Source organism: Manis pentadactyla, chromosome 16, assembly GCF_030020395.1.
Source record: "Manis pentadactyla isolate mManPen7 chromosome 16, mManPen7.hap1, whole genome shotgun sequence".
NCBI classification, from domain to species: Eukaryota; Metazoa; Chordata; class Mammalia; order Pholidota; family Manidae; genus Manis; species Manis pentadactyla.
Window position 1 is genome coordinate 41157242 of NC_080034.1, and position 121896 is coordinate 41279137.

Genomic DNA, 121896 nt, shown 5'->3' on the forward strand with positions numbered 1-121896 from the left:
GCAGGATGGCCATTTTGATATTAATTTTTCATATCCATAAGCACAGGATAGATTTCCAATTATTGGTATCTTCTTTAATGTCTTTTGTGAGTGTCTTGTAGTGTTCAGAGTATAGGTCTTTCACCTCCTTGGTTAGGTTTATGCCTAGGTATTTTACTCTTTTAGATGCAATTGTAATTGTAATTGTTTTCCTGATTTCTCTTTCTGCTAGTTCATCGTTAGTATATAGGAATGCAACAGTTTTCTGTGTATTAATTTTGTATCCTGCAACTTTGCTGAATTCAGATATTAGTTTTAGTAGCTTTTTGGTGAATTCTTCAGGGGTTTTCTCTGTACACTATCATGTCATCTGAAAATAGTGACAATTTAACTTCTTCCTTACCAATTTGGATGCCTTTTATTTCTTTGTGGTGTCTAGTTGCCATGGCTAGGACCTCCAATACTATGTTGAATAAAAGTGGGGAGAGCAAGCATCTTTGTCTTGTTCCCAATCTTAGAAGAATTGCATTCAGTTTTTCTCTGTTAAGTATGCTGTTCACCGTGGGTTTGTCACATACAGCCTTTATTATGTTGAGATACTTACTGTCTATACCCACTTTGTTAAGAGTTTTTATCACTCTTAACATGGATGTTGAATTTTGTCAAATGCTTTTTCAGCATCTATGGAGATGATCATGTGATTTTGCCCTCCTTTTTGTTGATGTGATGTTTAATATAAATTTTTGAATGTTGTACCATCCTTGCATTCCTGGAAAAAGTCCCAGTTGGCTAAGGACCTTTAATACAAAGCAGAGGGAAGTAAATCTACTCACAATGCAGGGTAGACAATTTTCTAGTAAGTGAAGGGCAGGTCCTCTGGAATTCCATTTTTGCAAAACTCTTCCTTGGCTGTGAGATTAGATATAAGGAAAGTAATTCTCTTTAATTCCAGAACCAAAATGAGATTTAAAGGAAATCATACCAGACCTCTCTCAACAGAAAAGGCACTATGTTCAGTATCTGCTATAAAGGGAGAGGTTTGTGATCAGACCAGAGCCCAGACTAAGGAAATCTGGGCAGGGGAGGATGAATCAGCCAGCTGCTTCATATTATTTTCTTATTCTCTGTCTTTCAGTGTGCTGTTTTAGTTACTTTGCAGCTTTTTGAGTTGGCAACTTAATTATTGATACTTGTATGTAAGGCAGTTAATTTTTTACTAAACACTAGTTAAACAGCACAGTTTACATGTCATGTTTTCATTATCATTTTCTGCAGAAATTAAAATTTTTCATTTTGTGTTTTGCCTTTGAACCAGGAGTTATTTTTCAGAAACTCTTAGATTTCTAAGCAGCAGGACATTTAAGGTTTTTTGTCTGTTTGTTATTATTTTCTGATTTCTACTGTATATACCAAGAATACTGCTTATGTTATTTCTACTTTATAGAATTTATAGTGGTTTTCTTTGTGATGTAATATATGGTCAGTTTTTGTATATATATATATTTATCTTAAGCACTTAGAAAAAAGATGTTTTCTCTATCACATAAACATTATGTGTTATTTATGAATTATGGCCTTTAAGCACCACAAAATGTCCCTCTTAATCTTATTTAATATATTCTGTTCTGAATGCTATGACTGTAACTCCTAATTTCTTTTTATTTTTATTTTGCTGGTATTTTATTGTACATCATGCTATTTTTACAAATCAAATTTATTGAGATATGGATTGCATACAGTAAAAGCTACACATTTTAAATGCACAGTTCAATAGTATTTGACAAATACAGACACCTGGGCAAACACCTTCCTGATCAATATACGGAATACTTCCACCTCCCTGGAAAGTTACCTCTGTCCCTTTGTGTTCAATCTCTCCCATCCCCACTGCAAATAACCTGTGATCTGATTTATTTCAATAATGATTAGTTTGATATAAATAGAGTTCTATAGGATATAACTACTTGTGTCTGATTTTTTAAAAAAACATTGATTTTTAGAACTGAGATATAGTTGACATATGATATTATATCAGTTTAGGATAATGATTCTAAATGTGTATATATTGCAAAATGATTACAGTAAGTCTTGTCAACATCCAAATACAAACATGGCTACATTTTTTTTTCTGGTGATGAGAACTTTTAAGATTTCTTTGCAACTTTCAAATACACAATACACTGTTAACTAAAGTTACCATGCTGTACATTACATCCCCAGGGTGTAATTACTTTATACCTGGATACAGTGTAAGCATCAGACTGTTATTTTTTTTTCTTACTACAATACAAGTGCCTGACCTTAAGCTTTTTAGTGCCTGAGCATCCACTTCAAAGACAGCTATCTCAGCCCCCAGGACTTACACAGCATAGGGAATATAATCAATAATATCATAATAACTTTGTATGGTGACATGGTAACAACACTTATCATGTTATTTTGTAATGTATATAACTATCCAATCAATACATTGTACACCTGAAGTAGTATTGTATGTCAAATATACTTCATTAAAAAGAAAGGACAGGCATCTCACATAAACACACTGACAACTACGCGACTCTGAAGAGCCCCACTCCTCAAGTTCCTTTGTCCTAGAAGATCTCTGCTTGACTCAAATAACTGACCCTTTCAACCACTTTTCTCCTTTCTGTACTTTAATTACACTCATGATTTGCAGAACATGCAAAACCGTAGGCCACCAGCCCTCCATCCCAGTGAAAGCAGGTCCCCAGGCCCATAATGTCCCCTCCTCCCTCTCCCTGGGATAGCCCCGTGTGGCCCCAGGCAAGCCTTGTGGTGATGAGCCCTTTCTTTTTTCTTCAAAGTTCCCTGACGGTTATCTACGAGGATGTCTTGCAATCTCCATGAGATCCACAAGGCCAGTCCAGCCACACTGTTGGTTCTGAAAGGGGAAATGTCTTATGGGGGCTTCTTGAGGACCCAGGTGAGTGCCCCCAGGAATTTCTAGCTGAGAGCATCACTATCCATAGGATGAGACCAGCACAAAACGCCTGGAGGTTTGTACCTTTTGACCACCATTTTGGTTAACAAAACCTCCTGCCTACAGCAGCCACCAATCTGTTCTCTGAGTCTATGAGTTCAGTTTTATTTTGTGTTGTTTTTGGATTCCACATGTAAGTGAGATCACACAGTATTTGTCTTTCTCTGCCTGACTTATTTCACTTAGCTAGTGCCCTCAAGGTCCGCCCATGTTGTCATGTGTAGCAGGATTTCCTTCTTTTTTATGACTAAATAATATTCCTGTGTGTGTGTGTGTGTGTGTGTGTGTGTACCTCACATTTTCTTTACCCATTCATCCGTGGGTGGACACTTGGGTTGCTTCTATGTCTTAACTATTTTAAATAATGCTGCAATAAACATGGATGTACAGATATATTTGTGAGTTAGTGTTTCCTTTTTCTTTGGATAAATACCTAGAAGTGGAATTGCTGGATTATCTGGTTTTATTTTTAGTATTTTGAGAAACCTCCCTACTGTTTTCCATAGAGGCTATACCAATTTATATTCCTTTCAATAATGCAATAGGGTTCCCTTTTTACCACATCCTCACCAACACTTGTTATCTCTCATCTTTTTGATGATAGCCATCTTAACATGTGGAGGTGCTATCTCATTGTTGTTTTGATTTGCCTTTCCTTGAAGATTAGTGATGTTGAGCAACTTTTATGTACTTTTGGCCATCTGTACATCTTCTTTGGAAAAATGTTGACTCAAATTCCTCTGTCCAGGATTGTTTATTTTTTTGCTGTTGAGTTGTATAAGTTCTATACACATTTTGGATATTAACCACTAATCAGACATAAAATTTCTCCCATTCAGTAGGTTGGTTGCCTTTTCATTTTGTAATGATTTCCTTTGCTGTGCAGAAACATTTTAGTTGACATAGCTCCACTTAATTATTTTTACTTTTGTTGCCTTTGCTTTTGGTGTCAAATTCAAAAAAAACATTTTCAAGATAGGTCGATGTCAACAAGCTTACTGTCTCTGGGTGTCACCACAAAAGGACTCCAGACATGTACAGAGGCTCCTCTGTCAGAGACACCAGTGACCTGGGGCAGGACAGAGAGACAGCACGAAGATGGTGCCCACCAGCCTCCCTGACCTCTGGAGAGGGTTGTGGTCAGTCTCTAGATGTATGTTTAATTCAAAGCCTGTCCCTAAATCTATGACTATGAAGATAAGCTAACAGCCGTCTTTCACGCAAAGACTAGTGTGCACTTTAATCTGCTGTCTCTGCAAGGTGCCCTGGCGGTGGTAACCAGTTTAGAACAGTTTCACCATGTGTGAGCTCTGTTTGACCCTGACCATCAGCCCCATTGACCATGAGAGACTGACAGTCAAAGGGTGAACCCCAGGTAGTAGCTTCAAAAACTAAACAGCAGACATGCACAAGCTCCCTTAAGGGAGGTATCAGTGACTAGGAGGAAGGTGTAAAGATAGCACCTGCTCTCAGTAGTCTGTGGAGAGGACTGCAGCCCATCCTAAGACGTGTGTTTAATTAGAAATGTGCTCCTCATGCTGCAGGTTCTTCCACAGGAAGACTAGGTGTTTCAGTCTGTTGCTTCTCTGCTGTACCTGGGGCATAGGCAGCTAAGACCTCACCCTCTATCTTCAGACCATAGAGTCTTGGAGGACTTGGGAGCGCAAGCCCGGCTGGGCACAGAGACCAGGTAATCAAGAGGTGTTCCCTGGGTGGCAGCTGAAAATATCTGGGCACCAGTCGAGTGCACAAGGTACCCCCTGAGAAGTACTGGTGACCCTGACTGAGCAGGCTAGAGGGAGAGACAGAGATGGCACCATTGGCTTCCATCCCCAGAGCGCCTCCAGAAGGCCCCTAGCTGTGTATCAAACCAGAAGCCTGCCCCTTAGGCCAAGGTGCAGGACAAGCAAATAGCTCTTTTCAAGAAAGACGGTTATTGTTGTTAACAACCATTTGATCAATAAATATGAGAGATGCCCTCACAAAAAAAAAAAAAAAAAAGTACACACTTGCAATTGTAAAATAAATAAGTAACCAGGATGTAATGTATAGCATAAGGAATATAGTCAAAATATTGTAACAACTTGGTATGGTGATAGCTGCTCCTAGAATTATCATGTATATAAATGTTGAATCACTGTATTGTACACCTGAAACTAATGTAATACTGTGTGTCAACTACCCTTCAATAAAAAATAATTATCTAAAAAAGAAAGAGAAAGAAAGACGGGGTGCGTTTCCGCCTGCTGTCTCTGCACTGTACTCTGAGGGAGGTGGCTGAGAACTACCTCTGCACTTGTTGCGGTCACATGGGACCTGTGAACACAAGCCCTGCTTGCCCTCACAACCAGGTGATCACGGAGAGTGCCCTGGATGGCAGCCAAAAACCAGCGCACCCGTTGTAAAAACCGGGGTATCAGATGCACGCACACCCCTCGCAGGAACTGCCAGTGACCTGGAGCAAGGCAGAGGGACCAGGGTGAAGACAGCACTCGCTCTCTGAGGTCTCCGGAGAGGATTAGATGGTTATCAGATGTGTGTTTAATTAGAAGCCTGCATCTCAGGCCACAGCTGTGGAGATAAGCTAATAGCCCTCTTTCACAGAAAGAAGTAAACAAACCAGAGCTGGCTATGGGATTCTCTGTCCAGGGAGGCTTCTCCAGCCATACAGAGGAAGAAGTGGGGTGGGTGAGGAAAGGCAGTCTAAAAATTGGTACAAATTTTAGTACTTGATTTTCCTAGACATGAGATAACATTAAAGCAGAGGGGGATGTAAATTATTTTTTCTTATGGAATGGGCTCGCATTTTCCTCCCTTGGGTCATCAATGCCATGTTAGCCTCCCAGTAAGAGCTTCTCCAGAGGCTTAGGGAATTTGTTCATGATCTTCCAGCGCCTGGATTATGACTTCAGTGTTACCTCAGCCAGTGCTGGTAGGACACGGTGGAAGAGGGTCTCTTACTTAAAAGGGAAGCAGAACTCATCTCTCTTCCCTGCATAAACAGTTCAATCCTAAAGCTGTTAGATGTTGGGGGTAGGCTACAGTGATCATCTGTACTGAAATAGGAGACGTCGTGCTGTCCAGAGTGGGATGACAGAGCCCCAGTTTGCAGAGAGCCTCTGTGCAGGTTGGTGGCCTAACTGAAGGAATCAGAGCCCAGGTGAGACACGAAGGGCACCTCAGAAGGGTGGCCTAGCTCGGGGTATTAGAGCGTGGACATTTTGAAGGGGGCACTGGACTTCTGTATGGATGTACGGCCTGCTGTGGCTTTGTGCAGGGCAAAAGGGCAGGCGCAGTAGACACATGGGGTGCTGGGTCAGTTTTAGTGTGAGGAGAACATCTGCACACTAAAAGGGCTCGAGAGGAGATGGGGATTGGTACATACTAGGGGATGGTTTGAGAAAGTAAAAAATTAAGAATAATGGGATCCAGATTTTTCATTGTCAGTGAAGGAAGTTACAAATACAGGAAGGAAAAAACTAGATTGAACACTGTCATGTTGGACTGCAATCAGAGGTATAAGTGAGCTCTTATGGATAAATGTAAGTATATACATATATATGTGTGTGTGTGTTTATATATATGTTTAATATATACATACATGTGTGTGTGTGTCCCCTGCCTGTGTATACAGAGAGGTTTGGAGGCAGCCATACCCTAACAGGAATGGACACACCTGGCACCCAAGCACCTCCTTCTAAGTACCATCCCTGACTAAGGGGACCAGGGTTCCTTGAGGAAATGGCTGAGTCCAGGGATGGAGCATGAAATGTGCAGAACAAGTCTAGAATGGCTTTTGTGACAGAGATTAAGGGAATTTTCAAAGCATGATGGGGACATGTCAAAAGGACACAGAAGTTAGCTTGAGAAAGTTCCCATCAGCCTAATTTTGGAAAATTTGGACATGAAAATAATGATAGTTAATGGGTTTTAACTGATAGAATAGAATAAGAAAGCATGAGTCTGTATACACATAAATGAAAAATTGAATAAATGATGTTTTGTAAAAAATTGTATATTTACTTAGTTTTAAAGAGCTTAGTCACAAAATAATCAGTATTACAAAGAGATGAATAATATAATTAACAGTGGAGAGGACTGGAAGATATCAAATAATGGGTATCAAATAATCAAAATAACATCATTAATGGGACAAACAAAAAGCAGGTACCCTCTAACAGGATGTGTAGAAGCAGAAAAGATTTTCCCTCTTTCCTTCTAGCTTCTTTGGTCTAATAGTTAAATTTTGTACATACCAAAGTCTCAAAGACATGAGACCCACGGACAGTCACACAGTGGAAGCTTATACATCGTCCTGAGCTAAGAACTCGGTAGGAGTCTGGGGTTCAAAGAACAGGAAGACATTCCACAAAAAGATGAGAAGAGCAAATGTTTGTGAACAGATTTGTGCCCTGCCATGTACAGAAGTCTTTGTGATACAAAAGTTTATTTCTGGTAATAGCTTTCTTTTCTTCCTGGTATAGGCCCCCTATCTAAACTCTTTCAGGCAGTTAAAGAAGCTTTTCCTGGGTCTGCTCTATCTTAATTGCCTTTAGCTTAAAATAACCCACATGCCAAAATGGCATATTTGGAGTGGCGTATCTTGCTCCCCTACAGATGCAATAGAAGAACACTGCCTCACTTCTCTGATATTCCTGCCAATGAATTTGCTCATGAGGATTGCAGGTTGGTGGCCTAACTGAAGGAATCAGAGCCCAGGTGAGACACGAAGGGCACCTCAGAAGGGTGGCCTAGCTCGGGGTATTAGAGCATGGACATTTTGAAGGGGGCACTGGACTTCTACATGTACCAGACTTCATGTAGACAGACTAAAACAAAGGTAATTGACAAAAATAACTGGTTTATAATCTTCAAGAATGTCATTATGAACATCAAGAGAAGAATGAAACTCTATTCCAGGTAATTTCAATTGGGTATTCATTCCTGGAATTTTTCAGGAAGTTTGTGTTTCTACAAATTTTGAGTCCCTCTAAAGTTGAGAAATAGGAGAGTGAGAGAAAATTAACAATCACCATAGAAATGTTACTGGTTTGACAGAATCCACTGATGTCAAGTTCAAAGCAAAAGCAGAAAACACTGACACACAGAGTCAAAAGTTAAGATCAATATTTCTAGGAAGGGGGCCAGGAGCTTATAAGAAAGTTATGATTTAATTAGCCAGCTTTGGTTGTAGATGTTGCATATTATAATGTGTGTCCATGTCCCTGTCTGCTGCTGATGTGAGTCACAAATAAAATAAACAGTAATAAGTTTATATGAATAGTATACATTATATAGATCCTGTGAGTGGTGTTCCAAGAAATAACAAGCTTTAGAAGCTCTTGGCAATTTTTTCATGATTCTGTGAGGTGCTGTTAATTTTGCTTAGGAGACCCAGATGTTGTTGTTTGAACACTACCCCATAATATTGGCTGGCCTTGTCCCTGTCAAGTGTTACAATATTTACTTCAGGATGCAGTCATTTGTAAAGCCAACAAAATATTTTTGTCATTATAAAAGGAATAGGCTTATATGAGTCATCATCTACCCTAAAGTCTAAAATGAAGATGTTTTTGGATGTAGTTTTAATTTGACCACCATCATCACAAAATGAAAGAAATGTTTCTATGTCTGAAAAATTTGCCATGAAAGAAAGAGCTAGGCTATCAGATGCGGCAGTTGCAATTTCAGTTCAAGAATGTTAACTTGAATATATGTGGAATTATTTTTCATTTTATGTAGTTTTTATTTGACATTTGTATTCCATTAATGTTTCCTTCTTTTAATGTTTTCTATTATAAAATGGTTTTATCAGGTGAAGATCATTTTCTACCATTACTGAAATATATAGCATTATTATAATGTTTTTATAGTAATAAACAATGCATTGTTATGTTGTTTACTTTTCTACAGAAAACATCTGAAGAGTTAGAATTACCCCATTACAGGAAAATGATTCATTGTTTATTGTTATTTTAAAACACTGAATGAAAAAGTATAAAAATATAGAAAACTTATAATTTTGGAAATTCCTGAGAATTCCCAAGAATTCTAAGTTATTATTTCCTGAATTTGAAGATTGGTATCGGTCAGGAACTTGGAAACACCAGTACCATGTTAAAGAAGACCTTGTAAAATTGACAGGACAATTAAATGCAATCTGTGAATTTGCACTTGATTCTTTGCCATAAAAGCTAATACTGGATGAATTGATGGGAACTAGAAATTAGACTATAGAAATGTATCAATTTCTTTTTGATGGGTGTATTGTCACTATGTAGAGAATGTACTTGTTTGTAGGAAATAAACGCTAAAGTGTTCAAGGGTAGTGGGCACCAGATCAGCAATGACTCCCAAATGGGTTCGGGGTAAAAAGTTATTTTTACTGTTCTTGCAACATCTCTGTAATTTTTGTTATATATATGTATACATAAAATATGTGATAAATGTATATATAGGGAGAGAGTCTAATTGATTCAGCACTTCTCATTGATCTCAGGCTACAAAGGGAAAATAAGGGTATATTTTTCTACTGCTTATACTTTGCTTTTTCTTCTTGATCTTTTCTATGTCATCCTAGGCACCAACCAATGGTATTGTCCCTCCTCCTTTTCCCTGAGGACCACGCAATATGTTCTTTACTTACATGTACCCATTTCTCTTGCTCTGAGTTTATGGGGCAGCCACATTAGGGAGAGGACTTGTTGAGGTGTTGTTTGTAGCTTTTTGGAGGCGGCTGATGTTCAGGCCGTCTGTGTCAGCTGCTTAGTCAGAGTCCTGCCTCCTCCTTTCCCTTCCTGTAGTTCTGCCTGGGGCTCTGTGCTCACACTACAAACTTTACCCTCTGTGTTTCCTGATGCGTTCACTCAGATGCCAAAGCCCATGGGTCAGGGGTCTTTCCTCCCTCCTGAGTGTCACTGATGGTCACTATTTGTGAGTTGCACACTGTGGCCAGTTTTGTGGCTTCAGTATAGTGGTTTTCAGCCCTTACTGGGCATAAAGATCACCAGGGGAGATTTTTATATATGTTTGATTGCAACTCAAGGATATTTTCACTTAACTGGCTAGGAAGGAGGGCTGGGCATCGGTTATTTTATGTGCAGCTCTGTTTGAGACTACTGCTCTGAAGCAGGGTTTCTAGGACTCTACTGAACGTATAGACCATCTGGTGATAAAATGCAGATTCTGTCTCAATAGGTCTGAAGGGGGTTCCCCAAGATTTGGCATTTCTAACTCTGGCAGATCATACTTTGAGTGGCAAAGCTCTCACGCAGGGTTTCTTAGCCTCTGCACTATTGACATGGGGTGGGGGCAGGATAATTCTTTGTTGTGGGGCTGCCCTGTGCTTTCTAAGATGGTCAGCAGCAGCCCTGGCCTCTACCCACCAGATGCCAGTGAAAACCAGCACTGTCTCCAGGTATTGCCAAATGTCCTCTCAGTGTGTGGGGAGTGGGATTTGCTCTCGATTGAGAACCACGGTTCTGCAGTGCTACTCCCCCAAGTTGGCTGCATCCTGGCATCACCTGGGGAGCTCATGTTTGTTTTTCTCTCCCATGGATCTTGAATTAATGGATCTGGGGGGTATCTGGAATCACATTCGGAATCCCCTTTGGACAGCGGGAACTCCAGGGTGCTTTCATATTTCAGTTTCCCTAGGAGGGTATCCATGGAGGGATATGTGCTGGTGGTGGCTTGCAGGAGATCTAGTTTGCTTAGTGGCACTTGATATTCAAGGTATATTAAGCTTCTTTTATTCAACTGCCTCAAAGGTTTGCTTTTCTACTTCAAACTCTCCCTCATAATGAGAAATGGAGATTCTCTGGTGTCAGTTAATGGAAGAAATACTACAAGATACAATCTCTGTTCAGTGACATACACGGGTCTAGATTGCCCTAATATTTGAAGCATCTTTCTCTCATATGTGGGTGTGTATGCATGGGTGTGTCCGGTTTTACTATAGTAAGAGATGCCTCTCATTTCACAGCATTCAAGACATGGCTGGAGTCCAGGTGAATTCTGGTCCCTTATCAGGAGACTGATGGTGGCCAAAGTGGGGTAGGTTGTGGAGGGTGTTAGTCAAGCTGTTGAAGTTCAAAATAAAATATTAGTAGCACATGAATACCTTTGATGTTTTTAAGTTCTCTGTGAACTATGATTGCTTCTGTAGTAATGTCTAGATACCTTAAAACACAGAGGCTGTGCTTCAGGACCTGTGGGTCTTACTTTTGTTAACTGGGCAAAGTCTGAACCAGAGACATATGCATATCTAGAACCTAGACTCAGCTATGCTGATCAAGTACATGGCACTCCTCCCCTCACTCCTGCTGATCTTGGCCTCTCCTTCCTGGGTCTAGGTCATGTAACCTGTAAGTCATGAGCTTTTAGGACACATTTTGGTAGTGAACAGCCCAAATTAGAAATGATCCAATATCTTTCTGCCTAAATCACATAAAAAGATGATTTTGTGATTATTACTTCCATAATATGCAAATTTGTTTTTTCACTCCCTGTTTCGTGGATTAATTAATATAATGAATCTAATGAGCATGTTTTCCTTAGAATATTCCGGTGTTTGGGGCTGGAAAGGAGAGATTCTTGGTCTTTCAGCTGTCATAAACCTGGAAGAGCTTAGTTCTTTTCAAAAACTTGGTAGCAGACCTTGAGAGACTGATGAGACAGGTTTTTGCAGGTCACAGCCTGAGCCTCTGCTTTGGAAAGAGTAGATATTTGTCAGGGTCCCATGTCCAGGCTACAAGCCTGCTGAGACAATTGTACACTTTTGAGAAGGCTTTTGTCCAGTCTTGTATTTTTCAAATACCTTGACATATAACACTGGCATTACTGGCTGACTGTGAAGAAACAAGGGGCTGTAAACTTACAGTCAGAACTAAAGTGAAATTCGCCACTCAAGTGTCCAGATCACTTGTATGATAAATACAGACGCCATGATAAATACAGACCACCTGTCTTTGTTTTTATTGGTGCGGAGGGTAGAGCTGGAAATTAATCTGTGTTTGTGTGTCCCTTCCAACCACTGACTTTAGGAAATATCCCACCCCCCAAACTGAAGAACCAGTTGAGAAACTATTGTCTGCATAAGAAAAGGAAATTCATGCTTAAGAAAGAAGACACTTTTGAAAATTGAACAGCATGTAATTATAGACTAAGCAGCAAGTTCAGTAAAAACAAGAAGTCTTATCTATTCATAATTCCTACTGACTTTTTTTAACTCTTAATTTTAAAACTTGATATTTAATTTATATTCTCTCTCCTTAACTTTTCATATTACATTAAATACATTAGTAGTTTTGTTATATTCTTTGTTTCTTGCAATTACATTTTGTTGGTCTTGTGGTGAATCACTTTTTCTGGACACAGTAGCTCTATTTCTGAGTTTTCTTGATAGTTTTGTTTTCTAGCAACAAGTGACGCTGCCTGACATCTCAAACTCATTGGCTGGAGAGAACATGTTCAATACCAAATTGGTTTCAATTTTAAGCACAACTTCTGCAAACTTCTTTGTCAGTAAATTCTAGTTTAGCTTGTGCTCTCTTTGTGGGCATGAGGTGGTGGTGGCATGGGAGTTGAGCAGAGCATGGCAGGGTGGCAAAGTCACTGGGAATGTGTTTGTTTCCTCCCCTGGGGTCTTGAATCTGTCTAAGGTACTTAACTCTGTAGACCAAAGCTGTAATTACTAATATTGTGACCATAGATAGTGGAATAAATCATTTCTATGTAAGAACAAAATAATTCAAAACAGAAACAGCACTTTTGAAAATAAAGCAACATAGTGGAGAAGAAAGCCAATTATTTTTTTAAAATTGCTCAACATAGTAGCAGTCTCACACATAGAAATTTTGCATGAGGCATATTGACTTTCAGAAGCACAGTATCAGTTTTTAGAATCCCATGTAGATTTTGATTTGAAACTGCATTAAATCTCTTCATAATATTCCTCTCCTGGGAACATTATATTCTGCTCCCCTTTGTAATCTTCTTTTCTAGTCTCAGGAAAGTTCTGTGATATTTTCACTGATGATTCTTCATGTTCCTTGTTAAATACATGATTTAGTATTTTTTTTTTATACTTGTTAATGGATACTTTTTTCTTTTCCTAAAACTGAATATTTCTTTTTTATAGTCCTTCATGGCTTAGTGAGCCAGAGACAAATGATCCTGCTTCCTCTGTGGTTTTAATTTGCCGGAGAGGAAAGTACCCAATGTCTTATTTTGGTTTCGCTTAAACCCAGCTTCCACAAAGTTGTTACCAAACCTGACTGCAGAGGACTGGGGTTATGGAAGCTGGGGATTTGGGTGAGGAAGTGTAGATAGCACATGGGTGTGCCTTCCGGGGTGCTCTGCTTTTTTATCTAGAAAAACATTCCATGGGCAAAGAGAAGCGAAGGGCTCAGCAGCCAGATGAGGGAACACATACTACCCTTCTGATCTAGGCTACATTCAAGTGTTGCCCTTCAACCAAGGATGGGCTCACACCCACAGGTCTGCAGGGAAATGACAACTGCAAACAGCAACACCTTAAAGTGTTTCCACTTCTGGAAGTGCAGAGGATACTTCATTTCTTCATGCCCACTCAGTCCCAAGTGAATTTCAGGATATGCAGTGGAGTCTCATGGCCTAGCCTCTGCTTACCCGATTGCCAGGAAATCCGCAAATCAGCTGTGAGTTTGAGCTACTGATGTGCATCTGATTCTTGTACTCAGTCAACCGGCACATTCTGGGCTGTGTAAATAGTGGGAAGGAAATCAGGATGGGGGAGGGGATGGCCCCACAGTTTCCCCAGACGTTTTGTTGCTGGTTAGTTTCCTGGAGGCGTCGATGGCAATGGCAGAACCTAAAGCATGAAAGGCTGGTCCTCTCATATTTCTTGCGTCCTCTCCTTTCCCACCCAATATAAAGAAAGCCAGGCTTCTTTTGGCTTTTGACCCTGCGACTTTCTCTCCAGATGTATTGAGTCCTTATCAGCCAGGCTGGTGAGAAAATGAAGGCAGATAGCCAGGTTGCTGTCCAGCCATGAAAATTATGATAATTAATAATGATAACAATAATGGTGTCTAATGTTTGTTGAGTGCTTACTATATACGAGGCACTCTTCTAGGTGCTTTTACTATATTAACTAGCTTAATCTTTACAGTCTCATCAGGTGGATATATTATCATTACCTCTCTTCCCCATTTTACCAGTTAGGAAATCATGGCCTGGAGAAGTTGGACCATTGCCTGAGGCCATACCATTAATAAGAGGTGGAGCCCGAATTCAAACCAGGCAGTCTCCTCCAAGTGACGCACTCCACTGTGGCCCAGACGGGCATTTATGTCACACTTCCCCTCATGGGCACTGAACCACTTTTAAACCACCCACTCAATTCTCCTGAAGGAAGAAGTGCTCAGGGACTTGGTCACATATGCTTTCAACTGACTGCACCTGAGAGTGGTCCTCCAGGGTGAGCCCTGAGCTGGAAAGCTGCATCTCTCCAGCTCCCCTCTGTGGACTCCTAATGAGTAGAAAAGGGCTCTTCCTCATCTCTTTGTCATACCTGGCACAGTATTTGATTCGTGCTCACATGCATGCACAGATGAAGGCTCTTAGTCAGATCTAAGATAATTCATCTACAGGTTAGTTAGAGGACCCACTTTGGAGACTTCATGATCTGCTGAAGAATCTGAAATTTTATTCAGGCAGACTTATCGGAAATCTTACAGGTTCAAATACTTTGAGGCTAACAAAGCTTTTCAGCTTCATCAAAAACCAAATAAACGTTCCTGAGCAAAGACCATTGCTAAATGGCACCAAAGAGGCGTGGCTTACACCCAACCCCGGAAGCTCCAGCATGAAAGCTTCTGTACTGTAACGACAGCCTGGATGAAGGAACATCCGCAAGTTTCCCCGCACAGGGAGGAGAGTGTGGACCTCAGCAGTGTCATGTCTCTGCTCGCTTGAGCTCCACAGGCTCATGGGTTCAGAATTTAAGACTTATAAGATCTGGGGAGTGTTTGTGAAGTCTTTTCTCTTTATCTGTGAGGTACAAAGGGATAATTATGTGAGTTCCGAAGTGAGTGGTTAAAAAAGAACACTTTGGGAGGAATTGAGAAATTGAGATGACTAAAGATACGTAACGGATTGAAAAGGGAGTTTGAGTGCGCAACTAAGATTGGAAACTTTGTGGTCACGATCCCAGGGGCCCAGGAAAGCCTGTGGGAGCGGAAGAAAGGCAGAGAATAGACGCTGTGGGGGTGGCATGGGCGGGTAATTGAGAAATTCTACACAGTGCTCCATAAACAAATGTTCCATATAGAAATTTCACTGAACTGAGATGTTAATGGAATTTCTCTTCCCCCTCTCCCCCTGCCTGCCGCAACTTTGAATATGTCTTCTTGACTGTTCAGTCTGCTAGAGACAAATGATGCTGACTTCCCTCCTTCACCTTATTAGCGAGAAAGAAAACTGTTTATGATATATCATGGTTTCATTTAAATATGGTTTATGCAAAGATTTATGCCATCATCCTTCCTCTTCAACCACAGCCCTGTTCTAATAACCACTTCCTATTTCCAGACACCTCCACCCTTTCTACAAGCATCAAATGTGTTAGTTCCTCTGATACTTTCAGTGTAAATTTTAGATAGTAATATAGTCTTTGGTCAATCCTCTAACAATCTTCACAAAAGATGTAAAGAACATAAGAACAAACTCTCTATAAGTAAGACTATCAAAAGAGCATTAGGTTAACACTCCCAACTGTGGAGGAAATTTTCAGTAAGACACTTTTTTATAGCACACTTTCTGGGCATACGAATCCAACATGTCAGTAACGACACTGTAGGAGTTTCTCGCAAAGGAGAAAAGCACTTGGGAAATGGTTTGTTATGGAAGTGAGGGTTGTGTCGAGGTCTGGGCCAGACACAGTTGGGGCCCAACATCTGAAAGAGACTGGGCTTAAATGGTGAGGACTGCATTAACCAAGGGGCTGGATCTGTAGAACTCACACTCAAACAGAAGTCAGAAGCAAGCTGACTGCCAGCTCAGGGTCTAGGCAATGAGAGTCCCCTGCTGGAGGCCAGCATACACACACGTGCTGTAACATTAGTAAGGGCACGACTTTATCTTCTCTAACAGTGAACCCTTCAGAGCCTGAGCTAAATTAACCAGTGCCTTCTTCTTCCTTTACCCGACCCAATGGTAAATCTGATCAGTCAGCCCTAATTTGCTTTGTATTATAGAATTTGTTACATGTAATGGCCGATAATTTCAGCCAGGCTCGTTTATGTTGCTACTGAATCAAGAGCAATGAGTAGTGGTAATTTGAGTGTAATAATAGGATTATGCATAGCTGTGCAAATTTATCAATGACAGATAATGTGTCATGCTACCCAGTCACACACCTGTTCTTTTCTAGTGCTGAATAAAGATATACACAACATAAAGGAGTTTATAACAAGATTGGTACCCTGAAATGCCCCTTTATAGCTCTCTTGGATTTTCTCTCTTGTAGTTTGGGGTGTCTTTCTCACTCTTGCTGAGGTATCATCCAGTAAGCTTGTAAATTCTGTAATCTTCCAGGAGATTTACTATACCCAAATTTTAATTTAAGTGTAGGAATCCTTTCTGACACTTGGACACTGAAAAGGAGCATCCCTCCATTCCTTTCTTTACTGACTGATCTGTTACATGGGAGTCTGGAGGTCACAAGGCCACCCTGGCAATAGATTTCTCTGCTGGTTATTGCAGTTACTGAGGGCCCCTTAATATGGGAATCCTTGCTATATTGCTTGGGGGAAATGACAGACATGAATGACTTTGTTGTGTTGGCCTTGGGGAGATAAGCTTCACTGTGTCGAATTCAGTGAAAAGCACCGATGTCTTTTCCTACCCTGAGTATTTTGATCTGAAGGCCTCCTTCCTATTATGGCTTTGCATATACCTGGTGAATGGTGAGAGATTCTGAGAATGTTTCTGAAAACCTTTTCCATTATAGAATTCAGGTTACTTCATATTGTTATCTCTTCTTGATTCAGTTTTGGTAGTTTGTGTCTTTCTGGGAATTAGTCCATTTCATCTAAATTACCTAATTTATTTGTGTACAATTGTTCATAGTATTGCTTTTATTTAATTGAGGTATAATTGAGGTACAACATTATATTAGCTTCCTGTGTATAAAATAATTATTAAATATTTGAATGTATTGTGAAATGGTCACCACATAAGTCTACTTAACATCTGTCACCATACAGTTACAAATTTTTGTCTTGTGATGAAAACTTTAAAAATCTGTACTCTCAGCCATTTTCAAATATGCAATATAGTATTAACTACAGTCACTATGCTGTGCATTACATCCTCATGACTTACTTGTTTTATAACTGGAAGTTTATGCCTGTTGACTCCATCCATTTTGCCTCCTCTCCCCTCCAACCACTTCCCACCTCTGGCAACTGCCCATCTGTTCTCTGTAACAATGAGCTCATTTTTCTTTGTTTCTAGGTTCCATGTAAGTGAGATCATAAGGTATTTATCTTTCTCTGACTTATTTCACTTAGCACAATGCCTTCAAGATCCATCCATGTTACCACAAATAGCAAGATTTCCTTCTGTTTTTATGGCTGAATAATATTCCATATATACATATATACATACCACATTTTCTTTATCCATTCATCCATCAACAGACACTTAGGTTGTTTCCATATCTTGGCTACTGTAAATGATGCTATAATGAACTTGGGGGTGCATAATCTTTTTGATTTAGTGTTTTCATTTCCTTTGGATAAATACTCAGGAGTGGAATTGCTGGATCATATGATAGTTCTATTTTTAATTTTTGGAGGAAACTCCACAGTGTTTTCCACAGTGGATGAACAAATTTACATTCTCAGCAACAAGACACAAGGGTCCCTTTTCTTCACATCCTTGCCAACACTTGTTACTTCTTGTGTTTTTGGTAATAGCCCTTCTAATAGTTTAAGGTGATATTTCATAATGATTCTGATTTGCATTTACCTGATGATTAGTGATGTTGAGCACTTATTCATGTACTTGTTGACCATCTGTATGTTTTCTGTGAAAAAATATCTATTCAGATCCTCAGCCCATTATTTAATTGGATTGTTAGTTTTTTGCTATTGAGTTGTATATGAGTTCTTTATATATTTTGGATATTAACCTCTTATAAGATATGAGATTTGCGAAAATCTTCTTGTTGGTTTTCAAGCTACTTGGGAGCTTCCCAGATGTAATCTGAAACTGGGCCCTGAATGCAGAGGGTAGAGAGAGCCTTTAGAAAGAGGCAGGCCACTCAGGTCGGTAGGTGGCAAGTTTAATAAGCAAGGGGAACTTACATATGAGACCAGTCTTGGGCGGCAGCAAGATGAGTAGAGTTCTTCACCCATTCACCAAATCTTAAAAGTTTTTGGAAAACTTGACTGGGTTCAATCATATATACAGTCCAGATGGTCTCGAAACCACACCACTATCTCATGGCGATGTCCTTGAAGCAGCCTCTGGAAGTGGGGAAAGCAGACAGAACCCACATTCCAAAGACAGGGGAGGGAAATGGAGTCTCCTACTGCGGGGGGCCAGCTCATGGGTCAACTGGCAGTCACGTCTTCTCGGGGATGCTCCTTAACTCTTCTCCCATTTGGTTGGTTGCCTTTTCATTTTGTTAATGGTGTCCTCTGCTGTGCAGAAGGTTTTTCATTTGGTATGATCCCACTTGTTTATTTTTGCTTTTGCTGCCTTTGCCTTTGGAGTCAAATCCAAAAATTCATTGCCAAGACTGATGTCAAGGAGCTTACTGCCTTGGTTTTATGGTTTCAAGTATTATATTCAAATCTTTAATCCATTTTGAGTTAGTTTTTGTTTAAGGTGTAAGATAATGGTCCAGTTTTTTTTGTTTTTGCCTGTGGCTGTCCGGTTTTCCCAATATCATTTATTGAAGAAACTGTCCTTTCCTTGTATATTCTTCACTCCTTTATCATAAATTAATTGACCATACATGCATGGGTTTACTCTTGGGTTCTATATTCTGTTCCATTGATCTATGAATTTGTTTTTATGCCATTACCATACTGTTTTATTACTTTAGCTTTGAAATACAGTTTTAAATCAGACAGGGTGATGCCTCCAGTTTTGTTTTCCTTTCTGAAGACTGCGTTGACTGTTTGGGGTCTTTTTGTGGTTCCATACAAATTTTGGGGCTGTTTTTTCTATTTCTGTGAAAAATGCCATTGGAATCTTGATTGTGATTACACTGAATCTGTAGATTGCTTTGGGAAGTATGGACATTTAAACATTTTAATTCCTCCAATCCATTAGCATGGAATAGCTTTCCATTTAATTGTATATTCTTTAATTTCTTTTATTAATTTCTTTCATCAGTGTCTTATAATTTTCAGTGTACAGTGCTTTGCCTCCTTGGTTAAATTTATTCCTAGATATTTTATTGTTTTTATGCTATTGTAAATGGTATTGTTTTCTTAATTTCTCTTCCTGATAGTTTGTTATTAGTGTATAGAAATGCAACAGATTTTTCTATTTTGATTTTATTTCCTGCAACTTTACTGAATTTGTTTATTAGTTCTAATAGTTTTTTGGTGGAATTTTTATAGGATTTTCTATATATAATATGTCATTTGCAAATAGTGACAGTTTTACTTCTTCCAACTTGGATGCCTTTATTTCTTTTTCTTGTCTCATTGCTCTAGCTAGGACCTCTAGTACTCTGATGAATAAATGTGATGAGAGTGGGAATCCTTTTGTTGTTCCTGATCTTAAAGGAAGAGCTTTGATCTTTTTATAATTGAGTTGCTCTATTGCAAAGGAAATATCTTCCACTGGGAATGTTAGGAGGTATCTGTTTATGACCTGTTTCTCTTCTCAGGAAAAATATCTGAGCCAGGAGCCTGGAGCTGGATGTGGGCATAATGGCAAGCTTCTCTTTGAGTGACACTCCCCCTTGAGGGGCTGAGCACTTGGGAGAGGGAGCGGCCAATAGCTTGAAGTTCTTTCAGCTTGTCTTTCTTGGCATGGAATCACCAACTCATTAGCCAAGGAAAGGGCTCTTGGGGCCCAGTATAATCAGCATGCATTACTCAAGGTAGATCTTCCATTGCACAAGTGGCAGTTGGGCAGAAGATGGGACCTCCCACCTCCAGACTGCACTTGTTTGGGACTTAGTCTCAGCAACAGATGGATGGAGACAGGATGAGTTATGCTGCAGTCCACTTCCCCTGGGAAGAAAGCCCTCTGGTTTGCATCTGCAGGGAGACAGAACCCTGCATTCTTGGCTGTAGCAGTTAGGAGTGGAGTTTCTGCCTTACTAAACTGTAAGCAAGAAGGAACAGAATCTATGTTAAATATTGTAGATTTTTATCTTACTAAATTTTTATAGATTTTCTTGAAAAAGTTGTTGCATCATTTGTTGTTTGCCTTTAACCTCTGAGCCAGAGACTTCAACTGGTTGTCTTTTTTTGTTTTTAAATAATTTTCATCAGTTTCTCTGGGAAACAGGTCAGCACAGAAACTGTCATGCTGTCATGCTGGAAGTTAATCTCTTCATATAATGTTTGAAATGCAAAAATCATAGAAATGAAGAGCAGGTTAGTGGTTGTCGCAGATTAAGGAGAAGGTTGGGGCTGGATGTAGGGGGTGGGAGGGAAGTAGATGTGGCTGTGACAGGGCAACATGAGGGATCTTTGTGGTTATGGTAACTTACTGTATCTTGACTGTATTGATATTAATATCCTGGTTGTGATATTATACTACAGTTTTTTAAGCAGTTACCACTTGGATCAACCATGTAAAAAGTACATGGACTCTCTCTGTATTACTTGTTACAACTTCTTGTGGATCCACAATTATTAAAAATAAGAAGTTTAGTTAATAAAATATGTTCCCCATTATAGCAATAAATTATGGCAGAGAAAACTATGGCATACATTTTCATGAGTGATTATTTAGGCCTTCAAAGGAACATTTATAAAGTGTAATAAAGACATGGGGAATCATTTAAAATGTGGTATTAAGCAACTTATGAAAGATTTAAAAGTTTATATTAAAACTCACTTTTATAAAATATAGAGATGTATATGTTTTGGAAAAAAACACTGAAGTAGACATATTTGGTCATAGTGATTATCTCATGATAGAGCAGAAACTAATTTGTTTCTATCAGTTATACAGACTTCAAGTCTTCTTCATTAAGCATTATTATATAATAATAAAAGTAGTGCATTAACTTTTGTTCTTTAAAACCAATAAGAATGTGACCCACTGTACTTTTTATGGATTTAGATTTTGGAAGTCCTGGAATCTCTAGTATCCAGTAAGTCCACTGAGAGATAGGTAGCTGGGAATTGACAATAGTGAGTCAGTTTCAGTCAAAATACTCTGTTGTACATAATAGATCATCAAGCAGTGACCAACTCCCTACATACACTGCATGTATATGGAGGATTCATTTTGGTCTAAGTCTTAAATCACAAAGTAGAACTCTAATACAAATGCTGGGGTTTTCCTCCAATGCTAAGGATGGTAGATCACTTGATTAGTGCTCTCCTTCCTTGACAGGTCTTCCTATACCCTAAGGATGTCAAAAGAAAACCTCAATAAATCCATTTTAAGGACCTTCTCAACTGTATGAAGTACGATTTCCTGGTTCATATATAAAATAAGGATTTCCACGTTTTTTCACCATTGCTTCAGAACTAGCAAGCCTTAGAATAGTATAAAATTGTCTGTCTTAGAACACAAACATACATGCCAGGCTTTCAGAGAAGTATTTACATGGTGTTGCCAAGTGCGTAACTAATAATTTTACCTACAATTTCAGTTAATCGGGCAGTGGATTGCAAAGTTAATGAACACATAGCAATGAATATTAAGCTACACAGATTTTTTTCTAATTTATGAGACATTTATTTTCCACCCAAAGGGTGAAGATCCCATTCCATAATTCTATGTTAGGTGGCAAAAAGTACAGCAGTGTACCGGCTGACTCCTGAATTGTAATGAGCATGGTTACCTGGGAAATGGTTTATATATAGTTATTCTAATAATAATGTTCTTGTATAACCTCTAAGGGGTACTTGAAAAAGAACCCAAAAAGGACAAATATTTTTACTCATTAATATTGTTTTGGTCTTATTGAGGAATTACTTTTGTCTAGGATAATTAAAAATTTATTCTTATTTTTTGTTGAAGTCAGTTTTCAGATCACTTCTTTCCCTTTCCTGCAATTACTTTTCAGAGACTGAAATGATTGTTGACAGTAGAATAAAATATTAAGAATATTTATCATGCTCCAGGAACCAGTTGAGTGTTAACATAGGAAATTATGTAATTCAACCCCACAATTTTAGTGATGAAAAACATTAACTCAAAAGAGAAAATTGTGGACCAAGGTATAGATCAGGTGCCTGAATTCTAATCTCATGACAATGAACACAGTGCTTTCTCTGCCCTACAATGTATATTCACTACCCAAGTTCTGGAGTAACTTTGGCTAAGTGAAATATTGCTTGGTAGGAGAGGGATAATGGAAAGGGAAATATTAAGTTGAGGTGTGTGAAATTCGTAGAATGAAGATACAACTCAAGTTTTATTCCAGATTCTCTTCTGATCTCAGATAAACTAATATTTTAATTCCTGGGTTTTTAGACTTAGGCAGAGCTGGATTTGGATCCTAATAATTATTATCTTATATCTCTTAAACCCACTGATTCTTAGTATCCTGCTCATTTATTAATTAATTGACCAAATACATACTAGTACTAAAAATTATTCTAGGTGCTGAAGATTCAGCAGTTAACAAGAATTCAAGTCTGTTATGAGGATAATTAAGATAGGATATATCTGGAAGTGCTGCTTTGCTAGAAAAATATCAGTATGTGATATGACTCTCTACAAAATTGACCTGAATTCTGATCTCATGATAATCAACAGGTAAGATCGTGGACTTTTTCACAATTTCCATCTCATCTACCACAGGTACTCATGCATGACTGGCAGGGAGACTTCAGCGTCACAGCCATTTCCTTCTCTTTTCAAAATGAGCAGGGACTTCCCACAAATGCATGAAAAATATCAGGTTCTCCCAATTCCGCACCCAACACTAAATACTTAGATCCTCACTCTCCATTCTGCTTCACAGCTATAAAATGTGGTCTCTTGACTCTCCAACATGCATATCATTTCTTTCCGAGAAACTAAGTTGTTAGTTCCTCTCACCACTTTCTGGTCATCCTGCCTTCTTTCCAGCTTCTCCACAGACCTGGGATCCCGTCAGGCCCTCTTAGCAGATGCATCTGCTGGAGACGCGTGACGCGGCTCCACCGTCAGTTCCTATTGGTCGAAGAGAAAGGTCGATGAGGGAATGGGGGTTTCCAGGAATGCTTTTCTTTCTTAAAACGCTTCAGTGCAAACAGCTGAATTCCTTCCCTAAAAGGCATTAACCTGAACCTGTATTAGCTGAAGAGGCAGATTCTGGGTGTGAGGACTGAGCCTGTAGGTGCTGCCTGTGACAAGAGATAAGATGCCTTCCTTCTGTCCTCTTCATCAAATGATATTTCCAAGCACAATTATGAGAGCATTAGTGCTCAGTAAATCCAAGCCCCCCATTCTAATTGTGACTTCCTGGCCTTGTAACTTCATTGGGATTGCCAGAATGGCTTGGCTCATTTCTCTTTTTGTCTGTGGCTATACAATTTTTCTGCTTTTGGGGTGGTACCACTTTGTATATCTGCTCCCGTTCCTTGAGGAAGCCCTTTCTTTCACATCAGCCAGGACTCCTCTCCTTGTCCTTTTATCCTTTGTTGTCCTTGCACATCATTTCGTATATATATTTTTTGCTCCTTTTTCTCCCTTAATCAACCTCAGACATCCTCCTTTTCCCCTTTTTATGACTCTTACTATTTCACATACACAGAGAGCTCCAACCTTAAATTTTGAAGGTTCTTGTAGGTTTGTAAAACAATTAAACAATTTTGCCCACTTTTGAAAACTCATCGCTCCACGAATTTATGCTCTCACTATATGTTATAAACATTTATTTCGGCTCTTGTTGAAGAAAGGAAGATGAAGTAGGTTCTGAACTCTTAGAGAACAAGATCTACAGATCTGTTCATCCTCGTAATACCAATACCTTGAAGAATGCTTTGCATATGAATACATTTTTCCTAAATTTACATTCTCCAAAGAGAATATTTTTTTCTTTTTGAAATCAGGATGGAATTCCTATATTCTTACTGTAGCTTCCAAAATTGGTATCAAATTTGTTTGCAGAGTTGTTATAAGGATTAAATGAGATAATTGAGGAATGCCTAAAACTGTTGCTTTCATTTTCCATCATTATCCTGCACTTTCTTATGATAACCAGCAGTTGGAGTGTTGGCCCTTTATCTATTTCTTTTTCTCTCCTCTCTTGTTTCAGTCTTCTCCTGGAGATTACTTTTCTGTCAGCAGTGAGATACTAGCATCATAGCAATATCCTTTTCATTTAACCTTAGCCAAGGGGCTTTCCACTGATGCGTGGGGAAGAACAAGTATTGTGCTGATAGCACTCTGCACACGTCTAAGTCGTGCTTCAAAACCCAAACAGAAGAGTTCTTGGCACTCCACATAGCCATATCCTGTTTCTTCCCATGAATTCCAGGTGTTAGACCTTATTCTCACCACAAAGCTCACCTTCCCCTATTCCACTTGTACATTCGTGCTTTATGTGTCTTTCTATATGTGTATTCTATTTCACTATGAAGTGTTAAAGAAGCAAATCTTGAAACCAAACTAACATTAAGACTATTGACTAACACTAACACTAGCATTATTTGGTGGAGACAAATGATGCTACTTCACCTATTGGCTGTAAAATTGATGAGTAATGAGAATTTTCATAAAGTGCCTTTGTCCAGCAAATTGACCTGCTTCATCCTACAGGAAAGGGCATATGACCCAGGATAGAGAGCAACCTGAGATTCAAGGTCTGAGTCTTTGGATGCTACTCCGAAAGAAGAAGAGAGGGTTCTGAAAAGCTCTACCTTTTCTTTCCATACTCATCTAATTGTAGTAGTACCCAGTACAAGTTTGTGAAGACACAAGACATTCAGCAACACTCGCCTCTTGTCTCATGTCATCTTCCCAGTCTTTGTGCTCTTCCTATACTTAAGTAACACCTGGGTGACCAACGGTTGATTTTGCTGTTTTGCATTTATACATTGCAGTTCATCACCTTCCTAAGGAAGTGACTGCTCTGCTCAGCCACCAAACCCTTTCATACAACAGGTGCTCTCTGCCTATCTGCTCTTATCCTGCACTGTTCTTCAATCTGAATGTTCATTCTGTCAACCAGAGCCTCTTACTTAATTCACCCCGCCTGGTGCTGTTCTTGCTCATGTGGTTCATGAGTGTTCCTTTCCCCCTGCTGCTCTTCTGAATCATTTCTTCCTCCTCTGCCTCAAGTCTCACTTCTGCAAATGAACTACATTTTCAAGTTTCCTCTAAATACTCCGAACTATAGGATTATATTCTTTCTCTACTATTTTTTAAATTTTGTTACTTAAAAATTATATCCATTTGTATTTTCATTGTAACTTACAAATGCCTATGTTTATCCTTAATATATTGTTCATTGACTTGACGAACAACTATATTTAATGATTACCTGCTCTGAACCAGGACTTTCTCTAGGAATAGAGAGAATGGTAGGCAAAGAATTTAAGTCCTTGACTCATGGAGGTTATTTCCTACATATGTTACTTTCTGTCCTGGTAGATACAGATCTTCCTGAGATCTTCATCTTGGTGTTCCTAGCTCCCAGCACACTCTTTGAACATAGGAAGTGCACATGAGTTTCACCAGTTATACTCCATGCTTGAATAGTTCACAGAGCACTTTAGCATAATGCTTGCCATTTATATGTAATCAGGTAAAATTTCCTGTTTATTCAATAGCATAATCAAGGAGAGAGAAAAGGTGGACATTAAGGAGGAGTTTCCTTTTCTGACTTTGAAAGCGATCACTAGGGAGGTGATTCTCTGCTTGCCGTTCCCTACCCCCCCACCTTTCCTTTGCACATTTCAGTTCATCACCTTCCTAAAGGTCACCTCTTCTCAGATTTAGCCACCCTTTCCCCTTCAGTGATTTCCAAGGTATCTGAGGGTATGATCCTCTATTGTTCTTATTTCTCCTTTTCCCTAACCACAGATCCTGGAGCCCAGCTAGGGAGAAGCTTCTAGCATCAGTGTCACATGCACATTGAAGGTCCTTACTAAGAGTTTTCCTAGCACATCCCATTACACTTTCTAGTCATGCTCAATAATTTCTTATTGTTGCTATTTAAATATTATACCTTGACTTTTGGCTAATGTTTTTTTTTATCGATAGTGAACACTGGAAGACAGCAATGCAACTAACACATGACTAGTGAACTTTGAATCATATAAAAATATTTTTCTATTTATCAATGTCATAAAGATATTCTCTAGAAGAAAAGCAAAAAGATGGTGGAGTAGGATGGCAAGGCAGAAACCTCCCCCCATATATACACCAAGGAAGCAACTACAGCAAATACAACTAACCCTGAAAATGACCTGAAGACTTCAGAAGAAAAGAAGACCACACAGAGAAGGGTAAAGGGACAGAGCTGTGATAAATTAGGATCCAAGCTTTTCCACCACCCCAGCCCACAAGTGGGAAGGAGGGGAGAGGAGCAGGGAGAGGATAAGTGCTCAGGAATCCTGCACAACTGGCCCTGGAGATCTGCTTCTGGAATACAAGTCCACATTACACTGGGCTTTGGTGATTAATGGAGCTGGACACCAGGGAGAGCTGGAGCACTCTGGGGGGCTGAGACTCCAGCTGCTTGTGGAGGAGAGGCACGCTCTGTCAGTACTGCTGAGACTCAACACAGAGGCAGCAGTTTGAAACATTTACCAGCAGTGGGAAGTGTGCCAGAGGGGCAAGGGTCAGAGGGAGGTTTCTCTAAAGGAGAAAAGGCAGGTGAATAACACTGCAGGGCACTTGTGGGAGCCAGCTCTAACCTCCAGCTCCTTCACTGGCGGCTCAGACCTGGGCTCAGCCCGCCTCACCCAGCAACAACCACCGCTGGTGACACTCAGGCAGAGGGTGCCCTGCTCACAATGAATTCCAGCAGTAGCTCCTCACATCACACAAAGGGCCCACAGAAGAAAGCTGTGGGGATCAGCCACGGCCCACAGACAGGCAGAAAGGTGGACCCCACCCACAGTCTGACAATAGAAACTGTGGCTCCACTGCAAAGGAGAACCAGGCATTGATGAGCAAAGAGTCTTGAGTTTCTGGGTACCTCAGGAAACCTACTTCATAAAAGCATTACTTTCTAGTCCAGGAGACATAGTCTATCTAATACAAGGGAAGAATCACAGACACCAAGACAAAATGAGGAGGCAGAGGAATATGTTCTAAACAAAAGAACAACATAAGACAGCAGAAATGGGGCTAAAAAAAGGTGATCTCCAATCTTCTTGATAAAGATTTCAAAGTAACAGTCATAAAGGTGCTCATTGAACTGGGGGAAAGAATTGATAACCTAGTAAGAAATTTAACAAAGGGATAGGAAATATGAAGAGAACCATGCAGGTGAAGAATACAATAACCTAAATGAAAAATACAATGCAAGGAAGAATAGTAGACTGCTGGAAGTAGAGAAAAGAATCAGTGTGATGGAAGATAGAGAACAGCAAAGTAACCAAGCAGAGGAACAGAGAGAAAAAAGAATTTCTAAAAATGAGAAGATGCTAAGAAATCTTTAAAATCTCCAAATGAAACACTGTTTGTATAAGGGTCCCAGAAGAAGAGAGAGACAAAGAAGTAAAAATAAAGAAAATCTTAAAAGTGGCAAGAAATAGGCAGACCGTTACATATGAGGGAAATTCCATAAGGCTATCAATAGATTTCTCAGCAGAAACCTTACATGTCAGAGAGAGTAGCATGAAATATTTAATGTATTGAAAGGGAAGAACGTATGACCAGCAATCCTCCAACCAGCAGGATATAATTCAGAATTGAAGGAGAGATTAAAAGGTTCCCAGATAAACAAAGGTTAAAAGAATTCACCACCACTAAACCAGCCTTAAAAGATATGTTAAAGAGATTTTTGTAGATGGAAATATTCTTAAGCCTAAATATTTTCCACCAATGAAAATAAACCCACAGTGAAGTTCATACATTGATTACTTACTAACAAGTATGAAGTTGAAAAAAAGTAATAAAATCAGCTATACATACATCAACAAGAACTGCACAAAAGATGTAGGTTATAATATCTAATTCATGAAATATGGAGGAGAAAGAATAAAAAGTAGTATGTTTCATTGTGTTTGAAATAGAGTGACTATCAAGTTAATATAGACTTAAATATTTAGGAAATGCTCTGTAAACCTATGGCAACCACAAACCTAAAGCCTATAATAGACACAAAATTTTTTAAAAAGAATCTAAGCTGGATAAAGAAGCTGTGGTACATATACACAATGGAATATTATTCATCCATAAGAAGAAAACAAATCCTACCATTTGCAACAACATGGATGGAGCTAGAGGGTATTATGCTCAGTGAAATAAGCCATGGGGAGAAAGACAAGTATCAAATGATTTCACTCATCTGTGGAGTATAAGAACAAAGAAAAAACTGAAGGAACAAAACAGCAGCAGATGCACAGAACCCAAGAATGGACTAACAGTTACCAAAGGGAAAGGGACTGGGCAGGATGAGTGGGAAGGTAGGGATAAGGGTGAAAAAGGGACATTATGATTAGCACACATAATGTAGTGGTGGGAACACAGGGAAGGCAGTATAACACAGAGAAGACAAGTAGTGACTATATGGCATCTTACTACGCTGATGGACAGTGACTATAATGGGGTATGTGGTGGGGACTTGATAATAAGGGAACTCTAGTAACCATAATGTTGCTCATGTAGTTGTACATTAATGGTACCATAAAAAAGGAATCTAAGCATAACACTAAAGAATACCATCAAATAACAAAGAGTGTAAGAGCTAAAGAAAGGAACAGAGAGGAACTACAAAAACAACCAGAAAATAATTTATAAAATGGCAATAAGTACATACCTATGAATAATTACCTTAAATGTAAAAAGACTAAATGCACCAATCAAAAGACATAGGGTTGAAAAATGGTTAAAGTAACAAGACCCATCTATATGGTGCCTATAAGAGACTCATTGCACACCTAAAGATGTATATAGACTGAAATGAATGAATGGGAAAAGGTATTTCATGCAAATAAAAGTGAGAAAAAAGCAGGAGTAGCAGCACTTATATCAGGCAAAATATATTTTAAAACCAAGAAACAAGAGACAAGAAGGACATCACATAATGATAAAGGGATCGGTCCAACAAGAGGATATAACCATTATAAATATCTATACACCCAACATAGGAGCACCTAAATTTATAAAATCAATACTAATAGACCTAAAGAGGGAAATAGAAGCAACATAATCATGTTAGGGTATTTTAACACCATACTTTTATCAGTGGACAGATCATCCAGACAGAAAATAAAAAAGGAAACAGAAGCATGGAACACACTAGACCAGGTGGACTTAACACATATATCCAGAATGTTCCACACAAAAGCAGCAGGATACACATTTTTCTTAAGTGCACATGGAATGTTCTCCAGAAAAAAAATCACATATTAAGACACAAAAAGAGCTTTAGTAAAGTTAAAAATGATTGATATTTTACCAAGCAACTTTTTAGATCACAATGGTATGAAACTAGATATCAATTACATGAAAGAAGCAAAAACCCCTACAAACATGAGGCTGAACCACGTATTCTAAATAATCAATGGATCAAAGAGGAAATCAAGCAATACATGGAGACAAATGAAAACAGAAACAAAACAGTTCACCACATATGGGATGCAGCAAAAGCAGTTCCAAGAGGGAAGTACATAGCAATACAGGCCTACTGCAAGAAACAAGAACAATCCCAAATAAACAATCTAAGTTTGCAGCTAAAGAAAGTAGGACTAGAAGAACAAATGAAACCCAAAGTTAGTAGAAGGGACATAATATAGTTCAAAGCAGAAATAAATAAAATAGAGAATAATAAAACAGAAAAAAAATCAATGAAACCAAGAGCTGTTTCTTCAAGAAGATAAAATAGACAAACCCATTGCCAGATTTATAAAGAAAAAGGAGGACACAAATAAACAAAATAAGAAATTTAAAAAGTTACAACTGATGCCATAGTAATACAGAGAATCATTAAAGAATTCTATGAAAAATTATATACTAACAAATTGGACAACCTAGAAAAAAATGGATGAATTCTTAAAAATATACAATCTTCCAAGACTAACCCAGGAAGAAACAGAAAATCTGAACATACCAATTACCAGTAACAAAATTGAACTGGTAATTGAAAACCTGACAACAAACCAAAGTCCAGGGATGGCTTCACAGCTGAATTCTGCCAAAGATTTAAAGAAGTTCTAATACCCATCCTTCTTAAAATATTCCAAAAAGTAGAAGAGGAGGGAATACTTCCAAATTCATTCTATGAGGTCAACATCACTCATTCTAATACGAAAACCAGATGAGGACACTACAAAAAATATATAGACCAATATCTCTGATAAACATAGATGCAAAATTCCTAAAAAAATATTAGCAAACCAAATTCAAAAATACATCAAATGGATCATCCATCATGACCAAGTAGGATTTATTCCAGGGATGCAATGAGGGTACAATAGTTGCAAGTGAATCAATGTGATGCACCACATTAACAAAAGGAAGGATAAAAACCATATGATCATCACAAAAGATGCTGAAAAAGCATTTAACAAAATTTAACATCCATTCATGATAAAAACTCTCAACAAAATGGCTACAGAGGGAACATACCTCAACATAATAGAGGCCATGTATGACAAACATGCTAACAGCACACGTAATAGCAAAAAGCTAGAAGTTTTTCCTCTAAGATCAGGAACAAGATAAGTATGTCAACTTTCATCATTTTTATTCAACATAATCCTGGAGATCCTAGCCACAGCAATGAGACAAGATTAAGAGATAAAGTGCATCCAAATTGGTAAGGAAGAAGTTAAACTATCATTATGTGCAGATGACATGATACTTTATTTAGAAAACCCTAAAGACTCCACCAAAATACTATAAGAACTGATAACTGATTGAGCAAAGTTGCAAGACACAAAATCAATACAAAGAAATCTGTTACCTTCCTGTATATGAACAATGAACTAGCAGAAAGAGAAATCAGGAAAACAACTCCAATTACAATTGCATCTAAAAGAAATAAAATACCTAGGAATAAACCTAACCACAGAGGTGAAAGACCTATACTCTGAAAACTGAGACACTGATTAAAGAAATTGGAGACAACACAAATCAATGGAAATCTATCCCATGCTCATGGGTAGGAAGAATTAATATTGTCAAAATAGCCATCCTACCCAAGCAATTTACAAATTCTATGCAATCCCCATCAAAATGCCACTGTTTTTCAATGAACTAGAACAAATAATCCTAAAATTCAAATGGAACACAAAAGACACCATATAGCTGAAGCAATCTTGGGAAAGAGGAACAAAGTTGGGGTCATCACACTCCCTGACTGCAAGCTATTCTACAAAGTTACAGTAATCAAAACAGTGTGGTACTGGCACAAAAACAGACCTATATATCAATGAAACAGGATAGACTGCTCAGAAATAAATCTACACATATATGGTCAAATAACACATGGCCATGAATATACAAAGGGAAAAGGCAGCTTCTTCAATAAATGGTGTTGGGAAAACTAGACAGCTACATGAAAGAGAATGAAACTCGATTACTGTCTAACACCATACACAAACATAGCCATAAAACCTAAGAAGAAAATATTGGCAAAAATTTCTTGAGTTATTTTTTTCTGGATATGTCTCCCCAGGCAAGGGAAGCAAAAGCAAAAATAAACAAGTGGGACCAAATCAAACTAAAAAGCTACTGTACAGCAAAGGACACCATCAACAAAACAAGAAGGCAATCTACACTATGGGAGAATATATCGTAAGTGATTATCCAACAAGGGGTAATCCAAAATATATAAAGAACTCATATGAATCAACATCAAAAAATACACAAGTAACCTGATTAAAGAATGGGCAGAGACCTGAGTAGACAGTTTTTTCAAAGAAGACATACAGATGGCCAACAAACACATGAAAATGTGCTCCATATTGTTAATCATCAGGGAAATGCAAATCAAACCACAGTGAGACATCACCTCACACCAGTCAGAATGGCCAGTAACCAAAAGACAAAAAATAACAAGTGTTGACAAGAATGTGGGGAAAAGGTAAATCTTCTGCACTGTTGGTGGGAATATAAACTAGTGTAGCCACTATGGAGAACAGTATGGAGTTCCTCAAAAAACTAAAAACAGAAATACCATATAACCCAGTAACTCCACTTCTAGGAATTCACCCAAAGAAAACAAAATCTCTGATTTGAAAAGATACATACCCACCCCTATGTTTATTGCCACATTATTTACAATAGCCAAGATATGGAAATAACCAACATGTCCATCAATAGATGAGTGAATAAAGATGTGGTACATATACAGAATGGAATATTATTCAGCCATAAAAAAAAAGAAATCCTGCCACTTGAGACAATCTGGATGGACTCAGAGGGTATTATGCTAAGTGAATAAGCCAGGTGGAGAAAGACAAATACCATATGATTTCATTTATATGTGGAATCTAAAAACCAAACAAAATGAACAAAGCAGCAATAGACTCAGAGACAGCAAGAATGGTGGTTACCTTGGGGGAGGAGTAAGGATGAGCATATGAAATAGGTAAAGAGGGTAAAGAGGCACAAAATATGAATCATAATAAAAATTAGGGGATGAATATACAACATAGAGAATATAGTCAATAATTCTGTAACATCTTTTTGTGTTGATAGTAACTACAGTAGTTGGGTTGAGGATTCAATAATGTATATAACTGTTGAATCAGTATGTTATGTACTTGAAATCAATATAATATTGTATATCAACTATACTTCAATAAAAAATATAAAATTATATTGTCTAATATTATCTTCTGAAGGTTTTATTGCATTGCTTTTGACCTATAGAAATACAATTCAACTGGAATTAGTTTTGTACATGTTATATTTTGTGGTGTTATATGTGTCAAATTTCATTAATTTTTTCAGTAAACATATCCAACTAATTCAGCAGCATTTACTGACAAGACCTTTCTTTCCTGGCTGCTCAGCTGAAATCAATTAGGGCACAAAAGTGAACATACTGTATGATTCAAATTATATAATGCTAGTAAGCATGTTGAGAGATCAATATCAGGTTGTGAATGTATTCTCAAAGGCAAGGGAGTGACTCTATAGAGTTTGGATAGTGAGCTATCACGGAGGGGAGGGAAAGGAATGGATGGGAAGAGGCAAATATGGACTCATGCATTTGGCCCAATGTTTTGGGCCATGGGTTGTTCCATGGATAATTTCACACATGTTGGGTGTTTCCATGGATTTGGGCACAATAGTAAATAAGTTGTACATTTGTGCTTTTTTCTGATTTTGTACATGTATATTCTATTTTTAAGTTGTTAAAAATGGAAAATATTTAATTTCCTGACCAGACCCTAGTAGTCAACATTTATTGAATACTATTAAGTGATCAGTATTTTGCAGTGTGGTTGGGATGCAGCAGTTAACTGAATAAATAGTGTGGCACAAGGCACTGACTGTAAGGCTATGAAGAGAATGAAATGAAATAAAATATGTGGAAAAACAAAACCTCAGTCCCTGTAAGAAAATAAATGATAATTCATTACTTGTTCCCTACCTTCCTTTGTTTGTGCAATCAGTTGAGATAATAAATACCCTTCACTGTTCCCATCTCTTCTCTGACAAGAATAGCAGGGACATACCAGCATCATAGCCCTTTATTTTTATTTTATAATCACAACCAGTGATTTCCCACATATGCATGAAAAAGCCAGGCATCATGTCTCTAAATGCCCAGCTCCTCCAGACCTCACTCCACATTTTGATTTACTCTGCAAGCCTTCTTTCCTCACTTAAGTCCTAGCTCATTACATTAAAAGAAATTCTCAGCCTTTCTTATCAACATCTAATTTAGTCACCTTGTCCTCTCCCCTGACTTCTACCTAAGACTTTAAATAAGACCTCTGGTTAGATACGTCTGCAGGAGATAACTGATGCTGCCTCGTTCTCTGTCCCCATTGGTTGTAGAAAAAAAACACAACAGTTTTCTGAGGAAGGATGGGGATTTTCAGGAATTCACTCTCTCTCTCTCTCTCCCCCTTTTCCCCAAAGTGTCTCAACCAAGAAACCAACACCAACATCAAAACAAGGACTGATCCTTTGGGTGTTATCTTTAAAAGGAAAGAAGTAGATTTTAAAAACCCTCATATTCCTTTCCTATTTATCAAACACCAATTTTTAATGCATGTTGGCCTAGTTAATACTTTTTTCTGTTCCCATTCCCATCTTTCTAAAAGATATAACTTCACCTATTTTTCAGTGCCTTTCCCAGCATACTTCAGCTCTGCACTCCCAGCATTATTTGAGGAGGAATTTCAATTCCTGTCATACTCCTTGCTGTCTACTGCCTCCTGACACCGCTCCCCACACACATGTGCTTCACTACTGTTCCTGGTCTCCAGCTCCTCTAACCAATTGGAAACATACTGCCTTCCTCCATGTTCCAAGTCTCAGTTCCTCTAGAACTTACATCTATACAAATGCTTCCTTTTTCTTTGTACATTATAAATTTTTACTTCATTTTAACCATTTTCTTTCACCTTGAAAATTAATGTCCCCAATTTGTGTTTTGATTTTTTAACATATTACCCATTGTAGATCTTGTCACATTGTTTTATATTAATTTTATATGTCTATTTTTACTGTGGGCTCTTGTTTCCTTAAAAATTGAATCTAAATCATATATACCTTTGTATTTCCAGAATTAGAAGAAATCAATATAATTTTGTGAATGAAATATCTCCAACTAATTCGCATACGTGTGTATCTATACATGTGGTGCATTCTCAGCTAAAATCTACTGAATGGTGAATGGTAGACATCATTTCAGCAGAAAGATGTGAGAGATAGATATCAGTAATATTTTTCTGATCGTGAGGCTAGTAGATTTGGAAATAGATGAAAATGGGACAATCCTTTCCACAAAATTCTCTTTCACCAAATTCCTGTTTAATGATGCCATCCTGTGCTACCAGCAGTTTCTCCTGTGTAGAAATAGGTGACTATTTCTTCCTAGGAAATGGGAAGATGCACTGACCAAGGGTTAGCCAGTGCCACAATCACATCCCAGATGATACCCAGTGCTCTGCATTTCATAATTCAATAATCAACCTCAAAAGATTTTCTGGATGCTAGCTGTTTAGGTCTTTTGGACGTATTTTGTCAGTGTTTTCTCCCACTATATATTCACAAACAGTCTCATCAAAAATGGATCCTGATATTTCATAGAATGATCTACTCCAGGCTCTCTTGAGATTCATCTCTCATTTCCTCATTCCTCGTACCCCATGCTGGAATCCATATAGCGAAAGGAGATTAATATTAGCCATGTGTATATTTTGGGTCCTGGTAAAGAGCTTTCCTGGAATATGCTGTGGGGATCAGTAAACTTGCCCAAATATTTTCTCATCATTTTCACATTATTCAGTATCCCTACTTGACGCTGCTGCTGAGGTATTGCAGATGACCCTTGAACAACGTGGGAGTTGGGCTGCCAGTTGCCATACAGTTGAAAACTCGTGTATGAATTTTGACTTCCCCCAAACTTAGCTATTAATAGCCTACTATTGACCGGAATCCTCATCTACAATACAAACAGCCAATTAGCACATAATTTGTATGGTGTATGTGTTATATACTTTATTCCACAATGAAATAAGCTTGAGAAAACTGTTTTTTCAATTTGTCACAAATCTCCAAAAAATTTTCCAATATATCTATTGAAAAAAATTCACATGTAAGTGAACCCACTCAGTCCAAACCTGTGCTGTTGAAAGGTCAGCTGTACTTCACTTGTTGTCCAGATGTCAGTAGCCCCAGCCTGGCACCATCCTGGTTCCTCTCCATATCTTTTTTGTCCTTCTATGACTCTCTTGTGCTACCTTCCGTGAACCATGTTCTTTGTCACAAAAACAATGCTTAGCTTTTTCCCCAGGTCCTATTCCTTCTTGCCACCTTTTGTACTTATTTACTATCCATCTCCCTTTTCTACACTTATCTTCTTTTATATGCCCCAATATCCACAAAAATATCCCCAGTTTTTGAGGCCTTCATCTTTAAAAATGCTGCTGTTATGTATTTATATATTTATTTATTTACTCATCCTCAGGCATAGATGTGATGTTGCTGCTACTCTTCAACTCCCACTTCTCTGTTTGGGAACAATCTGCATTTAGGTGGGAGGAGTGAGAGAAGTGCTGATAGGCACAGTGGGTGTTCCTGGGCCCCAAGGGACTATAATGATTGGTGAGACAGTTCTTGGCAGACTGTCATCCCCAGGGCACTGCACAAAAGACTGAAACATACCCCAGTGTTTCTGTGAAAGGGGCCTGTTTGCTTGCCCAGGAGTTTTGTCGTGGGGCCAGGCTTCCGGCTTGGCACACTTGTAGGGCCTAATGTGATGCTTTCAGGGAATGGAGGCTGACAGTCAGTCTTTGCCCTCTCCCTCTGCTTTGCTCCAGCACTCTGGTTTCTCCCAGAAAGGAGTCCATACCTTGTCTGGAACCCCAGTTTTTTTGTGACTGCTGCCAGGAGACACCTCTACATCACCTGGCTCTGGTACCCAATGGGGCTTATGCTCACTGGACAGTAACCAATGGAAAAAGACTTCTTAGACAACTTTCAGGGCACAGTAAGAGATAACAGACTTAGAAGCTCAATTTTTCTGAGAAAGAGACCCCTTTGCTTATTACCATAGATGTAGCCTAAGGGAATGTGTATAATTAAACACACATCTAAGGGCTGATTGTAAACCTTTCCAGACACTTCAGAGAACAGGCACTATCTCCATTCTCTCCCTCTGCTGTGTTCCAGAGTGGCGTACCTCTCAGAGGAGAGCTCTCATGCAAGTCTGTGCCTCAGCTTTTATGTCTGGTGTCCTGGGTTTTGCAGTTACTGCCCAGGGGACACTCCTTGATCTCCTTGCTCGGGAGGCAGGAGCTCATGTTTCTGGGCCCCATGGTATGGTAACAATCGGAGAGACAATTGACAAATCTTGGCAGGCTACCGCTGACAAAGGCAGTGTAGTTCAGCAAGAGAAACAGGCCCCGGGCAAGCCAAGAAAAGCTTGAGGCCAGCTTTTATGGCCAGCTGGCAAAACAATTTAAGTGAAAACAAACCAGCTAGATTCTAGGAAAATAATGGATGGCAAACCAGAATGTGGTTTCTAACCAGTTCAAATTAGCTAGATTTGGGATGGGGAACAAAGATAATCTACAATTACCACAGAGTTCATTATGTGTTCATTAGCATACTAAAAGTCACATTCCTTGGTGCCATGACAGTTCTGAGGCTGACCATACCTGCACTAACTGAGGGTGTAGCCCCTAAGTCTTCCCAGTCCAAGAAAGCACTGCCTACCCTGATGAATATTCCATTGAACCCCCATCCAACAGTAAGCTGAAACTTAAGAATTCAAGAAGGGACCCCAGTGCTGCTCCCATCTTCAGCGTGCCCACACTCCCTCCTTGAGTGTATACGTTCACCTGAGTTAACTCCTGTTTGCTTGTAAGTGCTCGACTTGCTCTTGAATTCTTTCTTGTACCTGCTTGAACTGCTTGTGAATTTTTTCTTGACTAAAGTAAAAAACCCTCTCCTGGGTTGAGGTGCCACCTTGCTGGCATAGAGTCCTCCCCAGATGGGGCTGTCCAACATCACCACCAGGGCACTGCACAGACAGCAGATTGAAACACGTCACCAGTTATTCTGAGAAAAAGACTCATCTGTTTGTCCAGAAGCATTGGCCTGAGGGGAAGGCTTCAGATTTAGCACACATCTAGGGCATATCCAGGCATCTCAGGGGATCTAGGTCAGACAGTACCTTCCTAGCATTCACCCTGTACCTTGCTGCAGCTCATTGGTACTTCCCAGAAGGGAGTATTTATACTGTGGAGTCCCACATTTTGTTACTAAAACTCAGAGAAAACTTCCTAATTCCCTGGCTTTTGTGCCCAGTGGGGCTTACACTTGTGGTATCACAAGACTATATATTTGCATACATTAAGAGCTGTTGTTTAAGGGTTTGGTTTCCAATCAGCCTGAATCTAAGTGCTGCCTGAGATCCTCCCTTTTGGGACACAGACAGGTCTTGACACACCTTCAGCTACCAGGAGGTGTTAAAAATAGAATAGGCTCCTTGGAAAAATCACAAAAGCTAAAAAGACAACCCAGAGTGAGAGCAAGGTTAAATGATGTTTTATCTCCTGCATGAGGCCACTCCTTCAACACTGGGACAGATGACTGTTTCATCTAATACACAGAATCCATCACAGAGAATAAAGCAAGATGAGGAAACAGGAGGAATACATTCCAAAGGAAGAACAAGATAAAACCTCTGAAAAAGTCAAGAAACAAGAAAAACTCAAACAAATAACCTACCATTATCCATAAAAAAAAAAGTGAAGCCCAAACTTAGTATAAGGAAGAAAATAACAAAGATCAGAGTGGAAATAAATGATATGAGACTAAAATGATAGAAAAGATCAATGAAACAAAGATCTGGTTCTCTGAAAATGTAAAACCTGACAAACCTTTAGCTAGACTCACCTAGAAAAAAAGAGAGAGGGCTCAACTGAAATGGCAAATGAAATAGAAGACATTACAAATGATACCACAGAAATACAAAGGCTCAGAAGAGGTTATTAATGACAATTATATGCCAAGAAATAAGACAACCTCAAAGAAATGGATAAATTACTAGAAATATACAATCTTCCAGGGCTGAATCATGAAGAAATAGAAAATCTGAACAGACTAATTACTAGTAAGGATATTGAATCAGTAATAAAAAAAAACTCCCCAAAAATAAAATTCCATAACCAGGCAATTTCACTAGTGATTTCTACCAAACATTCAACGAAGAATTAAGACCAATCCTTCTCAGACACTTCCAAAAGTTAGAAGAGTAGGGAACACTTCCAAGCTCATTTTACAAAGCCAGCACTATCCTTATAAAAAAACAGACAAGGACACCACAAGAAAAGAAAATTACAGGCCAATATCCCCGATGAACACAGGGGCAAAAATCCTCAACAAAATAATAGCAAAGTGAATTCAACCATGCATTAATATAATCATACACCATGATCAAGTGGAATGTATTCCAAGGATGCCAGGATGGTTCAACATCTGCAAATCAATCAATGTAATATACCACATTAACAAAATGAAAAAGCAATATTATATGAGCATCTTCTTAGATAAAAATCATTTGACAAAATTCAATATCCATTTATCATAAAAATTCTCAACAAATTGATATAGAGGGAATGTACCTCACCATAATAAAGGCTATAAATGACAAGCCCACAGCTAACATTGTACTCAATTGTGAAAAGATGAAAACTTTTTCTCTAAACCTAGAAATAAAAAAAGTATGCCTGCTTTTGCCACTTTATTCAGTTTAGTATTGGAAGTCCTAGCCAGAGCAATCAGGCAAGAAAAAGAGAAAAGATCCAAATTGGAAAGGAAGAAGTAAAAGTGTCACTATTTGCAGATGAAATGATACTACATAAGGAAACACCTAAAGATTCCACCAAAACTGTTAGAACTAATAGATGAATTTAGTAAAATTATAGAATAGCAGATTAATATACAAAAATCCACTGTATTTTTGTACACTAATAACAAACTCAGAAAGAAAACTTTGTATAATTCCATTTACAATGGAATCAAAAAAGAATATATTTAACCAAGGATATTAAATATATTAAATAAAAGACCTGTATTTGGAAAACTAGAAGACATTACTGAAAGAAACTGAAGAAGTGACAAATAAATGGAAAGATATTTTGTGCTCATGGATTGAAAGAAATAATATTGTTAAAGTGTCCGTACTACCTAAAGCAATCTACAGATTCTAGGTAATCTTTACCAAAATTCCAGTGGCAATGATCACAAAATCAAAAGAAACAATGATAAAATTTGTATGGAACCACTAAAGAAACCATACAGCCAAAGCAATTTTGAAAAAAAAGTGCTAGAAGCATCATACTCCCTGATTTCAGACTATATTACAAAACTGAGAAATCAAAGCAGTATGATATTGGCATAAAAATGAAACACTCAGATCAATGGAACAGAATAAGGAGACCAGAAATAAACTCATGCATGTATGGTCAATAAATTTATAAAAGATGATCCAAGAATATACAATGGGGAAAGGACAGTCTCTTCAAAAATGATGTTGGGGAAACTGGACAGCAATATGCAAAAAGATGAACAGGGATCACTATCTTACACCATATACAAAAATAGATTTTAGACTTGAATGTAAGACCTAAAACCATAAAACTCCTAGAAAAAAAAACTTAGGTGTTTTTGTGGGGTTTGACACTGGTCTTTGTGGGGTTCTTTTTTGGTGAGGTGGAGTCTGACACCAAAAGCAAAGGCAACAAAAGGAAAAGTAAACAGTTGGGATCACATCAAACTAAAAAACTTTTGCACAACAGAGGAAATCATCATCTAGGTGAAAAAGCAACCTACCAAATTATTGAAAATGTTTTCAAATCATCTATCTGATAAGTGTTAATACCCAAAATATATAAAGAATGCATATAACTCAATAGGGAAAACAAAAACCAATTTAAAAATGGGCAGAAAATCTGAATAGGTATTTTTCCAAAGAATACACACAAATGGCCAACTGGTAAATGAAAATATGCTCAACATCACTAATCATCAGGGAAATGAAAATTAAAAGTATAATGTGCTATTACCTCATACCTATTAGAATGCCTATTACCAAAAAGACAAGAAATAACAAATGTTAGCAAGCATAGGGAGAAGAGGGAACCTTTGGCACTGTTGGTGGGAATGCAAACTAGTGAAGTTACTATGAAAAGCAGTGTGGGGATTCCTCCCCCAAAATAAAAATGGAACTACCATATGATCCAGCAATTCCACTTCTCAGTATTTGTTTGAAGAAAATGAAAATATTAACTGAAAAAGATGTCTGCATCCCCATGTTCACTGCAGCATTACTTACAACAGTCAAGATATGGAAACAATCCAAGTGTCTATCAATGGATGAGTTGATAAAGAAAATGTTGTATATACACAATGGATATCTTGCCATTTGTAACAACATGGACAGACCTTGAGGGCATTATGTTATGTGAAATAAATCATACAGAAGAACACAAATACTGTATTATCTCATTTGTATGTGGAATATAAGAACAAACAGACAAGCAAACTCCCAAAAAAACAAAAATAAAAAACCAAGCTCTTAAGGAGGGAAAAAGATGGCAGCATGACTACTGTGGTGGAAATCTCCTCCCAAAACCACATATATTTTAAAAGTACAGCAAATACAACTATTCCTAAAAGAGTGACCTAAAAGAGTAACAATACACCAGCCAGTCTACATCTGGGAGAAGTCAACATCTCATGGAAAAGGGTAAAGTCAAAAGAGGTGACCTGGCCAGGACCTGAGCACTCTCCCCACCCCAGCTCACCAGCAGGAGGAAAATAATCAGAGCAGGGAGGGAGTGGAAGCACAGGACTGCTAAATACCTAGCCCTATAAATCTACCCTGGGAGCACAGACCCACATTTCATGGTGCTCTGGATATTAGAGGGGCTGAAAAGCATAGTCTGAGACTAAGACTGTGAACAGGTTCCCACAACTAGCTGCCCTGGGACTAAAGAAAAGCAGGTGCTTTAAAAGTCTTAAAGGGGCAAGGGTTTAGGGGAAGGAACAGGTGGACAAAATCGTCCTGGCATACTCAGCACAGCATGCTGGGAACTTTCTGGAGCTTCAGGCGCCCGGTCTCCCTGGTTGGCAATACAACCCCAAGGCCCCTCACCACAATAAGTAGCCTGCAGCTCCTTCCCTTGCACCGGTACCTACATGCAAACTGGCTGTCTCCACCATTGCTATGGACCAGCCAGAGGGCAGCCCCGCCTACAGCAACTACACAGCTTAATGCAGAGGCTTCTCCCTGCATGTGGCTAACTCGTCCAGACCCAGAGGCTGCTCCCTGCACACAGTTGACAGGCACAGACAGTGGAAACAGGCACTGAGAATGGGAGGCATGGAAAGGGCTTTGTTCTCGTGGCAGAGCCTAAGCCACTCCACTGTGACTCCCACCAGTGTCCTAGGCCATCCCAAGAGCCACACCACTCACGGGAGCTTAGGGGAGTGACCCAGAGGCCACTCCCTGTGCACTAACTGGCACAGACAGTGGAGATAGGCACGGTGACCTGCAAGCAGGAAGGGACTTTGTACTCCCAGCTGACACCCGTGCCACTCACCAGTGGCCACTCCCATTGCTCCAGGACTATGAAAAGGCAGAAGAAACTTGTTCAATCCAAAATCCCTCAAATACCAGAAAGAGGGCTCAGTGAGACTGAAATCACCAATCTTCCTGAAAAAGAATTCAAAATAAAAGTCATGAACATGCTGATGGAGCTACAATAAAATATTCAAGAGCTAAGGGACAAACTCAGGAGGGAGATAACTGAAATGAAACAAACAATGGAGAGATTTAATAGCAGATTAGATGAGGTAGAGGAGACAGTTAATGGAATAGAAATCAGAGAACAGGAATACAGAGAAGCTGAGGCAGAGAGAGAAAAAAGGATCTCTAGGAATGAAAGAATAATAAGACAACTCTGTGACCAACCCAAATGGAACAATATTCACATTAGAGGACTACCAGAAGAAGAATAAGAGAGAAAAAGAGATAGACAATGTTTTTGAGGAAATAATTGCTAAAAACCTCCCCAATCTGGGGAAGGAAATAATCTCTCAGGCCATGGAAGTCCACAGCTCTCCTAACACAAGGGACCAAAGAAGGACAACACCAAGACATATAATAATTAAAATGGCAAAGATCAAAGACAAAGTATTAAAAGCAGCCAGAAAGAGAAAAATGATCACCTACAAAGGAAAACCCATCAGGCTATCATCAGACTTCTCAGCAGAAACCTTACAGGCCAGAGGGAGTGGCACGCTATATTCAGTGCAATGAAACAGAAGACCCTCAAACCAAGAATACCGCATCTGGCAAGATTATCATTTAAATTTGAAGAAGGGATTAAACAATTCCCAGATAGGCAAAAATTGAGGGAATTTACGTTCCACAAACCATCCCTACAGTGTATTTTAAAGACACTTCTCTAGATGGAAGTGTGCCCAAGACTAAATAGCTGTCACCAGAGTAAACAAAACCACAGCAAAGGAAGCAGACCAACTAAACACTAACTGAATGCAAAATTAAATCACCTACCCACAACGTCAGTCAAGGGATACACAAAGAATACAGAATATGACACCTAATATATAAAGAGTGGAGGAGGAAGAAAAAGAAGGGAGAGAAAAAAGAATCATCAGACTGTGTTTACAATAGCATAATGAGTGAGTTAAGGTAGACTGCTAGATACTAAAGAAGCTTCCCTTGAACCTTTGGTAACCACGAATCCAAAGCTTGCAATGGCAGTAAGTACATATCTATCAATAATCACCCTACATGTAAATGGACTGAATGCACCAATCAAAAGACACAGAGTAATAGAATGGATAAAAAAGCAAGACACATCTATATGCTGCCTACAAGAGACTCACCTCAAACCCAAAGTCATACACAGACTTAAAGTGAAGGGATGGGAAAAGATATTTCATGAAAACAATAGGGAGAAAAAAGCAGGTGTTGCAATACAGCAGGATATACATTCTTCTCAAGTGCACATGGAACATTTTCCAGAATAGATCACACACTAAGCCACAAAAAGAGCCTCAGTTAATTCAAAAAGATTGAAATTGTACCAACCAACTTCTCAGATCGCAGAGGTATAAAACTAGAAATAAATTGTACAAAGAAAACAAAAAAGCTCACAAACACATGGAGACTTAACAACATGCTCCTAAATAACCAGTGGATCAATGACCAAATTAAAACAGAGATCAAGCAATATATGGAGACAAATGAAAACAACAACCCAATGCCCCAACTTCTGTGGGACGCAGTGAAGGCAGTTCTAAGAGGAAAGTATATAGCAATCAAGGCCTATTTAAAGAAGGAAGAACAATCCCAAATGAATAGTCTAAATTCACAATTATTGAAACTGGAAAAAGAATAATGAGGCCCAAAGTCAGTAGAAGGAGGAAGATAATAAAGATCAGGTAAGAAATAAATAAAATTGAGAAGAATAAAACAGTAGAAAAAATTAATAGAACAAGAGCTGGTTCTTTGAGAAAATAAGCAAAATAGATTAACCCACAGCCAGACTTATCAACAAAAAAGGAGAGTTTACACACATAAACAGAATCAGAAATGAGAAAGGAAAAATCATTAGGGACACCACAGAAATACAAAGAATTATTAGAGAATACTATGAAAAATTATATGCTAACAAACTGGATAACCTAGAACAAATGGGCAACTTTCTAGAAAAATTAACCTTCCAAGACTGACCAAGGAAGAAACAGAAAATCTAAACAGACCAATTACCAGCAATGAAATTTAATCAGTAATCAAAAAACTACCTAAGAACAAAACTCCCAGAACAGATGGCTTTGCTGAATTTTAGAAGACATTTAGAGAAGACATAATAGCCATTCTCCTTAAAGTTTTCCAAAAAATAGAAGAGGAGGCAATACTTCCAAACTCATTCTATGAGGTCAGCATCACTCTAATACCAAAACCAGGCAAAGACACCATGAAAAAAGAAAACTACAGACTAATATCCCTGATGAACATAGATGCAAAAATACTCAAAAAAATATTAGCAAACCGAATTCAAAAATATATCAAGAGGATCATACATCATGATCAAGTGGGATTCAACCCAAGAATGCAAGGATGATACATTTGAAAATCGATCAACATCATCCTCTATATCAATAAAAAGGATAAAAATCACATGATCTTCTCCATAGATGCTGAAAAAGCATTTGACAAAATTCAGCACCCATTCATGGAGGTCCTACCCATGGCAATCAGACAACACAAAGAAATAAAAGGCATCCAGATTGGTAAGGGAGAAGTCAAACTGTCCTGTTTGCAGATGACATAATATTGTACCTAAAAATCCCTAAAGAATCCACTCCAAAACTACTAGAACTAATAACTGAATTCAGCAAAGTTGCAGGATACAAGATTAATACACAGAATTCTGTTGCATTCCTATATACTAACAATGATCTAACAGAAAGATAAATCAGGAAAACAAGTCCATTAACAATTGTATCAAAAATAATAAAATACCTAGGAATAAACCTCACCAAGGAGATGAAAGACCTATACCCTGAAAACTACAAGACACTCTTAAGAGAAATTAAAGAGGGCACTAATATTTAGAAATTCCTCCCATGCTCTTGAGTAGGAAGAATTAATATTGTCAAAATGGCCATCCTGCCTAAAGCAATCTACAAATTCAATGCAATCCCTATCAAAATACCAACAGCATTCTTCAGCAAACTGGAACAAATAGTTCTAAAATTCATATGGAACCACAAAAGACCCTGAATAGCCAAAGCAATCCTGAGAAGGAAGAATAAAGCAGATGGAATCTTGTTTCCCACTTCAAGCTCTACTATAAAACCACAGTAATTAAGACAATTTGGTACTGGCACAAGAACAGACCCATAGACCAATGGAACAGAATAGTGAGTCCAGATACCAACTCAAGCATATATGGTTAATTAATATATGATAAAGGAGCCATGGATATATACAATGGGGAAATGACAGGTTCTTCTACAGCTTGTGTTGACAAAACTGGACAGCTACATGTAAGAGTATGAAACTGGATTACTGTCTAACCCCATACACAAAAGTAAACTCGAAATGAATCAAAGATGTAAATGTAAGTCATAATACCACTGAACTATTAGAAAAAAACATAGGCAAAACTCTTTTGAATATAAACATGAGCAACTTCTTCATGAACGTATCTCCCTGGGCAAGGGAAACAAAAGCAAAAATGAACAAGTGGGACTATATCAAACTAAAAAGCTTCTGTACAGCAAAGGACACCATCAGTAGAACAAAAAGGCATCCTACAGTTTGGGAGAATATATTCATAAATGACATATCTGATAAGGGGTTGACATCCAAAATATATCAAGAGCTCACCTGCCTCAATAACCAAAAAGCAAATAATCTGATTTTTAAAATGGGCAGAGGATATGAACAGACAGTTCTCCAAAGAAGAAATTCAGATGGCCAATAGGCACATGAAAAGATACGCCACATTGTTGATCATCAGAGAAATGCAAATTAAAACCACAATGAGATATTACCTCACACCAGTTAGGACGGCCAACATCCAAAAGACAAGCAACAAGAGATGCTGGCAAGGATGTGGAGAAAGGGGAACCCTACTAACACTGCTGGTGGGAATGTAAATTAGTTCAACCATTGTGGAAAGCAGTATGGAGGTTCCTCAAAAAACTGAAAATAGAAATACCATTTGACCCAGGAATTCCACTCCTAGGAATTTACCCTAAGAATGCAGGAGACTGATTTGAAAAAGACTATGCAGCCATATGTTTATCACAGCACTATTTACAATAGCTAAGAAATGGAAGCAACCTAAGTGCCCATCAGTAGATGAATGGATAAAGAAGATGTGGTACATATACACAATGGAATATTATTGAGCCATAAAAAGAAAACAAATCCTACCATTTGCAACAACATGGACGGAGCTAGAGGGTATTATGCTCAGTGAAATAAGCCAGATGGAGAAAGACAAGTACCAAATGACTTCACTCATCTGTGGACTATAACAACAAATCAAAAACTGAAGGAACAAAACAGCAGCAGATTCACCAAACCCAAGAATGGACTAATATTTACCAAAGGGAAAGGGACTTGGGTGATGGGTGGGAAGGGAGGGATAAGGGGATTAAGGGGCATTATGATTAGCACACATAATGTAGGGGGCAAGGGAAAGGCAGTATAACACTGAGAAGACAAGTAGTGACTCTATAGCATCTTACTATGCTGATGGACAGTGACTGCAATACAGTATGTGGTGGGGTCTTGATAATGGAGGGAATCTAATAACTACAATGTTGCTCATGTCACTGTATATTAATAATATCATTAAAAAAAACAAGGTCTTAGATACAGAGAATAAATTCGTGATTGCCAGAGGTGGGAGGGGTCAGGAGTGGGAGGAGATTGGTAAAATGGGTGAAGGGGGTCCCAAGGTACAAATTTCCAGTTATAAAATAAATAAGTCATATGGATGTAATGTACAGCATGGTGACTATAGTTAATAATACTGTATTGCATATTTGAAAGCTGAAGAGAGTAAATCTTAAAAGCTTTGATCAAAAGAAAGAAAATCCTTTGCAACTAGGTATGATGACAATGTTAACTAGACTTTTGATCATTTTGAGAAACATACAAATGTTAAACATATACAAAGAAAAGTATATAATGTGTTATATCAATTATACCTCAATAAATTAAAAATAAAAGCCATTTCTCATATTCAGACTTTCCAATGGAATATGGGACCCAGAGATGATTCCTGAGATACTTATACAAAAGGTTGGCCTTTGTATAAAGCTTCTTAATCTATAGAAACTTTCATTACTACCCTACTGTCAATATTAGATACTATGTTTCTGTGGGTTTGGAGATAATATTAAGACACAGTTAGGTATAATGATATATCTACAGATGATATTTTTAATCTTTCTGATCAGGATATATTGCAAGCGATGTTTATTCTCTGTTGACACATGTAGAGTATACTAGAAGACATCTATGGACTTGAGAGCAATCTGCTTTCCAGTGGAACTCAATGTATCTCTCTCTAAAGGCTACAGAGTTACCAAGATATTTGACAAACATTTTAACATTCTCAGTGAACTGTATGGAGGATATATCAGACCAATTCTGGAAGACTTTCAAGTTTCTACCTGGGTATAAAATTCAAATCTTTTGGTCCAACACAGAAAAGACTATCATATCAGTTTCAATACAGAAAGGACTATCATATCAGTTGGTGCCTTACAAAATCAGCCCCTGAGTATCCCAAATTTACTAATTTCATTGTTGGGCAAAATTTATCAGTCACAATTTGCAACGGTTCTTGGTCGGAAAACTTGTGAAGAGTTTGAGAATACCTCTTACCTTTCCCAATTTAGTTTTTCTAAAATAATTTTTTCAGTTGAAATACAGTTTATATACAATATCATATATTTCTGTCCTACCTTTTGTTCATATGGTGTACCACATTGATTGATGTGTGAATGTTGAACCATCCCTGGAATAAATTCCACTAGGTCATGATGAATGATCCCTTTAATGTATTTTTTAATTTGATTTGCTAATATTTTGTTGAGGGAATTTGCATCTATGTTTGTCAGGGATATTGGCCTGCAATTTTCCTTTTTTGTAGTGACTGTCTGATTTTGGTATCAAAGTGATGCTGGCCTCATAGAGTGAATTTGGAAGCTTTCCTTCCTCTTCAACTTTTTCGAATAGTTTTAGAAAGAATTGTACATTAACTGTCTTTTAAATGTTTAGTAGAACTCTCCTATGAAGCCATATGGTTTTGGACTTTTATTTATTGGTAGTTTTTGATTACTGCTATAGTTTTATTAATCAGTTCAGATTTCCTATTTATTCTTGGCTCAGTCTTGGGAAATTGTATATTTATAGGAATTTATCCACTTTTCTAGGTTGTCCAATTTATGGTGTACAATTTTTTTGTATTTCTGTGGTGTCAGTTGTTAACTTTTTTATTTCTGAGTTTATTTGGGTTGTCTCTGTTTTTTCTTGAGTCTAGCTAAAATGTTATCAACTTCGTTTATTCTTTCAAAGAAAGCTCTTAGGTTCATTAATCCCTTGTATTGTTCTTCGGTCTCTATTTCATGCATTTACATCCTGATTTTGATTATTTCCTTCCTTCTACTAACTTTGGGCTGTGTTTTTCTTTTTTTCTAGTTCCTTTAGTTGTAGGACTAGATTGTTTATTTAAGATTTTTCTTGTTTCTTGAGGTAGGCCTTTAATGATATAAACTTCCCTCTTGGAATTGCTTTTGCTGTCTCACAAAGATTTGCATTGTTGTGTTTCTATTTTCATTATTCTCCAAGTACTTTTTGATTTCCTCTTTAATTTCTTCATTGACTCCTTGGTTGTTTAGTAGCATGTTGCCTAAGCTTTATGTGTTTGTGTTTTTTCCAATTTTTTTCCTGTAATTCATTTCCAGTTTCATACTGTTGTGGTCAGAAAAGATGCTTGGTATGATTTTCAATCTTTCTTAATTTATTAATAGACTTGTTTTTTGAACTAACATATGATCTACCCTGGATGATGTTCCATATGCACGTGAAAAAAATGAGTATTCTGCTGGTTTTGATGTAACATTCTATGTATATATGTCTATTAGGTTCATTTGGTTTAATGTGTCATTCAAAGCCACTGTTTTCTAATTAATTTTCTGTCTGAATGCTCTGTCTAACAAGTGGGTTGTTAAACATCCCCTACTATTATTGCACTACCGTTGATTTCTCCTTTCATGTCCTAATATTTGCTTTATATATTTAGGTGCTTCTACATTGGTTGCATAGATATTTACAATTTTCATGACATGTTGTTGGACTTACTCATTTACCATTACGTAGTATCCTTTTTTACTAATTTTTTTTGTTTTTTAGATCCTACATATAAGTGATATCATACAGCATTTGTCTTTGTCTGATATGTTTGACTTAGCATAATGTCCTCAAGGTCCATCCATCCATCCATGTTGCAAATAGCAAGATTTTCTTCTTTCCTATGTTTTATAATATTATAAAAAGAATATATACATATATATATAACTTTTTTATCCATTCATCCATCCGTGAACACATAGGTTGCTTGATATCTTGGCTATTGTAAATAGTGCTGCAATGAATATGGAGATGCATATATCTTTTGGAGTTAGTGTTTTCATTTTCTCCAGATAAATACCCAGAATTGAAATTTCTGGATCATATGGTAGTTCTATTTTTAATTTTTTGAGGAACCTCCATACTGTTTTCATAGTGGTTGCACCAAATTATATTCTTAACAACAGTATACAAAGGTTCCCTTTTCTCCCTGTCCTCACTAGCACTTGTTATTTCTTGTCATTTTGATAATTGCCTTTCTAATTGGTGTGAGGTGATATTTAATTGTGGTTTTGATTTGCTTTTCCCAGCTGATTAGTTATGTTGAGCACATTTTCATGTGTCTTTTGGCCATCTGTGTATCTTCTTTGGGTCTATCTAAATAGTCTGTCCATCTGTTAACTGGATTTTATTTTTCTACTGTGTTATACGAATTATTTATGTATTTTGTAATTATCCCCTTATCAGATATATCATCTGTAGATATATTCTCCCATTCAGTAGGTTGTCTTTTCATTTTGTTGATCTTGTAATGTCCTTCTTTGTCTCTTGTTACAGACTTTGTTTTAAACTCATTTTGTCCAATACCACTACTCCAGCCTTTTTTCATCTCTGCTTGGGATATCTTTTTCCATCTCTTCAGTTTTGTCTGTGTGTGTTTTGGGGTCTGAAGTGAGTCTTTTGTAGGCAGCATATAGATGTGTCTTATTTTTTTATCCATTCAGTCACTCTAAGCCTCTTGATTGGAAAATTTAGCCCACTTACATTTAAAATTCATTGGTATGTATTTATTACCACTTTGTTAAATATTTTCTGGGTTTTGTCATTTTTCCCTGATTCTTTCTTCTATTGCTCTCTTCCCCTATTTATGATGACTTTTTATGCTATAGTTGGATTCCTTTCTCTTCATTTTCTTTGTGTATCTATTATAGGTTTTTGGTTTTTGGTTACCATGAAGTTTATATAGATGCAAGATGTCTTGCATCTATAACAGTCTGTTATTAGTCATTTATGTTTGAATGCATTCTAACAGCACTACAGTTTTAACTCCCTTCCTCCATGTTTTATATATATGATGCATTTTTTTAATGCCTTTTACTTAGTGATTCCCTTAACAAACTTTTAGAAGTAGTTGATTTTGCTACTTTTGTCTTTTAACCTTCCTACTAGCTTTTAAGTGACTGGTCTGCTCTCTTCACTGTTTGTTTCTCCCAGTGAAGTATTTTCATAATTTTTTTGCTTCTACTCAGGGTTTTTCTTTTTCTTAAAGAAGTTCCTTGAACATTTCTTGTGACATCTTTAGTGAACTTCTTTAGGTCTGGTGAACTCCTTTATCTGTGTTTATCTGAGAAGCCCTTTGTTTCTCATTTCTGAATGATAACCATGTTGGGTAGAGTATTTTTTATTGTATCTCTCTCTCTTTCAGCACTTCCAATATATCATGCCACTTTCTTCTGGCCTGTAGAGATTCTGCTGAAAAAAATCAGCTGATAGTCTTATGGGGTTTCCCTGGTAGGCAACTTGACATTTTACTTTCACTGTTTTTAATATTCTCTCTTTGTCTTCGATCTTTGACATTTTTATCATGATGTGTCTTGGTGTGGACCTCCTTGGGTTCATCTTACTTGAGGTGCTCTGTGGTTTCTGGAGCTGGATGTGTCTGTTTCTTTCCCTAAGTTAGGGAAGTTTTCAGCTATTATTTATTTAAATAAGTTTTCCACTCCTTTCTGTCCCTCTTCTTCTGGGACTTCTAATACTGCAAATATTAGAACATTTGATGTTGTCCCAGAACTCCTTTAACCTTATTTCCTTATTTCTTTTCATTCTTTCTTCTTTCTGCTTCTCAGCTTGAGTGCTTTCCATTACTCTGTCTTCCATTGCTGATCTGTTCTGCATCCTCTAGTCTGGTATTGATTCTCTCTAGTGTATTTTTTATTTCATTTATTTTATTCTTCACCTCTGACTGGTTCTTTTTAGATTTTCTATCTCTTTGCTGAAATCCTCCTTGAGCTCATCCACTCTTCTCTGAAGTCTGGTGAGTATCTTCATAACCATTGCTTTGAACTCCTTATCAGGTAGATTGGTTAATGCTATTCCACTTAGCCTTTTTTTTCCTGAATTTTTGTTTTGTTCTGTTGTTTGGAACATATCTCTTCATTTTGTTTGAATTTCTGTGGTTGATTCCATGAATTAATCAAATGGGCTACCTCTCCCAGTCTTCAATAATTGGCTTTGTGTAGGAAGGTCTTTTTGTTAGACAGTGTGTTCCTGGTGGTTTTGGCTGCCTAGAGGTTGAGTGAGCATGAGATAGCTGTGTCCTGGTACTAGGGCTCCCAGGGTGTGGACTGGGGGTCTTCAGTGTGCTTGCCAGCCAGGGCCACACAGGTAGGGTGGCCAGTTTCAAACGTGCACAGTCTGGGGAGCTCTCAGGTGGGCAGTGAGCTAGGCCCTCTCTGGTGGAGTAACTAGGGGTGGAAGGGCACTGTCCAGGGGTCTTCTGGGTGGGTGACAGCTGGAGCCATGCTAATGGGGAAGCTGGGAGTGAATGGGCAAAGTCCAGGGGTCTCCTGGGTTGGCATCTGGCTGGAGACATGCAAATGGGGCAGCCGGGGATGGAAGGGGCATGAGCAGGGTGAATTTGTGTGAGTGGCAAGCTGGTAACACCTTGGTGGGACTGCTGATCTCTAATAGATCTGTCTGGGCTTGGCAAGGGCCCAGAGGCTACCTCCATCACATCTGGAGCTGGTGTGTCCACCCTGCCCCTGCTCTTGTCAGCACTGTTAATGTTCGTGGGGAATGTAAACAACGGTGCTCACCCTGCTACTGTCAGCACTAGCAACGTGCTGGGGATGTGGCCATGTAAACAGTGCCACTCATCCTGCTCCAGTCTGTGCTAGGAGTGTCTGGGGGTGGAGGTGAGGGGAAGAAAAACAATGATTCTTATCCTTTTTCCATTCATGTTAGCAATGCCTGGGGCAGAGAGTAAAACATGGTGTTTACTGTGCTCCCATTCACAGTAGTGTGTCCAGGGTGAGTGTAAACAGTGGTGCTTACCCTGCTTCTGTCCACGTGAGCAGTGTCCAGGGGGATCACAAACAACGGCGCTCACAAGCTCTTCTCTGGCAGAGTGTTCCAGCAGTTCCCCTGCTGTTTGGTGGTCAGGTTTAAACCCTCCAACTTTGCAGCTTTCTTTCGATGCCCCACGGCAGGTGAGGCTAAGGCTCATTGATATCCCTCCCTGTGTGAAGTTGTAGTGGGGAGGGTTTCCTCCATCACTGTATCGCTGTTTCTGCTGATATTTTTTATGTGGTCTTTTTATCTCTTTTTGTTCAGAAGGTGTCCACTCAGGCCTCAATTTTTCCTTGGGAAGAATTGCTTTGTGTATAGGTGTAGATTCTGTGTGTACATGGGAAGAGGTGGGCTCAGGCTCTTTCTATGCTGCTTTCCAGGACCTGCCTCTTGTTACACTGTTTATCTGAGCTATCATTATATTGAAATAATATTGAACTGTGAGATACATAATATCTGAAGCAGCAAATTTTTGTTACTCATAGATAGATAAAGCATACAAAAATTAATACTTAGTCATTGACTCATTCTTTTAAAAAGTAAGTTTGTGTAATTTATAAATTGTATGTCAAATTTATATGAACTAGTTTCATTAATGTTTTCTTTATATTTCAGTAAATTCTCGATATAGAATTATTTTACTTCACCATTCCTTTATCCTATAATCTAAGGTGAACCTTAGTTTGGCTTTCCTTAGCAAGGGACAGCTAATTAATTCTGAGTATATGATTTTTGTTTGTCAAATAAAATGTGATATTCTGGTTCCAACTGCACAACTTGCAATACAATGGAATTATCATTAGGGTCTAGGGGCATAGATTCTTTTCAAATCCAGGGACAATAGTGACTTCTACTCAACTTCTCCAACACACTTTAAACTTTTCACATTAATAGAAATACATTTTTCCAAAGTAAGATACTCTTTTTATTTTATTCTGAAATGTTCAAACTTGCTCTACATTATGCTGAGAAATCTGAAATGATTGAGAACAGATTTGATTTAGGAATTTGATGGTCACTCTTATCTTTAATAAGAATGAGATTATATGGCAGTTGTGGGTATCATTATATAAGATAAAAGTAAATTTTATCATTTCCAACAGAGATTAACAATGCTAATGAAGGGAATCTTTTGGAGGAACTAGAATTGTTACACAGTAGTTGCCTGGATTTATATAAAATTCTGTCATTCATTAAAAGGAGTTGTCGTACCTCTCTATGCATATCTATAAATTAAAGGGATAAAATAGTTTCAATATAAGGGCACTATTGTCTTCAGAAATTGAATGTGAGGTGGTCTGATGCAATCGCTGAGGTTGTAGGATTTGGATGCGCATAACCCTTTGCTCAATCTGGAGCACTCATTTACAAGCCTGTATTTTGCAAAAGTTGTTTAAATTCCATCTCTCATTTTATTCTCTCCATTTGCAGGAATGAAAGGAGTACTGAAATCATTGAGATAATGTGAGAAGCAAATAAAAATACAATTTTTAAAAAGCCCTTGTATAATTCTGGGTACAAACTAAAAATTGTCCAATAAATTTTAGTCATTCTTACTGTAAGATAAATTCTAGCCGGAATAAGCAGGCAAAGAGAGGCACCTAATACTTACTACAGCATGGTGAGTACCCTGTCACTAGAATTAATAAGGCACATGAAGTAGAGCTGCTCATCAGATTGTGCTGGAGGGTGAATCAAGGCAGAAATTATGTAGATGGTTGTCCTTTAAAGTATATTCTAAATCTGAGATATTACATTTATATTAATGTAATGGGTAATAACTTTACAAAAGTAGAATTATGTGTTTAAAATTATGTCAGTTACATCAAGGGATGTAACTCATAGTTTTCCATAGTGTTTTATTTCCTGAATTCTCTATGTTTCATTAGCAAAGTTTTCTTATATCTTTCTGTGGGAATAAAGCAAGAGAAAGTGAATAATAAAGGGACATTTCCCTAATAAAATGACGGATCAAGAGTGAGGGATTGGAAACTTTTTCACATAAAATATTTATTATTCTAAAGGAGAGTTGTGCCAAAGGCTGACTCTGAGTCATTACTCAGTCTTTCAGCCCTCTGCATACTTTGATTTGGACAGCTGGCCTTATCACATTGTTAAGCTGAGTGCTATACAAAGGTACCTTAAAGACTCTCCATTCTGTACATATCATGTCCTGTAAGCCCCTTTTCTGTTTATTCTGGAGGTGCCACTAAACTTGGGAGACAAACCTGAAAAATCTTTTCACTGAGGTTAAGTTATTGACTAGCTTTCAATTCCCTTTAGCTGATCAGCCACCCTTACCTATAAGGAGGTACAGACTATACCTTCCAATCGACAGCTAAAATTCTGTCAACTCATCAGTTACCAAGGGATGTTGCTCCTTGATCTGTCCAGAAAATCACAGCATTTCCTGTATTGAAATACCTAAACGATGGCAGTAACTTCATTTCCACTGTGGGAGGTTAATTTCCCCAAACCCACAACACTAAATTAGGGGGCACAAAGAACCAGATTAAGTCTCTTGCCTTGAGATCACCTTCCCTCCACCCCCTCAACTCCTAAACACTCACACACATTTGTAGCAACTCTTGTCTTCCAAGGAGAGAGAGAATGCTCCTAAGAGACTCAAACTTGTGTGCACACCACTGATCATCACAGAGCTGGCTCACAATAGGAGCACAATAAAATATTTCACATAAAACTGGATCAAATCTTTAAAGTACTAAATTAAAGCAATCATTTTAAATGCAGGAAATTCTAAATTTCACAAAAGCCCTTTCATATTGAATCTCTGACCAGCAACTGATGATGCTTCTCACGTTGGATGCTGATTGGCTCTCAACACTGAGATTACCCAATCCAGAAACAAAGTAATGAGTTCCTTGGTTGGTGTTATTAGGCTGTGGGTGGAGGAGGGTCCTAGTTCCCACTGAGTGAGACTTGCCTGCTCCCTGCCCCTGTCCTCTCCTGTTCTCCAGCATGGTGCGTCTGTGGTTCCCCAGAGGCTCCTGGATGGCAGCTCTAGCTGTGATATTGATGGTGCCAAGCCCTCCCCTGGCATGGGCCAAGGACACCAGACGTAAGTACACACCTTGGGTTGTGAGCATTTATCATGTGGGGGTAGCAACAGGAATTAGCTTTGTGTCCGTGTCCAGGCACTGTTCCTTAGAAAACTGACATTGTCTTCAGTGACCACCCATATTTACCGTGGGAATCCACAGTTCTATCCCAAACAAAAGGAGCCCGCCTGCTGGTCCTCTCTAGGAGAGCTGCCTAAGATTTCACCACATTTATAGGCCTTTTTTTCTCAACTCTCCTGCAGTAAAACCTCTCCAGCCTTGCATTCCATTCCCTCAGGGTCTTGAGAAGATTTTATAAATAATGATGCTAAAATCATTCCTATCTAGTGGTTTCCTTTGTTATGTTGAGTTTTATCAGAAAAATGAAATTTCTCTGAAAATTTCACGGGAAATCAAAAGGAATTGGAAAGATCTCTCCTAGAAGATCCTACATGATGGCCTCAACAGGATCTGTGATGTTGGGGCCTCTCCCTAATATGTGGGGATGTATCAAGAAGTCTCCCCGACTCTCTCCTTTCCTTCTGCATGAACCCCATTGGTTATAAGGCCTATATTTCCATATCACTGGAGGGTCTCTGACAGAAGTTGGGGTTAGTTTTCTCTTTATTTTCCTGTGGAAAGCACCTTGGAGCTGAAGCAGACATCCTTTATACTGGAATGATCCTGTAGATAAGGAGCCTCAAAGGGATGTTCTTTGATGCCTTAAAGAACTTAAAGCATCTTCTGAAAACCTAGCATAGTTAAGTGTCATTGTGAATCTATTTTGTTAGATTGTATATTTGTCAGTTTCTACACATCTCCTCTTTCTCACAAAAAGAGAGTTAACTAGTACTGAGCAAGCTTATGAAATCGTGTTTTTGTAAGTCAAAAATAGTGAAATACCATATGGTTCACACTGTATGTTCCCTGAGCAGAGAGTATGGAGGTTGTTTATATCCCATAGGGCTGAAAGCCAGTAAGTAAGCCAAGGGAAACCACGAGCCTTCTGAAATTTTAGCCCCACATTTCATAGGCTCATTCATCATGGCCTCTGTCTTCCTTAATCAGCCATGTTTGGTTACCTCTACTTCCAGTTCCTCCCTTTCTTTCCACAGCTGTATCATCACCATTACTGAGAATCCCCAAAGTTTGCACAGACCCTCTGCACTATAGCAGGTCCATCTAATGTGATAAAAATGATATTTTCCCTCTCTCTTAAAATCACCTTTCCCTTACCTGTTAATGTTTTGCCTAACTTGTAAGAGAAGGGAAGTTTGTCTGAACTTGTCACAGAAAGTGAAAGGGATAGAATGCATTGTCAGAATAAAATAGCGTTTGAGCTTACACCCCTTTTTGCTTTCCAGGATCTTCACACCGATCAATTCTTAGAACCCTGGGTTTATTCACTTAGACCAAAACTATTTTTTTCTGAGCAACTATTATATACTGGGCTCTGTTCTAGGTCCAGGGAATTCTATTTGAATAAGGTAGCAAAGTGCCCTGCAATCAAAGTCATTAGGAATTTACCTAATAACAGAGGAGAAAGCCCAATAAACATTTAACAAAGAAATCTCAGAAAGCAGTAAGTGCTCTGTAAAAATATACATCAAGGTTGGGAGAGGTGAGATTTGGATTCACCTGACTTCACTCCAGGTGACCAGGGAGCTCTCCCTGGGAAATGACACTGAGTTGAGACATTCTTCTCATCAGGAGAAGCTAGTCAAGTGAAGACTAAGGGACAAGTTTCTACGGAAAGACAACCAGGGAAGGGTGAAGTGTGGGAGGATGCTTGCTGAGTTTAAGGTACAGAAAGAAGGTGAGAGTGGCTGACAGAATGGGTTGGGGAGCTCTCTCATGTGCCCCTAATTTCACCACTGCCATGTTTCCATCACTCAGGGAATGTGTATGCCCAACGATGTCAATTGTTCAGTTGTCAGTGTTCAGTATTTCTTTGATGTCTCTATCCTCTGACTTATTTAGAGTTTTATCTGATAAGCTTTTGCATATATTGAAGTTTGATGCAATTTTCTTCTTACTAATGACGCGATAGTAATGATGTCAGATCTTCATCTGCTCATTCATTTGCAAACATGAACATAGCCCAAAGTCTATGCTAAACATTTGATTTACTAATTATTAGTTTTATAATAAGCGCTAGCAACTGTTTAGTTTCACAAAGCCATGCATTCATAGGTCTCTGTAAACTGCAGCAAGAATAGAATTTAAAAATTGTTTGCTCTTCAGGGTGCCAAAAATTCCTTGGTCAAAAGATTTCAACACATATGTCATACCAGGGTGAATTAAAAGCCAAAAACCTTTTCTTTTTACAAGAAGTTCAGACTGCAATATGTGGAGCAATTTTATAGTGGCAATAACACTAATTTAGAGTTACTCACAGTCCAGATCAGCTGCAAGGAACTTAAGCCGCTGATACAAAGTGGTTATTGAACTAGTTAGAAAATATGTACCTTGTTATCCATGTTTTCTTTTCTTTAATATAATGCACAATTAATGTCCTTAGATCTTTCAAACCACTTGGATTTTGGCTTATTCTAGTCCCTGCCCATTTTGTTTTGGGTCAGCCTGCAGCTGTAGCACACCCTAGAGCAGTCATCTTGTGGTTAGAATTCACAATAGCTTTTGATGCTTTCTAATTAGGCTGTGAATGTTGTTTAGGAAACTGTTGCCAATGCAGAGCTATTTTTCCAGCAAAATTAATTTTTTCAGAACCAGTGTTTTTATTAGATATAAAGGCAGAATTTTTAATATATTCTCAGCTGCTTTTTTGCCACAGATTTTTCAGGTAGGTATACTGGTGGTGCCCACCCAGGGACAGTTTTGTGACCCCCCCCCCCTCCACCAGGGGACATTTGGCAATGTCTGGAGCTATATTTGGTGTCACAACTGGCAGCTTCTTCTCACAAGTGTGTTAAGGCCCAGGGATGCTGGGAGACATCTTACAATGTACAGAATAGTCTTTCCCACAATGAAGAATTATCTCATCCAAAATGTCAACAGTGCTGAGGTTGAAAACACTCGTTTGCACTGCACTGTTTCTAAATATTCAAGACTCACAGTTTATTCACACCTTCCAGTTCAGTTCTTTGTGGATTTTACCTTATTTAATTACAAAAAACATAATAGGCTAGACCATTGCATAAATTCAACACTTTCTTGTTGAATCCACTCAATCAATGTAAGCTCAAGATCTTCATTTTTTATTTTTTTGCCTTATGCAATGCTTTCCAATATTTCATGAGTTGGTGGTCCTCACCACTTCTGCTAACTTTCAACAACTTGATTTTATAAGTCATAAATTGTGACTGCCACAGATATTTTCAATACAAGTTTCAAACTTATATAGTACTTTTAAATTCTATTGGTAGTGTCAGATGATCCCATTTATTTCACTCATTTTTAACCACAATTATATTTTTTTACCTCTTTTTGAAATTTCTCAGTTCAACAAACATAAAGACTAAAAACATTAGAATGATATATGTGTATATTGTATAAAATATACCACATGTATGAATATATATACATATATATTACCTATGTATGTATGTATACAGAAGCACATGTGTCTGATTGATCAGCAACAGCTCTGACCTGTCTGATCCTTTACCTCATCAGATCAGATTTGCCAAATGGGTTTGGCATCAAAATTTTTAAAAAGATCTGGTTTTTCTGAGTTTTCTGGATTTGGAAATTCTGATAACAGATTGTGGAACTATATTAGGATAATGGTTTTAATCTCCTTAAAACTTTTCAGTAGTTTCCTACTACATTTAGTACAAATTCAAAATCCTAGCATCATACACAGGCTTCTAAGCACCATGTGATTCTCCATCTAATTTTTTCCCCTCCTTCCTCTCAGAGTCAGACTTCTGTGAATTGTTTTCTTTGGTTTTTTGAGGAAGTTCATCAATTTCTTCAAGCTTTTGCACGTTGTATTTTTACTTGAAATGTGCCACCTTTTCCCCTCAGACCACTCTAGCTCACATCCACTTAATCTTTCATGTCACATCTTAAATATCACTCGTAGAAACCACTTTTCTGGTGCCCTTATGCCATGAGGATCATCCTGTTACTCTCTGTTCTGGGACTCACACTTTTCTTTTAAAGTTCCTCACTCCCACATAAATTCTTACTGGTTGGCTCTCGTCCATCATCTTCACTAATTTTAGTCCCCTCCAGCGGAGGGGACATGTCTGCCTTCCCTTCGTGGATCCCAAGGGCAGCAGGGGCCCGGCACAAGGTCAGCCCTAAGCAAGCGTTTACAGGATGAGGAGGTGGGACGCGTGTGGGGATCTGACAAGAGCTGGGGGAGGAGAGGAGGGAGGGGAGTGTCTTTGGGGGGTTGTGGGGAGGTTCCAGAAGGAGGCGTTCGGGGTGCAGATTCCGCCCGTCTCAGGCCTGGAGCTCTGCCGCCGAGCCTGGAGGCCCAGGGGACCGGAAAGTCTCCGGACCAGAGGGGTCTCGTCGCCCCGGCGGCCTCCCTCCGCCCCCGGATGGAAGATGCCCTCGGGGTGGAGGGAGCTCGGGGTCGGGTGGAGCCTGTGATGGGGTCCCCTTACCCCACTTTGCCTGGCGCCCGGCACTGGTGGCGTGGCCGTCAGTCTCTTCCCAGGAGCCCGCAGGGTGACCGGATCGCCCCTGTCCCCGCAGCACATTTCTTGGAGTACTCGACGTCCGAGTGTCATTTCTCCAACGGGACGGAGCGGGTGCGATTCCTGGACAGATACATCTATAACGGCGAGGAGTACGTGCGCTTCGACAGCGACGTGGGGCAGTACCGGGCGGTGACCGAGCTGGGGCGGCGGGACGCCGAGTACTGGAACGGGCAGGAGGACCTCATGGAGCGGGCGCGGGCCGCAGTGGACACGTACTGCAGACACAACTACCGGGTCGTGGAGAGCTTCACGGTGCAGCGGCGAGGTGAGCGCCCGTGTGCCGCGTGTGCGTGTGACGGAGAGGGGACCGTCCTGGGTGTGTAGGATTGTGAGTGACTGTAGGTGAGGAGGTCATTGTGAGAGCGTGTTTCTGAGGAGAGAGTGTGATTTTTTTTGACATGTACTTAACATACAATATTATATTGGTCCCAGTGTACAGCATAGTGACTCAACAATTATATATATTATGAAATGCTCACCACGATAAGTGTAGTTACCATGTCATCATACAAAGATATTATATTATTGACTTTATTCCCTATGCTGTTTCATCCCCCTAATTTATTTTATAATTATAACTTTATACCCTTCCCGTTTTGCCCATCCCCCACCCTTCTTCCCTATGGCAACTGCCAATCTGTTTCTTCTGCTTATGAGTCTATTTTTGTTTTTTTCTTTAGATTCCACATATAAGTGAAATGATATCGTATTTGTCTTTCTGTCTGGTTAGCGTAAAATTCCATGTCCACCCATGTTGTCACAATGGCAAGATTTCATCCCTTTTTACGGATGAATAATATTCCATTGTATATATGGTATTCATCAAGCAATAGACATGAAGGTTGCTTCCATATCCTGGCTGTTGTAAATAATACCACAGTAAACATAAGGGTGTATACATCTTTTTGAATTAGGGAATTTCTTTATCTAAATTCCTGGAAGTGAAATTACTGGGCTGTGTGGTATTTCTGTTTGGCATTTTGAAAAACCTTCCATAGTGGCTGTACCAATTTACATCCCCATCAACAGTGTAGGAGGGTTTCCTTTTCTCTGCATCCTTGCCAACTCTTGTTATTTACTATCTTTTTGATCATAGCTACTCTGACTAGTGTGAAGTGACATTTCATTTTGGTTTTGATTTGTATTTCCCCGATGATTAGTGATGTTGAATGACTTTTCATGTGTCTATTGGCCATCCTCGTGTCTTCTTTGAAAAAATATCTACTCACGTCCTCTGTCCATTTTTAAATAGAGTATTTGTTTTTTTTGTTGTTGAGTTGTATGAGTTCTTTGTTTTTTTATTTTAGCCGCTTGTCAGATATGTCATGTGCAAATATTTTATCCCATTCAACAGGTTGCTTTTTAGTTTTCTTGATAGCTTCCTTTGCTTTTCCCCATTGTATATTCTTGCTTCTTTTATCATACATTAATTGACCATGTAAGTGTGGGTTTCTTCCTGGGCTCTCTAGTCTGTGTGTCTACTTCTGTGCCAGCGCCATCCTGTTTTGGTTAGTGTGGCTGTATGGTAGAGTTGAAATCAGAGAATGTGATACTCCCAGCTTTCTTCTTCCTTCTCAAGATTGCTTTGGCTATTCAGGGTCTTTTTGGTGCCACAAAAATTTTAGGATTATTTGCTCCAGTTCTGTGAAAATTGCCACTGGTTTTTTGATAAGGACTGCTTTGAATCCACGGATTACTTTGGGTGGTATTGACCATGCGTCATTCTGGGGAGGGTGTGTGATTTTGTCTGTGTCATTGTGGGGAGAGTGTGAGGGGTGGAATGTGAGGTCAGGAGACAAAGAGAATGTGGGAGTGGTGGGTGACGGGCCTGGCTCTGAGAGGACTTGAAGGAGAGCAGGTGAGGCAGGGGTGCAGGAGGGAGGGTGGCAGGCATCCTTGGTGGTGGCTGTGTGTGAGGTGGGGGAAGGAGAGGGGACTGAAAATGGAGGAGATACTGACAGGGCCTGATGGTCAGAGATGTGGGGAGGGGATGTACAGGGTCTGTGGTGGGAGTGAAGGTTTAGGAATAGGAGATGAGGAATGCAAAAGTTTGGGAGAAAGTGAGGAGGCTGTTCAACTTAAAAAGAGACAAAATTATAAATGATAACAATTCCTGTCATAGATATGCTTGCTTTGGAAGGATAGAGATTGATCAGCTGAGTTTAATTTTAGGAATTCAAAAAAAATGACCGACTTTCCTTGCTCCTTACTCTCTCCTTCAGGACTCAGGCTTTTCTTGAGATTCAATTCATAGAAAATCACCCTTGTCTATTCCTGCTTCCCAGGGTGGAACCACTCTGTGGCATTCTCAGGTGTGAGTGTAGCCTTCCCAAGATCATACTGTACCTCCTCATCCACCCCAAGCTGTTCCCCAGTTTAGCGACACTGCTTTGAGTCATATTTTCTTTCCAAACAAGGATAATAAGCAGCTAACATATATTGAAGGCTAAAATCCGATTACTGATTTATATACTTTAGCATCCCTTCAAGTGTCCCTAAGAATAAGTTAGCATTATTATCCCTTTTAATAGCTGAGAAAGCTGAGACACAAAGGAATGTAAAAATTCTCTCAGGATCAATCAGTAAGAGGCAGAACGTGGATCTGGACCCAGGCAGACTGGCTACAGGAATTAAGCTTTTAATTAATACACCCTGTGTCTGGCAAAGATTTGTAAACACTTCAATTCAACAATGAATAACCGTTCCCCTCTGAGAAAAGTCCCATCATTTACCTCAGCATGTCTCAAATCTAATGGGCCCACGCTGTAAGGATTAAATTCCAGGCTCATGACACTGACTCCTGCTGGGCCACATGGACAGGTTTGAGCGAGGCCTGCCCGAGACTGCAGTGGGGACCGGAGACTGGCGGCGGAAAGGCGGCACCCCGGGAGCCCTCCTCTGTCTTCCGCGCTTATTTCCTCTCCCTTTTCTCTTCTAGTTGAGCCCGTGGTGACTGTGTATCCTGCCAAGACCCAGCCCCTGCTGCACCACAACCTCCTGGTCTGCTCTGTGAATGGTTTCTATCCAGGCAACATTGAAGTCAGGTGGCTCCGGAATGGGCAGGAAGAGGAGACTGGGGTGGTCTCCACAGGCCTCATGCTTAATGGAGACTGGACCTTCCAGACACTGGTGATGCTGGAAACAGTTCCTCGGAGTGGAGAGGTCTACACCTGCCGAGTGGAGCACCCAAGCCGGCCGAGCCCTATCACAGTGGAGTGGAGTGAGAAGCTGTCTGATTTCATAAATTCCCCACCTGCCAAATGGGGGTCTTTGTTTTTCCCTGAGTGTCAGGTTTCTCCTTTCCCCACACCGTACTTTTATTTATTCCATGATCTCCTCTCAGAATTACAGGTCACTGGGGAAAGCCCTGTGATAATTTGATAAAGACCTATACCTCTGGGGAAGAGAAAAGAGGTTGTCATAGTTCTGAGTTTTTCTATAAGATCACAGGCAAGGGCCCCTTTGCTCTGGGCCCCATTCCTAGCCTTGGGCCGGGCTTGTGCTTCTGCACCATTGCTCTGCATTGTGCCTTATGATCTGAGAAGGGGCGCATCCTCTACAATGTAGGGACCTTCCTGACATGAGGGAGTCCAGTCTCCACTGCCTTTTATTAGCTCCATCGTCCTAGACAAGCTGCTTGACCTCATGGAGTCCCAGGCTCCTCGCCCATCAGATGCTGAAGCAGTGGCCTTACGTCAGGGCGGGGATATATTAAGGGTTCAGTGCCTGAACCTTATAGTTACTCGGTGTGATTTTTAATTCTCTTTTCAAGAAATGGCTGGTTTTTCTAGATCTTCCAGTCAGTCTTCTCCCTCCATCCTCAAAGCTCTGATCTCAGGATCTCAATTAGAGAAGCTGGATTTGGGGTAAAAATCACTAACACTAGCTTCTCCCCTCAGGGGCACAGTCTGAGTCTGCAAAGAGCAAGATGCTGAGTGGAATTGGGGGCTTTGTTCTGGGTCTGCTCTTCCTTGGGGCAGGGCTGTTCATCCACCTCAGGAATCAGAAAGGTGAGGAGCCTGTTGGTAGCTGAGACCCCACACAGTTTTCTAGGGGAAGAAATATGGCTTTGCTCAAAGAAATATGTCATTTCTTTGTACATCAGTGGTCCGGTATGAAGGTTTTCTTTGCACAATTGACCTCATTTTCTAAAAACCCAGCACCAACAATACATGGTTACTATACTGAAGCATAAGAGGTTATGGCCTGTAAAGATAAACAAAGGTTAACATACCTGGATATCTTGGATTGAGGTCCTGGAGCAAATGAAGGAAGAGCTACTAAAGCTAATGAAATTCTTGGGCCACATGCTCTGTTTTTGTTGTGCCCCTGCCCTGGCTTCATGTGATATGTGTTGTGCTCTTGGAGAAATCAGTGAGGGTGGTCTGGGTCTGGGGACGTTGTGTTGTGGACCCACTTGCCTCTATATCTTTTAATTATATCTTTTAATTATATCTCTTCCCTTCTCTTTCCCAGGGCACTCTGGACTTCAGCCGACAGGTAATGCTCTTTAATCCCCTTTCAGAAATATAATCAGTTTCCCTAGATCAGATGGTAGAGGTGACCACAGGAGACAGAATTAATGGCAAAGACTGTGGATCTAACTCCTGCTCAGCCCGTTGACACTAAAGCTTTTTCTCTCCCTTCAATAAAAGACCTGTGCTCTAAAGGAGCATGGGCTCGAGGAGACTTAGGAGTTTTTTCTTGTCTTATTTGAATGCTTTAATGTGGGGCAGGACCCTGAGAGAGGGAAAAGGAAGCTGCTTGTAGAGTCGGGCCTGGAAACAGCACTCTCCTCTGTGTTGTGCAGGACTGCTGAGCTGAAGTGGTGATGGTGACCCTCGAAGAACAACCTTCTGTCCCAGCTTCTTCACAGCGTGGAAAGTTTCCTTCTTGGTTCTTATTTCACAAGGAGAGTGCTCTCTCAGGATCTGGTTTGCTCCTGTTCAGTGACCCTGCAGAAAATGTACCTCCCTGATGGCTTCCTCAGCCCCTGCCCTTGACCTGGAAATTCTCAATATGATCGCAAGTATCTTCATTCTTTCCTGGTCCCTTTTGTAGTCAACCCTTATGGCCTCCCTTGCACTGGAACTGTCCCTCTCCCCATTTCCTTATAAAGTTTTTCTCAAATAAACAAGGAGTGAAAATCATCTGCTTCATACAACTTCAAGGAAAAGAAATAGAAAAAAAAAGAAAGAAAGGGTGGATTCCATCTCAATAAAATAATGGTATTGATACTCCTGAATTTTGGTCTCATGTGGATCTGGAAGGTTTCCTCGCTTCCTTCCCTGTTTTTTTATCCCCTGGGTTTTCTGCATTCTGTAATTAGGTATGTTTTCCTGAGTGAGGAGAAAGCCCGTCTGTAATGAACCTCTGCCATATGGTCTCCGACATCTCTGTGTTCTCAGAGCCAAACACAAGTCCCTTTGCACTGTGGGATTCAGAAAGGGGACAGCAAACGTAAGAAATGCAAGTAACCTATGAGGATATGTACCCCCAAAATTTTTATAATCAGGTTCTTTTGTCTGGTTTTCCCTAATCTTTTAAAACAAAGTATCTAAACTTGGGAACTTAAACTCCCCTTTTATTGGACTAATTATGGGCTTCAACACTTCAGTTATTTTTTTGTTTCTCAGATAAAAATCAGTGGCAAACTGACTCTTGGCCTGGGATGCTCCTTTCTCCATTGAAAAGTCTCAGACCAGTCAAATAAAACACAATTTTAGTGGAAAAAATGCATTTGTGAGGACCTCTGGCTATGTGACAAACATACTCTTACAGGAGAAAACTATGGATCTTACCTTAGCAGAAATCAGAGACAGTGCTGGGAAACAAAGGGGAATATATGAAAACACTGATGAACATCCAAACAGTGAAATACTCTGCAGCTGGCAGAAAAATAAACAGAATACCTGCTGTTAGAAAAAGCATAAAACCTAAATGTGATTTATTCCCACCAGGAGGTTTAAACATTTTAACAGTAAAGTATTAATAAAGGGCCACATGGTGGAAAATATGCCAGGAAGCTGCTCAGGCTGAGAGTGGGGGTGGGGGTGGGGAACTGGTAAGGGCCTGGCTATACCTGTTAGAGTTTTTTTAAACCTACCAATGAAATTAAGACAAATGTAAGAGAAGGCCCAATGTGGATATAACTGGCTTAAGCGACATCTGAGAAAGAATGTGAACCCTGTAGTACTCAGCCATTGAGGAACCAGGGGACACTTGCATACTAGGGAATAAATTACTTGGCACCAATGGCCTGGGTGTGCCTGCCCACCAGACACCTGATCTTGCAAGACCATCATTAAATCCTTGCTCCATTGTTCTCTTTGTCTCCGTGTCCACTTACTGAGTTTGGACCAGTGACTGTGTTTCTCACACTGCTATGGAATTATGTCCAAAATGCATGTGGAGTAAAGTATAGGGGAGTTTGTACAGTATACAACATTTTGTTTAATAAGATAGAGAAAGAGAATAGGAATATATAGCCATACCCATTCATTATCTATTTATCTATCATCTACCTATCTATTTACTTATATTTGTAAATAGAAACAATTAAAAGATTTTAAAAAATGATTTCCTAAGGGACAGTACGAGAGAATAGGCTGAAGGGGAAAAAGATTGAAGTTGGAACTGAGTATATCTTATTTAATAGTTTCACCTTCAGGAATATTCAAATACTTAAGGAAAAAATCTAAATAAAAACTTTAATAAGACTGTACGTAAAAGTCAAAACCAAACTATAATGACTGAAACAAATGACAAAAAGTATATGATGGGTGTGGATAAAATTGCAATATTTCCAGAATCTCTCCCCTGCCCTTAGTGCATCTCCATATCAATAGGTGTTTCCAAGGGGTGGAGAGAAGTAGTCCATCTCCATATCAATATGTAATTACAAGGGGGAGCAAGGGCATATCTGGATCAGAGAGACTGAATGGGGTCCCTTTTTGCAGCTGGGTCACGAGAGACACAGATGAGCAGAACTGGACAACTGCTTGTAGGCAATTATCAGGTTTCTCCCACTTTATTTCTCCCTTTGACTGATTTCAGTTTCAAAGGTACTTTGCCCTGGGCTGGGAAAATATTCCCCCCCCAGAGTTACAATGGGAAACAATCTCGACGAGTAACTCAAACTTTTTTGATTCTTGCATAAACCCTATGGAACTATCATTGTAAATCAGTATGTAGTTCTAAAGTCCATAGACTTCAATAACTCAAAGGATTTTGATAGGTTTCAGTGAAGGCAACTAGGCTGGTTAAGAAGACGGTGAGTTCTGCTATTGTATTACACCTGAAGAGTTAGTTTCTAATGTAAATCAAATCTAAATAGCAAATAATAGATTCAGAAGCTTATTTCAAAGTAATAGTCATTTGAATACAATTTCTCCACTGAGATAATCATTATTTTACTTTCAAGCAAATTAAAAGCTGTTTCATGCATACTTTAATTATATTGTGTATAATTTGTGTTTCATCCTGTAGGAATTAAATAAGCTGATAGTGTATCTGTAGTACATGTACAGATGGGGTAAGTTCTGTTTTATCCCGGGTTGGTTACAACTTTATGCTCACTTTGTTCTCTGAGATAAAGAAATGAGTTATCTCATTTTATTTGAGTCTGGCTATATGAAATTATTGTGTAGATTTAAAATGTACAGCAGGAATATTTCAGTGAAGATGCTTTCTGCTGCTAGGAGCAGAAAAACCAATCTAACTGGCCTTACTTTTAACTACTTATTTCTCATAGCAGATAGTTCCAGGGAAGTACATCTCCCGAGTCAGTGAATTCATCAGGCTAGTGGTATCACCAAAATGATCCTGATTAGCATCTCATCTTTATCACACCCTACGTGTCCGAGTTCCTGAGATGGTAGTAGGGTGCCTGCAGCAGATTTAGGCTTCGAGTTCTGTCACAATGTCTAAATGCAGAAAAGGGAACTGTTTCTTCTCATGTGCATTTCTAAGGGACAAGTCAACTTTTCCCCAGGGTCCCCAGTAGACGCACTTCCCCACACACTGGGAGGGCCATAGGATTACAATGGTAGGCTGAGACAAGTCATGATTCACCCTTTGTGGGGAGTCCATGCTTCCCCTGCTGCACATAGGAAGAAAAAGAGCAAATTACCTTTTTTAAAAAGAAAGAGATGGTAGATAAGCCAAAGGAGAATGATTTCAGGGTAAAGAAATGATAGTACCAGGTACTGCAAGAGTGTTACTATTAGTAATTATTTCCTCGTGAAAGTTAATAAATTCTTGAGGGACAATATCAGTTCAATGTTTGAGTTTTTAAAAAAATATAGAGATATAGATGTATAGAGCTATACAATTATGAGTAACAACAGGAAGTAAGCTAGAGGATTATTTGCTTGTTTTTAGAAGTTAGTATGCTAATGCTTAATTTTATGAGGAGAAATATCTTCCTCAGGGACATTTTTGAAAATGACATATAATGAGTGACAAGATGCTAAAACCTATTAGACATCTATTTTAATAAGCACATTTTTACATTGACTTATTATTCATTAAATATACCAGTATATTAGAGTCCAGAATTAAATCCCTGAATAGTTTAAGTTTGGTTCAAGATAGAGCATTTCAAGAATATACAGTGGGGAGTGGTGTTGGGGAAACTAGACACCTACATGCAAAAGAATGAAACTGGACCACTATAATACAACATATACAAAATAAACTCAAAATGGATTGAAGACTTGACTATATGACCTAAAACCATAAAACTCCTTAAAGAAAACTTAGGTGGCAATCTCCTTGGTAATGGCCTTGGTGATGATTTTCTGAATTTGACCAAAGGCAAAGGCAAAAAAAAAAAAAAAGGAAACAAACAAAAGGGATTACATCAAATAAAAAGCTTTCTCACAACAAAGGAAACCGTCCACAAAATGAAAGGCAGTCCACTGAATGGGAGAAAATATTTGCAAATCATCTCTCTCATGAGGGGTTCATATCCAAAATATATAAAGAACTCATACACCTTTGTAGCAAAAACAGAAACAGAAACAAAAAAAGGATCTGATTAAAAATGGGCAGAGGATCCGAACAGACATTTTTCTAAAGAAGACACAGATGATCAAGATGAAACGATGCTCAACACCACTAATCCCATGGAAATGCAAATCAGAACCACAGGAGATATCACCTTATACCTGTTAGAATGGCTACAATAAAAAAGACAAGAAATAAACAAGTGTTGACAAGAAAGTGGAGAAAAGGGAACACCTGTGCACTGTTGGTGGGACTGTAAATTGATGCAGCCTCTATGGAATGCAGTATGGAGGTATCTAAAAAAAATTTTAAGAAGAACTACCATATGATCCAGCAATTCTATTGTTGGATATTTATCCGAAGGAAACCACACTAACTCAAAAAGATACGTGCATCCTATACACATTGTAGAATAATTCATAATAGCCAAACATGAAAGCAACCTAAGTGTCTACTGATGGGTGAATGGATAAAGAAAATGTGTTACAATATACAATGGAATATTATTCAGTCATGAAAAAGGATTTCCTGCTACTCATAACAACATGGATGGCCCTTGTGGGCATTATGTTCAATGAAGTAAGTCAGACAGAGGAAGACAAATACAGCATGGTCTCACTTGTAGGGAGAATCTAAACAAAAGTAAACAAAAGCCAAGCTCATAGATACAGAAAAGAAATTTCTTTGGTTTGAGTTTTGTGGTTGCTAGAGGCATGGGGCTGGAGGGCGGGAAAAATGTTTTGAGGTGGTCAGAGGTACAAACTTCCAGTTATAAAACAAATGTCTAAGAATGTAATGTACAGCATGGTGACTTATACGTGTATTGCAAGCTCATTCCTTTCAACAAAATGGATCCCTGGTGAATAAAAATTGAGACATGTTGGGAGCAAACCTGTGGGCCTTTAGGCAGGCTTGGTTACAAAAGCCCCACCCTTAAAACCTCCCTCCCAAAGGCCCCCACCCACAAGATGGCAAACTCCCTGCTTCTCTTCCGGGTCCTCCGCTCCCGCTGGCGCCAGCCAAGGCTCAATCACCCCTCTGCACCTTCCCGCCGGCGCCACCTAAGGCCCAATCACCTTCTGACCCACCCCTTCCTTGCTACCTGCATAAATTGAGCCTGCAAACAATAAACTGTCAGCTTGATCAGACATCCTGTCTTGCTGTCCGTTCTTTGTGTCCCTTGCCCCTTCATTCTCCTTCAGGTCGTTGACCCTTGTTGACTGTCCTGCGGGTCGGGACAGAGACAAGCGGGACAGAGACAAGCATAGAAGATTTAAAATGAATAAAACAGGGGTTATTTCTCTTACTATCATCACCACAGGTGTAATTGTGATTGAGGATAAAAAGCCTTTCTTATCCCTGAGGCATCGCTGATGGGATTTTTGTAATATTACAAGTTCATTGAAAATACTTGGGCAATTTCTTAAGTAGTTAAACACACATTGGCCATATGGCCTGCAATTCCTCTCCTTGAAATCTACTTAAGAGGAATAAAACATATGTTCTTACAAAGATATGTGTGCAAATATTTATGGCAACATTAGTTATAATAGACAAAAACTGGAAACAATCCAAATATCCACCAATTAGAGACTGGATTAAAAAAATACTATATCCCTACAATGGAATACCATTCAGCAAAACAAGGAACAACTGAGAAACAAAAATAAAATTGTGATACTTGTTACAATATCCATGAACTTCGAAAATATTTTGCTATGTGAAAGAAGCCAAATACAAAAGGTTACATATATCATGTGATTTCATTTACATTATATCTAGAAAACTAAATTTGTAGACATAGAAAGCAGGTCAGTGGGTGTCTAGGGCATGAGATGGGAGTGGGGATGAACTGTAAACAGGGAACTTTTGGAGATTATGGAAATGTTTTAAAACTGCATTGTGGTGATAGTTGTACACATCTGTAATGTACTAAAATCATGGAATTTTACATGTATAAAGAGTGAATTTTGTATTATATAAGTAATATTTCAATAGCCCTGTTAGAAACCTTTTTAAAAAGAAATTTATCCAAGCAAGACAAAATCCCTGAGATATAAAGGAAAAATACATTTCAATAAAATTAAAAATTTTCTTTGCTTGGAGAAAATAACAAATTAAAAAAACAATAACAAATATAAAGCTCAGGAAAAAGATTTGCAACTCACAAGGTAGACATTGGGTCTCTCTATTATGTAAAATTTCCAAGTAACTGGACATAAACCCCACAGAACATTGGGCAATTGATACAGACTATTGACAGAGAAGATACCAATGGACAACTAACATGAAATATTTATTCAAACTCACCAATAACCAGAAAAATGCAAATTCAAACAAAAATGTGATCAAATTTCTCCAAATTGACAAATGTAATTGTTTTTCAAATTACAGATTTAGAAGATTCTATGGGAATGGATCTCTCATATTCTGTTAATAGGATCATGAATGAGTGGCAGGTTAGCAATATCTACTAAAATTGAAAATTCAAATGCTACGTGATTAACAACAAAAATTCACTTCGAGATATCTTTCTTAAAGAAATAATACATCTGAGCCCAAGGAGACATAAAATTGGATGTTTGTTGCAACAGGATTTGGGGTAATAAAAACATTTCGGAATTCTAAAATGAAAACTGACATATTTGTCTTGACTGTAAGAATTCTGTGCATCACAAGACCACGCCGTATGTGAAGTGATGGCAAGCCACGACATGATATTTGGGTTTTGTGCAGAGTGATACCAACAGAAGCTGGTACGCTCCTTTGCATAGTTTGGATAATCCAGTACTTCCATTCTGAGTGTTCATACCCTAGATAAATTTACACATACATGTCCAAGATGATATATAAATATATAATAGAAAAGAAAATAAGCATTCTGAATTTTCAGATAGTGAACAGATGGATGGTACAGCCATACAAAGAAGTATTATATAGACTTTTAAATGATTGAACTAGCAACATGCATGTGGCAAGAAAAATAATAATAAATTGCAGTGCCAGTGAGAAAGTTGTAAGTTCCATCACTGCGACAGAAGAAGAAAAAAGTCTAAGGAAGAGAAAAGGCAGAAAAGCATTCCCACTGTTTCATGCAAACAAACATCAATAAGGAAATCAAAGATGTGAATAGTGTTTTCATATTACTTTCTTGACCTAATCGACAATTATAAATGATATGTGTATTGACAACGACCAGTAACTACAGGTATCTCTCTTTAGTTTTCACTGAGACTATCCCTGTTATAGGCTATATGCTGTGGCTGTAAAACAAGTCTCAATAAATTCCACAGGGTTAAAATCACACAGAATAAAGTAAAAACAAAATCACACACACAATACTTTGACCACAATCTGATTAAATTACAAATCAGTAAGATTGAGACAATAATCAAGTTTTTGGAAGTGAAGTAATGAACTAAATAATCCATGTCTACTCAAAGAATAAATCAGGTGAGAAATTAATAAATATTTTAACATAAATGAATATTAAAACAGATTTTTAAAATTAGTGATAGGCAAACAAAGCTGTCCCTGAGGGAAATTTGTAGGTTTAATTCCTTTTATTATAAAAGGAGAAATATTTAAAAATCAGAGACCTAAACTTTTCAGGACCTAGGAAAAGCAGATTAAATTTTAAAAAGTAGAAAAATGGAGATTATAAAGGTAAGAGAGGAAATTGATGCAATTGAAAATAGATGTATAATAAAGAGAATCTACAAAGCTAGAAGGTTTTCTTTTACCTTTTTTGATAAACCACCTGCAAGACGGATAAGGGAGAAAAAAAAGAAAAAAAATCCAAATGCGTAACATCTGTAATGAAAATATAACATTCCTTCAGATCCTATAAGCATTAAGAACATATTAAAAGGATATTTTAAAGAATTTTGTGCGAGTTGATTTGACATTTTTGATGAAAGTCCTTGAAAAATATACTATTACATTATCTATTTCTGTGTAACAGATCACCACAAAACTTAATGGCTTGAAGATACAGCCATTTAATGATTTTTCACAGCTCTCGGAGTTGATCGAACTTAGTGGATGGTCCTCGCCAAGGGTCTCTCGTGGCTGCAGAAAAACAGTAAGTGGGGCCGGGGTCCTCTGGAGGCTCATCTGGGACATGGAGACACTCTCTCCCTGCACATGCAGGTCCCTTGCCTCTAATGTGACCTGTGTGGTCTCATCAGCTGTGAAGGTGCACTGTTTACTTGATGACTTGGGACTCCAGAGGTAAAAGCTGCTCGACTTCTTGAGACCTGGTCTCAGAGGTTGTATGACAGCATTTCCACCCACATTCTAACTATCACAGTGAGCACAGGGCCAGTTCTAATTTAAGGGAGGGGGAAATACAATCTATCTGTCAGTGAGACGAGTGACAAATAATGTGTACCCCTTTAAGCTACTCCACATAATTTACCAAAACTGATTTAAAAAACCGACCATCTCTCTAGTTTTACATCTGACCGAAAATTGTGATTAATAAAACCATCCCTCAAGGAAATGCATGGCCCAGTTTGCTTCAATGTTGATTCTACTAAATACTTTCAGTTCATCTGGAATTGAGTTTTGTTCATGATTTCAGTAGGTGTCACAGTAAATTTTCTCAAATGGGCATTCAAATGGCTTAGCAGAATTTATTGAAAAGACCATTTTTCTCTCATTGTTCTGCAATGCCACCACAAACCACATCATATTTAAGAGACCTATTTCTAAAATTTCTATTTTGTTCTCTTGTCTAGTTTGTCTGCAATAAGCGTAACACTACACTATGTTAATTAATATACCACAGTATGTTAGTATAGCTAATGCCAGCACAATGTTAATATATTTAATGTTATTAATTTAATTAATGTTTTGCTAATTTATACTGCATTTCTCTCAGTTTTGTTCTTATTTTTAAAAATTTTCTTAGCTAAACGTTTAGCATTTACATATAAACTTAAATATTAGTTTGACAATCCACCCACATCAAAAAAAAAGAAAATAGAAGAAACAAAAAGGAAGCAAGAAAGCAAATAAAAATACTTGTCATGATTTTCAATGAGATTTTTACTGAATACAGATTAATTTGGAGAGTAAAAAAATGTACTCTTAACAATGTTAAATGGTATTCTTGTTATTTATATAGGTCCATTAATTTTTGTATAGAAGTCTTGATTATCTTTTGATAGATTTATTACTAGGTATGTGATTTTTTGGATGCTATTGTAAATGGTAACATTTTCTTGATTTTGATTTTGATTTGTTTCTGGTACAACAGAATATAATTGGTTTTATGTATACTGACTTTGCATCCAGCAATACTGTTCAATTTACTTTTGATATCTATTAGTTTGGCTGTTATTTTTATGATCATGTTAAGGGTAAATATTGATGATTTTACATCCTTTGCCATATTTATGACTCTCATTTATTTATTTTTACTCCTTTTCATTGTCTAATACCTCTAGCACTTCAGCTATCAAGGGGAAAATTTCAAATATTTCATCACTGAGCCTCATGTGTTTAATAGGGTTGCTATCCTTTCTTAGATTAAGAAAATTATTTTTAATATTAATTTTTAAAGACAAGATTTTAAATTAAGTAGAGGTGTGCATCCTATCTAGTGATATTTTTATTTCATCCAGACAGTCATGCCATTTTTCCTTCTTTAGTTAATATGGTAAACTGCATCAATTGATTTTCAATGTTCAAATAACCTTGCCATCCTAGAAAAAAACTCTCCATTTGGTCATGATATATCATGCTTTTTATGTATCACTGAATTTAATTTGCCAATATTTTCTTAAGAATTTGGCATCTATCCTTATAAGGGTAATGAATCTGTAAATTACTTTTTGCTGTATTATCCTTGTCAGGTCTTAAAGGTTTTGCAGGGCTCATAAGCAGTGTTTTCAAGTATTCTCTCTTTTTCTACTTTTTTGGAGTAAAATTAGTGTGGGTTATTCCTTAAACATTTCAAGACTTTGCTGATAACAGTTAAACTCGGGGTTTTGTTGTGGAAAACTTTTATGTAATGGGCTAACTTTATTATGTTTGAAACTGTATATCTTACATGTCATTTTCAGCTTTCATACATTGTACAGTTTGAGTAATTTATCCATTACATACAAATTTACTCTTATGAAGTTGTTCATAATACTTATTTGTTTCTATAATGAAGAATCTCTGGGACAATAACTAAAGATTTTCTTTTAATAATGGTATTTACATCCCAAAGGGAGATAAGGCATAGATGACACTGAAAAAGTTTTGGAAGGATTCTTGATTGAATATTTTCCAAATTTGGCAAAAGACATAAACCTAAAGAATCAAGATGCTGTGCAAACTCAAAACATGACAAGTCCAAAAAAAATCCATGCCAGCCTATCATAATCACTTCTGGAAACTAAAGACAAAGAAAAGAATCTTAAAAGCAGGAATAGAGAAATGACATCTCATCAATAGGGGGAAAACAAGTGAAATGACAGTGAATTTCTTATCAGAAATTACTGAGAATAGATATGTGGTACAAGAATTTTTATTTGCTGAAAGAAAGGAAATGTTATGCCAGAATCTATATCCAGCAAAAATATAACTCACTAATGAAGAGGAAATTGATATTCTTTTATTTTACTGAAGTATCATTGATATACAATCTTATGTTGGTTTCAAATGTACAACACAGTGGTTCAACAGTTACCATATTATTAAATCCTCACCTACTCTAGCGCAGTTACTGTCTATCAATGTAGAAAGATGTTACAGAATCACTGACTACTATCCCCCGTGACCAATTTATATTATGATTGCAAATTATTGTGCCCCTTAATCTCCATCAGCCTCCTCTCCTACCCACCCTAACCCCTCCTGCTTGGTAACTACTAGTCACGTCTGCGTGTCTATGAGTCTGCTGCTCTTTTGTTCCTTCTGTTTAGCTTTGTTTTAGATTGCACAAATGAGTGAAATCATATGGTATTTGTCTTTCTCTGCCTGGCTTATTTCACTGAGCATAATACCCTCTAGATGCGACCATGTTGCAAATGGCAGGATTTCTTTTCTTTTTAGGGCTGAATAATATTCCATTGTGCATATGTACCACCTCTTCTTTAGCAATTCATCTATTGATGGACAATTAGGTTGCTTCCATATCCTGGCTATTGCAAATAGTGCTGCAATAAACATAGGGGGGCATATATCTTTTTGAATCAGGGATTTTGATTTCTTTGGGTAAATTCCTAGAAGTGGAATTACTGAATCAAATGGTATTTCCATTTTTACTTTGTTGAGGAACCTCCATACTGCTTTCCACAGTGGTCACACCAATTTACATTCCCATAAACAGTGTAGGAGGGTTCCCTTTTCTCGACATCCTTGGTGTGAGGTGATAACTCAATGGTTTTGATTCGCATTTCCCTGATGATGAGTGGTGTGTGGTGTGGAGCATCTTTTCATGTGCTTGTTGGCCATTTGTATTTCTTTGGAAAAATGTCTATTCAAGTCCTCTGCCCATTTTTTAAATCTGGTTAATTGTTTTTTGGGTGTTGAGATGTATGAGTTCTTTATATATTTTGGATATTAACCCCTTATCAGATGAGTCATTTACTAATATATTTTCCCATATTGTAGGATGCCTTTTTGTTCTGCTGATGATGTCCTTTGCTGTACAGAAGCTTTTTAGTTTGATGTAGTCCCACTTGTTCATTTTTTTTGTGGTTTCCCTTGCCTGAGGAGATGTGTCCAGGAAAAAATTGTTCATATTTATGTTCAAGAGATTTTTCACTATGTTTTCTTCTAAGAGTCTTATGGTTTCATGACTTACATTCAGGTCTTCGATCCATTTCAAGTTTACTTTTGTGTATGGAGTTAGACAACAATCCAGTTTCATTCTTACATGTAGCTGTCCAGTTTTCCCAATACCAGTTGTTGAAGAGGCTGTCTTTCCTCATTATATATTCATGGCTCCTTTATCACATATTAATTGACTATATATATATATATATATATATATATATATATATATGCATGGTTTATATCTGGGATCTCTATTCTGTTCCACTGATCTATGGGTCTTTTCTTGTGCCAGTTCCAAACTGATTACTGTAGGTTTCTAGTAGAGCTTGAAGTCAGGGAGTGTAATCCCCCCAGCTTTGTTCTTCCTTCTCAAGATTGCTTTGGCTGTTTGAGGTCTTTTGTGGTTCCATATGAATTATAGAACTATTTGTTTTAGCTCTTCCAAAAATGCTGCTGGTATTTTGATAGGGATTGCATTGAATCTGTAAATTGCTTTGGGCAGGATGGCCATTTTGACAATATTAATTCTTCCTATCCATGAGAATGGGATAGATTTCCATTTATTGGTGTCTCCTTTAATTTCTCTCACAACTGTCTTATAGTTTTCAGAGTATAGGTCTTTCACTTCCTTGGTTAGGTTTATTCCTAGGTATTTTATTCTTTTTGATGCAGTTGTAAATGGAATTGTGTTCCTGATTTCTCTTTCTGCTAGTTCATTGTTAGTATATAGGAATGCAACAGATTTCTATGTATCAATTTTGTATCCAGCAACTTTGCTGAATTCAGTTATTAGTTCTAGTAGTTTTTTGATGGAGTCTTTAGGGTTTTCTATGGATAATATGTCATCTGCAAAGAGTAACAGTTTAACTTCTTCCTTACCAATTTGGATGCCTTTTATCTCTTTGTGTTGTCTAATTGCTATGGCGAGGACCTCCAGTACTATATTGAATAAAAGTGGTGAAAGTAGACATCCTTGTCTTGTTTCTGATCTTAGAGGAAAAGCTTTCAGCTTTTCACCATTAAGTGTGATGTTAGCTGTGGGTTTGTCGTATATGGCATTTATTATGTTGATGTACATATCCTCTACTCCCATTTTGTGTTCCCATCATGAATTGATGTTGAATTTTGTCAAATGCTTTTTCAGCATCTATTGAGATGATCATGCAATTTTTATCCTTCTTTTTGTTAATGTGGTGTATAATATTGATTGATTTATGAATATTGTACCATCCTTGCATCCCTGGAATAAATCCCACTTGGTTGTGATGGATGATCCTTTTGATATATTTTTGAATTCAGATTGCTAATATTTGTTGAGGATTTTTGCATCTAAATTCATCAGAGATATTGGTCTATAATTTTATTTTTTTGTAGTGTCTTTGGTTTTGTTATTAGAGTGATGCTGGCCTCAGAATGAGTTTGGAAGTATTCCCTCCTCTTCTACTTTTTTTTAAGAAGGATGGGTATTAGCTCTTCTTTAAATGTTTGGTAGAATTCAGCTGTGAAGCCATTTGTACCTGGAGTTTTGTTCTTTGGGAGGGTTTTGATTACCAACTTGATTCCATGGTTGGTAATTGGTCTGTTCAGATTTTCTGTTTCTTCCTGAGTCAGTTTTGGAAAGTTGCATATTTCTAGGAAGTTGTCCATTTCTTCTAGGTTGTCCAATTTATTGGCATATAATTTTTCATAGTATTCTCTAATAATTCTTTGTATTTCTCTGGTGTCTATAGTGATTTTTCCTTTCTCATTTCTTATTCTGTTTATGTGCATACACTCTTTTTTTCTTGATAAGTCTGGCTACAGAGTTTTCTATCTGTTTATTTTCTCAAAGAACCAGCTCCTGGTTTCATTGATTTTTTTCTATTGTTTCATTCTGTTTTATTTATTCCTACTCTGATCTTTATTATGTCCCTCCCTCTACTAACTTTGGGTTTCATTTGTTCTTCTTTTTCTAGTTTCTTTAGTAAGTTTAGACTGTTTGGGATTATTTTTGCTTCTTGAAGTAGACATGTACTGCTTTGTACTTTCCTCTTAGAACTGCCTTTGCCTCATCCTACAGATTTTGGACTGCTGAATTTTTGTTTTCATTTGTCTCCATGTACTGTTTGATTTTGGTTTTACTTTGATCCATTTATTATTTAGAAGCATGTTGGTTAGCCTCCATTTGTTTGTAGGCCTTTTTGTTTTCTTTGTGTAATGTTTATTTTTAGTTTTTTACCATTGTGGTCAGAGAAGTTGCTTGATACAATTTCATTTTTTTTATTATGCTATCATTAATCTACAATTACATCAGCAACATAATGTTTACTAGACTGCCCCCATCATCAAATCCTCCCCACATACCCCATTACAGTCACTGTCCATCAGCACAGTAAGAAGCTATAGAATCACTACTTCTCTTCTCTGTGTTGTACAGCCCTCCCCATGCCCCACACACACATGCCTGCTAATAGTAATGCCCCTTTTTTCCCCTTATGCCTCCCTTCCCACCCATCCTCCCCAGTCCCTTTCCCTTTGGTAACTGTTGGACCATTCTTGGGTTCTGCAAGTCTTCTCCTGTTTTGTTCCTTCAGTTCTTTCCTTTGTTCTTATACCCCACAGATGAGTGAAATCATTTGATACTTGTCTTTTTTCTGTCTGGCTTATTTCACTGAGCATTATACCCTCTAACTCCATCCATGTTGTTGCAAACGGTAGGATTTGTTTTCTTCTTATGGCTGAATAATACTCCATTGTGTATATGTACCACATCTTTTTTATCCATTCATCTACTTACAGACACTTAGGTTGCTTCCATTTCTTGACTATTGTAAATAGTACTGCCATAAACAGAGGGGTGCATATGTCTTTTTCAAACTGGGCTCCTGCATTCTTTGGGTAAATTCCTAGAAGTGGAATTCCTGGGTCAGGTGATATTTCTATTTTTAGTTTTTTGAGGAACCTCCATACTGCTTTCCACAATGGTTGAACTAATTTACATTCCCACCAGCAGTGTAGGAGGGTTCCCCTTTCTCCACATCCTTGCCAACATTTGTTGTTGTTTGTCTTTTGGATGGTGGCCATCCTTACTGGTGTGAGGTGATATCTCATTGTGGTTTTTAATTTGCATTTCTCACAATTTCATTTTTTTTTTAATTTATTGAGGCTCTTTTTGTGGCCTAGCATGTGATCTATTCTGGAGAATGTTCCATGCGCACATGAGAAAAATGTGTCTCCTGCTGTTTTTGAGTGTAATGTTCTGTAGATATCTGTTAAATCCATCTGATATAATGTATTGTTCATTGCCTCTGTTTCCTTATTTATTTTCTGATGGTTGATCTATTGATATGAGTGGTGTGTTAAAGTCTTTGAAAACGAATGTGTTGCAATCTATTTTCCCTTTAATTCTGTTAGTATTTGTTGTACATATTTAGGTGCTCCTATGTTGGGTACATAGATATTTATAGTGATTATATCCTTTTGTTGGACTGACCCATTTATCATTATGTAATGGCCTTCTTTGTCTCTTGTTACTTTTCTTTGTTTTGAAATCTATTTTGTCCAATATAAGTACTGCTACACCTGCTTTTATCCTCCCTATTATTTGCATGAAGTACCTTCTTTCATGCCTTCACTTTCAGTTTGTGCATGTCTTTGGGTCTGAAATGAGTATCTTGTAGGCAGCATGTAGGTGGGTCTTGTTTCTTTATCCATCCTGCAACTCTATGTCTTTTGATTGGTGCATTCACTTCATTTACATTTATGGTTATTATTAATAGCTATGTACTTATTGCCATTTTATTAATTGTTTTTTTTTTTGGTTATTTTATAGCTCCTCTCTGTTCTTTTCTTCCTCTCTTATACTCTTCTCTCATTATTGATGGTTTTCTTTAGCTTTGTTATTGGATTTCTCTTTAAAAATTTTTTTTTGTGTCTGTTGTAGGCTTTAGTTTTGTTGTTTCCAAAGATTTAAGGATAGCTTCCTTACTATATAACAGTTCATATTAAGTTGCTGATTACTCTATTTAAAACACAATTTAAAGGTCCTTTTCTCCTCCACACTTTATGTATTAGATGTCATAATCTGCACTATTTGTGTATCCCTTGACTGATTTTCTGTATAGTTGATTTTCCTTCTGTTTGTTTTAATTTCATACTTGCTTGATAATTCATTGGTTTACTACCTTTACTGTGGGTTTATTTACATTGGTGAAAACTACTTAGCCTTAGGAACATTTCCATCTACAGCAGTTGAACATATGCTGTAAGGCTGGCTTAGTGGTGGTGAATTCCTTCAACCTTTGTTTATCTGGAAATTGTTTAATCCGTGCTTCAAATTTAAATGATAATGTTGCCAGGTAGAGGAGTCTTGGTTGGAGGTCCTTCCATTTCAGTACATTATATCTACCGTGCCCCTTCCTTCTGGCCTGTAAAGTTTCTGCTGAGAGATCTGCTGACAGCCTGATGGGGTTTCTTTGTAAGTAACCTTTTCTCTCTCTCTGGCTTCTTTCAATACAGTAGTGAAAGGATAAATCCTTATCCTTGCTCTTTGCCATTTTAATTATTACATGTCTTGGTGTTGTCTTCCTCGGGTTCCTTTTGTTAGGAGTTCTGCACTTCCATGACCTGAGTGTCTATTTCCTGCCCCAGGTTGGGGCAGTTTTCAAAAATTCTGTCCCTTTGTCTCTCCCTTCTATTTCTGGTACCACAATATGCAACTGAGTATTTTTCAGCAATAAAAAGAAATAAGCTATTAAGCTGTGGAAAGAAAAGGAGAAACCTTAAATGTGTATTACTAAATGAAAGAAGCTAGACTGGAAAAGCTACATATGGTATGAATCCAACCACATGACATTCTGAAAAAGGCAAAACCATAGGGACAGTAAAAAGATCTGTGGTTCATCACTTATTATCAGGGAAATGCAAATTAAAACCACAGTGAGACATCACCTCACACCAGTTAGGATAGCCAAAATAGAAAAGACTAGGAACAACAAATGCTGGCGAGGATGCAGAGAGAGGGGGACCCTCCTACACTGCTGTTGGGAATGTAAAGTAATTCAACCATTGTGGAAAGCAATATAGAGGTTCCTCAAAAAACTCAAAATAGAAATACCATTTGACCTGGGAATTCCACTCCTAGGAATTTACCCAAAGAAAACAACTTCTCAGATTCAAAAAGACATATGCACCCCCATGTTTAATGCAGCACTATTTTTCAATAGCCAAGATATAGAAGCAACCTAAGTGTCCATCTGTAGATGAATGGTTAAAGAAGATGTGGTACATATACACAATGGAATACTATTCAGCCATAAGAAAGAAACAAATCCTACCATTTGCAACAACATGGACAGAGCTAGAGGGTATTATGCTCAGTGAATTAAGTCAGGCAGAGAAAGACAAATATCAAATGATTTCCCTCATTTGTGGAGTAGAACAACAAAGCAAAACTGAAGGAACAAAATTGCAGCAGACTCACAAACTCCAAGAAGGGGCTAGTGGTTATCAAAGGGGAGGGGTGAGGGAGGGCAGGTGGGGAGGGAAGGAGAAGGGGATTGTGGGGTACCATGATTGGTGCACAAAATAGGGATTCTGTGGCATCTTACTACACTGATGGACAGTGACTGCAATAGGGCATGGAGAGGGACTCGATAATAAGGATGAATGTAGTAACCACATTGTTTTTCTTGTGAAACCTTCATAAGAGTGTATATCAATGATGCCTTAATAAAAAATAAATTTAAAAAAAGATCAGTGGTTACCAGAGATTCAGGAAGAGGGGGAGAGGGATGAGTAAGTGGAACAGAGGAAATTTTTAGGTCAGTGAAACTAACCTGTATGATACTACAATATTTATTCAATATAAAGAATGAATCCTCATGCAAATTATGGGCATTTGTTAATAATATTATATCAATATTGCTTCATCAATAGTAACAAATATACCACAATAATGCAAAATGATAATACTAGAAGCAACTGTGTGTATTGGGGGGAAGTTTGAAGAAGAAAAGGGGTAACTGGGTACTTTACTACTTTCTGCACAGCTTTTTCTGTAAACTTAAAACTATAAAAGGTAAAGTCTTTTTAAAAAATGTCTTTTCTACATGGCAGTATGTACATTTATTCATTCTCCTTTTTATTCTGTATTTGTCTGAGTTTTAGTGTATTCTCTACTGTACATCCATTTATTCTACAATAAAATTGGGGCTATGTAAAAGAAGCACTTATGCCTATTCTATCTTCAATAACCTGAACACTTTGCTTTAACTCTGTAAACCACAGGTATAGAAACTTCTCTTTACTATTAAGTCTTTGAGGGTCATGCACCTTGCTTTATGCTTGTTTTGTTTTGCTTCTCATAGGTTTTGGTCACTAGGCTATGATAATTTTGAAGGAAAAATATACTGGAATTTATCATTTTTGCAATATAATTTTCACTGGGCATGGTATCTAATTGCTTTGTGAGAAATCTTTCTTTAATTCAAATTTTATTTTAATAATAACTCAATGTACTACATATGAGCATCAGTAATTTCATATGAGGAATCTGAAGCTAAGTTAAATAAAGTATCACTGAATATTTAGCTAGAGAATGACAGAGCAAGATGAAGCCAAAGACTGCTTCATTTCAATAGCACTTATTTGTCACTCTACCAGGCTGTCATGAATAATTAATCTTTATGGTTTGGAGTAAGTTCTGGTAATCATTTTAGAAACAAGTAGCAAGTCATTGTTTCACTGACAAAAAGGCAATAGTTCAATGTGTCTCTAACATTCTTTTCTCCCATTTTATTGATATATTTCCCCTCCCTCCATACTTGACTCAGTTTTTCCACCAGAGACATATCTGCAAGTCTAAGACAGTCCCAAGAATAAGACTATTCTCATGTTAACAAAACAAGCATTTGAGGATATGTCTAATAAAATGGGTAATGCTAATTCTCAGTGTCCAGTCTCATTCTTCATTAAGTCTAGAATGGGTGATGCTGAAATGTAACTCCTGTAATGTATATGGATCATCCTCTATTCTGACCCTCACTCTATCCCCATCTACCACCCATTATCGTGTTACCCATTATCAGGGGACAAACCCTAGGTTTCAGGATGCACTCTACTGAAGACCCAGACATCTCATTGACTTGGAGGCTTAAGAACCCATTTTGAACCCACTGCTCAGTAGAGATCTCCAAATAAACAAACCATACTCTAGGGTTTTCCAGATATGGACTGGACCAGAGCAACTGCATTGCATGCCAGTGCTCTGAATGAGGCCAGACCTTAATGAACCTCGGTATTTCTGATGAATTACAGAGCATATAAGATACATTCAACTTTCAGACATTTCAGGATGGAGGGAACACATATATCCTCCAGCCCCCGTAAAGAACTTGCTTAGACACTAAAACTCCATGTAACATCCATGAAACAATTTATTGTATTCAGAAAAATCGCAATCACAGTTGGAAGAAACCCCAAGCACTAAATTATATAGAAGCCTCCATAGATGCTCCATATGGGAGGAAGGATCCTATTGGGTCTATTCCAGAGCCATTACTTGGTGATAATAAAATGATTGTGGGAAATGGCAGAGAGACAGATACAAGAAGGGGAAATACACAAGGAATAACTAGATGTGAAAGATGGGGAAGGTATCACTACTCAAAGCACAGTAAAATGCCTGGAAAATGCTGAGAATGGTTATCTTCACTGAGGTAAACAATCAGAGTATTGCCAGTTTTATAAAGCTGTTAAAGCAGAAATTTCTTCACTGATCTTCTTGCCAAGAGAGTCCATTACCTGTAGTAGGACACACACAGCACACAGTTACCAAAGAGTTTAAGATGAATATTTTGAGCTTTTCCTTCAGATTCCTTCCTCCTCTCCCTCAATCCTTTGACCCTGGAAAAGTCTTCTAATCATCTGACTTCTGTGTAGGAAATACAACCTTTCCAACACGCACAGCTATAACCCACTCTCTGAGTGAGTATGAATGAGCAGACCACGTTTTACCTTCTCTCCAGTGTTCTGATACCACTTTTCAGATTGGACAAGCAAAACCAGGCATTGGCCTCCAAGAGATTTCCATTTCAGGCAATGAATCTGCCCTAACCCCAAAAGAGACAAGCTCTGGAGATCCTTCTGAACTGATGCCTCCCTTTGGAAATAAAAGCTAGAAAGTGCCCAAGTCTTGAAGCTGACTTCTAGATCACTGGACCCAGTATTCTAATGTAAAACAATGGTATTCAGTTGGAGGTAACTTCCTGGACTGAAGGTGTGGTTTAGATGCACATGTATGGGAAGGGATGAAGGATCTTGAATTTGGGATACTGTATGATGCTAATGTCTGATTGTGTCCCAGCAAGAATAAACCAGGAGCCATTACTTTTCCTATCCTTTTTTCATAAAGGCATCCCATGTCCTTTTCCCACTCTCTTTCTTACCCTTAGAAAACTGCATGTATCTTCATCTGAGCAAGAACCTACCTGCAGGTGCCTTACAGAGGCCCTGGCCGTTCAGCAGTATTGCCCTTGCGCACACCCTTGATGATGAAGATGGTACCAGTGATGATGCCCACCAGACCCACAACCAGGCCGAGGGCACACACCACATTCTCTGTAGTCTCTGGGAGGGGGATTGGTGCCTCAAACTCTGGGGAAAAATTAAACAGAGCACAGAAGTAATGAATGTGGTAGGGAGCAGCAATTTGGACCACATGTAGGGTACTCAGTCAAAAGAAGAGCCATTAGTCAATTAAATAAGAGGAAAACAGAATGATGTATTAAGGGAATGACAGATCACAAAGTGGGAGAAGCTGATTATGGGAGACAACAAGAAATAGGAACTATAGCATTTATTATGAAACAAAACAGAGGGCTTCAGGTCCCTAAGGACCAGACTTGTGCATCACAGGAGGAAAGTATGAAAGAAAGGAGATCAAAGGGTAGTCCATACCCCAGTGCTTGAGAAGAGGCTCGTCCAAACCCCAGTGCTCCACCTTGCAGTCATAGACATCCTCATTTGAGGGCAGGAAGAGGAGATAGTGGAACTTGCGGAAAAGGAAGTCTTTCCTGGGCAGGAAGACTGTCTCAGACACTCCAGTGGTGACAGGATTTCCATTTTGAAGCCACGTGACATTGATCACTGGTGGAGAGAACTTGTCCACAAAGCAGATGAGGATGTTGGGCTCTCCCAGCTCCACAGGGCTGTTTGGGAGCACAGTCACCTCTGGAGGAACTGGGGACATGCAACAGAAATCAGCTTCCCTGCTCAGGCTAGCAGCCCCTCCCACCAAAACCGAAAAAGCATTTGAAATCGTGCCCCAAGAATCTATGCCCCATCTCAGATACCCATCTCTGATACCCTCGCCTGTGACCTGGAACCAGCACTGAGGTGTAAGACGCAAGAACCACATTCCTGGCTCCCCAAGCACAGATTTAGATTTAGGGCAATGACTTTGTGAGTGACTGTGGATGGCAGAGACAAGACATGAGACATCAAGGAAAAAACACACTCATGAAGTACTTGGACCCACACCAATTGGAGCCTTGCTCATGCAAGGACAAGCCCCTGGGAGGGAAAGTCCATTACAATACTATAACCCAAAGAGCTGAAACATCTGTTTAAAGCAACCATTCCCACGTTAGTAGTGTAACAGAGAGAGAGGTACCATTGGTGTTCGGGGTGTGGTTGGAGCGCTTAATCATGACTTCCAGGTTGGCTTTGTCGACAGCTATATTGGCCAGTGCACCCTGAGCCTCAAAGCTGGCAAATTGTCCAAATTCTTTAAGCCGCCAGACTGTCTCCTTCTTTTCCATATCCACGTGGAAAATCTCATCGCCATCAAAGTCAAACATAAACTCGCCTGATGGGTCAGGGGTCATGTAGAACTCAGCCTGTGTGATCACATGATCCTCTGAAAAGGCAGGAAAGGAGTTAGGGTGGGAACCAGGGGAGAGAGAGGAGGAGGGAGCTCGGGTGGGGGACACATGTGGGGACAGGAGTGGTGGGAAGGGACGGGCGAGTGGGACGGAGGAGTGGTGGGGGGCAGACGGAAGAGGCGAGAAGAGGCCTGGGTGTAGGACATCCGTCTTGAACAGAGCTTGGAGGGAAAAAATAAAGGGGCATCATTGGAGGATAGATGGAAGCAAATGAAGTTTTGTGAAGCTGTTGTTCAACTCCACGTCACTAGCTGAGAAGTGATTCCCTCTTTAGAAACCCAGCAGCAGCTGCTACAGAAGAAATGTTCTCACAGTCTCTTTACCCAGCCATCAAAGACACTGCAGCCAGAATCCCTGGGCATCCCAGAGCCTCGTAACTCCAAGAAGAGAGGTGGCTGGTTTCTGAGTTCTGGAATCAAATTAAATCTTGAATTCTCTTTTTTTTCCAATTGAGATATAACTGACATATAAGACTGGATTAGTTCTACATGTACAACATAAGGATTTGATACACGTGTATATTATGAAAAGATTACCAAAGTACATTTAGGTACTTACTTACCTAGTGATCTCAAGTAGATTAATCTACCTATGTATGTGTTGTTTTCCAATTGTAATTCTGCTATGGTTTTTCTTACACCATGGGTTTGTTTTTAAGATTAAATGAGATGTGCTGAGTGATTTTTAGGATATCATATAGTCTATAACAAGTACTTTAGGATCAGAAAATTATATTTAAAAACCAGACCAAGGAAAATATGACTGGGAGTTGAGGTATCCAGGAAATTAAGATTAAGATCTTGCAGTGTTGCAGAGCACCCTATACCCTGGACCTACACCTGTTACTGTGGACACATCTGTGAGAAGAATTGTATTTGTATTGACCACAAAAATACACCCTTGTATCTTAATGCTCCTTAAATTGAGATTGTCATTAGAGGATGTATTCTGTCATCTTTGATGCTGAGAATAACATATCCCAAGGGAATAACCAACTTGAAATAAGCTACAGTTGGAGAATATGCAGCCTCCGTGTTGTGTGTAGATGAGAGGGGGATTTTAAAGTCTGACTGTATATTAATAAACCTGGTGGTCTGTATAGCATTTGCAGCTATGCACACATACACATACACACACAGACACACAAAAATATTCTCTCTGGCCCTTTCCATCCCAAGGTCTTTATCATCCCACAGCCCCTCTTCCAGGGCAATAGAAACCTACAATGACCATCGTGGGTCTTGGAACTGGCTTATTACTTATTTCCAGTCTACCTGCCACCCTCTGTGGGTGTCACTCTGGATGAAGAATATTTTTCCCACAATACATCTTCACAACAGCATAATATTTTCTGTGGAGATAGTAGAGAGTCTACTTCCTTCCTCATTTTCTACTCTTTTGGGAATATTACTAAGTAACAGTGATCAAAGGTCATTGTAAGATCCACTGTAGGGGGGACTATCATTGTCCCAAGAGGCAGAGCAGTAAATTAAAGTCAATTCATTATCAGAATACCAGTCATTCCCCCACCCTCAGGTAGATTGTTGGGGTTTTTTGGTGACTTTCTTTTCTACTCATCTTCTATACAATGTCTGTCCTCAAAATATGCTGATTCACAAAAAACAACTTCCATGTGTTCAGCTAAGAACAGGTGTCAAGAATTTGCATATTTTTTCTCATTTAATCCCCACAAAATCATGAGGTTTCCGATTTGTAATTTTACTAGTTTCCCAGAAAAACATATTAAAGCCCAGAGAGATAACTGGTTAATACCTGTCAGAAAATACTTCCCCTCAAGTTTGACTTACTCAAAGTCAATGGTATTGACCAGTACAGAACTCGGTTATACTCCTCTAAAGTAAATGTGACTGACTTCAGTTTGTGGTAAGGGCAGAACTGCTCCAATCCACAATTTATTATACTTTCACATTTAGATCCACAGGATGCCTGTCACACATTTTTTTCACTCCAAAGACTGTCTTGCGAATGCCCACCCTTCATTTCTCCAGTGCTCTCCCTGCCTCTCGCGCCTAGTTTTGATTCTCTCAGCACTTACCTTTGACAGCCCGTGATTCTGGAAGGCTCGTCAGGATGGCTGTGATGAAAAACCCTATCACGGGCACTCCACTTAAAGCCATTTTCTTCTTGGGCACTTGATGGAGGGCAGTACAGCTTAAGAGTGGGGCAGAACAGAGAAGAACAAAAGAGAATTTGATGTGTGATAGAGTCTGACATTACAAGGCAAATCAGTTGAGCTACAGCCAGTCAGAAAAATATATTGAGATGACACATCTGTTGCTAAGGAAAGGACTCTTGCATAGAGTCCGGGAAAAGTATTTCATTCACTACATAATGAAGTTCTTAAACAAACACACAACGAAACAAAAACAACAAGAACTAAAATCCCACTTTTGAGAATGTTAGGCATTCACTCACAGACTCTTCCAAATTCTGTTAAGGAATAGACCTGAAGCACATGAGGGAGAATAGAATTGAAGGAAACATCCCAAAGTGAGAGCCAATGACAGACAGCACCTCTGTCCTGCTGCAGCCGGGGAGCTTATTTAAGGGACAGCAAAGCTCCTAAAGAGAAGGTGAGCAGTCAGACTGTGGAGACTGCCTCCCACAGGATGTTCCAGGGCAGAAGCCTGGGATCCCTGGCACTGTCCAGTATTCAGAGGACACTGCAGGAGAAACAACGCAAAGCTGTAGAGATGGAAAGCTACACCTTGGAACATGGGTTGCGGTTACTGGAAACAGTGGCCTGTAACTGGGGAACTTTCTCCTAATGCCCACTATCTTGATTATGAACAGAGACTGGAGCAGCCTGTTGGGAATGCACCTCATTTGAGGGCTCAGGTCAATAAACAGGGTGGAGTAAATGGGGCAGAGCTTATTTTACTGGGAACTCTAGACATAATAACCTGCAGGAGGCCTTTCCCATTACTTCCCTCGGGGTATGACCATGAAAGTCTTCCTCATCGCATTAGATTGCTGAAGTTCTGATTCAAAGAATTTATTTTGATGTTCGCTCTTGGGAGTACTGAAAGTTAAGACACTCTGACCCTCATGTTTCTGAATACAGTGTAAATGGAAGGAAAATTAAGCCACACATGGAAAGGGCAGGAATGACAACATATCCAATGAAGAGAGACCTGGTAGTGAGGCAGCCTGTCAGATGGTGTGGGCCTGACATGTACACCAGGGTGGATTGTCCACACTGCTGTGCTTGGGTCTTAATCTTACACTGAAGCTGTTGTCACAAATGATTAACGGCAAATACCTTAAGGGCTTTGAACATCCTCTGAGCCTGACTTCTAGATCACTTTCTGGAGATCCACAGCATGGTTCTGCCCCCAAATTGTTAAGGAATACATTTCCTGGAGGCAAGAGAATGGGCTGGATGAGAATTCTAATTATCAGTCTCTGCTGAGAGTCTGATCCTATGACTTTGGCTTATTTCCTCTTTCAGAGGCAAAAACAACTGTAATTTTTCTATGTCTGCCCTTTGTTGGCTACCATAATGCCTCATTCTTACAAGATGATCAATACACCTATGGTAATTCAGACACACTTTACAGAAAATTATTTTACATGTCATAATGGCACCTTCAACCCGAGGTGTTGCTCAGCAACCTATGATATTGTTTAGCTCTGACACAACTGATTGGTTCTGTCCATGAGATCACCACATTTGGGAGACTTTAGAAAAGGCTTTCAGTTCCCCTCCTTGCGATAGGAGAGAATTTCCTAACTGCACCCAACTCATGGGCCCTGTTCTCTTCCTGAACTTTAGCTTCTTGTGTGTTTGAGGGACTTCCTGAGGGCACCTGAAGGAGGTCTTCCTGGTGACATTAAATGGTGTGAGCCCACTAGTGTGATGGTCAGGGTTCAGTCAGGAATTAGAAATCTCTGTAGACACTGCACAGAATTGTTCATTACAACTCTTCTCCATTACATATCCCTGTAAGGTGTAAGGGAGTTACCTTAAAAGTATCAGGAAGTCTGGAGGAGCACAGTCAGCGCAGACCCCTAACCGTAAAGTCAGGAACCTGGAGGAGCCACTGCTGGCATCACAACTGGTCTGGAGCCCCAAGGCAAGGACCGTCTCAGGATCACAAGGCTGCTGCCAAGACTCCTGCCCGTGGAAGCCCAGCGTCCTCTGTGCAAGATGGAGCAGACCTACCTGCCGCCTCCCAAACCTTATCATCCGAGTCTCACTGTGTAGGCCACATTAGAAACCTGGGGCAAAGGGAGCCTGGGAAATGTAATATTCTTTCTTTTATCCCTGTGATACAGAAAATAGAAGGCAATGGAAAATTTTTTTAAATTACTAATTGCAAATATATTCATGTCTTTATATATCTATATCTATATTGTCTATCTCCGTCGTAATTTAGTCTGGTTGTCTGCACATTATCAAACCTAGAACCAGGAAAATATTAATTTGGAGTAATAGGTTAGGGCTGCAAAATGAGACAATTCACATTGGACCCAGATCAAGTCTGGGACCTCATTACTTCATGTTTGTGGGGTTTGAGATCTGAGAACCTCCAGCCCCTTCCTGCTTCCTGTCCCCCTGCCCCTTTCCCCTCGAGCTCTCAGAGTCCTCACGGAGTTTCTCCTCCTGAGGACTTCCTACCAGAGATGCTGAGGGGCTACTGATCTAGGCATTTCCTTCCCAAATCCCCATATAAGAAACTTTCCTTGCTTGTAACATTTCTCTTCTCCATCCTGGGAAAGGGCAGAAGCAAGTTTGCTGAAATAAATCTCTATCAGAGTGAAAACTGCCAACAGTGACATCAAGAACTGTGCTAGGCTGGTGGGTTAATGGACCTTCCTAACACGTCCTGTGTGAATAAAGAGTCCATGGTATTTGGACTCATCTCTAACCTGGAATGATGACAGATTGAGAATTTGATTCTTTTTCTCTTCCTGTACCTGAAATTTGATGTTTTAAAGGCATGAGCTCTTTTTTACACAGGTCACAGGGTTGTGAAATCACCCTTCTTTACTTGAGTAGCCTTTAAAAAAATGGGGAAAAAATATATGCACACACCCAGATTCTCATAGAGGAGCCATTACTCTGTCATTGTGTGGGAATTGTAGCATACCACATGAATTATTTCCTCGACTTTTATTAACAGACCATCCTGTAATTCCTTTAATTGAACAAACATATCTTAAATCAACAATTAGATTATTAATACATAATAATCAAAAGTCCCAGTTTGATTCAAAATAAATCTTTTTCTGTCCTTTAGTGGAAATGTTTGCAGACAGGAATGAGTGGTTCTCCTTCCTCCTCCCATTCTAGCTGGGCTGGGCTCAGAGAGGATGAAGGAGAAAAGGCAGGAAATGTCTAGTGTAAAGAAAATATTTGTGCTCTCTGGGCCTGGATGATGTTCAAAGCAAAGATCTCTTGTGTTAGCTTCAGTAAACTCTTCAGATTCCCTCATAAACTATGTCTGGTGTGTAGGAAACTCTGAAATGCCCCTATGCCCAAACCCTGGGAGTGCAGCCCGTTCCCAACACAGTCCACCCTTTCCAGGCTCCGCCGTCAGCTTGTGCATCTACCCTGCCCTCTAGGTTTCCTGGGTGAGGTCAGGAACAAATTCCATTGTCGTCAGCAGCCAACTTCATGGCAGATGAGACAAACTCTTGGAAAAACTATAGAGAATAATTTCATTAAGTGCCAAGCAGGTAAGTTAGTCCCTTTCCCATATGCTTTGGGAGGGGAGGATAGAATTCATAATAATGAGCGGGTCTATCCAAGGGTATTCTGAAAGTGCTCCCTCTTAATGCTCTCTGACCACCATTTGGTCAGTGGAAAGAGAATAACAGAAACATGTTTTTCTCATTTTCAAATTCTGCAAAAGAGGTAAGGAATAGTCTCGCAAGTCCATAGGTACCTGTATTTATGGCTTGTTAGGTGAAACTGAGGAAAGAAAATACACATTAAACAAATAGTGCTATATGAAGAAATCAAAGTCACAGTCACAGTCACTGTCATTAGTTACATAGACATTGTTAGAATGCACAAAAAGAAATGAACATAGACTACCAGTGTAAACTGGTGTTCTTAGTTCAGTTTTCTTCCCGAGTAATAGAGAGGAGTAGGCATATAACATGATTGCTCTTGGATTAAGCACTACACAGAGGAGTTGCTAGTTTAAGGAATAAGTCTGAGTTTCTTTCAATGTCTTTTAAGTTTCCTGCTCCTTGTTCCAGGAGTAAAATCAAAATTCAAGGCATCACAGTTCTTTGCTCCATCGAATTATTCATGTTACAGTGTTAGTGTACTTTTAAGTTACTAAAAGACATCTATTCCTGGACATGTGCCACATAAAATGACTTAACATTGATGATTATCCTTTCAGGTGAAAATAGCAGACTTTCTATAAGGGGTCTCCTGAGTCAGAGATTCAAGGAGCTAGAGTTACAAGAACTATTTAGGACAACAGTGCAGCCATTCCCGCCACCATTTCCCTGGGTGAATGAGCACTATTTGGAAATGTTTATCCACTGAGTGTGATCTCTGCTCATTTCTTGTTAGAAAGTCTGTGTAACAGCCTCTTCTGTACTTACTTGTTCTAAGGGGTATAACTGAGGTAAGAAACTAAAACTTGAAGATGGCTTATTTAAGGTACTTGGTCATCAGTCTTAGCGAAGGACCTGGGTTCTAAACATGCAAAACACTGGATGTAGAGAAATTAAGAGGACAAGAAATGTAAAGATGAGAAGTCAAGAAATGTGAAGAATGAATCACTAGGGCTGCTGGCAGACTGGATTAGGATGAAGAAAGTGGTAGAAAATGATCAAAAATGTACTTAAGCAGTTAAAGCTTCAAGTCTGAATATTGTGAAAGAATGAAATAAATTTTCATACAAAAAGTAGAAGTCATGATGAGAAGGAGGCTTTTGACTGCCTGGAGCACAGCATAAGTCTAGGAAAGAGTGCAAAGGGGAAATTTGCCAAGTAACACAATAGAATAGGGGAGGATGTGAGTGGGTAAATGGCATCTCAGGAGCAGATCATTTCAACACTTAGAATAATATAAGAGTGATCAATGCTGGAAAAAATGTTTTAGAAAAACCAAAGTAATGATAAAGAATAACCTAACCTTTTTTGGATTTTTGAGGTAACTTTTGAATTTTAAAACTTTTAAAGTAAAAAGAAAGGTGAGAAATAGGCCAGAGGATTTTTATTGTTTTTATTGAAAGTCTCTTTTTTAGTACTCTCCCCTCCACCAATTAAAAATACTACTAATTTTAGGTATCATATTACACTATTATAATCATACCATTATATTCACCAGATAAAAACTGCATTTATACTATGTTCTGAGAAACCTGGGTTTTAAAGAAATCTTGTCTTTAGGTCAAGGTCCTACTTAGAAAGTGGGAATGATGGTATTCTAAATCATGTCCCTAATATGTGGAGGTCAAAAAGAAGTCCGTTCAAAATGCTAAAAACTCCATCTGCAAAGGAAGCTTTGAGGGGGATGGGAGAGGGGGTTGTAGTCATTTTGTCGTGTACACTGTGCTTATAGATGAATCTTCCAAAGGTTCTCAGGAAACATCTTTCCCAGTTTTTTCTAACACTTCATAAAAGTGGGACTAGGTTTCCCTCTTGTGGTCAATAGTATTTACTTCTTCCTAATGATTTTGATGGGTTTGTGAAAGGTCGAGAATCTTAATTCAGGATGATTTAACTGTCATGAGCATACTCAAAAATTCCCAGGTGTGTTTGATCTAATTAGGGTGCTTAAATGGTTTACAGTTTTAAAATATTTAAAGTCTTTTAATACTAGTATCACCCATGCTTTTTTGATAAGCACACAAAATATGGGATGCACTTCTTTAAAATAATTTGAAAAATGAAGTGATGTTTAAAAAAGGAAAAAATGAACTATAAGTCACTTTGATTCTTGGGGGTAAATGTTTAACACCCTTTCTACTTCTCCATGACAAATTTAACCTTAAGCTAATTTTCTAGCTGTTTTCTGGAAACCTTGCTAAGGAAGACTGTCAGCTGGATTTCTAGACAAAACTGTTTATGATAAAAATGCCCTTTACTTAGTAAATTGGGAGGAATATTTGATGAACTGTAATAAATGGTGGGAACCCACATTTTGGCCTATCTAAGGGCCCTTATAGGGGGTCTGGTAGCTATACCTGTGGGGGCATCACAAGGGACTCCAAGGGAATGGAGATTCTGAGTCTGGGGAGACAAGTATGAATTCATCTTCTTGCACCTAAACTGTATTTTGGGGTGGGATGGGCAGAGACTGACACCTGGACTGTGTTACGGCTGTTTCAAGAACTTCTCCCACTGAAGAGAACATCAGTGCTGCCCTGTGGCACACTTTAATTACTGTCTGTCATCCTGAGGACAGCCAAGCATGACCTATGGTGATCATGTGAGTCTGAATATTTGATTAAACCTAAGGCCCCAAGGGTCTTGACATATAGACAGTTTTCATTTATTTCTTTTATTTTTGTTCACATATGAGTTTTGTGACACAGTATGTGTGTATGCATGGGAAATATATATATATATACATAAATATACCATTCCCCACCATATTTTTGAAATAAAATCTACATATTTTTATGACTTTAATATAACAAATCTCAGGCTTGCTGTTTTAGTTCAGCTTTCTTTTTGTTATCAAGTTCAAATTACATTGAATAAAATATCATTACCATAAGGACAGACGCACAGTATTTCAATACATGTCAGAAAGATATTAAAAATGTGTGGTTAGAGGCTTCTGGTTCTAGGGTAAGGTGGAGTAGGTACAATTTTTCCTGTTCTTTCTGCTAAGTACAGCTAACGACAAACATAAGAAGACTCTGTAAGGTGGAGGGGAAGGCAGATTGGCTACAGATCTTAGGACTGAGGAATGACATAGTGGGTGAGTTCCTGAGTTTTCTTTTTGTCTAATATATCCAGTTGTGGTGCTGGAGAAGCTGGAAACCAGGAAGCACCAACAGGCACAGACAAAACTGTCCTAAGGAAAGCGTGCTTCCTTTATCTGAGGGACAGAAGGGCAGACTAGCGGGGCACATGTAGACAATGACCACACGACTCCAGTCAAATCCTGAGGAGAAATCTGCACCCACCACACTGCCCCCTCCCTCAGGTAGCAAAGGCTGAGGGGGGAGCCTTGATTACCACCCTAGCCTGGCTGTAATGAGGCACACTTCGCACCCATCTGTGCCAGCGGAAGCCTCTGGGGTCCAGGACTTTCACCAGTGCCTGTCAAAGCAATAAGCCACCTCCACACTGCGGCGTCAGTGAAGTCTCTCTGGAGAGCCTGGACTTCCACCCCAGCTACTGTGACGAGGCTGCCCTCTCTTCTCTGCCAGGGTTATCAGAGGAGATCGAGTGGAAAGCTGCGACTCTCACCCCACCCAGCTGTAATGAGGCACTCCTCCCATTCTGGGGGTCAGTGGAAGCTGTGTGGGAACAGTGGCAAGATTCCCCTTGTCTCCAGGCTAGGGTTGTGCAAGCAGAGGCCTGGTGGCAACCCCGGATTTCTGTACCTTCCCTGATATCACAAGGCACTCTTGCTCCCTGGGGTATCAATGGAGTCAGGTGGAGAACCTGGAATTTCACACCCATCTGGCAGCAAAGAGGTGGCACCCCCTTTCTCTTCCCAGCCTAGTATCTGGGGACTCAGGGTAAAATAAGACTTAAATAAGATCTAGAGTTTCTCAACATATTACCCAAAATGTCCAGAACACAATAAAAAGTCATTCATCATACCAAGAACGAGAAAAATCTCAACATGAATGGGTAAAGACAGTCAACAGACACCAATGTTGAGATGCTATGGGTGTCACAATTATCTTACAGGGATTTTAAAGCTGTCATCATAGAAAAAATGTTTGGATGAGGAATTATGAGCAAACAAGTAAAAAAATCAAAAAGTCAAGCAAAGGCTTAGAAGATGTTAAGAAAGATTTAATGGAAATTTGAAAACTTAAAATAATGATCATAAAAAAATGAAAATCTCACTTGATGGGGTCAACAGCAGAATGGAAATGACAGAAGAAAAAAATCAGTGAATTTGAAGACTGAATTACAGAAGTTACCCAGTCTGAAAATGGAGAGAAGATCCACTGTCATGAATCTGGGTATTCACTACCTGTTAAGCATTAAGTGTTAAGTGTTAAGAGCACAAGTGCTCTATTTGGGGTCTAGATTGGGGTTTGGTTTAGTCTAAATGAATCTCATGGTGTTCTGGAGGGAATTGGCACAAGAGGCTGATCACTAGCAAGAGCTGCAGGAGAGATGGTGGCGTGGGCTGTAGTTCCGGCCCTACATGACGGCAGATCCAACATTGTTTTACTTGCGAGGCCTGCGCTGCTGTCTCAGAGGTTTGTGTGAATGTATGTGTTGTGCTGGATCTGGCTCACTTGGCTGTGGTGTGAGGCAGAGCGTCGGTGGGCAGTAGGCAGGGACTTATGGGTAAGATGTGGAGAGGAATGGAGGCAGCAATTGCAGGGATGGAGAAAGGGCTGGCGGTGGTAGGGCACGGTCTGTCATGGGTGTGTCGGGCAGAAAGCAAAGCTGTCGTCTAAGGCACTGAGCAGTGAACACAGCAGCCAGAGGTCCTGACTGTGGGTAAGACCATCCAGTTAGGGGAAGTTTGAGGAAGCACTTATTGAGGCTAGTGTGGTTTAGAATACACTGTTTGCCTGGTCATAAAGCTGAAATGATGCCAGGCAGACATCAGGGGATTTCTTCATGTTTTGCAAGTGTTTTGATAGAGACAGTCCCTGATTAAGCACTTAGGTATCTCAAAAGAATAGTATTCTATAAGGCCTTAGAGTCCATCGAGGCATTTTTGCAACCTGACTTCAGGGTTTATAATCAGCATAGTCATTTCTCTCCTCTTGCAGAGGTGATATGAGGGCAGGGAAGTTTTGCCTTCCTCGTCATTCCTTTGGGGTATGGCACTGCCACCTGAGGCGTAGCCATTGGCAACAATGAGCTCTAACATTGGGGCAGTGTCATCTGTGGAGCTGGTGGTGGTGGAGGCCAGCGGTAGAGTGGCTTCCCCAGATGGAGTCCCTTGGTGGCTGGCTGGTGTAAGTCCTCAGTATGTATGCAAGAAGCCTGGCTCAGCATGGAGCTACAAGTATGGGCTTCAATACTAGTTGAACAGAACTCAGGGAACTTAGTTGGGTGATGAGGGGGTACAACTTGCAAAGGAGCATGCAATGCCCAGGACTGAGCTTTGTGGGGACCCTGTCCACAATGTATGTACATTCTGGGCCCATTGAAATGCTAATTGTAGTGACGTTTATCGGGGGCAGCTTTACAATCCAGAGCATTAGAGCATTAGAGCACAAACCTGCCAGCCAGATGGGTCTATTGGTTACACTGGGACAGCTGTTCAGCCTAGGATATAATTTCAGTTAAGTATAAGGTGAGAGTGACTCATTTAATCACTGTTGTCATTGGTACCATTTAACCATAGAGGGAAGTGAACTCTGGGTCAGAATCCACGGCTGGCAGTCTGCTGACCAGAGCCGTTCTAACGGGGCCTGCAGCGTGTGGCGCCCAGCCATCCCGCGGGGCAGCTGAGCCCCTGGCTGAGTCTGTGTCAGCACAGAACCTGAGGCAGGGCTGGGTGCAAGCAATCCTCTCAGCCCGGCCGTACACAGTAAGAGTAGCAGCGACAGCCAGGGAGAGCATTTGCATTTGACCTGTTTGCAGGGGGCCTCGGGGTGCAGCTGCTTGGGAGCAAGAGGTCCTTTACTATTTGTCTAACACAAAGGAGGGACCAGGCCTCCTTCTGCTGAGTGGCCACTAGATTCAGGGTTTTAGGACTTCTCATCTCTCTGAGATACAGACAGTTCCACTAGTGGTCCTGAAGCTATCATTTCAATCTTCTGCAACATTTTGATGAATTTTGTTTAATTTACCAGCCTTTATAAACTGAATAATGAGGCAAAGCCGGTGGCTGTAGCTTCTCGAGCTGGTAATGAGCCATCATCTGGGCCAATCTGTATAATGGTGATCTCTAAGCAATTTGGTAGGGGTCTGTCCCCTTGACTCTCTATTGTGAGGGTCATATTGCACAGTCCCTCAGGTGGGTCACCAGCATGTAGAAGATGGTGAGACATCAGAAAATTACAACGGTAAGGGGAGCAGCTCCCCTGGGGCACAGATGAGGATGACGTCATCACTAATGTCAAAAGAGTGGGCCTCCCCTGTAAATACTAGCAGGGGAGTCTGGAGGAGACTGGTAGTTGGTGTGGGGGGGTCTGGAGCCCCACCAGAAATCAAACAGTATTGGATCCTGGGCTAAAATTTCTGTCCGTTTGTGGAACCACTTGCTGTTTAGAATCCTGGGGAACTTGCTTCTGAATGCTTGCTCGGGCCTCCATCTAAGCCCAGCTGCTTGGGGCCTGTAAGCTAGGAGGGAACTCCACAAGATTCCATGTTCTAGAGCAATGACTGAAAAACTTGGAAGGTGAAATGTGTATCTTGATCTAAATCTATGATGTCTGGTGGGCAAGAGAAGATGAGTATATATCTATATACAAGCTGCCCCTTCTGATACAAGAAAATGCCCCTTTGGGCCTTGTAAATTACTCCATTAAAATAACAAATAACCGGCTACTTGTTGGGCTGTCCAGAAAATAGAGGCTCTCATAGATCCTGAGCCTGTGACCCTCCACACCCAGTTTCCCATTGTATTTTGTGTCACAAAAGCTACTCCACAAGCTTGGCACAGCTACCAAGGCCTTCTTAAGACAGATCTTATCTACACTTGGGTCACTGACATATTCCACCTGCTGGAAGGGGTGGCCCACCTTATCCTGCCAGATGTCATGGTGACGGGTGTCACCCGCCCTCAGCGTTGGTTGGCAAGCTCCTCTGGAGCTCTCCAGGTGTGATCTGAAACTGGCGCATATACAGAGGGCAGGGAGAGACCAAAGAAAGAAGCAGGCCACTCTGGACTGGTAGGTAGTAGGTTTTATAAGTAAGGGATTTACTTACAAGGCTTGTCTTGGGCAGTGGCAAGGTGAGTAGATCCCCACATTCAGTGGACAATGTTATAAAAGACTTAACTGGGTTCAGTCATGTGTACTGTCCAGATGGTCTAAATACCACATCACCATCTCAAAGTTATGTCCTTGGGGCAGCTCTGGGAGAGGGGAAGGCAGGCAGAACCCACATTCCCAGGACAGGGGATGGGGAGGAGCCTCTGACTGCCCAGGTCTAGCTCACAGATCAACTGGCAGTAATTTTATACTGTGTAAGAAAATAGGCACCATTACAAGAACTTTTTGGAAATCATTAAATGTAAAATTATTTTATTTTATTCCCTACCCCCTGTCTTCCTCCTCTTCACTCTTACTTTTCCCCCTTTCTCTCTATTCTTCCTCCTTTATCTCCTCCTCCTTCCTTCTTTCATTCTATACATTCTTTCTATCCCTGCTTCATTTTTTTCACTAAGGGTCTGTCCGGGTGAGCATTCCAGAAGGCAAGGGGCATGGAGGTGATGGGCAGAAGACAGTCAGTGAACATAATGCTGAGAAGTTGGAATCAGACATCATTTCAGTATAAGAAGGAAGTGGGAAGCACGAGGCTTAAATTAGGAAAAACTTCCTCTAAAAAGTGAATATCCTCTCTAGAGAACAGTGATCTCTTTAATAAAAGAGCAAAGGAATCCCAGTCCATGACCTGCTCTTCCTACAGCATCCGTCTCTGCCATTCATTACCTGTGACTAAATATTATGTGGAAAATGTTGTGGAGATTACAATTCACACAGAATGAGTTTAAAAAAAAACTGTAAGTAGAACTCAACCATACAAATTCAGATTTGTTGTCATGGAAACTTTACTGTTTCTTCAGAAAAGAAGAGTTTACAGTTCCCTTTCCAGGCAGACCTCAGATCCAGCAGTGATGACTCATGAACTCTCGCGAGGCACCCAGGGATGGCACTGAGTGTGGGCACAGACCACCCCCTGGACAGCTGAGGGACCTAGTCAGGGCACACCGGGGATCTCCACAGGCTCCTCCTTTCCCCATCCATAGCCTGTCACCAGAGAATTAAAATGGCCTGACAGTGGATCCTGTAGACAGACAAGTAAACCTCTTAGACACATGTAGGGAGAAAAGTCCTTAACTTGCCATAAAACCGGGAGGAACATGAGACAAGATGAGGGGCAGATACACACAGTGGGGAGAGAGCAATTAGAAAACTTCACTAAATGGGAAAGGAAAAGACTGATTTTAAACAGCTTATAGGTTTTGTGTTTTTTTAAGCAGATATAGAAGAGGCCTCAGAAATGTTGATGTTACTCCCATATTCTAGAATGAAAATACCTCACTTATTTTAGGGCTATTTCAAAATCTATTAACTGCCTCATCAAAGAGTCCATGTCAGTTTCTATGCCATCATAGCAATATGGAGGTTCCTCAAAAACTAAAAATAAAAATATCATTTAACCCAGAAATTCCACTCCTAGGAATTTACCCAAAGAAAACAAGATCACAGATTCAAAAAGACAGATGCACCCCTATGTTTATCGCAGCACTATTTACAATAGCCAAGAAATGGAAGCAACCTAAGTGTCCATCAGTAGGTGAATGGATAAAGAAGATGTGGTACATATACACAATGGAATATTATTCAGCCATAAGAAGAAAACAAATCCTACCATTTGTAACAACATGGATGGAGCTAGAGGGTATTATACTCAGTGAAACAAGCCAAGTGGAGAAAGCCAAGTACCAAATGATTTCACTCATATGTGGAATATAACAACAAAGCAAAACTGAAGGAACAGAACAGCAGCAGACTCACAGAACCCAAGAATGGACTAGCAGTTACCAAAGGGAAAGGGGGAAGGCAGGTGGAGATGGAGGGAGAAGGGGATTGAGGGGCATTATGATTAGCACACAAAGTGTAGGTGGGGCACGAGGAAGGCAGTATAGCACAGAGAAGACAAGTAGTGACTCTATATCATCTTACTATGCTGATAGACAATGACTGCAATGGGGTGAGGGGACTTGATAATATGGGTGAACGTAGTAACCACAATGTTGCTCATGTGAAACCTTCTTAAGATTGTATAATGATACCTTAATTGAAAAAATACTAGTAAAACTAAAAAAAATTAATAAAACATGTTAGTTCTTAAAATCAATGTCTGAGTGTCATTAAGGCAGTATTTCTAGTCTTTATACCCTCTTACAAGTTTTTTTGTATAAAGTCACTCCTGCTTCTGTCAGTGTACCTTTGGAATGAAGAAATCCTATGACCTCTCTCTGTACTCTGAGCAACCTGAGCATTCACAGCCCCTGTTTCTCTGGGACTATGCTGTCTGAAATTGCCTTTTTTAAATTAATTTTTTAATTAAAGTATGGTTGATGTTCAGTATTATATTGGTTTCACGTATAAAACATAGTGATTCAACAGTTATACACATTATTAAATGCTCACACCAACTAGTGTAATTAATATCTATCAACATAGAAAGATGTTGCAGGACTATTGACTATATTCTGTATCTGTACTTTCATCTCTGTGACTAATTTATATTATGATTGAGATTTTCTCCCTCTTTATCCACTTCACCTATTTCACCCACCCACCCCAAGCCCTCCCCCATAGTAACCACCAGTCACATCTCAGTGTCTATGAGTCTACTGCTGTTTTGTTCATTTTGTTTTGTTTTGTTTTTATATTCCACATATAAGTGAAATCATATGGTATTTGTCTTTCTCTACCTGGCTTATTTCGCTTAGCCTAATACCCTCTTGTTCCATCCATGTTGTCACAAACAGCAGGATTGCTTTCATTTCCATGGCTAAATAATATTCCATTATGTTTATGTACCATACCTTCTTCATCCATTCAGCTATTGACAGACATGTTGGTTGCTTCCATATCTTGGCTATTGTAAATAATGTAGCAATAAACATAAGGGTCCATATATCTTTTCGAATCAGAGATTTTGTTTTCTTTGGGTGAATTCCTAGAAGAGGAGTTACTGAATTGTATGATATTTCTATTTTTAGTTTTTCAGGAACACCTATACTGTTTTCCACAGTGGCTGCAGCAATTTACATTCCCACCAACAGTATAGGAGGGTTCATTTTTCTCCACATCCTCACCAACACCTGTTGTTCCTTTTCTTTTGGATAGTGGCCATTCTAACTTGTATAAGGTGTTATCTCATTGTGGTTTTGATTTGCATTTCCCTGATGATTAGTGATGTGGAGCACCTTTTCATGTGCCTCTTGGCCATCTGTATTTCTTCTTTGGAAAAATGTCTGTTTAGGTCCTCTGCCCAGTTTATAATCAGGTTGTTGTTTTTTTGGTGTTATCTTATGAGTTTTTTAATATATTTTGGATGTTAACACTATATTGGATAAATCATTTACAAAAATATTCTCCCATGCTGTACATTGCCTTTTTGTTTGGTTGATGGTGTTATTTGCTGTACAGAAGTTTTTTAGTTTGATATAATCCCACTTTGTTTATTTTGCTTTTGTTTTGCCTGAGAAGATTTGTCCAGAAAAAAATTTGCTCATGCTTATGTTCAGGACATTTATGCCTATGTTTTCTTCTAAGAGTTTTATGGTCTCATTTTAGATCTTTAATCAGTCAAGTTTACTTTTGTGTATGGAGTTAGATAGTAATCCACTTTCATTCTCTTACATGTAGTTGTCCAGTTTTCCCAACACTATTCATTGAAGAAACTCTTTTCCCCATTGTATATTTAGATTCCTTTATCATATATTAATTGACCATATATGTGTGGGTTTATTCCTGGGCTCTCTAGTTGATTCCATTGATCTATGGGTCTGTTTTTGTGCCACTACCATACTGTTTGATTAATGTAGCTTTATAGTGTAGCTCAAAGTTAGAGAGTGTAATACTCCCAGCTTTGTTCTCCTTTCTCAAGATTGCTTTGGCTGTTTGGGGTCTTTTGTGGTTCCATATAAATTTTTAGATTATTTGCTCTAGTTCATTGAAAAATGCCATTGATATCTTGACAGGGATTGTCTTGAATATGTAAATTGCTTTGGGCAAGATGGTCATTTTGACAATACTAATTCTTCCTATCCATGAGCGTGAGATAGATTTCCATTGACGTGTCTTCTTCAGTTTCTCTCATCAATGTCCCACAGGTTTCAAAGTATAGGTCGTTCCCTCCTTAGTTAGGTTTATTCCTAGGTATTTTGTTCATTTTTATACAATTACAAATGGAATTGCTTCCCTGATTTCTCTTTCTGCTAGTTCATTGTTGGTATATAAGAATGCAACAGATTTCTGTATATTTATTTTTTTATCCTGCAACTTTGCTGAATCCAGTTAATAGTTCTAATACTGTTTTGGTGGAGTCTACGGTTCCATGTATAATATCATGTCATCTGCAAATAGTCAGTTTTATTTCTTCCTTACCAATTTGGATGCCTTTTATCTCTTTTTATTGTCTGATTGCTAGACTTCTAATATTACCTTGAATAAAATGCCTGGAGCTCCCTGATTCTTGTTTCTGATCTTAGAAGAAAAGGTTTCAGCTTTTTGCCATTGAGTATGATGTTAGCTTGTGGGTTCGTTGTATATGGCCTTTATTATGTTGAGGTATATCCTTCTATACCTGTTTTCTTGAGAGTTTTCATCATGAATAGATGTTGAATTTTCTCAAATGCTTTTTCAGTGTCAATTGAGATGATCATATGGTTTTTGTCATTCCTTTCATTATTGTGTTGTATCACATTGATTGATTTACAAATATTGTATGATCCCTGGAATAAGTCCCACTTGGTCATGATGGATGATCCTTTTGATGTATTTTTTAAATCAGTTTGCTAATATTTTATTGAGGATTTTTGCATCTTTGTTCATCAGAAATAATAGTCTGCAATTTTCTTTTTTTGTAGTTGCTTTGTCCTGTTTTTGTATTAGAGTGATGCTGGCCTCAAAGAATGAGTTTGGAAGTATCCTTCCTCTTCTATTTTTTGGAATACTTTAAGAAGGATAGGTATTAGCTCCTCTTTAAATGTTCAGTAGAATTCATCTGTGAAGCCATCTGGTATTGGACTTTTGTTTGTTGGAAGTTTTGTGATTACCAATTCAATTCCATTGCTGGTAATTGGTCTATTCAGATTTTCCATTTCTTCCTGGGTCAATCTTGGAAGGTTGTACATTTCTCAGAATTTCTTCATTTCATTTAGGTTGCCCAATTTATTGTCACAATTTTTCACAGACTTCTCTTATAACTCTTTTTATCTCTGTGGTGTTAGTTGGAACTTCTTTTCACTTCTGACTTTATTTATGTCCTTTTGTTTTCTGTTGGTAAGTCTGACTAGGAGTTTCTATTTCATTTATCTTCTTGAAGAACCAGTTCTTTGTTTCATTGATTTTTTTCTACTCCTTTTATATTCTCTATTTTGTTTTTGCTCTGCTCTTTATTATGGCCCTCCTATTAATTTTGGGTTTGTTTGTTCTTCTTTTACTGATTTCTTTAGTTGTGAGTTTAGACTGTTTATTTGGAAGTGTTCTTGTTACTTGAAGTAGGTGCTATGTATTTCCCTCTTAGAACCACTTTTGCAGCATCCCACTTACAGTGAACTGTTGTGTTCCTGTTTTCATGTTTCCATATATTGTTTATGAATTTAGTTATAATTTATATAAAGATACATGAAGTTATTTATCTACTCAATTATCAACAGATATTTAGGTTGTTTTCAATGTTTGCTATTATCAATAAAGTTGGTATGAACTTGCAACATGTCCTCTAGGTGTATATTCAAAAGTAGAATGCATTCATAATATATATGTTTTCAATGCTACTATGTAATGTTGACTTATTTTCCAAAATGATTGTATTAATTTATATTCCCATCAGCAGAATATTAGTAGAATGTTGTTCCACATCCTTGTCACAATTAATATGTTTTAACATTTTCATTATTTTTCCAGTGTGGTCTTGGTTTGCATTTCTCTGATTAGTAATGAGGAGTTTGAACAAACTTTCATGTATATATCATTTCTGTATCCTTGCTGTAGATACAAATCTTCTGTATCCTTACTTCTTGCCTTTACCACTTCTTTTCCCTCAGATAAATATAGACCTTTACTAATTGATGTGTAGGAAGTCTTAGTATGTTACAATAATCTTACACAGTGTACTAAAATGTTTCCCTCTGTGGTAGATGATTCCAATCAGCATACAATCTATAGTATTTTCTTTCCCCTAATTTCAATTCTACCAAAGGTCCTTTACTCCTAATTTGCAGGAAAATCCTTAAGAATGTTGGCTTCACTTGCTATTTCTGGTCTGTCCTATTCTTCCTTGAACCTACAAGAATCAGGCTACAGTCCACATCTTTAACTGAAATCCTTGTTATGATCATAAATTAGTTTTATGTTGCCAAATCTAATGACCACTTTTAAGCCATCATTTTACTTACCATATTAGAAGTATTTTTACATAGTTAATCGCTTCTGCGTAATTGACATATTTTCTTGACTTGTTCCTAAACATCACTGTCGGGATTCTCAGCACACCAGGCTCAGTGCTGTTTCTCAGCCTCGTAGGCCAAGTCCCTTTCACCTTCCCAACCTCTAAATGACTGCAGACTCAGAGCTCATTTTTTGCATATGTTTCTTATGAACCTTCATTCTCTAGAAGCTCTCATCCATGCCCTTAATTTGTGTTAAGTCTCTCTAGCTTACATCACTGGCCCTCACATGTTGCCTATAGTTCTGCAGTGTAATTTGCAATCAAGTTTTGAATATTCCTTTTGTTCTCTTTTTCAAGATAGTTTTGGCTATTCTAGATCCTTTTCATTTTCATATAAATGCTAGAATTGTCTGTTTCTGGAAAGAAAACTCAGTGGGCACATTGATCAGGTTTTTGTTGAGGAAAATTCATATTTCTTCCAAAACCAAGCATTTCCTTTCTCTCCATATACCTGGGATTTCATTAGTTACTCTCATTGGTTCTTTGTAGTTCTCACAGTGGGGACATCACACATATTTTTGCTAAATTTATCTCTAAGTTTTTAATGTTTTTATTGCTATGGTAATGGAATTACTTTAAAATTTTACATGCAGTATTCTGCTGCTAATATATAGAATTACAATTGCTTTCTGTATTTTGCCATTGTGAAATTAATACATTCTAGACACTTTAATAACATTATTAGAGTTTTATAGCAAGTATATAAGCCTCAAGCCTCAATTCTTTGCCAAAAGGAGTCTGAAGCTGTGTGAAATCTGCTTGGCTCCTATTAACTTTTAAAATAATATCATTTCAATGTATACAACTGACTGAATTAAAAATCCTAATGAGTATTTAAAAAACTATTTTTTATACCCAATTTTATGTTAAATTACAACCAGACACAGTTAAATGTCTTATACATGATCATGGCACTACATAGTCACCAATTATTTCCATAGTCCAGTTTAAATCATTTTCCTGGCCAGGACATCTTTTTGCATGTAAGTTTCTTTTCTTTCTGCCAGTATCTGAGATACTCTTTGTTCTCATGTGTGTCCACGAGTACGTATTTCCCTGATACTGAAAGTCTCCTGCCTCTAATGTTAGGTGCTCCACCCCCTGCCGCCTCCAGCTCCTGAGCCTCACAGCACTCAAGACGTATGAACTGTTGCACATGCTCCAGCCCATGCCTCCTCCATGAAGGTTCTCTTGACGCCCTGGACTCCCTCATTAGTCACTGAATTATTACATTTTGGTACCTATGTTCTCTCTTACTACTACAAATACCCTTGAGAGCAGGATTTCTAATTTTTTCATCTTTGCTTATTTAAGAATGCCTGGAAATGAAACAGGAAAATGAGTGTGAGATACCGAGGCGGCCTCTTCCCGCAATAAACCCTTCCTCGTTTCTTTCCCGCCCTCTTCAATCTCCATCTCCGACTTCCGTTCCCTGCCTACTCCCACTCCTATCCAGGTGGGTTAGTTGCCGAAATCTTCTGGTGCCCCAAGGAGATCGAAGCTTATTCGGTAGCAGCAATTTTCCTACCCCTTTCCCCATTCCGCACAATTTATCAAAAGGATTTAAGGTTAAGATCTCGGTCGTTTAGGACACACCTCAGTCTCTCCCCACTGGCCTTCAAGTCGCTGGGCCTCTTCAAAACCTGCATTTAGTTAGGCGATTCCGCCATCTATTGGTCACATGCGGGACTGCAGCAGTCCTTCTGCGAATGTGGTGAGGAGCGTGAGGGACCTGAATCGGTAAGTACTGTGGGGATCGCGGGGACAAATGGAGAAGGCTTGGCAGGCTGGTGTGCTTTTCTTTAACCCTTTCAACATTCGGAACGTTCTCCTATTTCCAGGGTGAGACATGCCTGTCAATCTCTTTGAGTGAGTTCGCTGGGGTCCTGGGAGCCACGCCAAGGTAACTATTTCACGTTCCTCCTAATTCCCCGAGTGAGGCGTCTGGGCTGGTTTGCAAGTGGACGGCTGCTTTCGTCAATGCTTATATCTCTTCCCAGGAACCTCATTTCTACAGACTATAACCTGCAGCTGAATCGATTTTATGTAATTTTATCATTTTCAAAACATGGGTAATAATACTGATTATTTTTACACTTTTGTAACTTTTCATAAAGTAAATTCAAAAGTAAAATTTTTAATCATATCTTAAAATATTTTCAGAACTCAGGAGAATTGTTTTGTCAGATATGTTTTGGGTTCTAAGATGGCAGTGGCTCTAACAGGGCAGAGGGTTCTTCAGAGTTCTTCAGCTTAGACCTCAGAATTAGCAATCACCTTAGTCCTCCATCCCTGAATGTTTAGAAATTTCAAATACATTTTGTACATTTTAAATACACTCTTGGTGGCCTAGCTACATTCATTCAGTGCCTATTTGCATGTCAAAATGTAGGATTATCTTATATACTTCTATTGTAGGCCAGCAAAATGCTCAGGTCTGCTTTTGATAGGGCAAAACATAAAGAACATACACTTAAGAATCAGAGTTTCATAAGGCAAGGCAGCCTTCCAACACAGATATTGTTGTTCTTATGTAGTATCATTAGATAGTATTTCAAGAGTGGCAGGTCTGTTCCTGCTAAATTTTTAACCATATGACTGGTTCTTTATCTGTTTGGATTTCTGCCCCCAATCTCCCCTCTTCCATTCAGAATGGTACTTGAAGTGGGGGTGGGGGCGGTGCTTTGTGTATAATTGTTTATTAATCATCACATTTTCTTATATTTTACTAGAACATACAGGTCATATAAAAGAACATGGTTCTTTGATGAATAAAGTGATCACAGATGTTGGCTCTAGGATTTAGGGTCACCTTTTTGACACCTAGCAGTTCACAGTTCTTTAGATGATATCAAAGAATTTTATTATATTTTTCCATCTAAGCTTCCTAACACTTTGTGAATAAGATAATTGTTATTTAAAATTCTAGTTCTCATTCCAGCAGTTGAGGCCTTCAAGTTCAGATATTACAATATTCATTAGGAGCCTCAACAAATATATAAAAATATATTGCTCACTCTATAAGCCTCTTATGGCTAACCTCTAGGATAGTTTTACCACTATATTTTACTTCTTAGCCATCAGCAAGCATAGGATCTCATCAGGGAAAGGTAGGGATCTAAATGAATCGATCTAAATGCAAAAGCAAATGAAAAATGCCTGTTTTTTTCCTTGTCTATGAATGTGTATACCCTTCTGTATGGAGACCAACAGTCAGCTCCAGTGGTTACAACCCAGAGGATTAAGTAATCCTAAATAGCAGAATATGTAAAAATCACATGTATACACTTGGTTTAGGAATGTGCTTTTGTATTTCCACTTGAATAAAGGTATCTTTGATACTCTGAAAAAAAAATTGCAGTTCTACTGGGTTTTTGTTTTTTTTTTGGATTGACTACTAGTGGTAAATCTATAATGTGATGAAATTTTGCTAAGAAAGCTGTTTCTGGGTGAGAGTCTGTGGAGCAATTACAGTTACCTTATTATTGTGGCATGAACTTTAGGACTCATGATCTTCTTCATTCTCCTCTCAATGACTCCTCAGTCCACAGGTTTCTTCTCCTTGGCCAGATGGCAATGTTGTGCTTCCTGTTGATTTGAAGGAACAGTGTCATGGCCCTGAGTCCTGGAGTTCTTGGGTGGGGCGGTGGGGAGGAGAGGACAATTCCTTTTCCTTTTTGTCTCCTATTGAGGCCAAGGTAACACTGGACAAGGGGGCTTATACACCAACAAGCCCTCAGAGCTGCTTCCTGAGAGTTTATTCCCACGTCACCTCCATCTCTATGGACCCTGAGATACCACAGAGGGGCCTCCAAGATAGTCATGGGCACAGAATAACTTGTTTCTGTCCTTTTAGGACTAATCTTCAGTCTATTTAAACCTTGGAACACACCATCCCTTGGGATGCAAGCTTCCCAGAGGCTGGAGTTGTTGACTTGCCGGTTTAACCAGATTCCAGATTCCTCCTGTATGCATAGTCCCCTGTAGGATCTACCTCCACCCTTACTGACCCTGTAATGGTCAGCATGAACTCATCATTCCAGGCTTGATGATTACCTCAGCATGACAGAATCATTCCCCCTCTCAAAGCCAAGTATCTTTCATCCTGTGTAAGGAAAATACATTTGCAAGAGGAACAAATCCAAGAAATATTGCTTTAAGCAATATTTCAGAGCTTCAGGCTTCTTCCAAACAGCAACATTGAGTCAGACTTTCTTGCTTCTTGCTTTGCAGAGCACAAAGATTGATGGAGGAGGGAGAACTGGGAGGACCAGGATCCCCTTCCCAAGATTTTAAAGTTAAGAAAATTGGATCCCCAGAAACAAAAGACTTATCCAAAGTAAAGGTTGTCAAAATTGATAACAAAACTAGAATATAAATCTTAGACATCCTAATTATAGGGCTCTTCCTGTCCTCTACTGGCTGAGGGAGTCATGAATGTGGGTCTCACGTGACAGCAGCACTCGGAAGGGAAACATCTGAGTGAATCGTGTCCCGCAGAAAAGCCCCTGAAGACCAGACTGAGCACGTCTCTGCTGCCCTCTTGGTGACCCTGTAGATGCCTGACTCCCCTGCCCTTCTGCTCTCCCTCCTGCCTTCTCAGCGCTGCGAGCATCTGTCGTTTCCTGCCCCCTCTCCCATATGCCGACACACCCATGCAAAATGGACATTCAAAATTCATAGCATAATTTAGGACACAATGCTTTTTTCTTTTTAAATTTTTTATTGAAGAATAGCCAATACAATATTATATTTCGAGAATACAACAGTGATACAACAGTTGTATACATTATCAAATGTTCACACCAGCTAGTGCAGTTACTGCCTGTCAACACAGAAGGCTGTTACAGAACTTTCAACTATTCTCTGTGCTGTACTTTCATCCCTGTGACTAATTTACATTGTGATTGAGATTTCTGGGCCTCTTCATCTCCCTCATCTACCCGCCCCACCCCTGCCCCAACCCCTCCCCTATGGTAACCACAAGCCACCACTCAGTGTCTCTGAGCCTACCGTTGTTTTGCTCATTTCGTTTTGTTTTTAGATTCCACAAAAAAGTGAAATCATGTGGTATTTGTCTCTACCTGGCTTATTTCACTTAGCATAATACCATCTACGTCCATCCATGTTGTCCCAAATGGCAGGTAGCCCCTAGAAAAAGTGTATGTAAGGGCTTTTTGAGAAGAGATATACAAAATATAAACAGAGTTTCAAGTGGTCAGTTGGTGCTAATGTGACTGACCACAAGCAAAACGCAAAGGCGGGTGCTGACGCTCCTGGCGGAATTCCAATGCTACGTATCATCAGGGTGATACCGAATATGTGCAATGGGAAAAATATTTCCACACCCCCCAGTTTGGGTGTGAAAAAATAAATTTCTACACTTCCCTCTTACTGATCTTAGTTTTTATGTCAAGCACTATAAAGTCTTAGAGCTCATAAATGCCAGATAAACTCAGTGGTTTTCATAACAATAATTTGAAAACAGCTATCCGCCCAGGGTTATTTCTAAGTCCTGAGGTTAAGAGGTGGTGCAGGGTTAGTGCCCAGGCTCTCTTCTGATTTCCAGTGTTACTCCCACTCTTGGTCTTGGTCACATTGTGCCTCCTGGGGGTCACTGTCCTTCCCAGACTGGTGATGATGACTGTCATGTCCATGACATCACTCTCTTCTTGCTGCATCATTCCTTGCCAGCATTTCAGGCAGCAAACTTTCACCCCAAATCTGAGCTTTCCAAGGCCCACGTCCTCTTGCCTGGGGTAGCCTCCTCTTTGCTGCTGCTCTTTAGTCACCCCTGGGAGAGTGGTGTCTGTGCTGCTGCCGTTCTGGGGCCCGGGGTGAAGTGGGGCACCAGCTTCTCCCCTCTACTTGAGAGACAGAAACAGGGTAAAGAGACTCTCGCCAATGTTAAATTATTTTTCTCTTCTGTTCAAACCCCTCATCCCCCACAATAGGAAGGGTCTTTATCTACCCTGAAAGGAGGGGAATATGCTCACATTAAGAATAGCAACCTCCAGTTAGGTGCCCAAATATGGGCTGATCATAACAAGAGAGGAAGCAAACTCAGGGAAAAAAACAACTTAAAATTTATAACATCACAATGTTGCATACGTTCATATTTTACATTGAAATATTTTACACCTACAATTTTTTTTCTGGAGAATTCTTGAATCCTGAGAATATATCTGCAGACCCTCAGGGGTACTTGCACTCTGATTTAAGAAAAACTGACATAAAGGGGGATCGAAGGGAAAATTTAACCTAAAAAGCACACACACAAATGTGCCTATAACTTCTGTCATTATAGTGTTTGTACCCAAATGTTGTGCTGAGTTGCTTAATAAACTTCTTTGATTGATATGAGAGTAACTAAACTCTTTGTTACCCAGCAAAGGGAGATAAAAAACTAAAATAAAATGAGCAATAACCTAACACACAGCAGACTTGGCCGGGCACTATGATGCTGAGATGGTGATTCTTTTCGCTGGCCTCTGTTTTCTCATCAGTAAAATGAGGGATCGGGTTTTGATAAAGGGTCTGGCCTCCAACTCAGCCCCATGAGTACTGTGCTCTGGGGGGCACTTAGCACTCGGTGGGGAATCCTCGGCGTGTGGCGAGGTAGAGGGAAGGGTGAAGACGGAGAAGGTACCGCCAGCACCAGGTTCTGTGTGTGGTCCTGGCTGGAGATGGCACAGCCCAGGCCTCACCCAGAAGGGGCGCCCTGGCCTTCTGGGGAAGCGTGAGGAGTGCTAATATCACTATTTTGTCTGCAAGTCTAAAGAACTCATAACTAAAACCAGTCAAAGTCCACTTGCCGTGTGAGTTTCACTTCAGAGGATCAGCAGGTAGGAGGTGAACACAACATTCTGACTGGAATCTCTTGTTCAGAGCGGGAGTCAGGGATCTGGAGTGAGGCAGCACGAATCCTTTGCCCACAGCCTGGGGGGCCAGGGCCGCCTCCACCCCGTCTTGCTGTCCCCCACTTCTGGCTCCAGTCAGCGCCCAGGGCGGTGGCCCATCTTTGGACACCTGCTGCGTGGATGCATGGTGAGACCAAGTGAGGAGCTGACCCAGCAGCTCTGGTTTCCCCCTGACGGAGAGAGGACACATGTGAGTGGTTTGGACTGGAAAGTCCCTGGGGGCAGAGGCCGGGGAAGTCGGGGAAGTCCACTACTATGAGGAAGTTGGCATCTAGACAGTCAGCGCCTAGCAGGGAAACTGCCACTCGTCACAATACCTCCCGCTTGTATTTCACACTCATACCCTGCTTGATATTTTTCAAAGTGCTACCCAAGCTTAAGTGATCCTCACAATATTGCTGTGAAACTGGTTGGGTGATGAAGGGGCACTGGATTAAACCCAGAAAACTGGGATCATGTCATTCATTTGTCATGCGTGATCTTGTTGTGCTGTGTCTCAGAGCCTCGGTTTCCTTGCCTGTCACATAGTGAACATACAGCTGGAAAAATATTAGGAACAGCGCTTTCCATCAGAGAGTAGGGAACGGAGAGGCTCAAGAAAACAAAGCGAGATTCTCAAGGTCACAGAGGTAAACACAAAGTCACCTTGTCTCCTAAAATTCTTATTTTACTTTCCTTTCTCTCTATAAAAATATGTTATTTTAAACATGTGATCAACTACATCTATTTTTGAGGTTTATTTGGATATATAAGCTTCAAACTTTGTGAATTGAGTACATTTATTCTCACCAGTTAATTACTGTGGTCATGTGGCACTTTGAAAAATTAATATTTGATGTTTTTTACTGGAAAACAAACCTCTAATGATCTGTAACACATAGTCATTTGTAATTTTCTTTGGTACGAATTTTAATTCCATAGACATTGGAATTCGGAATAGCTACTCACCTAATGCCTAACACAAACCACCACTCATCATGGCATCTTAACACTTACACTTTATCTGGAAAATGAAATAAAATGTGGCTTTAAGAATTCGACAGTACATATACGTATTAGATCATATCTCTTAACAATATCAAAGTTTACCATCTTCAAGTTTCTGAAGAGTTGGGGCTTATATTCAAATGGTAAAACAGAAATATCAAGAAGCTTAAAATTAAAGTATTTTGATTTAAAGTTTATGACTTAGGTTCAAATCATTTATCTATAAAATAAGCATGCTAAAGATTTTCAACATGCTGATGGCAGATGGTCCATGGCAGTGTTTTTCTTCAGCACTACTAACACTTTAGGCTGGATAATTCTTCACCGTAGGGGCTTCCCTGTGCACTAGCATGTTTAGCGGTATCCTCAGCTAATACCCATAGATGTCCTCTCCCCACAGCTGGGACAACCGAAAATGGCAGACATCGCCACATGTTCTCCAAGACAAAACTGCCCCCTTGCCCTGTGAGACCCCTGGTGTGAGGTGGTTACTCTGTTTATACTCACAGACCTCTCTCTGGGCACTGGTGCAAGTTAACGTGCATTTTTTTTACAACTTTCTTCAAAAGCTTCACTGATTTGGGCAGTTCTTTCTTGGAAGTCTCCCTCTAGATCTCTGGGACATCCGCTTGCCGGATGGCGGCCTCTTTAAAGTGTTTGACGTGTTCGCTTCTGTGTTTGCTCCAAGGAGGATGGTGGCTCTTCCAGGACACAGTCTGTCCGGTGTAGTTGCCTCCGTGCTGCTCACCATGAAGCAGCCAGGTAGAATGCCCTTCTTGCCCTCACTGCACACCGGATGTCCCAGAGATACAGTCTGCATGCAGAGTTTGAAATCAAAAGGGCTGGTACTATATTACGAGGGGGTCCAGGGCTCAAACATCTATGCTCTCCAAAGGGTTCCTCCACTTCCAGCCACGTTACTTTTGGAGTGTCTTCTGCCTTAGTTCCCTCATCTTTATGATAAAATAGCGATGTACCTTGGTGAAAGGGGGAGCCTAGTAAACAAAATGTTCTCCATGTAATTGTAGATTAATGATACCAAAATAAAAATAGTAATAATAATAAAAAGAATAGCGATGTACCTACAGCCCATTGGCTAGCACAAGCTTTAGGACTAAATGAGGCTGTACAGACAAGACACTTCAATTAGCCCCTAGAGCACATTAAGTTACTGATCCATTCCCCTGCTTCTAAGCAGCACAGCACTTTGGGGACAAGAAAAGTGGCTGTTTCTTACCATAAACTGAGCAGCACAAAACTACTTGGAAGCAAAAAACTAGAGGGAGACTTCCAAGAAATAGACTTGGAAATCTCAGTAACTGAATTTTGTCCATCACAACATTGTACCTTGAGAAAGGATTATGAAAATTCAATGTCAGAGGGAAATATCAGAGCCCCAGGGAAAATGCAGCATGGAGAAGTGGGGAAAACCCTAGACAGAGCACAGAGGTGCAGGCTGCAGACTACTGAGTGCTACCAGACATGATCTGATGTGATGAGGCTGTCCACCCCTCCATGTGCTCAGTGTCCTAACCTGTGAAAGTGGTCAGCCAGAGGGTGACTTCAGACCTACTAGCCTCATAGTCACATTCCATCAATGAGGCATGCAGGCAGATCTCCACTTAAATACTATGTGACCTTTTAGCAGCATCTATTTGATACAGAGCAGCAACTTAACAAGGCAAGGTTCCTTCTTAGGAGGACTGGATGTGCACAAAGCAAATGCAAATGGCCCTGGAGCATTTTAGGGGGAGACAGAACATAATATACATGACATATGAAATTATTAAACATAACAACAGGAGGAATTATTAAGCAACTCTTCAATTTTCAGGTAACAATGAAGAGGTCAAACATGACTCAAAATGTCCTTGTAAAAACTGCAGTGTACATAGACTAGGAACTGGAGAATTTTCTGCTCCAGACCAAAAAGAAAAAGAAAAAAAAAGCCCAGTCCTACTTAGGACCAGAGCAATCCTGAAAAGCTAAAAAATCTAGTGAGTGTATTTACTACCTAAATTTTAGGAAAAGCTATTGTAATGACAGTCACTAACAATATAAAGTGAAATTACTAACTATAAGATAAATGATTATAAAAATACAAAATAAATAATAACATTCCTGATTAAAATAATCATTTACATATTAATTTATTTGAGAATAAAAACAACCCAGAGATGGTGGTTTTAGTATCTTAAAGATACTGAGATTCCAAATCTCAAATCTCACTGAAAATAGTGGATTTGCTTCCCAAATCACACAGCTTGTGACAAATTCAGCCCTGACACTCATCAAATTTTTGAACTGCATATTATTTTCAGTATACAAAATTATCTTTTTAACAGCCAAATGTGCAAATCATTATGCTATATTTTTCTAAAACTTGAAAATAAAGCTCTTTCTCCTCCAGGTGACTCTACTTTGATAGGTTGGACATCCCAAAGCAAGCTTATTAATCTCCCAATTGGCATTTCCTGGTTCCTCTTTTATACCGTTTTGTAGATGACTTCAGAGTAACTAGTCCCACCCATCCTATCATGGCCAGGGTAGGGGAAGATGCCCTCCTGACACGTCAGCTCTTCCCCAGGAGGACATCAGTACACATGGAGGTGAAGTGGTACTGCTTGGAGCCCAGCACAACTGTGTTTGCACACTGGCACGGAGTTGGAGCGACCGAGATGCTGATGCAGGAGTACAGAAGCAGAATGGAGTTGACAAAGGATGACGTTGCTGAGGGAAGGGTGAGGTGAAGATGTACAACATTCAACCATCTGATAATGGGCAATACTGGCGCCATTTTCAAGAGGGGAACTACTGTGGAGAAGCAAGCTTGCTGCTCAATGTAGCGGGTGAGTACTTGGGGAAAGACAAAGGGTCTCAGACAGAGAAGTATATTAAATCATGGTAAGCTTATTGCCATTTGGAGAATTCCCATTTAAGCGTTAAGGTAATTCCTAATGCCCACTCTTCCATCCTGATTCATTTGAAGGCAAGTCATGTTGAAGTCTTCAAAGCAAGCTCACTTAAAAACAGTCTTCCCAAATTTAACCTACACGGTTTTGACTGTTCTTGATAATTAATTGAAATCCATGACATATGGTCATTAGCAATTTTGCTAAGTCATGATTTGTGCCACATCAAGGGCAAGTCGATTACTAAGCACGTTTACCTAATTGCCCAGCATCTGTATCTCAGCGGAATTGGTTGTTCTCTACCAAACCTCAAAGGCACAGTAACTGAGATGTGAAAACTTTGTTTCTTGGCATAATGCCTCCAGTTAGAAAGCTAGTGATGTAACTGAAGAAATTAAGAACATTGTGCTTCAGTGGAAATTATTTTACACTAGTGTTCAATGAACTGGGCTCACAGATGCTTTTGGACAAACCCACAGCAAATAGCAAGGCTCTGCATGATGCTTTTGTATAAGCAAAGTAGGAAAGAGTTGAGAAAAAGAGGATGACTGAAGAAAGCTCTGTTTAAAGGTAAAACACATTTCTGAAAAGTAAACTTTCATATGGTTCTCTGGCAGGAATAAATCTTCTATGTGCTAAAGAGAAAGTCAGGCAAATCCATTCACCTTATCAGGGCAATAGTTCTCTGGAGATGTTACCATCTCTGGCTGTTACTGTTTCCTTCTTTACTCCCCTATGAGGCTATTTTCTAACACCTTTTATTCATAACAACCAAGACTATCATTATTATCGTTATTATATTCAAAGTGATTCAAGATGGATGAAGTAATCCATGTATTTCTGAGATGTAGAGATGGGAGGGCAGCATTTCACTATCAGGGACATGTAAAAATAAGCCACGTGAATGGAGTCTCTTTTCCAGTAACTGATAGAGTCAGGAATCTCATCTATGAACAATACAACCTCCTTTGTTTGGGTTTGAGAGTTGTATTGAGTAGAGAAAGAATTTCATGATTATACAAGACTAGGATTTTTCAAAACCATATTTCCTTTTAGATTCCTATTTAGATACTAGAACTTTTCGTGGAGCATCCCATTTTACACACCCCTGGTTATCTACTTGCATCCCAAGATTACAACCATCAACAAAAGGAATGGGAAGATTTCTGATTTTATATTAAATATTCTATTTAAATGAGTCAATATATCATCCAAAATGTCAGACAAAGTGCTTGACACAACAATATTAAGCTGAAAAATACAGAGCTCATAGCATGGGGGAGCTCATGAACAAATTATAACACATCTTTGTTTGCAGTATTAGAGACATAAGCAAAATGTCACTGTGTCCCTTTCTCTTCTCCTGTCTGGATCTGAAGAAAAATGCTGCTCATATGTTCTAATTTAAAGACCTAGCCTGGGGAACAAGTAAAGTGAATTGGACCCAGTTTAAATGGGAAGAAGGCTTCAGACTGCTTTTTGCTCCCCAGAGCCCTGGACTCCTGCAGTCTCCCTCTGATCAGTGCCACTGGGATCTCAGTCTCTATGAGTTGTGCCTCCATGTGCTCCAGGCCTGAGGGCTATGTCTCTCCCCCCACCCCACCCCACCCCACCCCAGGTCTGGGGTCTGATCCTAATACGACATGGAGGGAAATGTGCAAAGTGGAATCCAGCTGGTGTGCACTGCAAAAGGCTGGTTCCCAGAGCCCCATATTTATTGGGAAGACAGCACAGGGAGAAGCTGCTGACTGTGTCTGAGCATCACATCCAAGGTACAGATGGCCTATTCTATGTGGAAGCCACTCTTGTTGTCAGGAATGCCTCTACAGAGAGGGTATCTCGCTTCATCCACAGTCCCATCCTCAGTGAGGAGAAGTGGTCAGACACCCCCGTCCCAGGTCAGTGCCCTGTCTCTACCACCATGCACTCCGGTTAACAGGGAAGGTTCCAGGGACTGTTCTGTAGCACTTAATATTTTTTTATCAAGAAAAATGTAGTAACATGTTTTAAAAGGTATAAAATATTTATGACTGGAAATACATATGTTATATTTTGATTGAATAGCTGTTGTTAATGGTACTCCAGTTATTTTCAAGTTTGGCCTTTAATTCTGTCTGAATTGATTTTCTTCACTCACAAGTATGCATCACATTGTAAATAAAACAAAACTATATTCTTGCAATTGAAATGCTTTCTTATGCTGTATTATGTTGATTACTTCCAGGAACCTATCATATGAAGATAATCAGAGATAAATAATAGAAAACCAATAACAGAAAATCAAAACTATTTACATATAGCATCTTAATTACAGCCTTATTTATAAATAACAACAAAACAACAGCCAAAAATAACCCAACATAGCAATGGAGTGTTAAGTGTATTACATTATTATAAATTACAGTGTTGAAAGAAATGGAAATTAAAACTACAATGAGATATCACCTCACACCAGTTAGGATGGCCACCATCCAAAAGACAAACAACAAATGCTGGTGAGGATGCAGAGAAAGGGGAGCCCTCCTACACTGCTGGTGGGAATGTAAGGTAGTTCAACCATTGTGGAAAGCAGTATGGAGGTTCCTCAAAAAACTAAAAATAGAAATACCATTTGACCCCAGAATCCCACTCCTTGGAATATACCCAAAGAATACAGCTTCTCAGATACAAAGAGACAGATGCACCCCTATGTTTATCACAGCACTGTTTACAACAGCCAAGATATGGAAGCAACCTAAGTGTCCATCTGTAGATGAATGGATAAAGAAGATGTAGTACATATACACAATGGAATACTATTCAGCCATAAGAAACAAATCCTACCATTTGCAACAACATGGATGGAGCTGGAGGACATTAACACTCAGTGAAATAAGCCAGGTGGAGAAAGACAAATGCCAAATGATTTCCCTCATTTTTGGAGTATAACAATGAAGCAAAACTGAAGGAACAAAATGGCAGCAGACTCAAAGACTCCACGAATGAACTAGTGATTACCAAAGGGGAGGGGTGTGGGAAAGCGCGTGGGGAGGGAGGGAGAAGGGGACTGAAGGTTATTATATTTAGTACACATGGGGGGGACCACGGGGAGAAAAGAGAAGCGACATAGTGGATCTCTGGCATCTTGCTGCTCTCATGGACAATGACTGCACTGGGGTATGGGTGGGGACTTCATAATATGGGTAAATGTAGTAACCACATTGTTTTTTCATGTGAAACCTTCATAAGAGTGTATATCAATCATACCTTAATAAAAAATTAAAAAAAAAAAAAGAAGCTATGAGGAAAACCAAAAAAAAAAAAAAAAAAAACTAAGAGAAACTACAGCTGAATAAAAGAGGAAATATCTGGTCACTAAAATATAACCTTGAAAGTCATATGAAGTGTGGAATTCCTGCTCTAGGCTTTTTAAGAAAGTTTATAGTGGATGTGGAATGAGGAAAATTTTTAGAAATTTTAGTCAAGAGACAAATTAACTTTTTTCTTTTCTTTTTATTATATCTATATGAGATGATGAATGTTAGCTAAACCTATTGTGGCAATCATTTCACAATATAAATCAAACCATCACAAATATATAAATCAAACCATCAAGCTGTATACCTTAAACTTATACAGTGAGCATTATCAATTATTTCTCAATAAGTGAAGAAAAAATTAATTTGTATCATGTATATGAAAATGAGTTTTGAGAGGGGCGGAAGATGGCGGTGTGCGTAGAGCAGCGGAAATCTCCTCCCAAAACAACATATATCTACGAAAATATAACAAAGACAACCCTTCCTAGAATAAAGACCAGAGGACACAGGACAATATCCAGACCACATCCACACCTGAGAGAAACCAGCGCCTCGCGAAGGGGGTAAGATACAAGCCTCGGCC

General features: G+C 39.1%; 3 protein-coding genes across 3 annotated transcripts; 2 read left to right on the forward strand and 1 right to left on the reverse strand.

Annotated features, from left to right (window-relative positions):
* Positions 1 to 56137: 56137 nt before the first annotated feature.
* Positions 56138 to 66220, forward strand: LOC118907176 (DLA class II histocompatibility antigen, DR-1 beta chain-like). The gene is made up of 6 exons (XM_036875479.2): positions 56138 to 56319; positions 60971 to 61240; positions 63914 to 64195; positions 64875 to 64985; positions 65452 to 65475; positions 65786 to 66220. Exons 1-6 carry the CDS (start codon positions 56220 to 56222, stop codon positions 65797 to 65799), a joined length of 801 nt encoding a protein of 266 aa, XP_036731374.2. The 5' UTR covers positions 56138 to 56219; the 3' UTR covers positions 65800 to 66220.
* An 18931-nt stretch (positions 66221 to 85151) lies between these two features.
* Positions 85152 to 89906, reverse strand: LOC118907231 (HLA class II histocompatibility antigen, DR alpha chain). Its single transcript, XM_036875620.2, has 5 exons — positions 89740 to 89906; positions 87413 to 87658; positions 86698 to 86979; positions 86229 to 86394; positions 85152 to 85542 (listed from the first exon to the last, which is right to left on the reverse strand). Exons 1-4 carry the CDS (start codon positions 89819 to 89821, stop codon positions 86240 to 86242), a joined length of 765 nt encoding a protein of 254 aa, XP_036731515.2. The 5' UTR covers positions 89822 to 89906; the 3' UTR covers positions 85152 to 85542; positions 86229 to 86239.
* A 6181-nt stretch (positions 89907 to 96087) lies between these two features.
* BTNL2 (butyrophilin like 2) lies at positions 96088 to 120702 on the forward strand. Its single transcript, XM_057493874.1, is given in 12 exon segments — positions 96088 to 96105; positions 96913 to 97108; positions 108652 to 108704; positions 108849 to 108935; positions 109037 to 109098; positions 115503 to 115567; positions 115715 to 115864; positions 117566 to 117844; positions 117847 to 117951; positions 119633 to 119647; positions 119650 to 119748; positions 119751 to 120702. Coding segments are annotated over 12 exon segments (1329 nt in total). The 3' UTR covers positions 119951 to 120702.
* The last annotated feature ends 1194 nt before the right edge of the window (positions 120703 to 121896 follow it).

Bases quoted from the DNA above. Each gene is read 5' to 3' on its own strand.
- LOC118907176 (XM_036875479.2), top strand. From the start codon at position 56,220: ATGGTGCGTCTGTGGTTCCCCAGAGGCTCCTGGATGGCAGCTCTAGCT. The intron at 56,320-60,970 runs GTAAGTACACAC...CTGTCCCCGCAG, and splicing joins ATGGGCCAAGGACACCAGAC to CACATTTCTTGGAGTACTCG. The intron at 64,196-64,874 runs GTGAGAAGCTGT...TTCTCCCCTCAG, and splicing joins CCCTATCACAGTGGAGTGGA to GGGCACAGTCTGAGTCTGCA.
- LOC118907231 (XM_036875620.2), bottom strand. From the start codon at position 89,821: ATGGCTTTAAGTGGAGTGCCCGTGATAGGGTTTTTCATCACAGCCATC. The intron at 86,980-87,412 runs GTACCTCTCTCT...GCATGTCCCCAG, and splicing joins CCACACCCCGAACACCAATG to TTCCTCCAGAGGTGACTGTG. The intron at 86,395-86,697 runs GTATGGACTACC...ATTTTTCCCCAG, and splicing joins GCCTCTTCTCAAGCACTGGG to AGTTTGAGGCACCAATCCCC.